The sequence below is a fragment of the Trematomus bernacchii genome, unplaced genomic scaffold, assembly GCF_902827165.1.
Source record: "Trematomus bernacchii unplaced genomic scaffold, fTreBer1.1, whole genome shotgun sequence".
In the NCBI taxonomy this organism is placed as follows: domain Eukaryota; kingdom Metazoa; phylum Chordata; class Actinopteri; order Perciformes; family Nototheniidae; genus Trematomus; species Trematomus bernacchii.
Window position 1 is genome coordinate 839,468 of NW_022988082.1, and position 144,179 is coordinate 983,646.

Consider the following 144,179-nt stretch of genomic DNA (forward strand, 5'->3'; position numbering starts at 1 on the left):
CTTCGTCGTGGTCGTCAGTGTTGGCCACTGAATCCGCCGTTTGTAGTCCTGCCTGAGTTTCTTTATTTTTAGCCGGTATGCCGTGGGGCTGTGCACGATTCCCAGGTCGAGTGAAAGCTACTGAACTGGCTACAGTAGCATTCCCTGGGTCGCGTCCTCGGCGTAGATCTCCAGAAGCGCCGACACCTCCTCATCACTCCACCGCTCCGATGATTTCTTGATGCTTGCCATAACTGCTTTCAAAAACAAACCACTCTCCGTCGGTGCGCTGGGTTTTTGTAGCGAGGAAAAACAATGGCGGCTCTACACAACATTTTCACAGTTGTACGGGGCGTGGTTTGCAATTCGCCCAGCCAATCAGCACTGGGGCACTTTTTTCCCACAGGAAAGTACGATCTCTCAGCGGGCACTAAAAATGGGGGTAAAAGTTCCCGAGATGAAGTGCTCTTTTTGGTGTAAGGGGTACTAACGGAACTAAACGCGAAAAGTACGGTGAAAAATACTCCGGTGTGAACGCGGCTAATGGCCATCTGAGTGTGTGTGTGGTACTGTTTGTGGTTTGTTTTTAACTGTGTAATAAAGCTAATTATTCAAAATGTTAGAGTTCCTTATTTTTAAACTGACACTTGCACTACTGTTCAAAATAAATAAAAAACAAACCTGGAATTATGCATTTGGGACTTTTTTTTGCTTTTTCTTGTTGTACCGAACCCGTACCAAACCGAGGTACATACCGAACCGTGAATTATGTGAACCGTTACACCCCTACTGTTGACTCTTGTTTGGTAGTGTCAGGTGGATTGGATGATTGAAGTCTGATGAATCAAGACATATTGGCAACAATTTATTTATTAACAATATATTCATTTAATAATGAGGAAGAACCAAACCCAGCCACAACAGCCTTTCCTTCTCATGCTGGTCACCAGCCTGCTCACACTCTGCTGTGGGATGGCATCCCACAGTGGAACTCGTGTGAAATAAAAAATAAACAGCTGATAGATCTACAGTAGAGGTATCTGATATAGCGGATCTTTGTTAAGATCCATATGTCATGGATAGGATCATATTCTGTGCTAAATAAGAGACATGTAATCATTTACAAAACATCACCATGTTTTTATTTAACAAAATAATGTTGTTTAATCCACGTTGGCGTAAATACAAAACCATCGCTATGTTTTTTTGTCAGGAAATGCAGACCGGCTCATACAAACGATTTGTAATCATCATCCTCACAATCATTTAATGTATCGTATGTTCGCCGAATTGAAATGAATGCACTAATGCATGTAGTTTAATCCACGTGAGTTTACAACTACAAAAATAATCGGTTTGTTTTTATATCACATCCGACCGGAGGAAAATGCAGCACGGCTCTCACTACCGATAATCCTAATCCCACAGGCAAACAATAATATGTACAGTGTTAATAGTTTACTGTATTATTAGTGTCTAATATTACTGCTATAACAATCACACATTGAGTTGTTAAAACCAGACCGTTTTTTTTTTTAAACAGTCTGAATGAAACATGTGTGTTGAAATCCTTCCAACACACATTGTAAGAACAGTTCTGTTTCATATGAGTGTTGAGAGCTGTATCCATAAATCTCTTAATTTTGCCCTCAAAGTGCACCAGATTGATGCATTTAACTTCAATTTAAAGAAAAACATCTTCTGTTGTAACAACAATAACATTATAAATAGTAACATAGCTGAACATGGTATTGCACATTTAGCTTTGAGTGTTACTGACCTGAGATGTTTTTATTACATGAATTAAGGTGACTGAGGCTTTTTAACATAGACTTTTCAGTGTCCTACATTTTGCACAGAACTGTCCCACATTAGGAAATGCAGATTGTCTGAGACAACTTGGCACTAAGAGTACTGATATGTCTACCATTTCTTTTATGAGTGTAATATCTGCATTTTCTCTTTTCGTTTGATTAGGACACATCCTGGGGATTGTGTTTACAAACATTGACCATACCGTTCACCAGCCCCCACCCCCCTATGTTGACTATACTGTATGTTGAGAACTCTTTGTTTAAAATTAATTGGCCATCGGAATGTGTGGAGGAAGCCTCCTAAGGGGGATGGTCACATTCCACAGCTCTCCCCCCCCCCCCCCTCCTGTGATCTCCCAACCCCCAGTCTGTACAGATGAAGCGTCTTATTTTGGACAGTTTAAAATGCGAGGGTCGTGATCGGTTCGTGCACGTTCCGTGATGGCCGGCCGGCCCCCAGTCTGACTTGATACCGCCCCCGTGATAAATACATTTAATTATTGTGAAGCCAGCTGCAATGGATCATTGATCCACCAGGGGGTGCAGTGGGGTTCCACACTGGAATCATGTGAAATCAACTTCTTTGTTGTTAAGATCCATATGTCACGGATAGGATCATAGTCTGTGCTAAATAAGACATGTAATCATTTAAATAATGTTGTTTAGTCGGAAAAAACGAACGAGCCGGCTCTCCCGATTTTTAATCCTAATTTAATCATCATCATTGATGTTTATGTTCGCCGAATTGACATGAAATCACTGACAAATATGAATATTCTGTATTCAACTTCATTGAAACGATCAGGATGGGTGTTATTTTTCCCCACAATGACCAAGTCGCTGCAAATGACCCCATGTATTACATGTACATGGCCACATTCTCAACAAAGTGACGTAACGAAACATTCTGTATTCCTTGCTTACTTTTTATTTAATGCTTTATAACAGCTGGAATAGTTCGTTTAGAACAGGCACCTCACTCGCAATCTGCTCCTCCGCAACGCCTACCACCTACCTCCGGCTGAAATTATGAATGTACAGTAAGGCATAGTAATCATAGATAACACGGCAGGGACCGTTACAGTTTGTTTTCATCTGATTTCAAATATTTCAAATGTCTGAAGTTAATAAATACATTCTCAGTGTTCAAGTCAATAATAGTCATATAAGAAAAGTACTGATCTAATAACAGAGATTTTATAAGGACTTTTCAATGTTCGACATCGCTCATGTGAAATACAGTAAACTGGATGTTGTGGTGCCGAGAGGCGGGGTATCAAAAGTACAAGCTAAACTTTTATTTAGCATCTGAACACACTTGTAAACAACGTGATGCCCGGGAAGCGAAGACCCGGCGGAAACAGCTGGTCTGGTTCACTAAAATGTCCGTGTACAGTATATCTGGTACTAATGTATAGCGGATCTTTGTTAAGATCCATATGTCACGGATAGGATCATAGTCTGGATCATAGTCTGTGCTAAATAAGACATGTAATCATTTACAAAACATCACCATGTTGTTATGCGCATGTGCGAGATGTTATGCATGTGCGCATGTGCGAGATGGTCCGCCATGTTGCACAACTCAATTAAAAAAAGTGTGTTGGTGTATGATCACATTTGTATATGAAAATGTCAGAAGTTAATAAATACATTCTCAATGTTTAAGTCAATCACTGAAGATGCTTACGATATCATAAAATCTAAGTGTTAATGATTGTCAGTAGAGATGGGATGGCAGAAGGTGCTATATATATATATATAATTCCAAAGCTGGTAAAGACCTTTCAAATTTAGCAATAATAGTCATATAAGAAAAGTACTGATTTGTTCTTGAATCAACTTTTTTATGGAAAATGTTTTATGTAATTTTATTTCATTTTAAATAAAATGAAAGACATTCACAGTTAATGTAATTAGATATACATTATTAATGCCATACATTTTTAAATGTAATTAGATATACATTATTAATGCCATACATTTTTGCATAAATATTTATTCAGTATGATAGCTGTCTAATCAAATCAAATCAAATCAGGTTTTATTTATAAAGCACATTTTAAAAGCGATTTTTGGTCGAGCCAAAGTGCTGTACATGTAATAAAAAACACATTACTACAATACACAATAAACAACAATAAATTACAACAGATATAACTATAACAGATATAAAACACACGGAAAAGTCAGGAGTCATGCTCCGCTCTAATTAGAAGGCCAGAGAGAAGAAGTGTGTTTTTAATGTGGATTTAAAAACCCCTAGGGTCTGGGCCGACCTCACATGGAGGGGCAAAGTGTTCCAGAGCCTGGGGCCAGCTGCTGCGAAGGCTCGGTGCCCTCGGGTTTTTAGCCTGGTCTTGGGCACTACCAGCAGCAGCTGGTCAGCAGACCTTAAAGCTCTGGCTGGGGTGTAGCGCTGGAGCAGTTCAGTTATATAGGCCGGAGCCAGCCCATTTAGGGCTTTAAAAACAAATAAAAGGACTTTAAAATCAATTCTGAACCGAACTGGAAGCCAGTGTAGTGAGGCCAGAATTGGGGTGATGTGGTCGCGCTTTTTGTGACCAGTCAGTAAACGTGCAGCCGCGTTTTGGACTAGCTGTAAGCGTTTAATTGAGGCCTGGTCCATATCCACATACAGAGCGTTACAATAGTCCAGTCTCGAGGTTACAAAGGCGTTGATAACCCTTTCCAAGTCTTTAAAAGATAAATACGACTTGGTTTTGGCCAATAGTCTTATTTTAAAAAAGCAGGATTTTACTACGGTGCTAACCTGCTTGTCAAATTTAAAAGTGCTGGTGAATGTCACTCCAAGATTCATGACCGAGAGGAGGATGTTTTTTTTGAGAGAGCCCAGAATATCAACCGGAGAGGCTGGAGGTTGCGGTCCAAAAAAGATGACCTCAGTCTTGCTCTCGTTGAGGTTGAGGAAGTTTTTGCTCAGCCAGGATTTAATCTCTGCTAAGCAGTCCATCAGCTGCTGTAGTGAGTGTTTGACATTTGCTTTGAGAGGCAGATATATCTGTACATCGTCGGCGTAGCAGTGGAAGGGAATGTTATGTTTTGTGAGTATTGAACCTAGGGGCAATATGTACAGTAGGAAAAGGATGGGGCCCAGAATCGAGCCTTGGGGAACCCCACAGGTAAGAGGGGCTTTGGCAGAGGAGAAGGCACCTAGCTGTACCGAGAAGCTACGGTCTGTCAGGTAGGACCTGAACCATGCAAGGGCGGAGCCTGTGATGCCAGCGGACTGTTCAAGCCGTGACAACAGGATGCTATGGTCCACAGTGTCAAAGGCAGCTGTCAGGTCTAACAGCACCAAGACAGCTGGGCTACCTGAGTCGGCGGCTAGGAGCAGATCATTAAAAACTCTTAAAAGAGCTGTTTCAGTGCTGTGCATGGGTTTGAAGCCAGACTGGAACTTTTCATGGATTCCATGCGTGGTTAAAAAAGACTGCAGCTGGGCGTAGACTACTCGCTCCAGGGCTTTTGATAAAAAAGGCAGCTGGGAGATGGGCCTAAAATTTGCGAGAATGGAGGGGTCGAGATTTTTCTTTTTAAGGAGTGGCTTAACCACGGCGTGTTTGAAGGCAGCTGGGACACATCCTGAGGTAAGAGAGGTGTTTAAAAGTAATAAAATACTTGCTCCAACTGATTCTAAAACATCTCTGAGAAGGCGAGAGGGAATGCTGTCTGAGGTGCAGTTTGTCGGCCGCAGGTGCTTGACTACATCCGAGAGAGAAGAGAGGGATACAGGGTCAAAGTGGTCGAGGACAGCAGGGCACAGAAAAGGAGCAGGATCTGGGGTAGCACTAGTGTGGGCTAGCCTGAGAGCAGATACCTTTTCAATAAAAAATTTAAGAAACTTATCACAGAGAGTAGTCGATGGGACAATAGAAGAAACATCACAGGGATTAATGATAGAGTTGAGGACATTAAAAAGAACCTGAGGTTTATGGCTGTTTTTGGAGATTAACAGAGAAATGTGCTCTGTTTTGGCTGCTTTGACTGCCGTCTGGTAGTCGGAAAGGCAAGCACAAAGGCTTTCTAGGGAGACATGGAGTTTATCCTTTTTCCATTTTCTCTCTGCACGCCTGCAAGCGCGTCTAAGATCACGAGTACAGTCATTGAGCCACGGCTCTGATAGAACTTTGGCGCGTCTAAGCGTAAAAGGAGCAACAGAATCCAGTATTAGTGTACATGTCGAATCAAACATGGAGATAAGCTCATCAGCATTAAAAGCACAGTTCACATCTAATTTACAGATCGGAGAAGCATTAAAAGCATCAGAGAACTGTGAGGCAGTCAAGGGGTTAATCGAACGCAGACGACGCGCCGGGGCACGTGATTCGACTCCTGCGGAAGGGATGGTGGTTGTAAACAGAACCGGTAAATGGTCTGAGATACGCGTTGCTGCACATATTTCATCCACAGATACAGACAGTCCAAACGATAATACTAAGTCCAAAGTGTGACCTTTTTCGTGTGTTGGGCCAGCCACGGACTGAACGAGACCAAAGGAATCAAGGAGATTTAAAAAGTCCCTAACCAGAGGTTTGGACTCGCAACACACATGGACATTGAAGTCTCCGGAAATCAAAACACGATCATATTTCACCATGATCCCGGACAGAAAGTCAGAAAAGTCATTTATGAAATCCTTATTACACTTTGGCGGACGATACACGACTGCGCAGAGTATAGGCGAGGCCGGGTTCAGTTCAAAGAGCTGCAACTCAAAGCTGGCATAGCTAGATACAGGGTGAAGCATTCGGCATTGGAGGTTAGCTCTAAACACTGATGCTATGCCCCCACCATGGCCAGTGGCACGGGGGGAGCTGAAGAATGTACAGTCAGGAGGAAGAAGTTCAGAGAACGGTGTATACTCGCCAGCGTGGACCCAGGTCTCCGTCAGGAACATAAAATCCAGTTTACGAGAGGTGAAGAAGTCGTTTAGCAGGAACGTTTTGTTTGCTATCGACCTAGCATTTAGCAAAGCCATGCAAAGTTTTCACTCCGGGCTAGCCGAAGGTGTAGTGCGTCTCAGCTGACAAAGATGTGCATGTTGAACGCCGCGCGGGCCGGGAGCAGTCAGTCGGGCAGGAGGAGCTGCCAGCGGGCCCCTCAGAGTCCGGAGCTCTGGAAAAACGGGGCGAATCCACCGATCCCTCACTTGGCGTGCAGCAGGAGGGCCGTGACATCCGAGGCGTGGATAATTCACGGAAGAAGCCGTCAGGTATGCCTTAAGATGGACCAGTGCACCACCACGCTTTCCCCGTCGTCGAAAGCGCTTTCGGCGAGGCAGGATGCAGGGCAACCTGCGCAGGTAGGTGGGGATATCCGACAGTAGAGGGGGGGGAGACGATTTATGGTTGCCAGATGTCGGTGTGGGCAGCAATATCAACTCCAGTGAGGGTCTGAGGTGGAGGAGAGCTTGGCGATCATAAACTAGCAGAGCAGAGACATTCTGACAAACATAAAACAAAAACAGGACAGCTAAAGTTAGAGAGCTTAGCGAGCGGCGCGCCGACACAGGCGCCATCTTGAATCACGTCACGTGATGGAGAGCAGAAGTTAAATCCATTTCTCACTTATTCTGACAATGTACTTAACCCCAAATAAAAGAACCCAATAAAAATAGTTGTTAAATAATAGTGAAGTCACGTTGTAATAACAATAACTCATCTCTCTCGGTTTTTTTTGTTTTCTTTGTGTGCTTTGCCAAAAGCCACTGTGTCAAGTGTCCTAGTTGGGTTGCCGTAACGAACAGCAGCCGGCTCTCGATTTTTAATCCTAATTTAATCGTTTATGTTTGCCGAATTGACATGAAATCACTGACAAATATGAATATACTGTATTCAACTTCATTAAAATGTTATTAACGTGCCTAAATTCAGTAATTCACTAAAAATTACTGATCCCTCCGCGTCGCGTCGCGGAGGGATCTTGATCCCTGGGTGTTATTTTTCCCCATAATGACCAAGTCGCTGCAAATTATCCCGCTTATTACATGGCCACAAAGTAACGACATGACTCCCAATATTAATTAAAATGCTTTTATGGATTTAGAAAATATTTGTATTGATTTAAAAAATAGTTGTATGTATTGATTTAAATTTACATGCATCCGCTAAGAAAAATAGTCCGTTGTTACCGTTTTTTAAACAGTCAGAATGAAACGGCAGCTCTCAGCTGTGTGTTCACACTCCTAATGGCCCATCACAGCTCTCTCCCCCCCTGATCTTTCTTTTCCAACAGTTAAGTTAACTGTAGGTTACTCTGAGTGACAAGCTTACAGTTAGTGAAGTAACACTTTTTTTTTGTGAGTCACGACCTCGCTGTTTCATTCTAACATAACGCTCCAAATATGACTGTTTCCACTCGGACTTCAATACAGCAACACCATTGTTTGGTTTCCATGGTAGCGTGTCTCTTTAGTAGCGTGCACTCCTTTCCTGTAAATTACAGGTCCAGCCAGGCAAAACAGTAATATGAAATATGAACGTTAGTTTTTAACTGAAATGATCAAATAAAGTCAAAATGTCACAGTGTTTACAAACATTGACCATACCGTTCACCAGCCCCCACCCCACTATGTTGAGTATAGCCTACTCTTTGTTTAAAACGAATTGGCCATCGGAATGTGTGTGTCCCAACCCCCCCCCTGTGATATCTCTTCCCCAGCAGTCTGTAGTTTGTGTTCGCAGATCATCACCCTTAGCTATTTCAATTACCTCTCAAACAACCTAAACTAGTTATAAATGTTTATTTTAAATAAAGTATGTTTCTTCACATGTTAGGTCTATATTGAAGGTTCATTGAAAGTAAAGCTTACTTTGGTTCTTGTGCTCTAGTTCTTCAAGGAATCTTACTGAGAACGTTATGTTTCCTCTGACTGCTTATGCCAAAAGCAACGACAAATTATCTGTTTTAAATACCTTTTTAGACCGTAAACTTTAGAATGAAATGTAATACCGGTTAGTTTTTTGTGTTCATACTGACAGAAGAAGAAATAAATTAAGTATGAATGAGAATAAGACTTATGTAATGTATTGGGCTTAAGAGGTTAATTGATAAGCCTTGAAACATGCACTTGTCAAGATTCATAGGCACATTTTGCAAATATGGCAGTAGCCATCGATCATCTTAAGATAAGATATACTTTATCCTGTTAAGCCCCAAGCCTGTTTTTCAGGTCTCAGGCTCGAAAATGACATGCCCAGAACAAATGACTATATCTTCACTTCTAAAAGGGGTAAATTAATCATCTTTTTTCTCAAAGCAATGATAAACCTGTGAGTTGGATGGAGAAAAGTCAGAATCAATATAGATTTATTTTAATTTTAAAGTAAATTCAGATTGAACATAGTAAAAAAATGTAAATTATAGTGTCCGTCCAAAGAAAAAACATTACTTATAGTGAAAACCACCCTTGAATGATGGGATAGTAGACTAAAAGCTTTAGGAATCCAAACTATAACATATAATAAGTACCCTGTATCAAGATTGATGCAAAACAATTGACATTTGACCTTTTTAGAGAGGTTTAGCAAAAAAAACAACTTCTGGGGTGATTTAGGTGGATTTGCCATATCTCTGGCCCCCCTCGGTCGATTTTGATGATTGACACCTCTTTTGAACCGTTAGAGCCAATAGGATCGAGGGGAAGTTCCTAAAATCCATCTAAACATTTCCTATTGGTGAATGAGTGATGCGCAGCCAGAATGCCCAAAACCGGAAGCTGGGTTGTAGCTCTCACACACACAAGATGAAATCTCAGTTTTTGACAAAAATGGAATGATGGATTATCAGTAATCATTTCAAAGTGACACAGACACATTGGATTAACCTTCAGCAGCATTGTTATCGTTTTAATGCCATTGAACACAACTTTTGATCAGAAAACAGCAAAGGTAAGACGTTTTTGCCGCTTTGGCTCCGTAAAGCTACGTTGTGTGTTGTCTGGGTTTGCCTTCACTGCCCTGAGTTTTGCAGTGATGATAATTATACCTCTGGAATCTGTGGAATCTCAGCTTTAAATTCGATATATTGTTTGTGCAGACCGATAAGTAATAAATATCTCTACCGTGAGTTCTGTGCTAAGTGCGTTAGCATTTTTTCGCTCAGTGCTAATTCAGAGGCTTGGTATTACCCTTGTGTTTTGTTTAGCTAAAAATGGTTCATATTGTCAGTTAGCTGAGTTTCTTCCCGTTAAGTGGGTATGACACATTAATAGGTTGTTAAATGTCAAGAAGCCCTGAGACACAGTTTCGTGAAAATGTCGTGAAAAGCCCCCGCCGGCGGTGGCTATGGGGCTTAACAGGTTATTGATCCCAAGTTGGGAAATGTTTTCATTACAGCAGCATGTACAATATGCAATTTATTGTTACTTTGTAATTCTACTACACTACAATTCAGAGGTTAACCTGGTATTTGTACTCCACTACATTTATTTTATTTACTTTGCAGATTCTGATTAATGATGTGAAATATAAACAACCCTTGAATCAGACTTTAGTTTCACCTGAGATATTTGATAGTTTTCTTTTTGAAACAATATATTTATTGATTTTTTCAATTTTAACAACACAATAATGACGTAGCACATACATGAAAAGTACATAATTACAAAGCAAAAAGACAAAACATGACAAAAAAAACAAAAAACAGCTCAGACCCAAACATACACATATGTAGGTGGTTACAGGAGTATCACATTTATGATTGATGATGCATTTATGATGACAGGAGATTCATGAGGTTCCTTTAACAACTAGAGAATGCAATTCCTGAAGAAATTGCTAGTGGGAATGCTTTATGCTGAAAAGCTGACGCTGAATTGCTATGCTGAAATGTAATGTGTAAGAAGAAAGTGAAGAATTTAGATTGAAATGATACATGAACACTGGGGTCTTGAATGTGTGATGAGAGAAGAAAATAAAGTAAAAAGGCTTGGAAAAGCAGCAGAATATTTGAACTGCATACTTTTGAACTAACTTGATGGCGAATGATCTGTCGCCATGCCAACGGCATTTGATGACACCCCATAATACGCTTAGATGTGTTGATGGCTGCATCGTTACCAAACCTGTGAAGTTTTAGGCCGTTTGGAGCATTTTCACTGAAGTTATGAGAAAACCGTGTTTCATGGTGAGCATTGTGTTGCCAGGGCAACGGCATTTTAAGAAATCTCAAAACTGTCCCGTAGATGTCTTCACGGTTGGACTGTTAGCACACATGTGAAGTTTGAGCACTTTTTGAAAATGTTCATAGGAGTTATAGCGACATCGTCTTTTATGGCGAGGGATGCGTTTCCATGGAAACGGCATATGGTGAGATCTCAGATTTGGCGTAGAGCTGTTGAGGCATGGACCGGTGATATACAAGTGAAGATTGGGGGACGATTGGACCGTGTCCATTGGACTTACAGCGACATCCTGTTTCATGGCGAGTGGTCTGTCGCCATGGCAACGACATTTGATGACACCCCATAATACGCTTAGATGCGTTGATGCACTTTTTGAACATTTTCATAGGAGTTAATGTATAGCGACATCATCCTTTATGGCGAGGGATGCGTTTCCATGGAAACGGCATATGATGACACCCCATAATTGACGTAGAGCTGTTGAGGGCAGGACCATTAACCATTATCTGAAGTCTGCTGCTCTGAGCATGTCAGTTGGACTTATGACATCATCGTGTTCGATGACACAGGTGTTTATATTTGAGCTAACAAGGTGTCCAGAGATCAAAGGTTTCCATTGTTCTGAATGAGAGATACACCTCTTACATGTGAACGTTTTGTTGAAGAACCGTAACAGATATCGGTGATATTTCAAAGTGTGAAGCATCTCAAGGACCTTGAGTATCTGAAGTGTGCTTTTAGTGTACTTTCGGGTCAATAATGTGGCCTTTTTGGCAGATTAACTAAAGGTGTGCGGCTGCTGCTGTGAGGAAATATCAGCCTGAAATTACAATGGGCTTTAATGGAGACATGTTGAAAGTTTTTGTCACTTCATGCCCTCAAGAGGCATTTTGTTTAATTATTTTGCTTAATTATTTGTCCTTTTTCAAGCTACAAGATGTTTTCCTACGTTTGTCATGAAAAATTATGTCTCAGGAATGAAGGGTTTGGGAATTATGGCAGTTTAAAAAAAAAATATGAAGGCACATTTCAAGATTTCCTACACTCTAGCTGTGACATCACGCACTCTAGTTAATGTTAAAATCTGAAGAAGGCCGAACAATGTTTAATATCTCTAAAAGTAAGAATCAGATTTAAAAGTTGTGTTACACGAATAATGTCAGAAAGATGTGTAACATTTTAAAGTTGGAATGAGGTTTCTGAGTGAAAGTATGAAGGAACAGTTATAGATGTAGCACTCCAGATAGGACTCCAATGGGTGTGTCCCAACCAAAAACCCAGCGGATCCCAGTGGCTGGGGGCGTTGCCAAATTGCTAGAGGGCGTTGCCAAATTTCCCCATTTGTTCAATTACAGAGATGGCGCTTCATTCACAAATACACACAGACAACTTGGTGTTGTAGAACTTAGTCTGTTTGCAATGTTGCAGCTCTGCAGTTGTGTTGCTGAATACTGTAGCATTTAATCACTTATTTCTTATGGTTTTCACAGGCTGCTATAACGAAAAAACATCAATATTTTAGATCAAATAAAGTATATCTAATCTTATTATCTTAATTGTAATTCAAATATATATTAAATAATCATAATCATGTAAATGTTTACACTTCTTTATTTTTTATGCTCATACTTTTACCTTTACAATAGTTTGCTTTATGCAGTATATTTTTTTGTAATATTGTTGGGGTGTTTTTACAAAGTACAGTAGATCGAAGTAAATCAACTTATACATTAAGATAAGATAAGATAAGATGGACCTTTATTAATCCCTGTGGGGAAATTCAGTAGTTCAAACAGCAACAGGGTGAGAGTGAAAAACAGGACAGCACAGATTCACACAAAAATAAGATCAGAAATAAAAAAATAAAAAATAATAATAAGAAACTATGAAATAAGAAATGAATCAAATGAAAATGTAATTATCATATCATATATTATATAATGTATTGTATTATTAAGTAATATCATGCATTAATCCCATTATAGCAGATGCCACATTGAATGGATGAACACATTTATGCATCAATAATTACAACAGAGTATTTCTAAATACAAGTTGTAAAAATACTTATATGTATTTAATACTAATAACATAATGATTAATTTCAGATGATAATACTTTTCAGGGTAAGGGAATGCTCTGGTTTTCGGACAAAATTAACATGGGATCACTCCCATATCTCACTGGAATATTAACGGTCATAGTGAATATAAAATCGACCCCATGTATCCGGCCAATGACGGGAGAGTTTTGAAAGAGACAAAACACTGTTCCATACATTTAAAAACACTTAAACAATTAAACAATGTGTACCCAGGATTCAGGCACCTTCCCTGGCTTGTAAAGTGCAGTTATGCGCCCTGGAGGTATCATACTATTTACAAAATGTATACCCAGGATTCAGGCACAATCCCTGGCTTGTAAAGTTTTGGTGATGCACCCTGAGGTATCAGACTATTTTAAACAACTTTTCCCCGCCTTTCAAACACTTATTCCTGGGTTTTAGCCAGTCATTTTGCACGATATCATTTAACATTGACGCTCTCCTGAAAATGCACATATTCTGTGCATTTTAAAGAAGTTTAAAGATTAAGAGACAAATTAGTCTCTGTAAGGGTTCAAATTGGTTACTTTAATTTAAGCAGCGTGGTAGTGAAACAAACAAAGGGTAGTTGGGGAGACAAAAGCAGATGTTGTCCCGCAGCTGGTACCGTGGAAAGAGAGCGAGCACACGTTGATTCTCCCGCTTGCATCTCTCCTTCGCTCCTCCTCTCTGGGGGCTGTGACGTAGGGGGCCACCCACCTCGATCTTCAATGTCCGAGATCGCGCATAACAGAGGATTTCGACATTTTGTATTCATTGCTCACTTCCACACGCCTTTTCTCCTCCTACTCTCTTTCATGACTTTTTATTTAATGCATTATAACGGCTGTAATCGTTACTCTCGTAGTACCGGAAGTGGTCATTATTTAACGGCTGAGATCGTTGATACTGTAGCACAGGAAGTCGTCATTGTTGTCAACGTCTTTAGATACAGCTTTTCAAAATAAACTTTACTCAGAACTGTTTTCAGAATAAAAACAGTTTTTAAAGCTTACTATGTGTTTACGCTAAATTACATCATTGAATATTGATTTTAATTTCTTACAGTGTGTGCTACAAGTGAAACCACACTTAAAACCTCCTGAATTAAAACATTTCCCACGACTTTAAACACTAATGTACCCATGATTCAGACACTTATTCCTGGGTTGAAAAGACATGTGCTGTAGCCTGGTTCTCTCCCAGTACTGGGTACTAGTTAATGCCACTATCACCACCACATTTAAACCAGATGAACTGGTAGTTATCCGGGGTGCTGGGTGATTTAGTCAGTTTATGGAGCTTAGCCCACAAATCCTGGATGATCCAGGCCGAATTTGGGTGCTCATAGGCGGCCTGCCATGCGCCCCCACCCGTGGAAAGCAAAACAAAGTGAAGAAAACGGTTAATTATATCTTAAAATAATCAAAAATGAAGTTTTGAAAAATTCTCAAAAAAATGACAGAGTGCCAACGGGTTAGGGGCTCAACAGTTTGGCACTTTTTCCCCTTCTCCGTAGCAATTTGCAACGGAGAAGGGGAAATTAAGGCCCAAGCCCCGAAGGGTTAAGCTTTTCAGAGCTCATTTTTTATTATCTTACGATATAATTAACCGTTTTCTTCACTTTTTTCTCCTTTCCACGGGTGGGTGCGCATGGCAGGCCGCCTATGAGATGCCAAAATGTTTTAATTCACTCATTATTGTCGTTTTTAGACAGTGTACATTGGACGACATAAACATACGGAGTTATGGACATATACATGTCAGTATAGACAGGAAAATGTACATATCAATCACATTTATGTCGTTAAATGTACAAGAAGCTAAAAACAGCAGAATCACTGCTTTTAGCAGGGTATCACACTCACAGGCAGAAATACACACACCCAGGGTGATAATCATAACATATTTACCCAGGAATAAGTGTCTGAATCATGGGTACATTAGTGGTTAAAGTCGTGGGAAATGTTTTAATTCAGGAGGTGTTAAGTGTGGTTTCACTTGTCTCACACACCCAGGGTGAAAAGATAACATATTTACCCAGGAATAAGTGTCTGAATCATGGGTACATTAGTGGTCAGAGTCGTGGGAAATGTTTTAATTCAGGAGGTGTTAAGTGTGGTTTCACTTGTCTCACACACCCAGGGTGAAAAGATAACATATTTACCCAGGAATAAGTGTCTGAATCATGGGTACATTAGTGGTCAGAGTCGTGGGAAATGTTTTAATTCAACAGGAGAGGGTAATTCACTTCTTACCCAGTGAACAGGGCTGCAAACATGGCTACATGAGTGTTAAAATACTGTCAAACTGTTTTAATTCAGTCATAATAGTCGTTTTTAGACAGTGTACATTTAACGACATAAACATACAGAGTTATGTACATAAACATGTCAGTATAGACAGGAAAATGTACATATCAATCAAATTTATGTCGTTAAATGTCCAAGAAGCTAAAAACAGCAGAATCACTGCTTTTAGCAGGGTATCAGAGACCCAGGGTACAGCACCTCGCTGTGTTACCCAGAAAACATGGCTTTGATCAGGGCTAAAGTAATGTTATAAATGGGTGAATCTGTTTAAATGCAGGCAGCAGAGTCACTGCTGTTAGCAGGGTCTCAGAGACCCATAGACCCAGGGTGAACAAATAACATGTTTATCCCGCAACAGTGTTCAAAACATGGGTATATTCATGCTCAAACTCGATTATAATGTTTTAATTCCGGAGGTTTTAACCTCTTAAGCCCTGAGCCTGTTTTTCAGGTCTCAGGCTCGAAAATGACATTCCCAGAACAAATGACCATATCTTCCCTTCTAAAAGGGTTAAATTAATAATCTTTATTCTCAAAGTAATGATAAACCTGTGAGTTGGATGTAGAAAAGTCAGAATCAATATAGATGTTTTTTATTTTAAAGAAAATTCAGATTTTACATAGTAAAAAACTGTAAATTATAGTGTCCGTCCAAAAATTCTTTTTACTTATAGTGAAAACTACCCTTGGATGATGGGTTAGTAGACTAAAAGCTTTAGGAATCCAAAGTACAACATATAATAAGTACCCTGTATCAAGATTGATGCAAAACAAGTGAAATTTGACCTTTTTAGAGAGATTTAGCCAAAAACCCCCACTTCTGGGGTCATTTGGGTGGATTTGACCTATCTCTGGCCCCCCTTGCTCGATTTTGATGAATGAAATCTCTTTATAACCGCTAGAGCCAATGGAATCGAGGGAAAGTTATATACACACCAAAACGTTAACAAATAAGGAGTGAGAGTGACGCGTTACCAAAACCGGAAGCTGCATACACTCTGGTGGCTACCATTAGCAGCTAACTTTTCCGCTCCGATCTTTACATAAAAAATGGAATTATGGATTATAAATAATTTCTTCAAAGGCACAGGTACATTATCAACCTATGGATCAACAGTTGTAGCATTTTTGTTTTTCGTTTTAATGCCATTGAACACGTCTTTTTACCTAATTGACAGCTACGGTGAGACGATCTGCCGTAAATGCTCCGTAAAGATACGTGTTGTGATGTCTGTGTTTGCTTCCCCTGTCGCAAGTTCGGATCGCTCAGTGATGATACTATACCTAAATAATCTGTGGAGTCTCAGCTTTAATCGGCTATATTGTATGTGCAGCTACGATAAGTAATAAGGGTATCTTTATCTTGAATTGTGTGCCGCAGTGCGTTAGAATATTTTAGCTCAGGGGTCATTTAGACACTTCTTATGAGACTTGTGTTTTGTTTTGATAAAAATGGTTCATATCTTCAGTTAGCTGAGATTCTTCCCGTTAATCTGGTGCTACACATTAATAATTTCATAAATGTTAAGAAGCCCTGAGACATTATCTCGAAAAAAAAACGGTGGGAGGGGTCCAATGGGGGGACCGCCGTGCTTAAGAGGTTAAGTGTGGTTTCACTTGTCTCACACACCCAGGGTGAAAAGATAACATGTTTACCCCGCTAAAGTGTTAAAAACATGGGTATATTAGTGCTCAAACTCGATTAAACTGTTTTAATTCAAATATTTACAGACATCACAGGTCCATCAAACTTGGTATATTAACACTTTGTACCCGTTGGAACACACCCACGAAGTTTGCGGGTCGTGCGCCCTTGTTTACCATATTAACCTATTTATCATCCAAAATAGCGTGTTTTTCAGACTTAACAACATTTTTACAAATTTTATAAATTAGTCTAGAGCTCCATCTATTGGAATTTGAGTGTTTTACACGTCTGTCCATGGAACGCGAGTTTTGCACCATTTGAGTGGAGTAAACTGATAGGCAGCTGGAGTAACATGTACATTGAGACGCATTTTGACATATCATCAACACTTTCAATGTTAACCTTGTACATAGGATGCACAATTCGCTTACCCCTCCATCAGGAAGTTACTAACCCCTCCATCAGGAAGTTATTAACCCCTCCATCAGGAAGTTATCAACCCCTCCATCAGGAAGTTATTAAATAATATTAACCAATAGCATAATAATATATTCTAGTTGTTTGCATCTTTCTAACATGCAACATTATAATATTAAAGATAGTTTAATATTAAATGTATTCATTTAAACCAGATTTATTTATTATAATTTGTGTATTTATGTTTTAGGACCCCTCGACAATGAGATGCTCCATCTCAAGGGGCTACCCTTCAATACATTCTCAGATCTAAAGTGAGGGAACATTTACACTGCAGGGTCAGACACACTATTGGAGATTAACATTATTTCTGCTCATTTTAATGACTCTGCAATTAGTCTAATCATGTTCTTCTTTAGTGATTACATGGAGATTTAGAGATTTTCTGAAATCTAACTTGAAGAGGTAACATATAAAGTAACATGGAAATACTCAAGTAAAGTGAAAGTACCTCTAAACTGAACTTCAGTATTTGGGTAAATGTTTTGAGACTTTGAAACGAGGAGATAAAGAAGGCCAGAAACATTTGAGACAAAATTACATTTATTTATTGTTAATTAATGATTTCTCCATCTGTCAGTACATGTTAATCAATACACATCAGTATCAGGTATAATGTTTTTAAAACTCAAAGAATATTAAACTAATAGTAAATAAACTGTTAAAATAAGCAGGAAGCTGATAACCCGGTTAAAACAACAACAGGGTAAACCGATTACAATGGAAATACATTCAAACTTTATGTGAAAAATACAATATTTAACAGTTATACTTTTTCCTTTCAGCTGTTGATAGATCTTCTTTAATCTCCTTAAACTCATATATGTTGTTCTGATTAAAATACACTTTCCATTAGTCTGAGTTATTGTTTAACGTTTAGAAACGTCTCCATCATCCAGCAGGAGCCACCATATCATTTTAGGACACTCACAATACAATCAATCATTAACAAAACTCATGTCAAGTTTTCAAATCTCAAAGAAAATAAAACAAAGAGCAGAAAAGAACATTTAGTAATAATCTGATATTTGTAAATGATCATAATAGAAAATAAACATAACTTTTAATAAACTTGCAGGTTTAATCTTTTACATTGGTGGTAATGGTGTCAGGACGTTAATGATTTCTGCACAAAACAATCACACTTTAACATTTCATACACATGGTACATTTTACTTTCTATCAAACAGAACATGCAGATTACTCCTGCAGGAAGATGTTTGTGCAGGAGAAAAATAAAGCATTATAATTCATTGATTAACACTAGAGCTCTAAGTGCGGGTCTATTTGGACTTCACGTTTTGTATCAATGACGGAAGAAGTATTCAGATACTTTACTTCGGTTATAGTTATAATACCACACTGTATAGAATAGATACTGTTACAAGTAAAAGCCCTGCATTCAAAATGTCACATAGGTAAAAGTATGTAAAAGTATAATCAAAATGAAGCTATAGTAATAAATGTAAAGGTACCCGATGCAGAACAGTAAAGAGTGGAGTCGTGAAGTAAAGATTCCAATATTTCACTTTGAACTGCATTCCACCTCAGCGCTGGGTGGACCGGGTTTTCTCATATTCCTACATAACCGCTGATCCAAAGAGCCTCACACGGGGCAGCACCTCCCCCTGGTCCATAGCAACACACATGCCAAACAGGAAGTCGATGGGTCCCAGGGTTGGTGAGATCATCTCAGATATAAAAACACAGACGTCTTCCAGTTTGTTGATAGATCTCCTCTTAGTCTTGCTGGCATCTGTTTGGTCTTGGTTTGGTTTTGATCAAAAGGATTTGTGATCACTATGGACTCTGGAGGAGCTTCTCTCGGCTGTCTCCTTCAGCATTTCTTCAAGACGAACCAACTTGCTTTAAAAAATGTAATCCTTCATGATTAAAAAAACAGTTAAACGATAACTTTGTAAGAACAGAAAATAAAAATACATGTTCCATGATCATCATGGTCACTTGGTTGTGTTGGTCATCAAGGACTCTTGATCAGTATCACTCAATATCCTGTCTTGTTTAATTTTGTATATACACGTCTCTTCTTTGATATCATGTTTAGCTCTTGTTTTGGTCTTAGTTGGAGCTGGTCTTGATTTTGCCCTAGGTTTGAGATTGTTCTTGAGCCATGAGCTCTGCTTCTGCTTTTCCTCTCCTCTCCATCAGGTACTGGACTCGTTTCTCCCAGCCTTCCTTGGCCTCAGCTTTCTCTCCCTCAATGCGCAAGCCAATGTAGTCTGGAGGATATGGAACCAGTGCTATCTTTTCAAGTCTGCTCTGACACTCAAGAGACCCCTTAATTATTTCAACAAAAGAGAGATTTATAGCATCAAAAACCTTGCTGTGAGGAAATCCTGTAAAATACCACACTTGATCCAAGGTTTCAACATTTTTTTTTAAATTTAGATCTGAGATCTGGAGCTGCTGTCGTTCTCTGAGGACTTCCTTTGTCATTGTCAAGCTTTTGGTTGTTATCTTATTGAGAGCAACAAAGAACCTCTTCATGCTTTGTGCCCCCATTTTCCAGAACATCTGATCAAAGCCTCCATCTTCCTCATCCACACTCGAGTCAGCAGCAGCAGATGATTGGTTCTGTGCAAACAAGGCAGAATTATTGAATTTGAAGTTAACTGGCAGCCCGTCTTCTGTTTTAGGACATGGGACACCTAAAGCTTTGATCGAGTCTAGAATTGGTGGGGGTTGGCCGTCTGAGAATGTCACCAGAACCTGGATGTTTTCTGCCACATCTTTGCCAAGGATGGAGAGCACAGAATCAAACACATACTTCTGTGTTGGTGTGAGCTGAGCTAGAGAAGCCTGAGCTACAAAACACACAGCATCAATTTCACTGACGCCATGCTCGGCAGAGAAGAGATTAAGAAGCTGTTCTGTGATCTCCTTGTATCTTGTTATGCTTGTATCTCCAAAGCCTGGAGTATCAACAACGGTCAGAGAGAAAGGGATTTTAAAGCCCTCTTGGTGGTTGATTTTGTACACAGTGACTTCAGAGGTCTGACTCTCAGCTTGAGATCTCGACTGATCCTCGTCAACTAACTTGAATCTGAAATCGTCCTTCCACTCAACACCAACTATGTAGTTGATGAGTCCATTGATCAGAGTGGACTTTCCAGATCCAGTTGCTCCGAGAAGCATTATTGTGCGATTTTGCCTAAGACTTTCTGTGCCAAAGTTGTACCTCCGGCATCCATCGATGTCCAGATCGTCTTCTTTCAGAGGCAGTTTGTAAACTGAGGGAGATTCAGAATTGATCTTTTTGCTTTTACTTATGAGGAATTCTGTGAGATGTGCAGGTTTTTGTCCCGTCTTTTGTTTCCAGCTGTCCTCTACACTGACACAGTACTCATCAGAGTAGGAGGAGATGTCCTCTGCTCCAAATCTGGGTGGAGAAACAATATCACTTCCTGTTACTGTTACAGGCTTTGAAGGCAGCTCAAAGTTCTCATTGACAGGAAAGCCGTCTTTATAAAGGTGGATGCTGGCACCTTTCTGTGTCTCGTTTGCTAAACCCACTGTCAGAAATGTAATGTTCTTGTTATCCTTGTTGGCCTCTGCAAAATCACTGAAGAGCTTTGCTTTATGCCGCATTGCTTCCATTTCTTTTCTTGAGTTGTACCATTGATCTGGTGGATGTGGATCTTGAGCCACATCTGGTTTGGGTGTTTGTTTAAGGTAGTTTGATAAAGTTGAGAGGTACGGTTCATCACTTCCCAGCGAGGTGAAGACAAAACACACAGCCTCCTCTGCTTTGAAGCTTTCTTTGCAGAGGTCGGTTTGAGATGAGATGATCTTGGTGTTTGTCATCATGTCGGTCAGAGACATCACGGTGTATATTTCTCTCTCCTTACAGTCCATCCACTCGTTCAGGTCCTTGCTGTTGAAAGGAGAAGAACATGTCTTCCTCAGTTCCTCTGCGAGCACAGCTTCTTCTTCTCCTCCTCCTCGGATTGATGGCAGTTTCTTTGCCAGGGTTCGTTGGAATTCCAGTTTGAACTCAGAGCACATCTGTTTAAAGGTTTTGAGTTTTTCTCCAATCTGTGGGAACTGCTGTGCAGTTTGGGTTCTCAGTGCATCATTGAACCTCATGTCCAGGTCACTGAAGTCCTCCAGGACAGTCTGACATTCTTCAACTAATCCTGTACTTATCTGACGGACAAGTTTAGCGGCAGAATCATTTAAATATGTCAGAGGCATCAGCCAGACCTTCACTGGTACTGCGTTTTCCCCGTTGGCTCCCAGCAGCTTTGGTAGACTTTGGTACACCTCTACTGCCTCCTGAAAGGATGTTGGAGGTTTCTGAATCAAAAAGTCTCCAAAGAATCTGCAGGAGAATTTCTCAACATTTGTTTTGTCCTTGTCTTCCATTTTCAGCGAGCCTTCGCCCTCTATTGAAAGATGGGGAATTTTCTTGATCATCACCTTCAAGTTGCCCTGAATGTCTTGATGGTTCTCGTTGACAGACACCTCACGGTCAAAGACAAAGAAGGCTCGTGCGCCATAAAGGATACCTGTGACTACATGTGTTGCTATTCCTTTCTCAAAGACATCTGTATGATCCAAATTGTCTTTTCCAAGATGATTCATGGACAGTTGTTGGAACTTTGTGGTTGCTTGGTACTTCAGTGTTACTCTGGCCTGATTTTTGGAAGTCTTAGTATCTTTCAGGTATTTGGCTGATCCTTCAACATTTATCAGTCCACCCAAGAAACTTGCCTTCAGCGATGCTTCAACATTTAGTGCTGAAGATTTGTCCTCAATTGATTCAGATGCAACCATATCACAATCATTATAGCTCTGTGGTCTTTCTCCAATATCATTTTTAAGGTCCTCATGGTTCCACAAAGTAATTCCTGCAAAAGAAGAAGCAAAAATGAAGCTCCCAGAATCAGATTAAATGTGAATACACACTACATTTAAGGATAAAGTCTGATAAAAAAAAAAATGCCTTCCTGTGCAGCAGTTAAAACCTGGATCCTCTTCCACCTGCAAAGAAACCTGAGTAGAACGCTCTTTAGCAATTAGTTAAAGCTAATATGTCCACTTCCCAACTACTAGTCTACTAGAAGGCTGGTCTCCATGCTCAAATAAATACATCTGAGGCCTTCAGAATCAACAGCGCGGACGCTTGTACCTTTAAACAAATGGCAATGAAACTGTTGCATTGACCAATCCGATTTCGAGTTGGCTACACCGGGGCTAACTAGCAGGCCTACAATGACGTTGGCATTTTCACATCCTTTTATTGGATTGTCAGCGCTAGCAGACACTAGCGTGTGTAGCGGTAGCTATAGGTAGCGACATGCTGGCACACAGCATCTGTAGCGTCCTCAGCTACAAGGTACAATATTTGTGTTTTAATTTGAAAGCTATTTTTTCAACCCACGTTGGCTGACAGCAGAGGAGAAATTGATTTGGTTGGAGCTAGCAAGCCTGTCGCTGCCGGGAAATGGTTTGTCCGCCACTTTTAATTCACTAACTACAGCAGTACCTGAAAAAAACACATTACTTATAGTGAAAACCACCCTTGAATAATGGGATGGTAGACTAAAAGCTTTAGGAATCCACACTATAACATATAATAAGTACCCTGTATCAAGATTGATGCAAAACAAGGGACATTTGACCTTTTTTTAACCTGTTGAGGTCCACCCCCCTGGTATCGGGGGGGAAAAACGCATCATCTGCAGGAAACAGCGTCTGAGGGCTTCTTAACCTATTTAGCCCTGAGCCTGTTTTTCAGGTCTCAGGCTCGAAAATGACATTCACAGAACAAATGACCATATCTTCCCTTCTAAAAGGGTTAAATTAATAATCTTTTTTCTCAAAGTAATGATAAACCTGTGAGTTGGATGTAGAAAAGTCAGAAGAATATAGATGTTTTTTATTTTAAAGAAAATTCAGATTTTACATAGTAAAAAACTGTAAATTATAGTGTCCGTCCAAAAATTCTTTTTTACTTACAGTGAAAACTACCCTTGGATGATGGTAAGGTAGACTAAAAGCTTTAGGAATCCAAAGTACAACATATAATAAGTACCCTGTATCAAGATTGATGCAAAACAAGTGACATTTGACCTTTTTAGAGAGGTTTAGCCAAAAAAACTCCGCCTCTGAGGTGATTTGGGTGGAAATGGGGTTTTTTCCATATCTCTGGCCCCCCTTGGTCGATTTTGATGGTTGACACCTCTTTCTGACCGTTAGAGCCAATAGAATCTAAGGGGGATTCCCCCACACACACACGTTGTAAAACAAAAAGGTGGGGGCTTTGCGCATGTAGTTTTGCATGAGAGTGAAGCTATCTCTCGCTCTGACATCTAGAAACGGAAAAGCAGTCTTATTGCTCATGGATTATCAGAAATCATTTCAAAGGGACACAGACACATTGGATTAACCTATGGATTAACTTCAGCAGCGTTTTGATCAGTTTAATGCCATTGAAGACCACGTTTGACCAGACAAAGACACAGATGAGCCATGTTAGCGTTTTTAGCTACCTAGCGCCACATGTTTTGATGTCTATTTTTGTTTATAAAGTCGCGATTTCGTATAATTGAGTGATAATGAGGGTACCCTTCGATTCTGTGTCACCTCACGATGTGAATCGATGTCATGGATGTGCAGAAAAGATAAATAATAAGGTTTTGTGAGTGAATTTCGGTGCAGTAATCTGTTAGCATGTTTCGCTCGTTGCTAATTCAGAGGCTCAGCGTTAGCATTGTGGATTTTATTTTGAAAAAAAAATAAAAACGATCAGTTAGATGAGTTTCTTCCCGTTACATGGATATAAAACATTCGTAGTTTATTAAATGAACATGCCATCAGACACTGTTTCCTGCAAGATGTTGCGGGAGGTGCGTCGGTACCGGGGTCTCTCGGGCTTAACAGGTTAATATTTAATAAACTATGAATGTTTTATATCCATGTAACGGGAAGAAACTCAGCTAACTGATCATTAAAACAATTTTTTGCAAAAAAAAACACAAAGCTAGCGCTGAGCCTCTGAATTAGCCACGAGTGAAAAAATGCTAACAGCGCTTGTACAGAAACTCACTCATAACACCATTATTACTTATCGTAACTGCACATCCAACCCCTCGTTTAATATCGTGAGAAGACACAGAATCGATCTATATCATCACTCCATGAGAAGAACTCGCGAAAATATTAACAAAAACAGACATCAAAACATGTGGCGCTAGGTAGCAAAAACGCCAATATCTCTTACCTTCGTTGTTGTCTGATCAAAACTTGTCTTCAATGGCATTAAAACGATAAACACGCTGCTGAAGGTTAATCCATAGGTTAATCCAATGTGTCTGTGTCACTTTCTGAAATGATTTCTGATAATCCATGAGCATAAAACCTACTTTTCCGTTTTCAGATTTCAGAGCGTGAGACAGGTCTGCTCTGGGAAAAACTGAATGCGCGAAGCCCCCACTTTTTTTTGGTAAGGTGTGTATGTATGTGGAAATTCTCCTTCGATTCTATTGGCTCTAACGGTTAAAAAGAGATTTCAATCATAAAAATCGACCAATGGTTTCCAGAGAAACGGCAAAAACGCCCATTTCCACCCAAATCACCCCAGAGGTGGAGTTATTTTTGCTAAACCTCTCTAAAAAGGTCAAATGTCACTTGTTTTGCATCAATCTTGATACCGGGTAATTATTATATGTTGTACTTATATGTATGTAGCTTTTAGTCTACTAACCCATCATCCAAGGGTAGTTTTCAGTATAAGTAAAAAATAATTTTTGGACGGACACAATCATTTACAGTTTTTTACTATGTTCAATCTGAATTTTCTTTAAAATAAAAATATCAATATTGATTCTGACTTTTCAACATCCAACTCACAGGTTTATCATTGCTTTGAGAAAAAAGATTATTACTTTACCCCTTTTAAAAGGTAAGATATAATCATTTGTTCTGGGAATATCATTTTCGAGCCTGAGACCTGAAAAACAGGCTGAGGGCTTAACAGGTTAAAGACCACCAGGACTAAGTTCCGGACCTGGGGTGCAGGCAGGTGTACAGATAGACCTCAAAGGGGACTTGAGCACCTGCCTTTTTAACCACCTGCTTGAGAAGTGGCCATTTTTTATCAATAACATTATCTACATGGATAAAAAAAGAAACCTGTATCTAATACAGCTTATCTAAGGTGAATGTGTTGCTTTTGAGAATTGTGTGCCTTAGTTTTATATGATATGTGCATTATATTAATGTGAGATAGCAGTGTCTGAACCAACCCCACAGGTTTGATTAATTACAATTTCTTATATCCCTTAAACTGTCACAACTCTTGCCCCCAACGTGATAAATATTTTCTCAAAATTATGTTTTTCGACTAATGTATGTATGTTTGTTTTATGCTTGTATGTCATGTTTTTTAAAGCGTATTTCAGTAAAGCGCTAGATGAATTAAATGTGTTCTTTTTTTTAACCTGTACTGTTGTATTTCAAATGTTTTTAAAGTTTTTAAACAATGACAAAGATCTTGGATGAAAAACCTTAATAACTTGAAATTGTGATGGTGATGCATTATTTTTTTTTAAATGAGTCCTCACCAGCGATGAGTTCGTCTTTGCGGCAGTCGTACAACATCCCGAGGCTGAAAGGCCGTCCGAGCGCCGCCACCTCTATCGTCCCGATGCCTTCAGAGTCCATCGCTTTGAATGGACGGAAAAGGTTGGAGCTTGTTAGTTAATGGTAAACTCTTGTTCATCTACCCACACAACATGTATTTTTCTTTACACATTTTTACTTAAAAGGATGCAAAAAGTCAACAAATGTAGACAAATAAAACGACATATTGACATCAAACGATAATAATTAGTCTCAAAACGTCTACAGATTGACAGGGACACACAACATCTACAAAGAGACAAAGAACGATTACATTTTAAAACAAAATGATAAAAGGATCCACAAAATCTCACAACAATCAAACAAAAGAGACACAAAATAATGTGAGAGATGTAACATCTTTAAATCTTCAAGACATCTTGCATTACTTATTGTGTATAATGTCATCATCAACATCTACATTTTCCTCAACACACACAAAAACAACTTCTTTCTGTTTATGAGTATCAATCTGTTATATCTCTCACAGGCTCCGCCCTCTACTGGACTCTATGGGTACTACCCTTTGATCAAATCATGCAAGCATTCATCCGGTGAGACCAAGCCCCCAGGAAGTGCGCCGGACTCAGATGAAAATATTCGTGCTGGCCAAACAGCGGTACTACACTTCCTTTTGGTTGCCAGGCCCGGAAACACTTTTTCCCATTGACTTACATGGGGAAAGAGTGGTCTGTAAATCGTTGGATAATTTTTTTTAAACTAAATAAACTACCCAGTATGAACACTTGTATAGCCCTTATTAAAAACATTCGTTCCTCAAGTTGTAAAAATGTGCTAATAACGTTATTCTGAGAGTTATATCCCTCTGCATTATGAACGCGCATTTAACCCACGGGACCGCGCCGCCCGGCACGTTCATGTTACGTGTTCAGCACTACATGCGTTTATCTTTACCCATGGATACACAATAAGAACGGACCCATATCGCCTTACTGCCAGCCCACGGAGCTGTAATAATGGATATATTGCACATGTTTGCTGTAATTCATCATTTGTAAAATATTATACTACATGGGCTGTATTATTAAATCTTGTACCGTAAATGTTGTATTAAATAAAGTTAATATTACCGACGTAGATTAACGTCCCTGTAGCTTCTTATTGCACTAAGAAGCTTATTGCACTGTATATATATATACATATATATATATACAGTGCAATAATTCTTTCATGCTAAATGAAGCTCTGTTGCTTGGATATCACTAGATCCTGTTACAGCGTATGAGCGTAATATAAAAGTACATAACGATTGATGTGTAAATTAGCATAATTACTAGCTAACCGCTAGCTGCTAACTGCCGCCTCGTTAATATCAAATCTATCATAATAACAAACCATTACCATGCTGTCATGAACGTGCGGTGCTGTTACGTGTACGCAAATTGACGTGCTTGATGTGAACGAGCATTTTGGGGGGCATGGTTAGAGTTGCGCATGCGCTATGAGCGCACATACGGGTACTTCTCAGGCATGCCGGGTAATCTGTGACGTTTCGCTCTCTCAAAAGTTGGGCCATTTTATCATCATGCGCGAATGAGCAACTCTCATAGGAATGAATGAGGCCCCGCCTCCCACGCTGTATCCAGTTCTTATTATACATCCATGACTGAGACTCATAACCATAGCCGGCCCCCGGGGCGGGCCTACCTGAATGCGCGCGCATATCCTCCCGTATAAAAGGAGGCCTCGCCTCCTGACTGTCATTCCTTTCTCTTCAGCAAGCAGAGAAACAACTGAGTGAGAAAGTAAAGACGTTTGTACCTCCATGGAGTCGCCACTTCTAGAGACTCGGGCCTGTCCTTTGTGCCCTGGCTTAAACAGCGGGCGCCGATCCCCACCACCTCTGCTTTGAGTGTTTGGGGGACCAGGATATGGCCGAGGCGGTGCCATCTCACGTTCGCCATTCCAGCGGGTGGATGGCTCCATGTGCCGTTGTCGGGCACTTCCGGGTTTCGGCGTCCATGGAAGTCCACCGCCCAGGGCTGTACTCTCCCCGGGTGATGACCAGGGCGGCGGAGCGCAGCTGCTCCCAGCGGGCAGCAGGCTAGGCAGAGAGCTGAAAAGAACTCTGCCCCGTTGCCGCATGACGGGGCGGCTGCAAATAAACACGGGTGTGTGGGCTACTCGCTCATTGCTAGAGATGCCCCCGCCTCACCAGATCAGAGCGAGTATTTGGCAAGGCCGAATTAGTAGCTTGGTCTACAGTGTGGCCGCCGCAGCTGCCTGCCGTGTGATGACCCTGGGGGATCACGCCGCTATTGCCGGTGTGCTGTGGAAGCACACCTTGCCTGGTATAAAAAGCCCGATTAATGCATTTCACGTGGTGAAATACAGCGTTAATACGAGGGCGCGCGCCCCCCGTGAGAGTGGCCGCGGTGCGTTCAGGGACCTCCGCAGAAGAACGGTGGATTACGTGTTGTAAACCCTAGTTCTAGTGTGATGTGTGTGTGAAAAATGCATTCAGTAAAAACGATTGCATTTATCCCAGAGTAAGAGTCATCCCTCTCCACAATTCCACCTTTCCCCATAATGTCCGTTTCAAAGAGACGGCATTATGACGCGCCCCCCCGAGAGCGGGCCGCGGTGTGTTCAAGGACCTCAGTAGAGAATCGGCCCTTTCTGTGTCGGCCCCCGATGAGCCAATCTTCCTGTTATGGAAGGTTTGGCGGTGGAATAGGCCACCAGAGAGTACTACAGCTTCTTAGCTGCGGCTCCACTCCAGTTTTACCGCGTCCCTCCTCCATTCAGGGGCATAAGGTGATGTGTGTGTGAAAAATGCATTCGGTAAAAACAAATGCATTTATCCCAGAGTAAGAGTCATCTCTCTCCACAATTCCACATTTTCCCCATAATATCTCGCTGAAATCGGCCAGATCCGTTTCATACGATGGTAATTGGGCACCCAAGACACACAACACGGACAAGGTTCAACACTGGCTGAACAACATGTGCTTACAGTTAAATGCAAAAAAAACAGTGTGCATGATGTTCAGTAAACGACCAGTCAAAATCGAAGTATCCAATGTGTTTTTAAACGGAGCAGAATTAGAACTAGTCTCCCACTTCAAGTATCTTGGAGTCATAATGGACTCGAACTTGACTTTTAAGAAAGATATTAAGAAAGTATCCAACACTATTAAATTCAACTTGCAACATTTTAAACAAATCAGACCTTTCTTAACTGTCAATGCTGCAAAGTCATACCTCCACTGTATGATTCTATCCCATATTGAATACTGTTTTACAAACTGGTCGTTTGCTTGTGCTACCAACCTGAAACCAATAGAACAGCTGTACAAGAGAGCTATCAAGGTGTTTGACAGAAAGCCTTATAAGAATAGCCTTATTCATTGAAACAATTTCCCAATTTGGGATCAATAAAGTACGATCTATCTATCTATCACCACTGTACCATCCTAGAGAAACACAATTTCTTGAGTTTTGACAATTCTAAGTCTTTTAAAAGTATGTGTTTTATTTATAAATGTTTACATGGACTGGCCCCCCCTCCCTTAGGGGAATTCATCCACAGAAAATACACGCTGCACTAGGTCCGAAACCAGAGGAGACTGTGAAGTCCACCTTTGGACAAAATGTCCTCTCCGTTAAAGGCAGCTCATTGTGGAATAGCCTCCCAACTGAGATACGGGATTGTCCCACTCTCAATAGCTTCAAAGGTCAACTAAAAGAATGGTTAAGAAACAAACAGACGTGCAATCACCGCTAAATGCACTTTAACACAGGGGTAACTCCTCTTGCACTTTATGTGGCACTTTTATCTTTCTTGCACTTTATATGTCGTTGCTGCTATATTGTATTACCATGTCATAAATACTTGTGTATGCTGCTCTTGCTCTCTTGCACTTTTTGCATATCATGTATTTTGTTTTTACTATGTTTGTAAAATGTAATTTTCTTAAATGTTTCATGGAAATGAGCTCAAAGCTAAATCTGGCACTGTTACACTTCACACATTTTAATGTTTTAAGTGTTCATTATTGTGCATTGTCCCTGCCAAATAAACGATTAAATGAAAAAAAAACACCTAGTGTAAAAACTTCGCCGAATGCATTTCACCGTCTGGGTGAATGTGTCATGGCGGAGCGCGCGCTCCCACATTACATTACATTACATGTCACTTGTTAGACGCTTTTATCCAAAGCGACTTACATACATTCAGTACTGTGGACAATCCCCCACAGGAGCAATTTGGGGTGAAGTGTCTTGCCCAGGGACACAACGACATGCTGACTGCAGTGGGATTCGAACTTGCTACCCCGTGATTCAAAGTTCAGCGCACTAAGTTCAGCACACAATCCCACTGAGCCACAGCCTCCCTCCCACGAGAGCGCGCCGCAGTGCGTTCAAGGGCCGTAGTGCGTTCAAGGGCCGTAGTGGAAACTCTGCCCTTTCGGTGTCGACCCCCCATGGGCGGATCTTCCCTTCGCGGGGAGTTTTGCGGCGGAGTGGGTCGCCGGGGAGTACCACAGCTTTATAGCTGGGGCCCCGCATCTGATTGCACATCCCCTAACGCAATGTTATGGGGAATGGAAACGCAACTGTGTATTAACGGAGTGGATGGACAGGACGCTGAGACTGGGGTATTCACTGCAGTTTTGCAGCACCCCTCCTCCGTTCACAGGCATAAGAGTTCACGGAGAACAGGATGGGGAGGGAAGCTATAGGTGGGCGCTGGTCTCTAACAGAGACACGGCACAGCAACCTCCTAGAGCTCCGGGCAGTAGTGTTGGTCCCCCAGCATTTCAAACCCTTAATTCGGGGGAGACATGTAATGGTCAGGAACAGAACTACAGTGGCATATATCAACAGGCAGGGCGGAGTCTGCTCCGCCACTCTGTTGACCACAGCGGAGAAATTGTGGTTGTGGGCTTCAGAGGTGGTGTTATCCTTGAGAGCCCTCCACATCCCGGGACTGGAAAACAGGGGGGCTTGTCGAGGTTCACCTGGAAGTGGTGAAGCAGCTCTGGGCCCGGTTCGGGAGAGCAGAGGTGGACCTGTTCGCCAGCCGGCGCAACAGCCACTGCGCCCTGTGGTTCTCCATGGCTCTGAGCGACGATCCGCCTTTGGGGGTGGACGCGTTTGCACACGAGCCGTGGCCAAGGAAGCTGCTATACGCCTTTCCACCGCTGCGTCTCATTCTCCCTCTCCTAGGGAGAGTGAGGCGAGAACGTCTGTCAATCATCCTAGTAGTGCCAGATCGCGTGGGGGCTCCGTGGTACTCAGAGATGACACAGATGAAGGTGGGCCAGCCCTGGGCGCTTCCCCAATTCGGGGGGGCGATGTCCCAAGAGGCAGGTGCAATCGGGGCGTTACCCACTCTGGGCCGTCCTCTTCAGGCTTGGCTCCTGGGAGGGACAGGCTGAGACAGGGTGGATTGTCTGACGGAGTTATCCAGACTATCCAGGCAGCTAGAGCAGAATCCACCACAGCCTGTTACAGGCCAAAGTGGCTGGGATTCCAGCATTGGTGTGAGGAGCGGAAAATAGAGCCCCTATCTTGTGAGTTGGGATCTATTTTTTCGTACTTACAGTTATTGGTGGACAGAGGGCTTGCTCATTCCACAGTGAAAGTGTATGCAGCAGCCATCTCGTCCTGCCATGAGGGATTTGACAGCAGGTCAGCCTTTTCTCAGCCACTGATGTTGCAGTTTTTACAGGGGTTCAGGAGGCTGCGTCCAGTAGTGCACGTCTCCGCCCCACAGTGGGACCTGCCGCTGGCGCTCGAGGCTCTGGTCACAGAACCATTTGAGCCTCTGGAGCTCTCCTCCCTGAAAGCACTGTCGTGGAAGACAGCGTTGCTACTCGCCTTAACGTCAGCCAAGAGAGTGTCCGAGTTAACCGCTCTATCGGTGCACCCGAGTTGCTTGGTGATTCGGGGTGACCAGAGTGGGGCGACACCCCTCCTTTCTGCCCAAGAGCCTAAGGAGTGTGTTCAGGTCGAGGGCTATTCAGTTGGGGGGCTTTAATCTTCCACCCCAAGTGAGGCCAGGGAGGCTAAATTGCGCCTCCTCTGCCCGGTGCGTGCGCTGGCATGTTATGTAGAGCGCACGGCTGCCTTCAGACGCACTGAATAGCTGTTTGTGTGCTTTGGGGGCGGCGTGGCCGGTAAAGCCCTGTCCAAGAAACACCTGGCAGGATGGCTCTGCGAGTGCATCTCGCATGCCTACGGACAGGCGGGGAGAGCCTGCCCTACGGGGGTCCGTGCTCACTCAGCACGGGCTGTGGCTGTATCAACAGCCTTATTTAACGGCGTGAGTGTGGAGACCCCTTCATAAAGTTTTATCTCTTGGACATGTCTGGCTCCTTTTCATCGTCTGTGCTCGCTGGGGCAACGCAGGACTGGTGAGGAGGGAGGGGGGCTGTGGGTCAGTGGGCATCTGACCCCCTCCCCGGACGTAGTGCGTGCACGTTTTTCCCAGACCCCGGTCCCGGGGGACGGAGCACGCACTGGGCCCATACGGGGCTGGAGGACTCTTTCCCCCTGCTTGAGTCCTCCACACATGTTTTAGCCCATACACACTCTTCACGGGGTAAGCGTGTCTGAGTGTGGGACATGGGGCACTTCCGCTCTCCCCGTGCTGCCTAGGGACTCGGGGGAGGTGATGCACAGTGAGCCCATACAGGGCTGAGGGCTCTCTCTGTTCGCCTATGGGCGGAGGGTGGGAGCCCTCAGCGCTGTTTTCCGAGCACACCTCCGCGGGGTAAGCGCGTCAGGGTGTGCTCTGTCAGCCGCAGCCCCAACTTTCTCCACGTTACGACCGAGGGAGAGGTGAGTGAGGCGCATCGGCTGCTAACCAGAAAGCCGGTCAGAGACAGTGAGATGGAACAGTGTTGTTTTGGGACGACAGCGCGTGTATACATCGGGGCCTGTAATGCGGCTTTCACACAAGCGCTTTTCCCTTTCTAGCTCCGAGCTAGAGCTTTTCTGGTTTAGCTCCGGTTTCCCTTTTCTGCTCCCGCTCTGTTCACACCGCCCAGAGCCCGACTGGTGCTGCCGCTGCTGCGTCATGACGTCACCGTTTACATCGCTGATTTGCTCCCCAACGGCGCTCACAACAACAACGGGGGACTGCGTCAGGTCGATGATCGTGTTGCTTTTAATCATACGAAGCCAGATTAAATTAAATAACGACTTCTCCAACCTTATACTTTTCTCCAGAGTGCCGTGGTTCATTGTTTATTAATGTGTTTCAGCGGCATTTACCGACCGCTGCAGTGCTGGCTGCTCTTCCACGGGAGTTTATTCTCCCGTTAGCTCCGGGTTAGCTCACATGGCAGCGGGCGCTCTAAAGTATTCACTGTCTGACTGTCACACAAGCAGCTGATACATATCCCCAGTTCCCCTTAAGTGTGTCAGTCTGAATTGACGCTGTTTGGCATCACAACGCTGCTATGAAAGTTTCTCTGTTATAAAATGGGTGATGTTAGCATAGCAACCGAAGCTAAACTAACTACTTGCTATTGCTATCCTATTGTGGCATAAGCCGTTTTCTCCAGGCACATTTTATCGGCGTATTTTTCATTACGATTCTACTTGTGATAGTCGGACATGACAACCTGTGCAGCCCATGTATTGTTTCCATCCGATAGCTGCTATAATAACAAACAAAACGTCTGCCTGCTCTCCACAATGATCAATAACAGCGAACGGATGGTCAAAGTAAGGTACAAATAAACAGAATCACAAGAAGCCTGGTTACTGGTTAGTGTTGCCTGACTTTAGAAAGTGTGTTTTTTTTTATAAGTGTGTGGTTGCCTTCTAGTCACTTTGTTTGTTTGTTTGTTTGTAGCCTTTATTTATCCAGGTTAAAAAATCCCATTGAGATCAACGATCTCTTTTACAAGGGAGACCTGCGGTACATTGAGTTACACATATAAAAACAAACAGAAACAAAAAGGACATCACAACATAATTACAGGGGTATACATTAGCACCTATTTACATTTACAGGTATCCAATAATACTTTGCTCAGCGCTACTTCTTGTAGGCTGGCATGACGAGACTCTTCAGTCGACCCATGTTCAGGGGAGGTGGGTTTAGTTTCCTGCACGCCTCAACGTAAGAGAGACGTAAGCGACGCCGCCTCTTAGCTCCGGAGTCTTGCTTCTAGACCGACAATTTTTTGGAGCTGGAAACGAACTGGATTCCGGAGCTATGAGGCGGCGCCGCTGCCGTGTGAAGAGGAAAAACCGGTACTTTTCAGGCTCCAGCTCCGAGCCGGCGCTGAAAACACGTTGGTGTGAAAGGGGCATAAGAGATATAACGAGGGGTTACGTATGGTAACCCTTGTTATATAAGCACAGGCGGAGCCCTCTACTCATGGGCCCTGTCGGTCCTATGCTGCTTGCTGAAGAGAAGTGTAGGATGACAGTCAGGAGGCGAGGCCTCCTTTTATACGGGAGGATGCGCGCGCATTCAGGTAGGCCCGCCCGGGGGCCGGCTACGGTTATGAGTTTCAGTGGATGAATGCTTGCATGATATGATCAAAGGGTAGTACCCATAGAGACCAGTAGAGGGCTCCACCTGTGCTTATATAACAAGGGTTACCATACGTAACCCCTTGTTTCATACTACAGGGTGAGCTGCATGCTGTTATCTTTGCTGCCCTCTGGTGGCTGCTAACACAAACTGCTCAGGGCAAACTCCATTTGTACAGTCTGACAATTCTTACTTTATTTTCTGAGTCTTACTCAACACCACATTTGGTATATGGTTTGTGCAGGAACTAGTTCTAAAATGAGGAAATTACTCAGCATGTCATCCGTTCCTGTCCCGTGGTCTGGAGGTCAGTGGTTCTGCCAAAAGGAAAATGATAATGGCCAAAAATGAAATGTAATTAATTCAGAGTTTTCTCAGGGAATTTGATTTCACTCTAAGATTTCCGATATTTTCTTCTTAGAATTCGTTTTTTCTGAATTCTGAATTTGTTCTCAAATGTTTTTAAAAAAAAGAAAGAATTCAGATTTTCTTTCAACAAAAATTCCAATACGTATTCTCTGGATTGATAACAAATTATTTACAACATTCAGTTTTTTACCCAGAATTCTCAAGTTTTTTTTATGAATTCGGATTAAGGTGTGACGCTTGATGTCTAACTCAACACCATATATGGTAATCTATCTGTGCAGGCACGAGTTCTTAAACTAGGAACTGACCCATCTTTCATCGCTTTTGTGAACAACGGTTTTCTGAATGTGTTTGTGATTGTTATCCGGAAATAAGGTCTAACCCTGAGGTTAACACGAGAGAGAGATTTTAACATTTTGTTTTACGACATAAAGTGCGTCATCAAATACTGTATACTGGGAGAGAGCTATATAAAGTATTTTTTACATAGTATCAAAGTACTAAAGCAAGTTACAATAAACAAATATTAATATTAGGGCTGTCAAGTTAACGCGTTAATAACGCAAAAAAAAATTAACGCCACTAATTATTTTAACGCGATTAACGCATGTGTATTTTTTGTCCTCGGCCGCCCCGTAGTTTCAGAACGCATCGAGTTTAAAATACCATCAACAAGCTGATGCTGACAGCCCCGCTCCTGCCGCCCGCTTGTGGCAGACCACACTTCCACGCTCACCGGCAGGCCCGGACTGGCCATCGGGAGGACCGGGAGGGAGTGTGTATGTGTGGCGCGACTCGCGCGAGCGAGGCACACCTTACGTGTTGTTGTTGTTAGCATCTGGTGCTAGCTAGCTGCGCTAACGGATATAAGGAGCTGTTTCAATGACATTTCGCCGACAACTGCGCCGAGCACTTGACTTTATGCAGGTAGCCAGACAGTGGGACATTGTACGAAAAGTCAGCGCACTCAGCACGGATAGTACGCGCTACATGATTGCAGCGTCCAGGCAGCACACGTTCGAGCATATATGCCTTGAGCGGCACATAGCTCCAACGATCCATCACAGTGTCTCCACATTCATTCACACACACACACACACACACACACACACACACACACACACACACACACACACACACACACACACACACACACACACACACACACACACACTATTATTGTATGAGAGAGGTTCCAGGTTGAATTGAGGCGAATATTTGTAATGTTCAGAGGTTGTTGTGTTTAATATTCATGAGAATATTTGTCATTGTTCAAATGATAATAAACAAACATATAAAGCATATTTGTCCACTCATATGTTGATAAGAGTATTACAAACTTGAAAAATATCCCTCTAAGGTACATTTAGAACAGATAAAAAATGTGCGATTAATTTGCGATTAATCGCGATTAACTATGGACATCATGCGATTAATCGCGATTAACTATGGACAATCATGCGATTAATCGCGATTAAATATTTTAATCGACTGACAGCCCTAATTAATATACAATACACAAGTTAAAAAAGACAAATTCAGTGCACTCCATGACGTTAGAAGAGATCCTAGTTCTGGTTTTTCTTAAAGAGTAATCCTACACTGTTAGCCCGGAGTTCATATCTAATTAAATAATGAATTACAAATTACTGACATTATTTAAGTTTGATTGCATTACTATCAAATGTAAGCATATAATACTGACATGTGTTAGTTAAGCAATGTGTCAATAATTTTAAGTTAACTAGCTTTACATTATCAAGTTTTAGTCATGTTCACAATGCATGATGGGAAAGAGAAGGATCTTTTAACGTTTCCAGCTCGCAATTTCTCAGTCGGACGCAACCCCACTTTGAACGCCGGACTTGCACCTGACTTGCACCCTTCCACCGCGCTGTCTACGCTTCCAAAGGAGGGAGAGGAGGGTGACGCTGGGACGGCTGCCTTATCTACTGAATCTGGTGAGTGCCATTTAGCTAACACGGCTTGGTTGAATTATCGTACTTTTGGGTGTCACAGCCACAGGAAGTATCAACTGGCGGGAACACGGTGTGGGCTTCTCTCGCATTGTTTAAGTACTTGTTAGAGGAAAATAAAATGTTAACAGACTTTGACAGTTACAGGTAAACTCGATCAATGCTGCCGTTTATTTTCTGAATTACAGTTCCATTCGTTGGTGCGCCGTGGAACAGACTTTTTATTTTGACGGAAGCATTATGATCGTTTTTAAGTCAATGAAATCATTTTAAAATTGATATTATGAATAATTTGTTTTGTTTTTTTAGTATGTAGCCGTGTAATAAGCGGTATAATGTGCTGCTAGGTGGTCATTAGGGGGGAAAAAATCCCCGCAGTGTGATCATGGAGCCGGCAGAGGGATCTAGATTTGAATAGCGACCGCATTAAGTTTTCAGTTGATTTACGTCACTTAACTGCAGCACTTCTACGCTACTGCAGTCAGGCAATGTGTGTTTCCCTCGCTTTTGTTAACTTTTACTGAGCAATAGTAGGCTACGAGGTGCAGATAGTTTTAAACAGATAGTGCTGTACTTTTTTCACTTGTTCGTGTGCACTGAAAGACGTCACCTTTCTTTTAGTGTGAGCCCCACCCCACATTGAACGCTGGACGCTAGAACCCTGCCACGGGCTGTCTCAGGCTTCCATCATAGGGAGAGGAGGCTGGCGCTTGGACGGCTGCTTTGTGCTACTACATCTGGTGAGACGCCATTTAGCTAACATTAGCGACGACATTACGTTTTCAGATGTTGTTGATTAACGTCCCTTAAAGGTGGGGTATGTCATTTATTTCAGAAACACTTATTGTTATATTCCATGGAATGCTCTTAACATCCCGATAGCAATGCATATGAAATGCTTTGACAATAAATACATACAAAATGTTCATCTGTGGAAGCCGTAGCGCTGTAAAAAGCACGACCAATCATTTTAGCCGGCCCGGCTAAAATAGCTGGATGGCCTACCTGCCTGTCAGCCTGAGAGGGGTCTGCCTGCAGGCCTCCACTCTCAGGACACCTCCACTCTCACGGAGGTGATGAGTCCGCTCACCATGCACTTTGGGTCGGCCTTGGTCAAGCCCTTTTGAACCCCCCATCCTGGTTCTCGTAAAAGTTGACTTAGCCATTTTTCGCTCAAATGACACCATGGAGGAATGTAACGGGAGTTGACAGGGGACTCTGCCCGCCTCACGAGTGCCTATTTTCGGACCCTTTTTTTTCACTTTTCCCCCTATTTCCCCGGTTTTATACATTTTTCTTTTTTTGGCTATTTCACCCGGTTCCTTCTAACGGGGACATAGCCCGGTCTCGGGTGTCCCCCCACGGCCTGTGTCCAGCCGTTTCCCCCCCCCCCACTCATCCATATATTAACGGATTTTGACAATTCTTATTGCATTTTTCTCCTCTCCTCTCACTGATCGAATGGCAAACGCGACCCACCATCGGAGGTCCTCCACCGGCCCGGCCTAGTGCCGGTGCTCTGGCGGTCGGTACCTCCGAACTGCGGGTTCGACTCTGATGGCCGGGAGGGTGTGCTGCGTTGGGGTGGGGGACTTCCCCCACTCTGCGTGTCTCTTCCTTCCCGGGCCGGCCGATATGAAGCGTGACCAAGACGCACCGTCTGACTCAGGGGTCCCACCACGGGTCCCGCAGCGGGGTGAAGGTTCCCGGCTGGAACCTCCCCACCCCCGCCGCGGTGCACCCGGCAAACACGGTTGTTTCTCGAACTCCACTGTTGTCTAGCGGGTGTAACTAAAATACAAGATGTCGTTATTTATATATATATATAAATAACGACGGGGGGGGGAGGCGCTCGTGAATTGTTACGGAGAGAGAGGGGTTTTACGTTGCCATAACGCTGTTGACGGTCTTATTATACTTCCATTGGTTGGTTTTGTGGCACATTTTGTAACGCTGTGCAAACTTGAGCGCACACAGGGTGGAGTGAGGTTGAGCGATGGAGAGAAAGGGAGAGAGAGAGAGAGAGAGAGAGATTGAGCAAGGCAGAGAGCGTGTGCAGCGGTCTGCTTGCGCACAGAGCAGGAGTTAGTGAGAGAGCCGGCTTGAGAGTCAATTTATCTTCAAAATATAATTGATTGCCAGCCTCCCTTGTCCCTGGCTGGCTTGCTTGCTCGTTGGTAACGTAACTGATTTCTTCTAATGTGCTGAGTTGCCATATTCATTTGGTGAGCTCTTTTTGTTCGTGAACCACTTCCTGATATCCATTGTTGCAGATAAATATAAATGATAATAGCCAAACTAACCCAAATCCTGGATGGGCGGGCCCGGCCCCATGGGGCCCGCCCATGACGCCGGGTCTGAGTGTCAGTACGATTTTATTTTGTATTTGCGTGCATTTCCTGTTCGGAATGTGGCGCTGTACTGATAGTGGCGATTTTATTTTGTAATTCTTAACAGTCACTGTTCATAAAATACAATAAATCCGAAAAATACATATCTTTTGGCCATTTTGCTGGTAGATAATTGTAGTTCTGCACTATACACTGTAATGTGAGGTTATGTGTCTGTTTAGTCCTTCCTCCGGCGTGCAGGTGCGAGGGAGACAGTTCGAGAAAATGTAAAATGTTTATAATGTTCTGGAATAGTTTTGTGCACACACTACAAAGGGTAAAGATCAAGGGAAAACAGGTTCAAACTGTGTGTGTGTGTGTGTGTGTGTGTGTGTGTGTGTGTGTGTGTGTGTGTGTGTGTGTGTGTGTGTGTGTGTGTGTGTGTGTGTGTGTGTGAGAGAATTAAAACAATTCCACATGTCCTTCACAATAAATAAGCCCCATGGAGTTTCAGGTTGAACAAAAATATCCTTATATTTTTTTTTTACTCATTGAAAATGGAAATCGGGTCACCCGAACACCAAATATGTTGTAGGTGAATAATGAAGATTGTCTGCATCAAATGTTCACAAATTCATGGCAGCCAAGCTACATACAAAACCATATTTGGTGCACAATTTGCAACTAGTACTTGTAATGTACAGATCCAGTTATGGCGTCTGACGTAAGGCCAATTTAAGGCCCAGATTGTCCTTTTATTTATTACTTTTGGTTTTTATGTTGTATGATGCTTTTCATTATAAACAGTGGAAGCTACTTTTTGGTGGACGATGTAGAATTATATGTCAATCTCTTTATTTCTCTGTTAGGATGCGGCTGATAAGGAGGTGTACAGTCAAACTCCACTGGGAATCCTCTGTGTCGGAGAAAATCCTCAGCTCAACCCATCCAGTGTGGCAATCGTCTTGGAGGGGAATGTGGTGATGGATGGACCGGCTAACCTGCCTCAGGCCTTCTGTGTCCTGTTCGGACTCATTTATGCCCTGCAACTGGAGTACCCAAAGTGCATGAAAAACACTTTCCACTTTGTTCAGCAGGTAAACCTTGGTAAAGTTGAGCTGTCACCCAAAACTCAGACTTTGAAAAATCAGCTTACATTGTGAAACGGGGTTCTGAAAAGTTGGCTACTGTTACATATGGCAAATATTTAGGCTTCAATATTGCATTTTGTTGTTGTTGTTGCATGTTTGCACTGTTTGACCTATTAAGCTTGTTAGCATTTCCATTTGTGTTTTATTCTATAAACTACTGACAACATCTCTCCCAAACTCCAAACAAAACAAAGAAGTCATTTAGAGCATGTATTTGCAGAAAATTACAACTGGTCAGAATAACAGAGAAAATGCTGTGTTTTCAAACCTCAAATAATGCAAAGAAAACAAGTTCCTATTCATTATTAAAGGTGGGGTAGGTCATTTTGGAGAAACCAGCTCGAGTGCGTAGAATTTGAAAATACACAACCGGAGAAAATCTGCCACTTCCTTACAGAGCCCCTCCTCGAACACACACGAACGCGCACATGACCAATGAGGGCACGAGATAAGTTTGTGCACAGATGGAAGGCTGACAGGCAGGTAGGCCATCCAGTTATTTTAGCCGGGCCGGCTAAAATGATTGGTCATGCTTTTTACAGTACTACGGCTTCCACAGATGATATTTTTTTATGGATTTTTTGTCAAAGCACTTAAGATATGCATTGCTATCGGGATGTTAAGAGCATTCCATGGAATATAACAAAAAGTGTATCTCGAGCCGGTTTCTCAAACTTACCTACCCCACCTTTAAACAACACAATACTAATGTTTGAACTTAGGGAGAGTTCAGAAATCAATATTTGGTGGAATAACCCAGATTTTTCAATAACAGCTTTCAATGCGTCTTGGTTGTTCGCCACCAGTCTGTCACATTGTTGCTGGGTGACTTTATGTCTCTCCTGGCACACAAACTCAAGCAGCTCGGCTTTCTTTGATGGCTTGTGACCATCCATCTTCCTCTGGATCACATCCAGAGGTTTTCAGTGGGGTTCCAACTGTTCCATGACAGGGTCTTGATCTGGTCTTCCTCCATTCACACCTGAATTAAGCTGAGGGTGGGTTTATCCAGCAGGACAATGCTCCATGCCCCACAGCCAGGTCAATCCAGATGTGATCCAGAGGAATATGAATGGTCACAAGCCATCACACAAAGCCGAGCTGCTTGAGTTTTGTGCCAGGAGTGGCTTAATAAGTGACCCAACATCAATGTGAAAGGTGGTGCAGAGCAGCCAAGACGCATGAACGCTGTGATTGAAAATCTGGGTTATTCCACCAATTATTGATTCCTGAGCTCTTCCTATGTTAAAACATTAGTATTGTGTTGTTGAAAAATGAATTTTAAATTGTTTTCTTTGCACTATTCGAGGTCTGAAAACACTCCATCTTTTTTGGTTACTTTTTGGTATTTTTTGTAAATAAACGCTCTAAATGAGAATATTTGGAGTTTGGGATAAGTCAGTCATTAATTTATAGAATAAAACACAAATGTTAATCCAGTTTTTACCAATAGTAAAACGAGAGAAACTGATCATTTTACAGAGGTCTCTTAATTTTTTCAGAGCTCTACATAAATATATAGATCTATATATTTTTATATATAGAAAGACTACTATACTTTCATGTTTCATGTGAAAAATGTTCTCAGGAAAATGTATGGTACAATATTTTTGCCACAGTTTGTATAGGAAGCTCAATTTCATTGTATCCAAATGAAACACTCAAGTTTTAATAAAAGGTAAAACTTTATTTTTGTGTGTTTTTCTTTTTTGTAGTTGACGGAATAAAAAATATAAATACGAAATGTAACCACTTTCAACAAAAAATTCTAAGTTAAATAATTGGGCAAAGCAATTGATATTACACAATATTTTAAGTAAAATCAACTTCACATGAAGTGCATTTTACTTCAAATAACAATTCAAGTCCTTGATAAATGTAAGTTTAATTGACTCAAGTTTTCATAATGCTTTACTTACATTTTTAAAGGCAACCACTTTCCTCTATTTTTTTAAGTAGATTCAACTTATCCGGGCTTACAGTGTACCTTGAGATTTCTTTAAATCAGATTGTGGTTCTAACAGAAGTATTCAGTGTGTTTGAGATTTGTAGGAAACTCACCAGAGATTCTGCTGTTTGTTGAGAAAAACCTGAGATCGTTGATTCTCCTTCAGAGAGAAACAGAGAGACACAGAGAGAAACAGAGAGAAACAGAGAGAAACAGAGAGACTTGTCTCCACTGCAGCCTGCGGTCTGAGAGAGTAATCTACATCATCTTTGATTTGAAGATGTGGTATTAAAGCACACAAGATCAGATAAGAGAAATAAAAAAATACAGAGTACAAACTTCAAGATCCACCTCACAGTTTAAGTTAATGATCCTTTTTTTATGTATCAGAACAAGGTGGGTTAGTTTTCCTTAATTCCTTACAGGGCAAGAGAGAGCTGAAGGAAGGGAGTCAGCATTCAACACTTCCTGTTGCCTCGTCATGAAGTCAATGGGTTTTTGTTCTGTTTTTGGTATGAATAAAATATCGTAAATAATTATAAAAAACAGAAGAAAGTCAGTGCACTAAATGTGACGTTAGAAGAGATCCCAGTTCTGGTTTTCCTTAAAGATTAGTCCTACTTTGAGATTTCTTTAAATCAGATTGTGGTTCTAACAGAAGTATTCAGTGTGTTTGAGATTTGTAGGACACTCACCAGAGATTCTGCTGTTTGTTGAGAAAAACCTGAGATCGTTGATTCTCCTTCAGAGAGAAACAGAGAAAGAGAGAAATGCTGTCTCTGATCAACTGTTCACCTTTATCTGAAGACGTGACATTAAATTACTGAACACAAAAAGAAGACGGACCGGATCACACCTGTGACGTGCATATTTGTGACTTGGTATGAAGAATATGCAACCACTGTCAATACAATCAAGAGCCAAAATCAGCAGAGCCAACACACTCTCACTCCATAAACGTCCAGGAGCGACGCTTGGTCAGGGTCCCGAGGCGTGCAGTTGGGACGCTCCTAGGCTCCTTCAGACGCAATAAACGGACGCAAATAGCTTTCAACTGATTGCAATGTATTCCCATCTGCGGCGGGATTTGACGCTCATGGAAGCACGGCATTCGTTTGTGTCGGCGGCTGTTAAAGGCAATGTGAGCGTCCATTCCCATTGGATAACGGAGAATTGTACACCCGGAAGTAAGTATTCTCCTTACTGTCGATTGATTTGACAGTGATATCTGCACTACTCATCAACTCAAAAACACCAGATTATCCTTGTTAATTAAACGACATTGATAGGTTTTAGTGTGTGTACAATGCTTTTGTCACGTTTTCCCCTTCAATTCTGAGAAACAAGTCGTTTTCTATGAGTTTTGGATGGCCGAAGACATTACATTACCCACAATCCTCTGTAGCAACCATAGACTGTATATTGCAACAGGAAACAGCTTCGGTTCATGTTAATTTGCAAACTCTTCAACTACAACCGTAGTTATATTTAAAAACATGTTAGAAGGCCTTACGAAATACTTTAATGTAAATTTAAATTTAAATGAGAAGGAATGTGTGTATAACAAAATACATCGTTCATAAACTAAACCGGAAACAGACGTAGGCAAGATCCTCAGCTCGATGATTGGATGGGTTAGCCGCAATGCACGCTGGGATTTGGTGTTTATGCGATGTGAAATCCGAAAACATTTAAAAAAAATGAAATACATTATTCCGAGTGTGCTTGCTTTTCTCTTTGAAAGTCATCACATAACGGCATTGTAATACACGTTTCGGCTGTATTAAATATTACATATCTGCCGTAGTTGTCTATTTATAGAGCCCTGATGAGAAGACAAACAGGAGAAACTGCCGCCAAAACTGAAAACTTGACTTGGATCTTAAATATATAAGCAATCTCAGGACCCTAGTTGTTTTGCAACATCGCCACCTAGTGAGCAGGAGACATGAATATGAACGACAACGCAGAGAGTGTGAGTAGTGTGAAGTGCTTTTAAAGTTTTATTTGTTTAACATTAATAACAATTCCGGTGTCTTGAAATGAAGTGTGATTAGCTAACATTAACTATGATAGTCTTAAGGCAATACAAACAAACATCTGTGACACGATGGGCTCTTAAGAACTCAGATGCTCGATTCCATTGCTTTGTAATATGCTTTATTATTAAGATCACAAAGCTTTTCAAAGTCTTCTAGGATCTACTAGGACATTCCATAGAATCCTTAGGTTCGACTAGGTATTGACAACAGGTCTCTGGTAACAGGCATGGATCTCATGATGAGACAAGACGAACCAACACAAGACAAAGGGAGAGAAGGACTATATATATATATATATATACACACACACACACACATTAGGTAATGAGGCACAGGTGGACACAATCAGGGGCGGGAACAACAATCAGTCTGACCGGTGACACACAAAGACAGGAAGTGCAGACACCTGGAAAGATAGAGTAGAGTCATATCAAAATAAGACAGATAGACAAACACTAAAACCAGAACAACTAACAGGATACTAGTGCTAAAATCTTACAGTACCCCCCCTTTTACGGACGACTCCAGACGTCCCTGAAACCTGAGACCGTAGTCTGTCAAAATCCGTGATCAGAGTTTTGTCGACAATGAAGCTGCCCGGGATCCAGCATCTTTCCTCTAGTCCATACCCTACCCAGTCGACCAGGAACTGTCTCCCTCTACCCCGCTTTCTTTCTGACAGTATCTTTTCCACTGTATAGACGATACCTCCGTCGATGACCCGAGGAGGTGGAGGTGGTGTGGAGGAGGGAACCAGTCTACTCTCTAAAACTGGTTTCAGCTTGCTGACATGGAACGTGGGGTGGACCTTGAGGGACTTTGGGAGACATAGGCGAACAGCAACAGGATTAATAACCTTTGAAATGGGAAATGGACCAACGAACCGGGGAGCCAGTTTCCTGGAGGCGACATGAAGAGGAAGGTCCTTGGTGGACAACCACACTCGTTGTCCGACCTTGTATCTAGGAGATGGACGTCGTTTTTGGTCGGCCAAACTCTTCATGCGGGTCGCACTTCTCTGCAGCATCTGGCGAACTCCCTTCCATACCCGGCGACAGCGGCGAACCAGAGCATGTGCTGATGGTACGGTAACTTCTTGCTCGAGTTCCGGGAACAATGGAGGCTGGTATCCATGGACACATTGGAAAGGAGAGATTCCGGTGGCTGATGTGGGTAAGGTATTGTGTGCATACTCAACCCAGATCAGATGTTTGCTCCAGGTGGTAGGCTTCTGGGACACCAGGCATCTCAGGCATGTCTCCATTTCCTGATTCATCCTCTCCGCTTGGCCGTATGACTGGGGATGGTATCCGGATGTCAGGCTCACAGTGGCTTGGATCAGGCGACAAAACTCCCTCCAGAAACGTGAAACGAATTGTGGGCCTCGGTCTGAAACGACATCACTTGGGAAACCATGTATACGAAAAACATGGGACAACATGGCCTGTGCAGTTTCTTTGGCAGTAGGTAATTTGGACATGGGGATGAGATGTACCATCTTGGAAAAACGATCAATGACTGTGAGTACTGTGGTATTACCTGCCGAAGGTGGAAATCCTGTCACAAAGTCCAACGCAATGTGCGACCATGGTCTGTGGGGAATGGGCAGAGGTTGGAGAAGACCTGCCGCAGCTTGACGAGATGTCTTGTTTCTAGCACACACAGGACAAGCTGCCACATACTCTGCAACATCCTTCCACATAGCAGGCCACCAGAATCTGTGTTTCACCATAAAAAGGGTCCTCTTGGTTCCAGGATGACAGGAAAGAACAGATGTATGGGCCCAATGAATCACCTGAGAACGAAGTGTCCTAGGAACAAACAGGCGATTCTGAGGACAACCTCTATGGACAGGATTCTCTCCATTAGCCTGTTTTACTTTTGCTTCAATGGGCCAGGTCGATAAGACAGAGTGAAGCTAAATCTGTTAAAGAATAAAGCCCACCTGGCTTGTCTGGAGTTCAAACGCTTTACCCTCCTGATGTACTGCAAGTTTTTATGATCTGTCCATACCAGGAAATCCTGCTCCGCTCCCTCCAACCAGTGCCGCCACTCCTCCAAAGCAATCTTCACAGCCAACAGTTCCCGATTTCCCACGTCGTAATTCCTCTCAGCAGAAGATAGCTTACGGGAGAGATAGGCACACGGATGAAGTTTATTGTCCCCCGCTGACATCTGAGACAGTATAGCTCCAACGCCATCGTTAGAGGCGTCTACTTCCACCACAAACTGTCGGTTGCGATCAGGTACAGTCAGGATAGGAGCTGTGGTGAACCTCCTCTTCAGATCCATGAAGGATTTCTCTGCCTGTGGATTCCACACAAACTGAACATGGGGAGAGGTAAGGGAATGGAGAGGAGAGGCAATGGCACTGAAATTGCGTATGAAACGTCTGTAAAAGTTAGCAAACCCCAAGAATTGCTGAACTTTCTTTCCGGAGTTTGGCGTAGGCCAATTTGCCACGTCGCTGACCTTTGCTGGGTCCATTTCCATTTTGTTAGGGGAAATCACAAAGCCCAAAAATGACACTGAGTTGACATGAAACTCACATTTTTCGGCTTTCACAAACAAATGATTAGCCAGGAGTCTTTGAAGAACAAGATGAACATGGTTAACATGAGTATTCTCATCTGGAGAAAAGATGAGAATATCATCGAGATATACAAAACAGAAAACATTCAGGAAATCTCTTAACACATCGTTAATGAGAGCTTGGAAAACAGCAGGTGCATTACAAAGTCCAAAAGGCATCACCAAATATTCGTAATGTCCCGTAGGTGTATTGAAACCTGTTTTCCACTCATCCCCCTCCCGGATGCGCACAAGGTGATAAGCATTCCTTAAGTCAAGCTTGGTGAATATCTTAGCTCCTTGTAACAGTTCAAATGCCGTAGAGATGAGTGGAAGGGGATATCTGTTCTTAACCGTGATCTGATTTAGCGGACTATAATCAATACAGGGCCTCAATGTCCCGTCCTTTTTTCCCACGAAAAAGAAACCTGCCGCTGCTGGGGATGAAGATGTCCGAATCAAACCAGTTTTGAGTGAAGAATCGATATATTCCTTCATGGCCTCCCTTTCTGGCCCAGAAAGAGAGTACAGCTGTCCCTTGGGAATAGTAGAGCCCGACAGAAGTTCTATGGGACAATCGTACGGTCTATGGGGAGGCAATGAAGTAGCTCGTGTTTTGTTAAACACCTCCTTAATGTCTGAATAGCACCCAGGAACTTTAGACAAGTCAGGAAAGTCAGAAGGTTTAGAAAAAGTGTCACTGTTATTACCTGACCCCTGCTTAAAGTTACTAGATCTGTTACTCAACCCTGTTTCACTGGTTAAACATGAACGAGAGCACTCAACACCCCACCCTTTCACCTTTCCTGTCTGCCAGTCAACGTGAGGGTTGTGTTTAACAAGCCAAGGGTACCCTAAAATGAGAGGATGTTGAGCAGAGTTAAATAAATGAAAACTAATTTGCTCTCGATGTTCCTGATCTATGACTAATACCATGGGCTCAGTGCGATGAGTAACTGTACATAAAAGGCGGCCGTCCAAAGCACCAGCCTCTAAGGGCTGATCTAAAAGTACAACCTTTAAATTCAAACTTTTTGCCAGCTCCCAGTCTAACAAACTCTCATCAGCCCCAGAATCGACTAATGCATCCTGAGTCATAGTCTTATCCCCAAGTTTGATTTGTACCTGCATTAATTTTCTGACTGGAGAGTCGAAGGAAGTCACTCGGCTCACCAGCGTCTTCCTTCCTGCTGATGAGCCTGATCTTTTGCCGAACAGGCTGCCGAAACATGACCCTGCTGGCCGCAGTAGAAGCACCGCCGCTCCCGTAGACGGCGCTGACGCTCCTCCGGCGTGAGTCTGGCTCTTCCGAGCTGCATCTGTTCCTCCGCGGCGATAGGGAGCGCTGGTCGCTCTGGAGATGAAGTCTGGGAATTCCTCTGCCAAGTGTAGTATTCCCTCGGTAACTCCCGTCTGAAAGGTGGAGTGGATACTGTATTCCTTCCCTTTTCCCGCTGTCTATCAATTAGACGTTGATCAACCCGGATAGCCATGGCGATGAGCGAGTCCAAATCTTCAGGCAGCTGTAATGGAGCTAACTGATCCTTTATGGGATCCGCTAACCCATGCAGGAAAGCATCAAAGAGAGCCGCCGAGTTCCACCCACTCTCCGCTGCCAGAGTACGGAAATCAATTGCGTAATCCGCCACTCTCCTCTGCCGCTGCTTAATGTTCACCAGGGCTCTCGCTGACTCTCTCCCGGGTGATGTCTGATCAAAAATCTTGCTCATGGTATCCAAGAACAGTCTTACTGACTGACAAACAGGCGAGTACTGTTGGAGTAGAATACCTCTGCTACGCGCCGTTCGTTGGATGAGGCTGGATCTCTATTAAATTAAGAAAGGAATTGAAAACACCGGAATCAAAGTTATAACAAATTATCTGAGTTTACTTCTAGTAGGAAACCAAACACATATACAAGTTATACAGAGTACTCGAGCACTCCGGGCTTCAGGCCTGATGATGCGGTTTTACAGGTAGACAGACCAGCTTTCAGAAAACGAGAAGTATGGACTCCAGGTTTGTGATGCGGTTTACCGTCTTCTAGCACCAGCTTTCAACAGACCAGAAGCATTTTACACTCAAAATCATCAGTATTTCTATCTGTCTTTGGGGCGGAGATTTGTCGATTCTTCCTTCCCACTTTTCTCCCAAGCGAATCAGAGAACCCCTGGGGAGGAGCTGTTTAAACTGCTAACCTCCCCCAAGTGTCCTGATTGGCTGGATTTGCTTCTGGCCGGGTTCAATCAGAGGTCTGCCCAGCATGTGAGATCCTAAGTTACCCCAGGTCAAAAGTCAACGTTTATCTTCACCCTATCTCCACCACATTCTCTTCCCATGCTCTTCTTCACCTATTTAACGATGTGTCTTTAACGACTTAAAAACAGCATCTGGCTCTTAGGAATGATAAGAAGGATGTAATGTTTGTCTTTAACGACCTTAATGACGACATCTGCTTTTAGGGGTGAAACCCAGGCAAGGTTGGTGTATGAAACACAGAATCTCTGGATCAGTGAGTTTGGAAGTAAGAATAACATTCCTATTCTAAGTGACTTATCAAAACCCGTTTGTGATTACCTAAAACAGTTCAAACAATACATGTTTACTTCAATACAGTGTAGAATCATATCTTTTTACTTCAGTACCGGGACCACTCCGCTGTTGCCCAGGCTTCCGCTCTACCCGTCAGATGAGACACAATAAAAGCTACCTTAGCTTGATCGGTGGGAAATGCTGCGGGCTGGTGTTTGAAGTGGAGATCGCACTGTACCAGGAAGGGACGACAGTTTCCAGAGTCTCCGGAGAATTTCTCCGGCGAAGCGAGACGGATCGTAGGCGAATGCATGGGTACTTGAACGGGGATATCAGCAGACCCGACCCCCGCTGAACCGGAAAACTCTGCCGCAGGAACACCAGGGTTTGCCACAAGGTGAGTCAGTATGTCCCGCATCTTTTCAGCCAGTAGATTTATTTCTGTCGACACCGTAGCTTGAAAGTTGTATTGACGAGCATGTAAATCCTGGACCCCTTGGTTGATTGCTGACAGCTGTCCCTCATGTTGATGAAGGAGTGTACCCTGCGCCTGCAGGGCCGTTCTTACTGTTGTAGAATCGGCTGAGTCCATCTTGTTTGGTTGGTTCGTTCTGACACGATGGGCTCTTAAGAACTCAGATGCTCGATTCCATTGCTTTGTAATATGCTTTATTATTAAGATCACAAAGCTTTTCAAAGTCTTCTAGGATCTACTAGGACATTCCATAGAATCCTTAGGTTCGACTAGGTATTGACAACAGGTCTCTGGTAACAGGCATGGATCTCATGATGAGACAAGACGAACCAACACAAGACAAAGGGAGAGAAGGGACTATATATATATATATATATATATATATATATATACACACACACACACACATTAGGTAATGAGGCACAGGTGGACACAATCAGGGGCGGGAACAACAATCAGTCTGACCGGTGACACACAAAGACAGGAAGTGCAGACACCTGGAAAGATAGAGTAGAGTCATATCAAAATAAGACAGATAGACAAACACTAAAACCAGAACAACTAACAGGATACTAGTGCTAAAACCTTACAATCTGTTAGCTTATGATAGCTTCTAACAGTATTAAAGGCACTAAAAACAATTATTCGTTAGCTATAGCTTTCGGCAAAAGCATTATTAGCAAAAGCATTAGCTTCGTTAGCATATTTGATTATTTGTTTAATGAAACTGTAGCGTGATTTTGGCAAGCCCAACTAGGTGTCCTACATTAATTGTTGATTTAATCACTAATTACAGTAAGAGTGTGAGTAATGTGAATCATGTTGTTTGTTTAAAGTTAACAACTATTCTGGTGTATTCAATTGGACAGCAATACAAGCAACACGTGCTAAATGTCATCTGTTAGCCTATGATGACTCGCTGCAAAACCAACTGTTAGCCTTTTTGTTTATTTGTTTAATGAAACCGTATGTTATGGTTATGTTATTTAGCAGAGGCTTTTATCCAAAGTGACTCACAAAAAACATAAAGTAACCATAATTAACATTAGAATATCAATACAAATAGTTACATAGTCAGTTACATTACTTATTACATTTTTAACAGGGTAATTAGTCATCTGTAACCTACTACATTTAAAAAAAAGTAAACTTCCCAACCCTGATCATTAATTATAGTCAGCTAATTAATTAAACTTCAGAGGATGACAAAGGCATGTCAATATGATCTGTCTGTCCACTACATTAAGTCAGCAGTAGCCTAAGTTCTGTCTTCAGTGTAAATGCTTCTTTAATAGTCATTGTATTACTATTTGAATTCATTTTTAAATAATCTTAACTGTGCTGACTGCCTGTTTACTGTTTATCAGACAGTCTCATCATTTTGACATGTTTTGTAATATTGCATGAGGTGTTTTAGTCAGTTATTATGTCGGCCTATTCTGTAGGTTAGAATATTATGAAGTTGATTGACTAAGAGTAAGGTCAGCTAAATTAAGGAAGGTTTTGTTCTTTTTCTGTCTGAATTGTAATTTTCTTATGACATTCTACTTCAGGTGTCGTCAACTGGAATATCTTCACAGAGGGACACAAACAGGAATTTAGGAAGGCCAGCAAATTTCCAGGTGCTTTCAGTGTGACAACCTGTATAAGGACGTTGGCACAGGCTACCGGGGAAGTGGACGGCGAGGAATATTACAGGGTTTTTACTCAGAAGAGGGCTTCCCGGGGTACTGCAGCTGGATCTGTTTTCTGGTGGTTGAGGGAACAGCAGACCCCGCCTCACCCCAGTGAACAATCCACAGTGTGGAAATTGTGCCCAATAAATACAAATGTATTCTGTACTGAAATGCCTCTCGTCAAATTGCATGTTTATCTTTTGCAGCCTGGTGCATAAACACACTGACAGTTGTTTTTGAGTAATCTAGCACCTCTTCAAAGACACATTTGATTTGATTTATTTCGAACGTGTAATACAATAAAAAATATATATATAATAATAATTAAATGAAACAAGAGAATTATGATACTGTAGAAACATAAGCAGTATCAAATTGATTCAAAGGAGTTTACACTTATTTAACCCCACCCCTTCTCCCAAAAACTAAATTAACAGTTTTGTTTTGTTTTACCAAAATATACATCTAAATGTATGTCTACATACAATATACATTTACAATTATAAATAGATTATATCATTATTACTACAACATATATATATATATATTTATGTTGTATGTCAAATTTGATAAGACAAATATAAAAGACTATCTTTTTACATCTGACATACAAAATACATTTGTTATTAAAAAACAAAAACATATTAACAACTTGTTGTTAATAATAATAATTTAATTTCAGTAAGAAAAACATATTTTCATGCATTTTTAGATGGTTAATAACAAGCATTACAATATCTAAAGAGACTCGCTGTGTATGAGACTCAATACTCGCTGGTTGTACTTTTGCGGTCATCCAATCCGCTAGGTGGCGATGTTGCAAAACAACTAGGGTCCTGGGAGTGCGGTCCTGGGAGTGCAGCCTCCGACGCTGCAGCTTCATACTATTGCAACTGCACGCCTCGGGACCCTGACCAAGCGTCGCTCCTGGACGTTTATGGAGTGAGAGTGTGTTGGCAGAGCAGGAAGGTCAGTAAACAAGTCTGAATGGATCTTTTAATAAATGCGAGGGACTCTTTGAGCAACCTGGTCTCACCAGAATGCGTGACTCCACCACGACTCCTTAACACCGCAGTGCGTGGTGGAGTCACGAACTTTGCTACATTTACGTGTCTGCACCACGGAAACAACCCCAATGTAAAGTGAATGAGGCTCCTTTGTCGTGGTGCACACACGCATTTCTACAACGTCCAGCAGTGAGCTTTTATTCTATAAAACGTTTTTAAAATCTACTTTATAGCTTGTCACGGGAGGCTTCTTTTATTTTATTTGTATTCATAATCATTTTTATTTTTCGTCAGAATGTATTATGGTGCATTAGTTACGAATGTTTGTTCTCAAAAAACAGTGCATTGTGTGTAATACAACTGTGATTTTTATTAAATTACTTCGTTTTTAAGGAAGGCCAGAGCTTCAGCTGTGTCAAATAGATTGTTCCCTTTAGTTAACGTTATTTAAAAGATAATTATATTCCTATTTGATCAAGTCCCCTTTATTGTATTACGGAGAGCAATGTGAGCGTCCATTCCCATTGGATAACGGAGGATTTTACACCCGGAAGTAAGTATTCTCCTTACTGTTGATTGATTTTACAGTGATATCTGCACTACTCATCAACTCAAAAACACCAGATTATCCTTGTTGATTACACAACATTGATTGGTTTAAATTGTGTACAATGCTTTTGTATTTTCCCCCTTCGATTCGGAGAAACAAATATTTGTTCAGAGTTTAGGATGGCAGAAGACACTACACTACCCAGAATCCTCAGCTATCGTTTGGGACTACACCATGTGCTTTGCTTGACAAACCCCGTGATTAGTGTTCAAGCTCTGTGATTGGATGTTGGAGTGGCAGTGCGCAAAGTTTACGCCGAAATGGAATGAAACCCATCGACGGCACACTATTCAAAACAGGAATCGAACGTGTCCAACCCCCCCCCTTAGGTCACAGGCTCCTCCAACAGTGCAACACAATAAAACAGATAAACAGAAAAAATAGTGCAAGTCAATACAAAAAAAAAAATAGTAAAAAGTGAAATAGTGCAATAAGAGTCTATATACAAGTGATTGGAATATGATATATTAGATAAATAATTTCTAAGTAGCAGCCAGATGAATGTTATGGATGTTGTTTCAAAGTTCAGGTGTTTAATAGTCTTATGGCCTGTGGGATGAAACTGTCCCTGAGTCTGGTGGTTTTAGTCCGGATGCTGCGGTACGATAAGATGGTACTTTATTGATCCCAATTTGGGAAATTGTTTTTGTTGCAGCAGCATAAAAGACAAGGCATTTTACAATAAAACAAGAATAGAAAGAAAAGAAAAGAAAATAGAAAATATACATGTAGATATTATATATGCAAATATATATATTCAAAAATATATGGAATATGGAATATTAAATATTGAACAGATTATATATGTGTAAAATGTACAGCGAGGTTTTATTACATGAGAAGCTATGGAGCAGAGAGTTCTCTTCCAGCCAGAGGTGATTTGTTGTACAGTATTATTGCAGTGGGCAGGAATGTTTTCCAGTATCAGTCCTTGTGACAGGGGAGCTGCAGCAGTCTGTTGGAGAAGGAGCTCCGTTGACTGTCCAGCTGCAGGTGGAGAGGATGGGTGGGGTTATCCATGATGGACAACAGCCTGTTCAGTGTCCTCCTCTCCACCACAGCTTCAAAGGGGTCCAGCTTGATGCCGATGACTGACCCAGCTTTCCTGATCAGTTTATTGATCCTGCTGGTGTCACCGTCTCTGATGCTGCCCCCCCAGCAGACCGCAGCAAAGAAGAGTGCACTAGCCACCACAGACTGATAGAAGATCTCCAGCATCTTGCTGCATATGTTGAAGGATCTCAGCTTCCTCAGAAAATAGAGTCGGCTCATCCCCTTCTTGTACACAGCGTCAGTGTTGATCCTCCAGTTCAGCCCATTGTCTAAGTGCACTCCCAGGTACTTGTAGTCCTCCACAACAGCCACATCCTCTCCTAGAATGCGGCTGTTGTGCCAGACGGCAGCAGACAGAACAGTTTGTGGCTGGGGTGATGGGGGTCTTTTATAATCCTGAGGGCTTTCTTTAAGATTAACCTGGTATTTTTACTCCACTACATTTATTTTAGTTACTTTACAGATTTGGATTAATGATGTGAAATATAAACAACCCTTAAATCAGACTTTAGTTACACCTGAGTAAAATTCAGGGAAGGTGATTGTCAAGTGCCAACAATCAGGAGAGATATTTGATTGTTGGTGCTTGAGAAGACTAAACATTTATCTGCAGATCTCTATAAAGTATATTCATTACTCGTTATTCTCTACTAACAGTTAATTAAAGACTGTATATAATTGCTATTTTGCACATCCCTTTCAAGATTTCAAGATTTTCTAAGGTTTATTGACATATCATATACACAACTACGGTGTAGTTATGCAATGAATGAAAAACTTGGGTCACAGGTTCCTCAACAGTGCATTACAAGACATCTATCGATATGTGTGTATACCTCCACCATTAAACATATTCTGCACATTTCTTATTCTATCTACATACATCTTATAAGAGTATAATTAATATGTATAATATCAGTTAAAATAAGTGCTTCAACATATTTAACATTGCAGGAAAGTTGATTGTCAAGTTCCAAAACAAACCATGCAATATATTAGACGTTAAGTACTTTGTCAGGCAAAGAAGACCTTAACCTAAAGTATTCTTTAATGTTTAAATAAAGCCTGATTAGTGTGTCAGTTTTGCACATCCTCCTATCAGGCACTAAACTGTTTTATTGTAGAGATCACTTACAGTATCTTCTTGATATTTTCTATTCTATATTTATATCATTGACCTTCTACTTTCCCACTATTTTGTATGTACTCTTAATATTAAAATGTTTTCATCAAATATAACACATTCAAAAGTGCTTTACAAAAATGAAAGACATTAAGAAAAAGGCATTTTAAACAGTCATTAAAAAGCAACACAATCTCCCTGCATTGCAATTACTCTAAACGTGTAATAACGTGCTTTCACCAGTAGGAGGTGCGGGTTAAAAAGCTCTCAAGTTTACAGTGTTAACAAAATAAAATATACTGCTGTTTCTGGTTTAGTTGACGACGGATATATTCTGTTATTGTTTTGATATTTGTAACACAAAAGAGATGTAAAAAACCCACAGCAACACAGAAAAGATGGTCTTAACATGACCCAGCGGTCTAGTTAATAAAAAACAATAATATCAAAACAAATTATTACTACTAACTTTATTGTGAAATTAAAACAGAACGGTAAAAGAATAGTTTCCGGTCTATTCTGAGGCCCGATCTCTGTAGATAAATAAAGAACTACGACAGATGTGTAATATTTAATGCAGCCGAACCATTTATTACAATGCATTCATGTGATGACTTTCAAAGAGCAAAGCAAGCACTGCTGAATAAAGTATGATTTTATCTTTTACGAAACGTTTTTTTTCATAATGGAATGCAGTTGGAGGTCAACCAATCACAGAGCTTGAGGCAAAGCGGAACAATAGCTGAGGATTCTGGGTAGTGTAGTGTCTTCTGCCATCCTAAACTCTGAACAAATATTTGTTTTTCTGAATCGAAGGGGAAAATTACAAAAGCATTGCACACAATTTAAACCAATCAATGTTGTGTAATTAACAAGGATAATCTGGTGTTTTTGAGTCGATGAGTAGTGCAGATATCACTGTAAAATCAATCGACAGTAAGGAGAATACTTACTTCCGGGTGTAAAATCCTCCGTTATCCAATGGGAATGGACGCTCACATTGCTCTCCGTAATACAATAAAAGGGACATGATCAAATAGGAATATAATTATCTTTTAAAAAACGTTAACTAAAGGGAACAATCTATTTGACACAGCTGAAGCTCTGGCCTTCCTTAAAAACTAACTAATTTAATAAAAATCACAGTTGTATTACACACAATGCACTGTTTTTTGAGAACAAAAATTCGTAACTAATGCACCATAATACATTCTGACGAAAAATAAAAATGATTATGAATACAAATAACATAAAAGAAGCCTCCCGTGAGTTACTACAAGCTATAAAGTAGATTTTAAAAAGGTTTTATAGAATAAAAGCTCACTGCGGGACGAGAAATGCGTGTGTGCACCACGACAAAGGAGCCTCATTCACTTTACATTGGGGTTGTTTGCGTGGTGCCGACACGTAAATGTAGCAGAGTGCGTGAATCCACCACGTGTAACCGGTGTGGTTAAGCGGTCTCTGCGTTGTGTTGATAATGGACGAGACCCGAGCCAGCGTAAAGTTGAGACGATCTCTGTTTAATGACTGACTGATAAAAACGATCAGTTTCCCTCAGTGACTCCTCTCATGTGCAATGTTTACAAAAAGGGCAGAGGAAACGGGAGGGACACAATATATAGGGGGGAAAGTCCTCACAACAATAAACTCCTGAGCACAGCGACCACACTTCAGAGGTTCCGCCCACTGATCTCCGTCCTTGCCAGGTATTTAACATTCAATAAAATGAAGAACACAGAATAAAATAATATAAAACACAGAATTTGTGTGATTATACAAAATTAAATTAAATAAACCCCACTGCATATTTACATCTGTTACACTCTCCCCCCTAGAATTATATATAGGTATATATGCAAGGCAGGTTTTGAGGCCACCACGGTGTAAATGATGGGCATCCACTTGTCAGAAAGCTTACGTTTCCCCCTGGCTCCTTTGTTCGCCAGCAGCACCCTGTCACCAAGAGACAGGGGATGACCTCTGACCCGTTTATTGTACTGGTCACATTGATGTCGTTGCTCAGTAGTGCTGTTCTTTTGAGCCAGCACCATGGCGCAGTGAAGGTCATCCAAAAGGGATTTGTCGTAGTCACACACTGTGTCATCATGCAATACATACTTGAAAAGAAGGTCAACCGGCAGTCTGGGGACCCTCCCGAACATCAAATAGAAAGGTGCAAACCCAGTGGTCTCATGAATGGTACAGTTGTACACAAAAGTCATGGTCTGGACCATTTGTGGCCATTTCTGTTTGGAACGGAGGGGTAGAGATCTCAGCATGTTGCCCAGGGTGCGATTAAACCTTTCAGTACCGCCATACCCATGGGGTGGTAAGGTGAAGTACGAGACTTGTTGACGCCTGACAACTCGAGTAGCTCTGCGATCAGCTCACTTTCAAAGTTGGCCCCCTGGTCAGAATGGAGGCGCTGAGGGAAGCCATAAATACAGAAAAAGCTGTCCCACAGCTTCTTCGCCACCCTTTTAGCGGTCTGATCCTGACAGGAAAAGGCATGAGCCAACTTGGTGAAGTGATCGGTGATCACAAGAACATCCACAGACTTGTTGTTATTATCCTCAGCCGACCAAAAGTCAATACACACAAGTTCCAGAGGGGCAGAGGTCTTAATACTCTCCAATGGGGCTCTTGCGGAGGGCTCAGGGGCCTTGCTGAGTATGCATCTGTGACAGCTCCTTACATGATTGCGAAGATCCTTTTCCATATCAAACCAGAAGAACCGCTGGCGGGCCAGAGAAAGTGTGCGGGGCTGACCTTGATGACCAGCATGGTCATGAACACCAGCCAATGCATCTGCTTTCAGAGTCTCAGGTACAACAAACTGGAACTTTTTGTGTTTTGTCAGAGGGTTCTTTGTGACCCTATAAAGGATGCCGTTCGTGAGTGTCAGTCTTTCCCACTGCTTAAGAATTCTCAGAGTTTCCAGGCTCTCATTGCAGCGTTCACGTCTAGAAGGCCTGCGTTTCCTGTCAACATAGAGAACAACCCGTGAGATGACTGGGTCCTGTTGTTGGTGAGACCGGAGGTCAGCAAGAGACAAAGATGGCAACACATCCTGGCTAGGAGGCTCCAATGAGGTAAGATGACCGGCTAGAGAGGACGCACGTTGCCCGGGGGCAGAATCCCACTCATCGAACGAGGAGAGGATAGAGGAGACATCCTCACTGGACATTGAGACATCAAGGGCCGACGAGATCAATGGGTGTGTCAGTGATTGTGGCTGGCAGGTGAGACGGAAGGAGTCCTGTATGAATTTGTCACTGACATCACAGGCCCGGTCCAGCAACTCAGAGTAAGGCTCGAGCAACAACTGTTCTCTCAAAGGCTTCACAAACGGTTCCCTACTGAGAGCATCTGCAACCACATTTAGCCTACCAGGAATGTGTTTGATCTCAAAGGAGTACGGCGCCAATTTGAAGACCCAACGCTGCTCACACGCATCAAGTTTGGATTTGGTCAAGATGTATGTGAGAGGATTGTTGTCTGACCAGACAGTGAACCTGTGACCCATCAGCCAATGACTGAATTTATCACATACTGCCCATTTGAGCGCCAATAACTCAAGCCTGTGAGCAGGATAGTTGAGTTGGCTGCGACTGAGAGACTTACTGGCGAAGGCAATGGGCCTTGCCATCTCCTCACCAGCATGCACCTGGGACAAAACAGTACCCAAACCATCAAGGGAGGCATCGGTGGAGAGGATGAAAGGCCTATCAAAGTCTGGGTGAACCAGCACTACACTATTGAGGAGCACACTCTTCAGATCTTCAAACGCTTTCTCACAGACAGGAGTCCAATCCTGAGGAGTCAATTTCCGGAAGGTACCGACTCTCCGCCGACCAGGGGAATTTTTCACACTCCTCTTCGTCCCTGCGGTCAAAGCGTACAGCGGTTTGGCGATGGAAGAGCAGCCAGGAATGAAATGCTGGTAGTACAGTGCCATCCCAAGGAAAGATTTGACCTTCTGCTGAGATGGAGTACAGCCGTCACCGTCCATAAGGTCCTCTTTCCTGAAAGCAGATATGACCTCCACCTTCCCCTGATCGACTGAGACACCATCACTGCTCACCACATGGCCAAGTAACCGCACAGACCTGCGAAGGAAGTGGCACTTCTTCTGAGACAGCTTCAGATTGTTAGCTCTGAGACGTGAGAAGACCGTCTCGAGTCGACTCAGGGCTTCCATTTCAGATGGAGCGAAAACCAGCAGGTCATCCATATAACAGAGGAGGCTGGAGAAGTTCAAGTCACCAAAAACACTCATCATCATCCGCATAAAGGATGCAGGACTGTTGCATAGCCCCTGGGGAAGTCTGTTGTACTCATATAAGCCCAATGGTGTTGTGAAGGCTGTGTACCGTCTGTCAGACTCATGGAGGGGGACATTGTAGAAGCCTGATGTGAGATCCATGGCTGACTGACTTGCTGATAATGCCCTTCAACTCCATCTCAGACAAGACTTCTCTCAGTTTGTGGTAGTATGCTGGAGGGACGCGACGGTAAGGGAGCCGGAAGGGATGATCATCAGTGAGGTGTATTCGATGGACAAACCCTTTTGCTTCCCTGCAGTCTAGCTTGTCCTTGGAAAATACATCCTGGTAAGTAAGAACAAGGTCAGCCAGACGCTGCTTCCATTCGCCCGACACCTCGCAGCCATCAATGTCTATGTCCGCCAAACCACATTCCTTGAGTTGTTGAAGGGGGCTACAGGTGGTTTCTGGGTTGAAGACCGGTTCAGCAGGCTGATCTGCCTGTGACCTGTTCACACCCTGGGAGATGTGGAGGTCCTCTACAGCAACACAAGGAAAGACATCAGCCACTTTGGCATTGCGACGTAACGTCACAGGTTTCTTCGTCGAGTTCATGATCTTCATTGGGACCCAGCGATCTCCCCACATTGGTGCTAAGACCCGCCCAACAATGATGTTCTTTGGGGCTGAACGGGAGGATGTTGGTTCCACAATGACAGTGCTCCCTGGTGACACAGGTGCGCTACTGGGTAATTTCCCCCAGACCAAATACTCTTGCTGAGGGGCAAGTGTGACAGCCTGCTGCAGTCTGACAGTACCAATCTTGTCAGGCAACTCAGGACCAGACCAGCGTGTGATGCCACTGAGCATCTGAAGAAACTGTTCACACTCTGGGTCTGAGGTGCTTAAAGATATGAGCTCCCAGTACTTTTCATCAGACTTCATCTTCTGTATCATGGGTCTGATAACGTTGCTCCCAATGATTAACTCGTCCCTCTGGCCAGGAACAAGGAAGGTTGGCACAATGAACTTAGATCCAAAAATCTCAATGTCAAGGTCATAAATACATGTGGGTCGTGTCGTGAGGCCACCACAGCCAACTAGGATCACATTTCCAGGAACAGGCTGAGGATTCAGAATGACGCCAGTGGCCTTAAGGACTCCGCCGCCTCACTGAGCGTGCATGACATGCTCCCAGAATCAAGCATCCCTCTCAATGTAGACTGGCTACTGATGACCACTGGAGCATAAAACAAGTCGCTAGCCCCCTCCACCTTATGTGATCCCACAAAAATCACTGTCTTATCGTCAGGAAGACTACTAGAACAATTCGCATAGACAGACTGCAAATCTTCCTCCCTGCTGAGGGTGTCACCAGCACTGCCCATGTTATCCCTCTCATTACATGGGCTGGCTAGTTTAAATCGGCATTGGAGGGTGAAGGGGCAGGCGTGGTTGGGGAGCGGGAGGCTTGCGGGCACTCAAGCCTCATGTGACCAGGGCCAAAGCAGTTGAGGCACAATCTGTAAAGTCTGCAATGCGCATGGGTTGAATGGGTGTCTGAACTACAAACTCTGCATGTAGTGGGAACTGAACCCTGCTGGTGATAGGGTCGGCCAGCTTGCCGATTGCGTGGTTGACTGTTTTCAGGCTGACGGGAAACTGCCTGATGGTAACCTGGCCGTTGGCTGTTCTCGAAGGAAGCATAGCACAATGACAGCACTTTATCAAACATAGCCACTAGTTGCTGAACACCAGGCTCCTTGGTTGATGAGTCAATGGTGGCAGGGGCTGAGTTAGAAACAGCAGCAAGGGGTGAAGGCAGTGCATTAGATGCATGTTGACTCACTAGCACATTGTCCTGACGAAGCTGATCGCAGAACCCCACAGGGGCAGGCAGAGAGGTCTGATGGGGATTCAACTGGCATATCCCGAAGGCAGCTTGTGCACCGCCAGGACATGAAGAACAGAAAGAATCAGCCACAGGGCTCTGACTGCAAGCTGACAAACACTCTGTGTGTCGGGACTCAGATGCTGTCCTCCTCACATTTCTCGTGTAACTATCCAAACGCCCCTGGACCTCGGATGCAGTCCACTGCTCAGGTGCCTTCAGCTGGAATGACATGGTAAGACTGGGATCGGGGCAGTGATTAATGAACATCATGACCACTTCAGCACTGGGGTCCTCAACAGACCTACCTCGTCTCCTCAGGCACTCGTCAGCAGCATCAATGGATTTGTTGAGGCGAATACAGTAATCCATGGCACTTTCATTTGCACGGGGGAATGGTACTATAGAAATCTTTCATTGGCAAATTGGAGTACGAGAGCTCGCTAAAGTTACCTTTTAATATGTCAAACACTGCTGCAGGCAGGGCAGTGACATCCAGTTTGGGGCGGCTGCGGAGCGACACTTTCACCACATCCCTAGCTCTGCCTGTTAGCCTTGACATTATCAGGTCGAACATTTCCTCATGAGTGTCACATTTAATCCTATTCATGTAACATTTCATCATGTCCTCCCATTCATGAACTGAGAATGTGTCACTATGGTCACCCCTGAAGTAAGGTGGAGCCTTTGATTCAGACTGCACAACAACCTTCAAATGTGACAAACCATCATGACCGGATGACTGACTGGTAGCAGAATTAGGCTGGATGACACTGGGTTGGTGAATAGCGCTAAGGCTGGCTGAGATGTTTTCCCCAATCTGTCTAGCCAAGTCTGTAATCAACTCCCCAAATGTATCAACAGAGATGACTTGTGCAGGCTTAGGGCCGGGTGGGATGAATGGTGTGGAACTGGCAGCGGGGGCCAAACGTGGATCAACAGCCGACTGATCAACTGTGTAGTTGAGAATATTGGGCAACATAGACCTACCCCTACCAAAACTAGGAGAAGCAACCTGCTGACCCCTCCCCACCCCAAAAGTAAAGTCATGCCCATGACCAGCCATAGCTCAAAGATCAAATGTACCACCCTCTGATATCACAATATGCCCAGAAAACTTGTAAAATAAATACCAATGAAGAGAAAAAAAACAAAAACACAGATTTTGTGTGATTATACAAAATTAAATTAAATAAACCCCACTGCATATTTACATCTGTTACACACATACTGCAGTGTTAAGGAGTCGTGGTGGAGTCACGCATTCTGGTGAGACCAGGTTGGCCTATGCAGCCTGTACTTTTTAATAAAACAGATTTTATGTATTTGTGATCATACTGTGTAACCTGCTTGTATGTACTTACACAATAGGTGTACTGTTCTCTCTATGTGTTGTACTGTCTCAGTGTGAACATAGATTAAACAGCCAGCCAAACTCTTTTGAGAGCCAGGGAATGAGCAGCCATGCTCCTTTATTGACTTATTTGCAGTCCACTGACATTCAAACAGAGTGAAACTATAACAAAAGAAGTTACAAGGCACTTAAGTATCTCATACATGGAAGTGTAACATACACAGATTAACACATAGGACCGCTAAGTGTAAACAAGGTAAATATAGCTAATGCTAGCTGTGCAATAAGCATGTGTACAGGCTAGTATGGCTAACGCTAGCATGTATACTAACGCTAACGCAAATGCTAGCATATTAAGACCAAAACTTATGTACAACAACTTCCTTATATGCACTACTTAGAGGGTTATTGAGGAAAAAGTCTCAACTAATGGCTTATTACTTGTAGAATATGGTCATGTAGAATAAGACATTCTAAGTGTTTTATAATGACTAATAAAGAGCCAATAGGCTATACTGCTAATATGCATGTTAATGAACAACTAGTAGATGGTGAGTTTGTGTACCTTAATATAAAGTGTTAGCTAGATTCTATATTTTATAGCAGGTGGTTGACTATCATGATTGAATGTAGCCTTTCTGCCATCCAAAACTAGCGAAATCAAACAATAAATAACTTATTTGTTTTTGCACTAAAGCCCTACAAAGCTATTAAACATTTTGATGCGAGACTCGGTTGCAACAATCAACTTTATTCACAAATTATGTGTAGGCCTACACATAGAAATATTGCTTTTTCATTGCTCTCAGTATAATAATACAGAAATAGATATAACTTAAATATAATTTGTTTATATAACAGAATTTGTAGATATAATTTGTATTTATTCAAAGTGTTACAATACAATACAACTTTGAGTGTTTATATTAGTTCTTAACATTACAACTTGTAACAAGGATTTACAGATTGAATGGATATACATGGAGTACATGATTATGTACAGTATGAATACAATACATTTCTATATACATTATATACAGTATGCAGGATTTATATTGACAGGCATTATGATTTGTGTATTTAAAAAACAAACATGTGCATTTAACCTTAAAAATGTAATCTATAATCAAATTAAGTGGTATTTTGGTTTTAAGAGGCTATTCACAATGTTTGAAGATGTGTCAGGAGTGTTCTTCTGAGCCTTTTTGATGACTGATTATGATGGTTACGGTTGGATGCCCATTTTGTATCCTGGGAAATAGTTGATCTCAGAAAGCTGTTTGGTTCCATAGCAGTAACTTGGCTGTTTAGATCCTGAGTGCAGGAAGGGGTGGTTACACAGGGAGGGCCGGGAGGGTTGAAGGAGCATATTCATAATCGTCCAGTTGAAGGGGTCAGTTTCTAATCCATGTCAGAATCAGAGTCACTGTCATAGTCATCAGCTGAAGCCCTGTGCAAGAAATTCACGTTTTCTGCTCCAGACAAAACTTGAAGGTAACAGGCTGTCGCTTGCAACTTCCTCTCTGTGATGTTCTGCCGCTTTCTGAGGATGGTGCTCTGCAGACCTCTCAACCCCTTTTCACTTAGGACCCAAGGCAAATCTTAAAAGTAAAACACAATAAGATAAAGCCAGTGTTGGAATAACATCTTTGTAATAATGTTTTTCTGTTTATGACATTTATAATTTAAATACATACTTTGCATTGTCTCACTGGAAAGCAGGCAGGACAGCTCTTTCAGGCCATCACCACGGGTTTGAAGAGCTCTCCAATGGTGGTCCATCTCAATGAGAACAATCTTCTTCTCCTCTTGAAGCCTCCTTATTGCATTGACAATGTCAAATGCCCTTCTCTTGGTCTTTAGATCGACAGAGTCTGGATTGTATTCATGGAAGAGACACAATTATGTAAAAAGTATGTCAGACTTATACAGACTTATATACAGACTTGTGTACATACCACTGTGTGGTAGCTGCCATGGCCAAGCGTTCTCCTCCTCCGACAGAATGTTCTCCAAGCAAAGAGTTTCTGTACTTGGAACCATTCTGTTGTAACTCTCTACAACCGAGGTTAGGATCTCCTTCTCCTTCCTGATCTTGCACCGGATCCTGGCACGAGCTTTGTTGCCGTTTGTATCTTTATAAAGCCGCTGAGAGCGTCTCTTTATACTTGCAACCAGGACCTCAATTCTGCTGGCCAAGGCATCAGCATCATTGGTAGTGGTTTTTGTTGTTGTTGCTGCTTAGAAAGAAGTATGTGGTTTAATACATCATATTAAAACACTTATTAAATAGCTTCACTTCAACATAACCAGTCTAGACACATAGCTTAATTACAATTTGAACTACAGTAAGATATAGCCTAATTGGGATAAAGTAATATTGTACTATTCTTATTTAATTTGTAGTTACATTTGAACAGCATTTCAAACGATAAATTAAAATAAGTGAATAGCGAAGCTGTACGTTTAATTTCTTTATAAATATCAGTTAGATGGCAATCTGCATTAAAATAAATAGAAAAAACAGTAATACTATAATAATCATCCACTTGTATTGATCATTTTGAGCTGGAAAGACGTGATCACTTTAAGAAATTTCCGCTGAACCAGTAATAATTTCCTCACCCACTCCTTCTCTCAGTCACTGCCAATTGGGCTTTCATGGTCTCCAGAGCCTGCATTTGGCTTTGCAGAGCTTTGGTGGCCTACAATGTCAAACAACCAGAGATAACAAGAAACAAAGGTTCAGGCCACAGCTTTGAGCAATGCTAACACAGAACACTAAGTATCTTAAAAGATATTTTTTATGTCATCACCTTCTGATATCGATGGAACAGTGAGGTGGCCAAATTGTTGATTTGCTGCTGGTTCCAGCGCATGGCCAGTAGAGTCAGCATGTCTGTGCGTCCTGAAAAGACAGAAAATATGATGTTACTACCCCTAACTTATTTACCTATGATCGAACTAGTTGAGTATTTGGTCATCTCACCTGCTTTGGACATGTGTTTTGTTGTTACTGCAATCCTTGAGAGGAAGGCATTGCACTGTTCAACTTCCTCCCCAAGTGTTAAGCCAGCCCCATCCTGATACGCCCCACTCCATTTCACCTGGTAAATAACTAAAGTAAAACATAAACAAAAAAAGCTGAAAAAAAGAGATAATTTCACATGATATTATTACTTGTAAAGCGACCTTGGGTCCCTTGAAAGGCGCTATATAAATGCAAGCTATTATTATTATTATTATGATGCTTCCTCACCTCGCATTTGAAATCATGGGCTTTGGCATGAAATACCGAGAGGAAGGGCCTCATCTGGAGAAGGTGGTGGAGCTCTGGGCAGCTCTTTGTAACTTTTTGAAGGTAGGGCCAATATTTACATGTGACATCCATACAAAAAAAAGTGATATTCATGCTGGCCAGCTTTTCTTGCAAGTACAAGGGATAGGCAAAGATTTCTCCCCTGTACATATGCAGTGCACAGAGCAGCACTCCATGGCGACACACCGCAAGCTCCAGGCCCTCCTCGTCTAACTTGCTGGTGGATCTTTTGGAGGTCTCTGGTTGCTGACCACTCCCCTCCACAAACACCTCTTCCAGAAACCTAACATATGGATGATGGTTGATGGAATTGATCCAAAGACTAACCTATACCAACTCTTCAGTAGAAGTTTATAGTGATATAGTTAGTTATTTTTGTTAATATAATAATTGTAGTCTTTAATTTTACATGTTTGGTCGTGCTGTGAATGTAGTCCACAAATCTTGCTCCATCTTCATCCTTGGATATGAAGACCCCTTCAAAGATGGCCTGTTGCTCAGATCTAAATACAAAAAGGTTAGAGTATCTTAGAGTGTAGTGTACTTGTTAATAAAAACAATGAAAATATATAAATGTTTTGTACCTAGCTGAATTCTTGAACCGGTAATGCTTGCGGTTTCCATCCACTGAAACTGCAGGCAGGACAGATGAAGCGCTCCTCCTTAACGATGTTGTCCACTTCAAACCGCACAGCTTCCCACTCAAAAAAACTTTTATGAAAGCTGTCAGCTGAGATCTTTCCAGCCTATTTCAAAACAAATAAGTCAGCAGCAAATAATCATTACCAGTAGCACACAGCTTTTAAATCCACAAAACAATGAACAATACTGTGAACAATACTGTGGGATAAATCATTTTAATACTCACACGGCCAAAGCGCAAAGTTCTCTGATCAAGCATTCTTAAAAATGCTTGGCAGGACAGTCCTGGCGCTTCCATCTTCATTTCTTCAAATGAATGAAAGATATCCGTGTCATAAATTGTGGCAAATTGCAGTGTAGCAGGCCAGTATCCACTCCGGATGAGATTGTCCACTCCAGCAGCCCAAGTGGCATGACATGCGTCACAACTTAACTCAGGCATGCTAAGATCATGTCTTCCTAGAAAAAACAAAACACATCCCCTCTAATTTAAAATGTAGACAAAAGTCATGTGTAAATGTAAATATTTCACATACACATCTATTGAAACGAGACATAGTTTATAAAGTACAATTCTTTGCATTCTTACCATTAAATGTCACCACAGCAACAGCCTTTCCTGGGTTGACCCTCAATGAAACTGGCGAACAACTACAGATTTCTGCAGGCATTTCCACAGGCACAAGTCGAACTAAAAAAGATTGTTCAAGTGAAATGAGATCATTTGTATCGACTTAGAAAATGTGACACAGATGTATCGAACCACTTAAAGAGCATGAGCCTAAATTCGAGTAAATTCAATAAAGGCTCAATAGCCATGAAGTACATTGCTGCAAAAGTACTAATAATAATAATAAATTGTAATTTTATAGCGCTTTTCAAAACTCAAAGACGCTTTTAGTACTGAAGAGATGCTCAGGAAGCTTACTGACATTGAGCTCAATGTAAAACATAAATGCATAATAAAGAAATAAGAAACAAAAATGCATTGATTAAATTGTCAAATAAATGAGCTGAGTCCAAAAATATGATATATGTTGTACATTCACTAACTAGGACTTACCACAACGGGAAAGGGCTTTATCCACAACAACAGTTGATGGAGGCAGTGGCTGGAAGAATCCCGCTATCATGGCATCTCTGTTGTGTAGGACATGTCTGGTGTGCATGCCTACATCACATTCAGCGCAGAAGAAGGGGCTTGGTCGATAGTCACGGCAACGAACAGCAGCTGGGTTGCTCCCACACTGTTGGCCGATGTGGTTTGCCACATTTTCTTGTTCCACTGTGTTGTTCACCAGACGGGGCCTCTCTGTCTTCCACCTTTCTGAAAAGAGACTTTTTCTAGTTCCCCAATCCAAGGAAGCCATGAGAGGAGCAGTTCGGGCTGATGCTTCCTGGTCATCCTCTGAGGTATCGCTCAATGAGTGCTGGAGATCTCGTAGAAAACACTTTGTTAAAAAAGATAGAATGATAAATCAATATTAGTTTATAAAATATCAAAGTGTACTGAGTGGCTATGGCTTTGAGAGGTGTAACAGCTTTGCTCATTATTATTATTACAAAATGAATATATTATGATTACAAACATTACATTTACATTTCCGATTCAGTATCAGATACAAATATATAAATATTCTGTTTAGGGCTTACGTAGACACAAAATACATACCAACAGTCTCTGGAGCAAAGGCCAACTCATGGCTAGTGTGAGGCGCATCCAAGGGAGGATCATTTCTCCGACTAGTACCAGCTGTACCAAAAACAAATCAACAAGATTAAAATTAAATTGTCCCTGTTACCCATAACTGCACAATGCACAAGCAGTCATATATTTTCAGTTCAGGCCCCATAATCATAATGAATTGACTTTGATTGTCAGAAATTGTTATAGTTGGTTTTAGTTTGATGCTGTATTCCCTAAACATCAAGGTATACATATATTCCTTTATCTGATAAACTCACCGGTGACTAAATAATGTAGATTTCCTAAATATCTTCAATAATAAACAATACTGACCCTCATTTCACTGGTTCCTGCTTGATCTTGGCCTCGAATATATTATGTTTCCATCGATGTCTCTCTTTGTCCACCTTATGGTTGGTTCAGGTGTCTGGACTGGTGCTGCTACTTCCTCATCCCGAAGCTCACCAATCAAGTCATCAAGACTTTCCATCTCATTTTTGAGTTCTTCATTATCAAGAAAATTATCAAGGCTCTTAAATGGATCTTGGTGCTCTGAATCACTCATGGTGGAAAAAACTAAAACACAGAAAGGGACACCTTACATTTACCTAAAGTGGAGTTATATTTGTCAAAGAATGAACAATATAAACATAGCATGATTACAAAAAGACAGTTTTGAGCTATGGTAACATAGGTAACTGGAAATACATTATTCATTATTAATTATTGTTGTGTCATTCATTTAATAAACTCTAACCCCATTAAAAACACATAACTGACACATAATAACTACATTCATAAACAATCATTTAATATATTTAAACATATTTTTCTAGCAGGCACCTCCACTATCCAACTGTGCCGGCGACAGCTAATGTCATTTAGCTGTATAAACTATAAATGCTATCCAGCTAAAAACTTTGACCGGAAGGCCGGAGGCTAGCTGGATGTGGCCGCTAGCTTGCGCGTAGCCTATTGTAAAAGCTAAACACACTACAAAACTCAACCTAATATCCAGGAATGAAACGCTATAGAGACTGTGCTACAGTGGAATAAATAAAAGCAATATTATTTCATGTTTTAAAGAAATAAACTCCCCTTGATTTTAGATACTTACTGTTGTCCGTTGTCCGATGAAATTAATGAAAGTGAGGTGATTGTGGGTAACATAATGTGGCTACGTCACGTTGCCGTCAAGCACGACGTAACGTTGCCGTGGTAACGACGGAATCTTCTTCTGGTTTATTGTTGTTATAATAAAAATGATTATTATTACTATTAAACAAAAAGCATTTCAAATACAGTCAGTAGCCATCGTCATTCAGATGTGGGGGGAGTGGTTTTCACCATCATTAGATAGAGATAGATAGATAGTACTTTATTGATCCCAAATTGGGAAATTGTTGTTGTTACAGCAGCATAAAAGGCATTTTACAATAAAACAAAATATACAAGAATAGAAAGAAAAATAAAATAAAATATAATATATACATGTTGAAATAGAAAATATACATGCAGATATTATATATACAAATATATATATATTCAAAAGATATGACATTATGTAATATGGAGTATAAATATTGAACAGATTATATGAGTAAAATGTACAACATGGTTTAATTTCTAGAGAAGCTATGGAGCAGAGAGTTCTCTTCCAGCCAGAGGTGATTTGTTGTACAGTATTATTGCAGTGGGCAGGAATGTTTTCCAGTATCTGTCCTTGTGACAGGGGAGCTGCAGCAGTCTGTTGGAGAAGGAGCTCCGTTGACTGTCCAGCTGCAGGTGGAGAGGATGGGTGGGGTTATCCATGATGGACAACAGCCTGTTCAGTGTCCTCCTCTCCACCACAGCTTCAAAGGGGTCCAGCTTGATGCCGATGACTGACCCAGCTTTCCTGATCAGTTTATTGATCCTGCTGGTGTCACCGTCTCTTATGCTGCCCCCCCAGCAGACCGCAGCAAAGAAGAGTGCACTAGCCACCACAGACTGATAGAAGATCTCCAGCATCTTGCTGCACACGTTGAAGGATCTCAGCTTCCTCAGAAAATAGAGTCGGCTCATCCCCTTCTTGTACACAGCGTCAGTGTTGATCCTCCAGTCTAAGTGCACTCCCAGGTACTTGTAGACCTCCACAACAGCCACATCCTCTCCTAGAATGCACAGGAGATGCACATCATTATATATTTTTTAAATGACTAATATTGGCCTACAATACCCCTTTATTGATCAAATAGGAATATAATTGTCTTTTAAATAACGTAAACTAAAGGGAACAATCTATTTGACACAGCTGAAGCATGGCCTTCCTTAAAAACTAACTCATTTAATAAAAATCACAGTTGTATTACACACAATGCACTGTTTTTTGAGAACAAAAATTGGTAAATAATGCACCATAATACATTCTGATGAGACCAGGTTGCTTTGAGAGATCATCTCAGATATAAAAACACAGCTGTCTTCAGGTATGTTGATAGATCTCCTCTTGGTCTTGCTAGCCTCTGTTTGGTCTTGGTCTGGTTTTGATCAAAATTATTTTTGCTCACTTTGGTCTCTGGACTTGGCTGTCTATTTTAGCATTCTTACGTACAAAGGCAAAATTACCCAGGCCCCCTCCGCGCAGAGGGCCCTTTCGCCTCCGAGCTGCAAAAATTCAGGCTTTTCTCTGGGGCACTCGCGTGTTTCGCCCCAAAATCCACCACAGGGCGTCCACTTCATATACCCGAAAATCCCTCAGCTCAGTACGCGAAGCGGACGCCTCGCATCCCCGAGACTAGTCCGCTAGGTATGCAAAGTGTACTGGCATACCTGGGACTACGCGCTTAGCTATTTGAAGTGGACTGTCCACTTCAAAGTCCCCAGATTTTGCACTAATGCATTTGAAGTGGCCATCTACTTCAAATACCTTACTGAACCAATTCAGGTATTTTAAATGTACAGGGCCGTATCTCCACGATACATCGGGCCAGGATGCTGATATTCGGACCGTGTTGCGCATCCGACCCGAGGATTAAGTGGATCCGTTTGGAGACGATTGGACAATGTTTGGTTTTTGTACTTAGAAGTCTTGCACTGCTACATGGTAAAGAGACACTTGGGGCCCTGGGGATCACACCCACATAGTTTGGGGGTCATGAAGGAGGATACATGGGCTGTGTCAATGCATATTGCCCTGTCCATTAGACAGACCTTATTTTATACATATTTGTATACATATCTGTATACTGTATCATTTTACTTTCGGGATTGTTGGAAACGTCATTTTGATCTCTGTAAACACAAACTGAGTAAGATTGACATTAACGTTGACTTTGACTGATTTGAAGAGGTGGTATTAAAGCACAAGAGATAAGATAAGAGCAATATAAAAATACAAAGTACAAACTTCAAGATCCACCTCACAGTTTAAGTTAATGATCCTTTTTTTATGTATCAGAACAAGGTGTGTTAGTCTTCCTTAATTCCTTACATGGCAAGAGAGAGCTGCAGGAAGGGAGTCAACATTCAACACTTCCTGTTGCCTCGTCGTGAAGTCAATGGGTTTTTGGTGTGTTTTTGGTGTGAATGAAAGATCGTAAATAGTAAAAAATGCACCACATGACGTTAGAAGAGATCCCAGTTCTGGTTTGCCTTAACCTGTTACGCACGGCCCCCCCCGGTACCGGGCGGATAAACGCGTCATTTGCAGGAAACAACGTCTAAGAAATCTTAATATTTAATAAAACTATAAATGTTTTATATCCATGTAACGGGAAGAAAATCAGCTAACTGATCTTTTTAATTATTTTTTCCAAAAAAAAAACACAATGCTAACACTCAGCCTCTGAATTAGCCACGAGCGAAAACATTTAACCTAAAACGGCACTTAAACTCACTCTAACTCCCTTATTACTTATCCTAGATGCACAGCCAACCACTCGTTTTTGTTCTCCTGGAGACACTGAATCTAGTGGTGCCCTCCTCAACACTCAGTGATAAACATTTGCGACGCTATAAACGAAAGCGTACATCATAACATGTGGAGCTAAGTAGCTAGAAACGCTAACATGGCTTACCTTGGTCAAAACTGGTCTTCAATGGCATTAAAACGATAAAAAAACGATGCTGCAGTTAATCCATAGGTTCATCCAATGTATCTGTGCCCTCTTTGAAATTATTTCTGATAATCCATAAGCAATAAAACTGCTTTTTAGTTTCCAAATGCCAGAGGGAGAGGTTAGCTCCACTCTGCTTTACATTTACATGCGCGCAGCCCCCACCTTTTCTCTTCACAATAAGTGTGTGTGGGGGACTCCCCCTTCGATTCTATTGGCTCTAACGGTCAGAAAGAGGTGTCAACCATCAAAATCGAGCAAGGGGGGCCAGAGATATGGAAAAAAACCCATTTTCACCCAAATCACCTCAGAGGTGGGGTGGTTTTGGCTAAACCTCTCTAAAAAGGTCAAATGTCACTTGTTTTGCATCAATCTTGATACAGGGTACTTATTATATGTTGTACTTTGGATTCCTAAAGCTTTTAGTCTACTAACCCATCATCCAAGGGTAGTTTTCACTATCTGTACAAAATAGTTTTTGGACGGACACTATAATTTACAGTTTTTTACTATGTAAAATCTGAATTTTCTTTAAAATAAAAAACATTTATATTGATTCTGACACTTCTACATCCAACTCACAGATGTAACCTTGCTTTGATAAGAGAAATTATTCATATAACCCTTTTAGAAGTTAAGTTGTAGTCATTTGTTTTGGGCATGTCATTTTCGAGCCTGAAACATGAAAAACAGGCTTGGTGCTTAACAGGTTAAAGAGTAGTCCTACTTTGAGATTTCTTTAAATCAGATTGTGGTTCTAAGAGAAGTATTCAGTATGTTTGAGATATCTTTGATATTTGATTTGACACTCAAATCCAGCACAAGACACTTTTTTTACGCTGCTATGGACAATCTGCAATAAATGCACATTTTATGGACAATCTTGCACCAAAGTGTTGATATTGAAGTGACTGTTATTTTGTATATATTGATTGTTGTGTTTTTTTTGTTATCTTAATGTGTGCATATGAGTAAAAGTGTCTGTGTATAGGATATACATATCTTATAAATATTTGTATACATATCTGTATACTGTATCATTTTACTTTCGGGATTGTTGGAAACGTCATTTTGATCTCTCTGTCTGTAAACACAAACTGAGTAAGATTGACATTAACGTTGACTTTGACTGATTTGAAGAGGTGGTATTAAAGCACAAGAGATAAGATAAGAGCAATATAAAAATACAAAGTACAAACTTCAAGATCACAGTTTAAGTAAATGATCCTTTATTCATGTATCAGAACAAGGTGTGTTAGTCTTCCTTAATACCTTACATGGCAAAAGAGAGCTGCAGGAAGGGAGTCAGCATTCAACACTTCCTGTTGCCTCGTCGTGAAGTCAATGGGTTTTTGTCTATTTTTGTTATGAATGAAATATCGTAAATAATTGTAAAAAAGAGAAGAAAGTCAGTGCACTAAATGTGACATTAGAAGAGATCCCAGTTCTGGTTTTCCTTAACCTGTTAACCCGAGAGACCCCGGTACCGGGGCACTGCCGCAACATCTTGCAGGAAACAGTGTCTGAGGGCATGTTCATTTAATAAAACTATGAATGTTTTATATCCATGTAACGGGAAGAAACTCATCAAACTGATCTTTTTTTTTTTTTTTTTCAAAAGAAAACCCACAATGCTAACACTGAGCCTCTGAATTAGCAACGAGCGAAAAATGCTAACACCTTACTGCACCGAAGATCACTCACAAAACCTTATTATTTATCTTTTCACCACATCCAACACATCGTTTCACATCGTGAGGTGACACAGAATCGATTGACACCGACTTTAACACTGAATTATACGTATTTGCGACGTTATAAGCAAAAACGGACATCAAAACAGGTGACGCTTGGTAGCTAAAAATGCTAAAATGTTTACCTTGGCTCTGTAGTTTCTCCAAAGTGGTCTTCAATGGCATTAAAACGATAAAAACGCTGCTGAAGTTAATCCATAGGTTAATCCAATGTGTCTGTGTCCCTTTGAAATGATTTCTGATAATCCATAAGCAATAAAACTGCTTTTCCGTTTCCAGATGTCAGAGCTAAAGATAGGTTCACTCTGATGGAAAATTACATGCGCAAAGCCCCCACCTTTTCTCTTCACAATGAGTGTGTGTGGGGGACTCCCCCTTCGATTCTATTGGCTCTAACGGTCAGAAAGAGGTGTCAACCATCAAAATCGACAAAGGGGGGCCAGAGATATGGAAAAAAAAACATTTCACCCAAATGACCCCAGAAGTGGTTTCTTTTTGCTAAATCTCTCTAAAAAGGTCAAATGTCACTTGTTTTGCATCAATCTTGATACAGGGTACTTATTATATGTTGTACTTTGGATTCCTAAAGCTTTTAGTCTACTAACCCATCATCCAAGGGTGGTTTTCACTATAAGTAAAAAAGAATTTTTGGACGGACACTATCATTTACAGTTTTTTACTATGTAAAATCTGAATTTTCTTTAAAATAAAAAACATCTATATTGATTCTGACTTTTCTACATCCAACTCACAGGTTTATTATTACTTTGAGAAAAAATATTATGCCTGAAAAACAGGCTCAGGGCTTAAGAGGTTAAAGAGTAGTCCTACCTTGAGATTTCTTTAAATCAGATTGTGGTTCTAACAGAAGTATTCAGTGTGTTTGAGATTTGTAGGAAACTCACCAGAGATTCTGCTGTTTGTTGAGAAAAACCTGAGATCGTTGATTCTCCTTCAGAGAGAAACAGAGAGAAAGAGTGAGAATTGGGAGAAATAGAGAAATGCTGTCTCTGATAAACTGTTCACCTTTATCTGAAGTCGAGGCATTAAAGTACTGAACACAAAAAGAAGACGGACCGGATCACACCTGTGACGTGCATGGTTGTGTCTTGGTATGAAGAATATGCAACCACTGTCAATACAATCTACAGCTAAAGTTAGCAGAGCAGGAAAGTCAGTAAACAAGTCTGAATTTATCTTTTAATAAATGTGAGGGGTTCTTAGTATCTGCTGACCACAGGTTCTTTGGGGTAGAAGTTAACATTTACGGCTACAACCATCATAACCTGACTCATCTGTTCAACCCACTTATGTCAGTTACGTGCTAATATCAAACCCTGGCCGACCATACCCCGAACTATAAAGCTGAATTCAAGTGACACAAGATTTGCTCTTTGCTCACCGTGAGGTAGGACGCTTTGAGTTGAAAACAGCTAGTTAAGTCTATGGTTACCTTCCCTGCTAGCTTCCTCCGCTTAACAGAGCTGTCTTCTGATTGGTTGCCTGTCGAAAGGTCAGGGGTAAACAAGGTTAAAATGGTAACAAGTTGAACTTTGGGCGGTGCACAACGCTGCATAACGGCTGCCATTCAGATGTCTCTGTGACAAAGCCCTCCATCACCACCACAACCTCAAATATTAACACAAAGATAAGAGCATCACGTTAAACAGCCTGGGCTCTGTGTGCAGTACAATGTTCTAAAGCTAACGTTAGCTAACGTATGTTGAGTGAAGCTAACATTAACGGCTGTATATTAGGGACAGTAACAAGAACAATGTGTCACACATTCAATACTTTTAACTACCATACATTATATTTCTGTATTTGCAGTTTTATTTGGTAGCAATAAAAGCAGGTACAAACCTGTATTGATTAAAAGAAAGCTACTCCTTCTGCTACACGTCGAGGACTTCTTTTATTGGAATAAAATAACCCAACATTACACTTTAGGGTAATGAAGGGTCAATGGGATGTAGGGAGGAAGGGAATGGGGGGATACATTAAGTGTGGGATAAAGGTTAGAGCGGATCTAAGGATGAAGGGGTGAAGGGATGAAGGGATGAAGGGATGTAAAGATGAAGGGATGGAGGGATGAAGGGATGGAGGGATGAAGGGATCTAAGTATGAAGGGATCTAAGGATGAAGGGATGGAGGGATGAAGGAATGGAGGGATGGAGGGATGAAGGAATGGAGGGATGAAGGGATGTGGGGATGAAGGGATGTAAGGATGAAGGGATGAGGGGATGAGGGAATTGACGAGGTAGGAAGGGGAATGGATGTCTCTGTTTTGAATGTGTTTTATGTAAATGTGGTTGCCCTGATGTCATTGGCTACCCTTCCCCTGGTCCGCCCCCGAAGATTGTGATTGGAGCACGCCGGGCCCGACGCGCTCCAATCCCCGCGCACATCCGGCGCACACCTTCCGGAGACGACTACAAAGCCTGTGGACAGCGATCAGCCGGGAGGCTCTGTTATGTGAACAGACGCCTCTCGCTACGTGCTCTTCGGTTGTGATAAATTCTGTTAACCTGTTAAGCCCTGAGCCTGTTTTTCAGGTCTCAGGCTCGAAAATGACATTCCCAGAACAAATGACCATATCTTCCCTTCTAAAAGGGTTAAATTAATAATCTTTTTTCTCAAAGTAATGATAAACCTGTGAGTTGGATGTAGAAAAGTCAGAATCAATATAGATGTTTTTTATTTTAAAGAAAATTCAGATTTTACATAGTAAAAAACTGTAAATGATAGTGTCCGTCCAAAAATTCTTTTTTACTTATAGTGAAAACTACCCTTGGATGATGGTAAGGTAGACTAAAAGCTTTAGGAATCCAAAGTACAACATATAATAAGTACCTTGTATCAAGATTGATGCAAAACAAGTGAAATTTGACCTTTTTAGAGAGGTTTAGCCAAAAACACTCCACCTCTGAGGTGATTTGGGTGTAAATGTTTTTCTTTCCATATCTCTGGCCCCCCTTGGTCGATTTTGATGGTTGACACCTCTTTCTGACCGTTAGAGCCAATAGAATCGAAGGGGGAGTCCCCCACACACACTCATTGTGAAACAAAAAGGTTGGGGCTTTGCACATGTAATTTTGCATTAGAGTGAAGCTACACTCTAGCTCTGACATCTAGAAACGGAAAAACATGGATTATCAGTCTCATTGCTCATGGATTATCAGAAATCATTTCAAAGGGACACAGACACATTGGATTAACCTATGGATTAACTTCAGCAGCGTTTTTATCGTTTTACTGCCATTGAAGACCACTTTGGAGAGACTACAGAGCCAAGGTAAGCATGTTAGCATTTTTAGCTACCTAGCGCCACCTGTTTTGATGTCTGTTTTTGTTTATAACGTTGCGATTTCATATAATTCAGTGATAATGAGGGTACCCTTCGATTCTGTGTCACCTCACGATGTGAAACGATGTCATGGATGTGAAGAAAAGATAAATAATAAGGTTTTGTGAGTGATTTTCGGTGCAGTAATCTGTTAGCATTTTTCGCTCGTTGCTAATTCAGAGGCTCAGTGTTAGCATTGTGGGTTTTATTTTGAAAAAAAAAAAAAAAAGATCAGTTAGATGACTTTCTTCCCGTTACATGGATATAACACATTCATAGTTTATTAAAAGAACATGCCCTCAGACACTGTTTCCTGCAAGATGTTGCGGCAGTGCCCCGGTACCGGGGTCTCTCGGGCTTAACAGGTTAACAGTGGTTAACTCGTGTGGTCCGTAATTAGTGTAGTATTGATGTGATTAGATGTGTTAGATTAGGATAGTATTATGTTGACTGTTGTCTCATAGTATAGCTGTGTTTGCATACAGTCTCTATTATGCCCTTGCGTATGCATCGCACTGCATAGTTTAGCAGATAGCGAACAAAGACTCAGAAGACAGTTGTTGATTTGACCATTTACTGAGGCTTGAAATTGTAAAACTGCAAGAATAAACAGAAAAATACAACACAAGTTACACAATTGAAATAATACTGCAACACAATGCAAACAGAGTGCAGTATAATCAACAGCCTATGCTAAGTATGAGCTATGTCCGTTAGCTTAGCAGCTAGTTAGCTTAGCTTATCTTAAACATTGAAACCACACAATCAACTAAACCACATTTTTGAAACACATAACTTGGCACACAGGTAAGTTTGTATACTTACAGACAGATCTACTCCAAGGATTACAACAAAATGATCTGTGGCATAGAACTGAGCTACGATGTGCTCTGCATGGCTTTGCTATGTAAACTAAAACACAAGAAGGAGAGTCGCGCTATTTGGTGCCTTAAAGCTACAGTACCGACTTTTGCCACTAGGGGGTGCCAATACACTATGGTGTCAGAACAGTCTCCTTTTTGTTAGTTGTATGATTAGTGCATATTTATTTGTATTTAAGTAGGCTCCCTTATTAGAGTCCTCCCTTTGTTGGTTACCCATTTAAACTTAAGCCCTTTTGGCCACTTTTGTTTGTTCCAGGCTCCTTTTGTTAAACTGCTATTTAAATAAACTCTTTATAATTATTACCAATTCCAACTGGTGTATGTTGCTTTCCTCTTCCCCTAGTGGGGACGTAACAGATGAATGAATAGGAAAGTGAGGGTGGGTTGGGGGCAGAGGTTGCGCTAGACTTTTTCGCTGTCCGTCATTTTGACGGAGAGGATCGTAACATTTCCGTCAAAATCCAATATTACCCGTCGGCCTTTACACAACTCTGATGAGGGGGGAAGAGCACGCTCGTGAACTGTTAGCGCCGTGTTATGCATGCCCACTGCACCTCGCGGGAGTGCGCACAGCGTAAAGCCAAAACTCAAAGACATTTCAATGATTTGTACGGCAAAGTTAGGTTTGGAAACGGTATCATTTCCTTGTTGGAGGGCATGCATAACACGGCATAACACCGGAGCCTCGCTGCGGGGAAACTTTGGCTCTGTTCCGAGTTTGTTCTACTCTGTCAAAATGACGGACTGCTTTCAGATTTTTCCGTCATTGTTAAAAAAAATCCGTCATTGACGGAATATATTCGGTTGACGCGACCTCTGGTTGGGGGACTAGAGGTCAGCTGGAGGTGAAGCGCTGCTCCTGAACATAAGTGTACTAATAACATAAATGTATACATGAAGTAAATGTTTATTACTCAGGTCATGGTTTAAGTTTGTTGTGAACTAGACTATATTGAGACAAGTTTATCATTTCTTAAGAGGTGTGAGAGAGTTGTTCCACAATGTTGGCCTGTGTGAACGGACCCCACTGACGGACTGCAGTAAAATATGAAATAGTTTCTTCTAAAATGTTATAAAGTATGACTTTAAAGTAAAATACCTCTAAACTGAACTTCAGTTCTTAAGTAAATGGAGTAAAAGTTACTTTGCAGCGAGAAGTTAAAGGTCGGACAACATTTGACGCGTAACAAAATGTATTTATTGTTAATTAATGATTCAAGGTTCAAGGTTCAAGGTTCTTTATTGTCAATCTGACATAGCTACAGAGTAATTATGCAGTTGAAAATCTTATGTCACAGGCTTCTCCAACAATGCAACATAATAACATAACATAATAACAATAAGAGCAAGAGCAATACAAAAATAGTAATAGTTATAAAAATGAAATAAAGTTATGATGTGGAATAGTGCAGTATGAGTCTATATACAAGTTATTGGAATGATATATATATATTAGGTATTAGATACATACTACTGAGTAGCAGTTGAATGTTTGATGTTGTTTCAACAGTTCAATTGTTTAACAGTCTCACTGCCCGCGGGAAGAAACTGTCTCCGAATCTTCTTGTCCTTGCCCGGATGCTGCGGTAACGTCTGCCAGACGGCAACAGAAAGAACAGTTTGTGGCTGGGGGTGATGGGGGTCTTTGATAATCCGTAGTGATTTCTTCCTGAGCCGCTGGGAGTAAAGGTCCTCCATGGATGGCAGCTCCGTCCTGGTGATGTGCTGTGCAGTTTTCACCACCCTCTGTAAAGCCTTACGATCGAGGTCGGTGCAGCTGCCGTACCAGGCCGTCATGCTGCCAGTGAGGATACTCTCTATCGTGCACCTGTAGAAGTTGCAGAGTATCCTGGAATCCATTTTGAACCTCCTCAGCCTGCGGAGGAAGAAGAGCCGCTGTCGAGCTTTCTTGGTGATGGTGGTGGTGTGAAGAGACCATGTCAGGTCCTCAGTGATGTGGACCCCAAGGAACCTGAAGCTTTTGACTCTCTCCACCGTAGTCCCATTGATGGCGATGGGGGCGTGTCCCTCTCCCTGCTGCTTCCTGTAATCCACAATCAGCTCCTTTGTTTTGCTGATGTTGAGATGGAGGTTGTTCTCCTGGCACCAAGATGTCAGGTTTTCGACCTCCTCTCTGTATGCCGTCTCGTCATCGTCTGTGATCTGGCCGATGACGGTCGTGTCATCAGCAAACTTCACGATGGTGTTGGAGCTGTGTGTGGCCACGCAGTCGTGGGTGAACAGGGAGTAGAGGAGAGGGCTGAGCACGCAGCCTTGAGGGGCACCGGTGTTAAGAATCAGGGTGGAGGATGTGATGTTTCCCACCCGCACTGCCTGGGGTCTGCCCGTCAGGAAGTTCAGGATCCAGTCGCAGAGGGCGCTGTTGAGCCCGAGGTCTCTGAGCTTGATGGCCAGCTTGGAGGGCACAATGGTGTTGAATGCTGAACTGTAGTCAATGAACAGCATTCTCACATATGTGTTCCTGTTCTTCGGGTCCAGGTGTGAGAGGGCAGTGTGGAGGGTGAGGGCTATGGCGTCGTCTGTGGACCTGTTTGCTCTGTAGGCAAACTGCAGGGGGTCCAGAGATTCAGGGAGGGAGGAGGTGATGAATAATTTGACTAACCGCTCAAAGCACTTCATTATGATGGAGGTGAGTGCTACTGGGCGGTAGTCGTTGGGGCAGGTGATGATTGTCTTTTTGGGGACAGGAATGATGGTGGAGTGTTTAAGACATGTGGGGACTACAGACTGCAGCAGGGACCTGTTGAAGATGTCTGTGAACACCTCTGCCAGCTGAACTGCACACACCCTGAGAACACGGCCAGGGATGCCATCAGGTCCAGGAGCCTTGTGTGGGTTAACCCTTTTAAAGGATTTACACACATCTGCCCTATTTAAAACAAAAGGGCAGTGTAGCTCCTGGTCCCTCTGTACCTCCACAGCCTGGCTGCTCTCAAAGCGTGCAAAAAAACTGTTTAGCTCATCTGGGAGAGATGCGCACGCAGACACTCCCGCAGCACCCCCCGCTGCTCCTTTGTAGTCAGTCATTGTCCTTAGTCCCGCCCACATATTCCTAGTGTTACAGCCTTTGAAGTCAGATTCCACCTTCTCTTTGTACTGTCTCTTTGCATTTTTTATTGCTCTCCGGAGATCATACCTAGACTTCCTGTACTCCTCCAAATCTCCCGCTGTGTGCGCGAGAGTGCGCGCTTTCAGTTTGCCGCGCACCTCACCGTTTACCCAGGGCTTTTGATTTGGGAATGTCCGTACAGAAACCTTCGGTACCACGTCATTTCTCCATCTGTCAGTAAATGTTAATCAATACACATCAGTATCAGGTATAATGTTTTTAAAACTCAAAGATTATAAAACTAATAGTTAAAAAAAATGTTAAAATAAGCAGGAAGCTGATAACCCGGTTAAAACAACAGGGTAAACCGATTACAATGGAAATAAATTCAAACTTTATCTGAAAAATACAAGATTTTACAGTTATACTTTTTCCTTTCAGCTGTTGATAGATCTTCTTTAATCTCCTTATTCTCATATCTGTTGTTCTGATTCAAATAAACTTTCCATTATTCTGATTTACCAGTCACTTTTACGCTGCTATGGAAATTTTTGCACATCATCTTTTTTTATATATATCCTGCTTACTTGAAGTAAACGGTTATTTTGTGTTTTTTTGTAATTATTGAGTGTTTTTGTATTTTAATGTGTTATTTTATACCTCTGGACTGTGGGAAACAGTATTTCGATCCTTCTGTGTCTACAAACATATTCTGAGATTGACAATAAAGTTGACTTTGAAAAATGTATTGTTTTATTGTATCATCCAGCAGGAGCCACCGTATCATTTCAGGACACTCAACAATACAATAAATCATGAACAAAATTCACATCAAGTTACAAATCTCAAAGAAAATAACATAAAGAGCAGAATTAACTTGGTCTGAATAAGATTACTTTGGCCTTACAACACAGCAACAAAAATCAGCAGCAAATCACAAATGCGGTTCGAATACAAAAAATATCCTGACTTAACTCCTCTGTTCCTCTGGCTTCCTCCTCCCCTCGGCCTGATCAGTATCACTCAAAATCCTTCCTTATACCTTTTTTCATTCACATACTTTGTCTCTTCTGGGCCTTTTTCAGCTCTTCTCTTTTTCATAGTCTGCACTGATGTTGATTTTGTTCCTCTTTCTCCCTTTGTTAGAGATTCAGGACTTTGAAGCAGGTCTTCTCCTCTGCCTACTTTACCCATGAGCTCTGCTTGTCCTCTCATGTCCATCAGGTACTCAACTCGTTCCTTCCAGCCTAACTTGGCCTCAGATTCCTCTCCCTCAATAAGCAGGTCAATGTACTCTGGAGTGGAGAGAGGATTTGGCTTCAGTGCGATCTCTCCTAGTCTGTTCAGACACTCAGCAGCCCTCTTCATTATATTCCCCACTCCAGTCTGAAGACGCTGATATTGAACCTTCATTCAGGCGATCACTTCCTGAACAGTTCCCTTAGCCTCTGAGGCCTTCAGGTACTTTTCTTTCAGCTCCTGCACTGTTCGCTTTACTTTAACCTCCTTATACTCCCATCTGTACTTTTGGTTAAAATGTTGACTCCAATGACATTTGCCTTTACACTGAGTACAGTTTCCATCTGATCCCATTGCTACACACTTCATTTTATCTCCATCATTGGCATATGCACATGGCCAGTGACAGGTGACATTACACACCTGACAGTTGGTGATGAAGTCTCCAGTGCCAGATATATCTTCTTGAAAAGGCTTTATGAGGACTACTTCAATTTCAAATTTCTCATTTCTGCTGCTCTCTGCTTCATGCAGTTTAAGTTGTTCAGTTGTCTCTTTAATCGTCTCAAGCTTGGCTAACCCTACTTTAACCTGCCTTTGCACATTTTCAATTGAGATCTGGAGCTGATTTCTTTCTCTGAGGACTTCCTTTGTCATTGTCAAGCTTTTAGTTGTTAGCTTATCAGAAGCGACAAAGAACCTCTTCATGCTTTCTGCCCCCATTTGCCAGAACATCTGATCAAAGCTTCCTTTTTCCTCCTCTCCACTCGAGTCAGCAGCAGCAGACGACTGGTTCTGTGCAAACAATGCAGAATTATTGAATTTGAAGTGAACTGGGAGCCCGTCTTCTGTTTTAGGACATGGGACGCCTGAAGCTTTGATCGCCTCTAGAACTGGTGGGCGTTGGCCGTCTGCGAAATGTCACCAGAACCTGGATGTTTTCTGCCACATCTTTGCCAAAGATTGAGAGCACAGAATCAAACACATACTTCTGTGTTGGTGTGAGCCGAGCCAAAGAAGCTGGAACTACAAAACACACAGCGTCAATTTCAATGACGCCACTCTGGCAAGAGAAGAGATTACGAATTTGTTCTGTGATCTCCTTGTCTCTTTTTATTCCTCTTGTATCTCCAAAACCTGGAGTATCAACAACGGTCAGAGAGAAAGGGATTTTAAAGCCCTCTTGGTGGTTGATTTTGTACACAGTGACTTCAGAGGTCTGACTCTCAGCTTGAGATCTCGACTGATCCTCGTCAACTAACTTGAATCTGAAATCGTCCTTCCACTCTACACCAACTATGTAGTTGATGAGTCCATTGATCAGAGTGGACTTTCCAGATCCAGTTGCTCCGAGAAGCATAATGTGCGATTTCGTGTCATGCTTTCTTCACCAAAGTTGTACCTCCGGCATCCATCAACGTCCATGTCTACTTCTGTCAGAGGCAGTTTGTAAACTGAGGGAGATTCAGAATTTATCCTTTTGCTTTGACTTTTGAGGAATTCTTTAAGATGTGCAGGTTTTTTTGTGCCGACATTAACAGCGATGCTTTCTTTGCTTCTTCCAGCTGCACCACAATCACACCTGACCCTGACAGCGTATTCTGTCTCTGGCTGAAGTCCTGAAATGATCGCCTTCTCAGCTCCCGCCATCATTTGCTCCCAGTGGAGATCTTCCTCTTTCACCTGTTGGTCTGGTTTGGCGTACTCTACGATGTAGCTCAAAACGTGGACATCTTGTCCGAGCTCAGCAGGTTTCTCCAAGCTGACTGATATCTCACGTGAGGTAGATTCAACGTTGGGTTTTCCAGGAGGGCTGCAGGGTAAGGTTTTAATGGATCCACTGACTTCATTGGCTGGCCCGGCACCTACTGGTGTCTCTGCCCTGCATCTGAACATGTACTCTGTGTTAGGACTCAGGTCGCTCACTGTGACTTCTTCAGCTTTGGATGCTGTCTTTTGTTTCCAGCCGTCCTCTCCACTGACACAGTACTCAACAGAGTAGGAGGTGATGTCCTCAGCTCCAAATCTGGGTGGAGAAATGTTCAGCGTCACACTGTTGTGGTTTATATCACTTCCTGTTACTGTTGCAGGCTTTGAAGGCGGCTCAAAGTTCTCATTGACAGGAAAGCCGTCTTTATAAAGGTGGATGCTGGCACCTTTCTGTGTCTCGTTTGCTAAACCCACTGTCAGAAATGTAATGTTCTTGTTATCCTTGTTGGCCTCTGCAAAATCACTGAAGAGCTTTGCTTTATGCCGCATTGCTTCCATTTCTTTTCTTGAGTTGTACCATTGATCTGGTGGATGTGGATCTTGAGCCACATCTGGTTTGGGTGTTTGTTGAAGGTAGTTTGATAAAGTTGAGAGGTACGGTTCATCACTTCCCAGCGAGGTGAAGACAAAACACACAGCCTCCTCTGCTTTGAAGCTTTCTTTGTACAGGTCTGTTTGAGATGAGATGATCTTGGTGTTTGTCATCATGTTGGTCAGAGACATCACGGTGTATATTTCTCTCTCCTTACAGTCCATCCACTCGTTCAGGTCCTTGCTGTTGAAAGGAGAAAAACATGTCTCCCTCAGGATCTCTGCGAGCACAGCTTCTTCTTCTCCTCCTCCTCGGATTGATGGCAGTTTCTTTGCCAGGGTTCTTTGGAATTCCAGTTTGAACTCAGAGCACTTCTGTTTAAAGGTTTTGAGTTTTTTTACAATCTGTGGGAACTGCTGTGCAGTTTGGGTTCTCAGTGCATCATTGAACCTCATGTCCAGGTCACTGAAGTCCTCCAGGACAGTCTGACATTCTTCAACTAATCCTATACTTATCTGACGGAAGGGTTTAGTGGTAGTAGAATCTAAACATGTCAGAGGCAACAGCCAGACCTTCACTGGTACTGCGTTTTCCCCGTTGGCTCCCAGCAGCTTTGGCAGACTTTGGTACACCTCTACTGCCTCCTGAAAGGATGTAGGAGGTTTCTGAACAACAAAGTCTCCAAAGAATCTGCAGGACAGTTCCTCAACATTTTCTTTGTCCTCGTCTTCCATTTTCAGCGATCCTTCACCTTCTGTTGAAAGGCAGGGAATTTTCTTGATCATCGCCTTCAAGTTGCCTTGAATGTCTCTATGGTTCTCGTTGACAGACACCTCACGGTCAAAGACAAAGAAGGCTTGAGCCCCATAAAGGATACCTGTGACTACATGTGTTGCTATTCTTTGATCAAAGACATACTGATGTATCACATTGTCTCTTCCATGATGATTAATTGACAGTTCGTGGAACTTTGTGGTAGTTTTGTACTTCAGTGTTACTCTGGCATGATATTTGGAAGTCTTACTATCGTTGAGGTATATGGCTGATCCTTCAACCTTTACCAGTCCACCCAATAAACTTGCCTTCAGCGATGCTTCAACATTTAGTGCTGAAGATTTGTCCTCAATTGATTCAGATGCAACCATATCACAATCATTATAGCTCTGTGGTCTTTCTTCAGTATGTTTTTTAAGGTTCTCACGGTCCCACAAAGTGATTCCTGAAAAAGAAGAACAAAGAACCAAGCTTAATACACACTATCTTTAGGGGAAAGTCATATAACAAAATATAAGTAAAATGCCTTCCTGTGCAGCAGGAAACAGTTGGATCTGGGCTTCTACAGGTGGTCAAAAATTAAGATGGTCCCTTTTCATCAACGTCTGGAGTATACTAGATAGCTGGTCTCCATGCTGAATTAAAATGAGACCTGGATGCCCCCCATCAGGACACCAAAGCTGATACTTGGCTCATGCACTGATGGATGTTTATTAAAATATTTGAAGAGAATTGGGGCCAAGTTGTTGCTTGTCTTGCTCTATGTTTTTAAAGAATCCTTTGTTAAATGCCAACTTCTTACTTTCTGTCAGGCCTCTGTCTGTTATCTATACTGAAACAAAGATGAGGATTCCCTCAGTGGTGCTTCCTGTGTAGTTCCCTGAATCTCACCACTGTTACGCTAACGACACGCAGATTTACTCCTTCAGTTAGACTAAATGTGATTGGTAATATTAGTACTCTCCAGAGATGGAGTACTCGAGTCCCGGACTCGGACTCGAGTCGGACTGGAGTGGCGCACTGATTGACGCGACTCGGACTCGTGAATTCTCGCGCACGATGACTTGGACTCGTGAATTCCCCCCCCCCTCGATGACCCGGACTCGACTTGTACATTGACGCTCCGACTTGGACTCGAGCAAGTTTTCTCTGGAGTCTGATGTCCTCTATCCTGGCGTGTGCACCTGCGAGGCGAGTTCACGTACTGGGCCCCGCTATTCCAGTCTAAAGATGTCTAGAGACACACCCCACATCGTGCTGTATGCTTTCACACATTCTGCTTCCACATTGGGAAAGAGCAGCGCAAAATGCTCGTTATGTGGAAAAATGATTGAAGAGAAGGCTCCGTAACACATTACTCTAAGGATCGAGTTTTAAATATAGTTAGACATATTAAAGGTCATTTACAATAATAATAATAATAATATTAATATTGGTAATAAGCTTTATATATTTGTATAGCACCTATTACAAGAATTGTAGCCAAACTCGCTTCACAGCAGTTCAATAGACACATTAGTATAACATGACAAGATAAAAGCAATGTAGAGGAGCAGCTACATTTCAACACATATATCCGCGAAGATTAATACATGAAGACTTGTGACTCTGACTTGAACTCTTCTTGGGTGACTTGGACTCGGCCTCGAACAGGTAATGATGACTCGGACTCGACCACTCCTTGGGTGACTCGGACTTGGACTCGGACTCGAACAGGTAATGATGACTCGGACTCGACCACTCCTTGGGTGACTCGGACTTGGACTCGGCCTCGAACAGGTAATGATGACTCGGACTCGACCACTCCTTGGGTGACTCGGACTTGGACTCGGCCTCGAACAGGTAATGATGACTCGGACTCGACCACTCCTTGGGTGACTCGGACTTGGACTCGACTACGACTCTGCCTAGGTGACTCGGACTTGGACTCGAAGAGTGGTGACTCAAGAGTGACTTGGACTTGTGAATTGGTGACTTGACTACAACACTGGTACTCTCCATTACTGCCTGTATGGATGTCACTTAACTTTCTTCATCTAAATTCATATAAACAGAGGACTTTCTTAGTGTTCCTGGTAACTTTGTGTCTGACATAAATCCTGCATCAGAACCCTGGCCCCCCAACGTCAAACCCTACTCAGGAAACCTGGGTGTGATCTTTGACCAGAATCTGAACTTGGGCCTCACATAAACAAGCTAGTCCAAACCTGCTTCAACCAACTCTGCAACATCACAAAAGTAAAATCCATGCTATCAACCAGACATCTGGAATAACTGATTCATAACTTTGTATCTGTGTGTTTCCTTGTGGGGGCAAAAAGAATGAAAGAAATGTTGTTGTTCTGTATTTAAAAAAGGTGATATTTTTTCCTCACCAGGGACGAGAGAGTCGTTGCGGCAGTCGTACAACATCCCAAGACCGAAAGGCCGTCCGAGCGCCGCCACCTCCATCGTCCCCCTGCCTTTAGAGGTCATCGCTCCGAATGAACTGAAAATAATCGAAAACAGCTCGTTAGTTAACTTCAATGATTTGGTAATCATGTCCAACCATGCTCTCATTTTGATTAGACCTTTTTACTCAACAAATAGACACAAAAACTCCACGAATTGACACTAACTCTAATCAAGCACAAATTCAAAGATAACTTTTATAAAAGCTACTTGAGCTGCTGTACACATTACTATACTCTCGTCGTCCATCATAATCCATTATTACATGTTACTTTTTATGATAAGACATATTTAATTTACATAAAATGCCATTCATGAATCACTCATCTTATAAAATAATGAATAAACAGAACAAGCTTTTCATTTATTGAGAGGGGAAGTGCTGTGATTGGCATAATTGATGTTAACCATTTATGTAAACAATTGTGTCACTTTCACAGCTTTATTCCACTTCTTTCCAAAGTCGCACTGTTGGAGGAGCCTGGGTCTTAGATTGTTATTGCTAAAACCAGTGGTCGGTGTGGGCCACTATTCACCGCTACGCAGTACCGGCACTTCCACATTTTATTTGTTGGCGTATCGTGACTTTTATTTGCGTACAGGATGCCGGGACTCTACTCAGCCCTCTAATGGGGTATTTCCACCATGGCGCGGAGCGCTGTTTAAGCGTGCCGTGTCGTGCCGGGCCCGTTTTTGGTTGCGCTTCCACTAGGCCTAGTTCCGGCCCGGGGGTACTTTTTCACCTCTTTTCTGGCCCGACAAAAAAAAATCGGGGCCAACAAACAGGGCTGAGTCGGGCTGAGTTTGCTAAACTAGAGAGAGAATCGCTGGCAAGGAGGCTACAACTACAACAAGATGAACATATTTGACCGTGATTTAATTGTAATACACGTTTCAAAATGATGCCGAAGTAACAACATACTGATACCGGTTAGTAAAAACCATGAATTAATGCTTTGGCAAGTCTGCAGACAGACGGCAGACGAAAAACCTTTTTTTGCGTGTTTTCTAGATGGAGATTAGCTAAACTAACTCAATATATGCTCCGACCGTCCACACTCACAACAACGGCCTATACAGACATAAATAAAGCAGCGACTGTACTCGCCATGACACAGACAGTCTGTGGTGTGTACTTGTTTAACTTTTGTCTAGTTTCTGAACATATATAAGGAGCTGTGAGCTCTGAGTGATTTTTTCTCGCCGGTCAAATGTCTGGACAGAATTTATTTTACCGGACACATTTGAAACTTACCGGTCATGTTTCAATAATAATAATAAGAATTGTGTAGCAGAGTTTCCGTTAGCAGGTAATTACCGGACTATGACCGGATATGCTGATGTTTAAAACTCAGTTAATGGGAGTCATTTTTATATTGCTTCAGTTTATAATCGTAACAGATCGAAAAATTCAGATTCCACAAACAACATAATAGTTACATTCAAACAAACTACTTGTAGTAGATGAAGTACATTATTCAAAAGTTTACATTAACTTTGGATAATAACACGGGAAAAACGGATCCTCTCTTTTCCTCTCTCCCTCTCTCTCTCTCTCCTGACAGCCCGTCAGTTTCTCATGCAGCTCGCTAAACAGTGGGCGGGGCTTCAGGTGATTATGCAGAGCTGCGTATCTCCGTCAGACTCAGCAGCTGATCAGATCTCCGATCGCTCTCTTGCGTCCGGTTATACTTCACTCGCGTTTATGTCCATATCGATCAGATCCAGCTCTCCTGATCGGCCTTTATATATATACACCGATCAAACTATTAAGAGTGAATATCGGCCGATAATGACCGGCGGCCAATCGATCGGAGCATCCCTAATTATTACCGGACATTTTGAATTTACCGGTTTTTAATACATTTTACCAGCTAAAAACCAGTAATTACCGGCTAACGGAAACCCTGCTATAGATATATTTTTGGTATTTCAAATGAAGGGCAGTGTAATTAAACCTGGAGCAGACTGAGAAGGACTGTAATAATTGTTTACTGATACACATGCTAATACGTGAATAAGGGCGTACTGGCACTTTTATCCCCACTTCAAATTCTGGCTAAAACTAAACTACAACTGTTGTGCATATGATGATAAAACCATTTGATCTTTGAACCTTTTATCTTTAACCTGTTAAGCCCGAGAGACCCCGGTACCGGGGCACTGCCGCAACATCTTGCAGGAAACAGTGTCTGAGGGCATGTTCATTTAATAAACTATGAATGTTTTATATCCATGTAACGGGAAGAAACTCATCTAACTGATCCTTTTTATTTTTTTTCAAAAGAAAACCCACAATGCTAACACTGAGCCTCTGAATTAGCAACGAGCGAAAAATGCTAACAGATTGCTGCACCGAAAATCACTCACAAAACCTTATTATTTATCTTTTCTCCACATCCATGACATCGATACACATCGTGAGGTGACACAGAATCGATGGGTACCCTCATTATCACTGAAATACGAAATTGCGATGTTATAAACAAAAACAGACAGGTGACGCTAGGTAGCTAACATTCAGACCTTGGTCTCGCCAAAGTGGTCTTCAATGGCATTAAAACGATAAAAACGCTGCTGAAGTTAATCCATAGGTTAATCCAATGTGTCTGTGTCCCTTTGAAATGATTTCTGATAATCCATGAGCAATAAAACGGATAATCCATGCTTTTCCGTTTCTAGATGTCAGAGCTAGAGATAGGTCCACTCTAATGCAAAATTACATAAGCAAAGCCCCCACCTTTTTGTTTCACAACGTGTGTGTGGGGGGGACTCCCCCTTCGATTCTATTGGCTCCAACGGTCAGAAAGAGGTGTCAACCATCAAAATCGACCAATGGGTTCCAGAGATATGAAGAAAAAAAAACATTTACACCCAAATCACCTCAGAGGTGGAGTGGTTTTGGCTAAATCTCTCTAAAAAGGTCAAATGTCACTTGTTTTGCATCAATCTTGATACAGGGTACTTATGTGTTGTACTTTGGATTCCTAAAGCTTTTAGTCTACCTTACCATCATCCAAGGGTAGTTTTCACTATAAGTAAAAAAGAATTTTTGGACGAACACTATAATTTACAGTTTTTTACTATGTAAAATCTGAATTTTCTTTAAAATAAAAAACATCTATATTGATTCTGACTTTTCTACATCCAACTCACAGATGTATCATTACTTTGAATAAAAATATCAGGGCTTAACAGGTTAAGTAATATCAGTACATTTCCCAGCCCTGATCTGAACGTTGGCAATGTGGGCAATTCACATGGCCCATCACAACATATTTAGATCAGCTACTGCCATCGCTTAATGTCATCTTTTATTGCTGATCTGCGGATGGCAGATATGATGTCAAACATAAGCTGATGGCTGACACACACACACACACACACACACACACACACACACACACACACACACACACACACACACACACACACACACACACACACACACACACACACACACACACACACACACACACACTTTAGCATTTCAAAGTATTGCTTGTTCATACATTTGAATGTTGGAGCTTCACTGTGCACTGATGAATGATGTATGCAGGGGCGCGGGAAGGGGGGTGCTGATGGAGCGGAGCACCCCTGACTGCAAATGTATTTTATTTTTTATTTTATATATATTTATTTCATTTCATTGTGCCTGAGATTATATTTTATATTATATATTATTATTCAAATGCTGATTTAAAACTATATAATACATTATTTTGGCTCAGGGAAGAAAAATAATAAAGATGTGGAAAAAAAGTTTGTTGTTAGTTTTTAGTCGGCTACTTTTAACGTGACACACAACACCAGTAACTGACATGGCGCAAAAACGAATATCGGAATTTTATCTCTCTAAAAACGCTAAATCTGCAAAAAATATTGAATTAGAAGATGTAGGGGCAGGACATTTGTCTACCACCACAACAACCACCAATGAGCACCAGCCTCCTAGCAGCAGCACCGAGGAAACTGGAGCTAGCAGTTCAGCTGTGGCTAACGCTAGCCATGGCCACACACCAGGTGGTGCAGTTGACAAGCTAGACCCGACACCTAACGTTTTGGGGTTTGATGAGCCGTGTCGACCAGACATAAGTTTTACTGCCAGGAAAATTGGGACAGAGAACTTCGAGCGGTCATTTCAGAAAAGCTGGTTTACCCGGTGGAAATGGGTGCATTATGTCACGGAGAAAGACACCATTCTTTGCTTCACCTGCTGCAAAGCCATGGAGAAGGGCTTAAGACATAATGACAGAAAGACAAGTTCATTTACAGTAGGAGGCTTTTGTAACTGGCGTAAAGCAACCACAAAGTTTAGCCAGCACGAGTTGTCTGATATTCACTCAGAATCGGAGAGAATGCTTTCTTCGCTGCTCAACACTCCCATTAATGCTCTACTGTCGGAGATTGTTGAGAAAGAGCAAACAACGGCCAGAACAGTCCTAGAGCTAATATTCAGATCAGTAAGATTCATCGGCAGCTTAGGACTATCATTAAGAGGCCATAACAATCGAGATGGGGTCCTATGGAAACTCATGATGGAGCGGACATTTACATTGCCAAAATGCCGGTAGTGACTGCAGCGAAGAGACAACTGGATGTCCGACACGGTACAAAATGAAATACTGGAGATATTCGCCCATGCTGTTCAAAGAGAAATCGTGTCCGAAGCGAGAGAGCATTCTTTCTATGGTCTTACTGCAGATGCGACCACTGATATAAGTACATCAGAGCAATTTTCCATTACTTTGCAATACGTGGATTCAAAACTTGAGGCAGTGAATGCTTTCCTTGGATTTTACAGTGCACCTGATTCAACTGGAGAAACACTTTTTTCTTGCATAAAGGATGTTTTTCTGCACTTGAATTTGCCACTGGAGCGTCTCAGGGGATTTTGCTTCGATGGTGCTGCGAATATGTCAGGCCGCATCTCGGGTGTGCAAGCCAAACTGAAAGAGCAGTGTCCATCTGCACTATACGTGCACTGTAGTAATCATGCACTTGATCTGGTATTACAAGAAGTGGCGAGGGAAGTTCGTGTTGTTGCAGACACATTAAACTTTGTACGGAGTGTCTCAGTGGTGGTCGGGGAGTCATCAAAGCGCAAGATGCTGTTCCAGTCCATGTTTGGTGATGATGAGGCGGTTTGCAACTTGCTGTCATTATGCCCGACTCGGTGGGCCGTACGCACAAGGGCGATTTCACGCGTTCTCTCCTCATATACAGCCCTTTTGCAGACACTGAAGATGCTTGAGCAAGACAAGACAGTCAGGGCAGATACTCGGGCAAAAGTATCTGGTCTATACAAACAAGCCACAGAAGTCAAAACATACTTTGGCCTTTTGTGCTGTGAGGCTCTTTTTGGACCATGCGAGACCGTAGCCAGAGCTCTCCAAAGTGAGAAGGCAAGTGCGAAGGGGGCACTGGAGTGTGTGAGTGTGCTACTACAGTGATGCATGGACTGAGAGAAGATGGATTTATCCAGGAGATGACTGCCAAAGTGACTGCTTGTGCAGAAAGAAACAACCTGAAAATGCCCCTTCCTCCACAAACCAACAGAACCCCTGCCCGATTAAGAGATACGGAGGAGACAGAGGCCATCGTGAGTCGTGACTGATGTAGGAGAGCAGCAGTGGCGGCGTGAGTTCTATGAGGCCTTGGATCTTGTGACAACCGAGCTGGATCGCCGATTCGACCAAGAAGGCCTACAAGTCGCTGCCCTGAGAGAGCAAACTGTCATCAATGCCGCAAACGGAGAATACTCAGGCATGAGAGAGATCACTGCTGCACAGGTGCCCGATCAGTTCGATAAATCTCGTCTACATATACAGCTCACATTGCTGGGTGACCTCTCCAAGACAAAAGGACTCAAGACAGCTCAAGACGTTGCAGGATTCATCGGAGCACTGCATCCTCAAACCAGGGAACTCCTGACAGAAGTGGAAAAGTTGAACAAACTTTGTCTATGTCTACCTGTCTCTGCTGCTTCCTCTGAGCGTTCCTTCTCCACCCTTCGCCGCCTCAAAACCTGGCTTCGGAATGCACGTACACAGTGACATTCTTGATCGGATGGACATCCAGCCACTGATGAAAAGATTCATCGACAACACCCCTGAACAGAAGTCCACATTTGGGGTCTTCAAATAGGTAAAACATGCATTATTAATCATTTTTGGTTATTTGCTGCCGCCGTGCATAATCTGTACACTGGTTAATATCATGTTTGTGATATTTGAGTTATTGTGTTATGGTTATTGCTGCTGCCGCCGTGCATAATCTGTATTGGTCAATATCATGTTTGTGGTATTTGAATGATTATTTTATGGTTATTGCTGCTATAAATTCCACATTGTTGGTAAAATAATATTTTACATCTTTGTAGTGTGTGTGTGTGTGTGTGTGCGCTCGCGCTCTTGTGCGTGCTCTATAGTGCCCGTAATAGTGTTCACTGGAGTCCATTGTAATGCCACTGTGTGTGTGTGTGTGTAGTTTTGCCAACCCCCGCCACCGCCGTGCTGTCCAGTGCGTAATTAGCACATCGGACAGCACCTCAGCACCCCCACTCAAAATAACTTCCCGTGCCTCTGGATGTATGTGCAGAGTTTGACCCTGGAAGGCTGTTTCTTCTGCTCTGAAATGGAATATATTTGTTACATATTAATAGAATTTTAGATTTTTTGATTTGATTTTGGATTTGTGAATGGGAGAAGTAGTAGATGGAAAAAATACCAAACACTAATTATTCAAAGTAGAGTATTTCATTTTATATACGGTAATACTAAGGAGGCATAAGCCTCTATGATGATATAATGTTTGACATTATTGATATTAAAAAAGTGATTTGTTTTCCATGTCATTCGTGTGTTTTTCTTATCAGAAAGTGAAGTTATTTATTTGTAAGCTCCAAATCCAAATGTTTCCCTCAATGGCCTTTGTGCCCTGGCATGTGGCCTTTGCGCCCTGAAAAAATGTTTGACACCAAAGGCCAAATGGCCTTGCCCCTAAAATGACGAAAATCCAAGCCTGGACCCAAGACTACTACACTACTTCAAAGGGACCTCAAAATGAATCAAGACATCACTTCACTCTACTAAACAGAGTGCATCCTTTGTGTATATTTCCATCAACACATCAACCTGTACTGTATGTTGTATTTCTTTCTGTTTATGTGTATCAATCTGTTTCATACTACAGAGCGAGCTGCATGCTGTTATCTTTGCTGGGTTTAACATCCCATCAGCCTCCTGTCAGGTGCTGGTTCAAACCTGCACCATGCTGCCCTCTGGTGGCTGCTCACACAAACTGCTCAGGGCTAACTGCATACAGCCTGACATCACAAACAATACCCACAATACACTTTTAGGATCCACATCCAAGAACCTCTCTAACAACGACACAACTCATTGGGGAATGGGAAGCAACACAAAATCAAGTGGTTTAATGACACAATGACAAAACACTAAGTAAATGGATGCAAACAAATGAACCTTCTAATTAATCAATCAATCAATGTTTATTTATATAGCCCAATATCACAAATGTTACATTTGTCTCAGTGGACTTCACAGTTTGTACAGAATATCAGTATGACAATACGACACCCTCTGTCCTTAGACCCTCACATCGTACAAGGAAAAACTTCCAGAGAAAAACCCACAGTTTAAAGGGGACCTATCATGCTATATTTGAATAATATATTGTAGGGCTATACCTATATAATACATGTCTGTGAAGTTTCTTTTTCAAAATACCAAACAGATCATGCATTTTAGCCATGCTTCATTTCGCTCTATTTGCTCTTTTTTAGCCCTGTTTTTGCAGGGGCTGATTCTGTGAGAAGTCTTCTTCGCTGCTTTTGTGGCAGACAAACAGCACCACTTACAGGCCTGGCCTATGTACTACAGCGTCTCCAGCGCTTTCGAACGGCAATGGCTGTGGCTCTCTCCTCCTGATAGGTGGAGAGTTGCCCATATAGGCGGAGCTCCTCGTTTCTGACGTCAGAACAATTTCAAATCTGGATCAGTCTGTATCAGATCCGTTGCAGCCCTGTTTTTAGAGATTTGGGTATGGAGGAAAAGAGAGAAATTGTGTTTTCTGACACTTGGTGAGTTCCCTGACACACCGGGGACACATATTCATGTATAAAAGACGTACAAAAGTGCATTTTGCATGATAGGTCCCCTTTAAAGGGGAAAAATGGGAGAAACCTCAGGGAGAGCAACAGAGGAGGGATCCCTCTCCCAGGACGGACAGACGTGTGACGTGCCGTGTGTAAATCGAAGAGATAATACAATTAACAACTAAACACAGAGCCAAGATGGGTGCAAAAGAGGACTACTTAGGGTAATATTTGATTAATATTAAGCACACAAAACCTCACTGAATCTAGTGGTTAAACAATTAAGGACCAAACAGCCAAAACAGCACTTACTGCGGTGACATTAGCATAAAGCTCTCTGAGCAGGGTCAAAGTAAAACTGTTGGCCCAGTCTTATAATAAACACATTACTTCACGCACAATGTCCAGAACAAAGAGTTAACCAGGTTATTAACAGAAAACAGTTTGCGAGCACAAGGGATGCGTGGCGTCTAACACCGATTCAGCGCCCTGACTGCCGGCTGTCCACAGCTTATATGGGCAACAACAGCAAGTCGTACATCTTTGGTAGAGTAAAGTAATCTGACAGACAGCAAGTCTCCTCCTGCTCTGCTTCACTTAATGCAGTGAAGGAGGAAGCAGCCTTTGCATGTACCAGCATGTTGTTGTTCATACCTGAAGATATAAAAGGGAGGGAACCATCACATACCTTGATAGGGTGTAGCTGGCTGAGAGCAGGTAGGAAGGGAACATGCTTTACTGCACAAAGAGGAGCAGTGTGTGTCATCTGTGGATTACAATATGCAGTAAGTAACTGAAGTAAAATGCTAATTGTTACAACAATATTGACAATTCAATAATGTCATGTATTATAATATAACACATATGAAATCCATTTTCCTGCTAAATTAGTCCCCTTACTTTTGATACTTTAATAGTGAGATTAAAGGTGGGGTAGGTAAGAATGGAGAAACCACCTCGAATACGCTAGAATTTGAAAATACACAACCGAAAAGAAAAAAATCTGCCCCTTCCTTCAGGGGTGCTGTCGGCTGTGCGTGGTGATGAAAAGCTGGTTCGAGGGCCCCCAGTGAATGTTTGCCTAGGGCCCCCACACACTCTAGAATCGGCACTGCATCCGGATCAGATAAAACACACACAAACACCCACACACACATACTCTAGATGTGTTCCCCACCCTTATGTGCCCATCCCCCCATGTGAATCACACCTGGCACACACAAACACACACACACAGAACAATTTGACACATTTCCCGCTCTTATGTGCCCATCCCCCCACATTAATCACACCTGGCACACGCAATACATGTTCAGTGTCTATTCTTTGTATATTTACCGCAGTGTTTCATGTATACCAGTAGTCTGATGCAATATTTACAGTTTGAAAGGGTGTTAAATGAAATTTGGTGATGATTAATGGTTTTTGTGTTAATGTAATAGCAGTTAAAACAGGACCGGTCAAATTTGATTATTGTCTTTTATTGTGATTGTAGTAATGTGTCTTTATGTGATTGTAGTATTTATTACATGTACAGCACTTTGGCCCGACCAAAAATCGCTTTTAAATGTGCATTATAAATATGCTTTATAAATAAACTTTGATTTGATTTGATTTGATTTAACTGTAGGTTACTCTGAGTGACAAGCTTACAGTTAGTGAAGTAACACTTTTTTTTTGTGAGTCACGACCTGGCTGTTTCATTCTAACATAACGCTCCAAATATTACTGTTTCCACTCGGACTTCAATACAGCTACACCATTGTTTGGTTTCCATGGTAACGCGTCTCTTTAGTGCAACTCTACCCTCTGTTCACTCCTTTCCTATAAATTAAACTATACAGGTCCAGCCCACACATATGACAGCGCAGTTGCTCCATCATTCCATCTCTTATTTTTTCCTGCTCAATACGCTCCTTGGCCCGGGACACACATATTTATTTAGATATGTTTTAAACAAGTTTAAATAAAATATGCATAGTCATTTAATAAATCCTTCCAACACACATTATAACAGTTCTGTTTCATATGAGTGTTGAGAGCTGTATCCATAAATCTCTTAATTTTGACCTCAAAGTGCACCAGATTGATGCATTTAACTTCAATTTAAAGAAAAACATCTTCTGTTGTAACAACAATAACATTATAAATAGTAACATAGCTGAACATGGTAATGCACATTTAGCTTTGAGTGTTACTGAACTGAGATGTTTTCATTACATGAATTAAGGTGACTGAGGCTTTTTAACATAGACTTTTCAGTGTCCCACATTTTGCACAGAACTGTCCCACATTAAATGCAGATTGTCTGAGACAACTTGGCACTAAGAGTACTGATATGTCTACCATTTCTTTTATGAGTGTAATATCTGCATTTTCTCTTTTGGTTTGATTAGGACACATCCTGGGGATTTCAGAATGGTACTGGATTTTGATTTATTGTATCGGCTTCATATTGCAATATATTCCCGAAGTCTGAAATGCAAAAAATTTCCCACATTAGGGCAATTCACCCTACATTTAATCATTCAAACAAAATCATATTTAGTTTATTTTTAACGAAATAAATGTGGTTTAATCCACATCATTTACTGTGTTAATTGTTTACTGTATTATTGTTTAACTTGAAGGTGCCTGATGTGAACATTTCCAGAAGAACGTCTAGCTTGAATGGCCTTTGTATGTATACAGTACAGTATAGCCCAACCATTTACACCTTTTTTCCCATCAAGAGTTTGAATTGGTTTTCGGACAAAATTAACATGGGATCACTCCCGTCACCGGACGTACTTCGTCTCACTGGAATATTAACGGTCATAGTGAATATAAAATCGTCCCCATGTATCCGGCCAATGACGGGAGAGTTTTGAAAGAGACAAAACACTGTTCCATACATTTAAAAACACTTAAACAATTAAACAATGTTTACCCCAGGATTCAGGCACCTTCCCTGGCTTGTAAAGTGCAGTTATGCGCCCTGGAGGTATTCTACAATTTACAAAATGTATACCCAGGATTCAGGCACCTTCCCTGGCTTGTAAAGTGCAGTTATGCACCCTGGAGGCATTCTGCTATTTACAAAATGTGGCACTCTGAAGGAAAATGGGATGCGCAATGCCCGCCATGCTGCTACCCAGTAGTTAGCCCCGAGATCCCTCTCCGCATAACATATACAGCCACCGGCTGTACTGTGGTAAGTTAAACACATTTACTCTGGTTTCTAAAATAGGGGGACGCATCGGGGGTCTCGGGGGGGGGTCCCCTGGGTCCGGTAAACAAGAGGCCCAGAGACCTCCAAGAGGTGTCGCTGAAGTGGGGACTCTGTTTATTTCACACTTCCAGGACAGAGTCTGGCAAAATCCCGTCTCTTTGCCGGCCTACAGGCCCCGAAAGGACGGCCCAGAGACCTCCAAGAGGTCTCCCTGAAGTGGGGACTCTGTTTATTTCAGAACTCCAGGACAGAGACCGGGAAAATCACCTCTCTTTGCCCGCTCACAGACCCCCAAAGGACGGACTAATGACCCCCAGCATGTCCCCATAACAGTGGCACCTCCATAACCTTGCACACCGTGAGTACCCGGGCCCCCGCAGTTAAGCACTCCCCCACGGACTAAACCCAGGTATTCACACCCACCAGATGCGCCCTGGAGGTATTGCACTATTTACAAAATGTATACCCAGGATTCAGGCACCTTCCCTGGCTTGTAAAGTGCAGTTATGCGCCCTGGAAGTATTGTACTATTTACAAAATGTATACCCAGGATTCAGGCACCTTCCCTGGCTTGTAAAGTGCAGTTATGCGCCCTGGAGGTATTGTACTATTTACAAAATGTATACCCAGGATTATAATAATAATTATAACAATTTATTTGAACAAAAACTATATACACGGTATACATATTCACAATGTTTAGCGGGGTTCCGGGGACCATATTAGGCGTCTAATTCGTACGGTGCACCAGGACAAACAGGTTGAGTCCACGGCCCCTGCCCCATCATCAGGAGTGTCAACCGGCCCCGGTCCCGACTTCATTGGCCTCTTTCCCTCCCGCTTCCGCTTCCGCTGCTGCTGCCGCTCCAATGACCCATCAGGTTGCTCGTGCTCTGAAGAAGAGGTATCGTTGGGGTCTTGTCTGCTGCTCTCAGCCCCGGAGCCCTCTTCGGAGGTCTCCCCATCTGACAGCGGTAGACATCCTTCTGATGCTGATGCAGCTGCTGCCGCAACCGATGACGCCCTGAACATGGAGCGGATTTTCAATGCCTCCTTTATTCCAGGCGCATTCGCGTACAACCGGTCCGCCGTGGTTACGTCGTGACACATAAACCTGGCGAGAATCGACCGGCTTTCTGGATCTTGGTGATGCTTGATATTGTCAGCCAGGGCAGTGTGCAGGATTGTGAAGGTGACGGCTGTTTCTAGCCCAGCATCAGCCCATGCCCTCTTCAAGTGAGCGTTCAGGTTCTTGGAGGCCCAAATCCCCCTTGTGAAAAGGAATAATTCATTCTGAGGACCCAGCAATGCCTCTTTAATCCCCATCCACCGCATGACCCAGCTAAACTCCTCTACTGTAAGCGCCAGCTGTGCTTCGCCATATGTCTTGGCCGTCTTGTGATCCTGCACATGGATGATGTAGCCCTCAGCAGTTCCCCTTTTGGGCGCCTCTAAGACCTCAGTGTTTTTCATGTTTGCGTACACGCCCGGACGGTGGCCTTACAGGAGGCTCCAATGGAGGGTGAGATAGCCATAGAGAAGGTACTGGGTGGTTGAGGTCGGCTTGCCGGCCATCAGGTCGAGGAGCTCCGGGATGCGCTTCTCAGCGGCCGCCATGGCGGCGAGAAGCTCCGCTTGGCTCGGCAGACGATCCAGTTTGTTCCTCTTCACCTTAAACATGTTGGCTTTCACCTCTCTCATTATGTGGGTCATATCAGACTGGGTGAGCCTGCACCCCCGGGGCTTTGACTCAGACATGTACCCCATGAAGTGGTTCACATTCTTCAGGAAGAACTCTGATGTTGTGACTGCCCGGCCCGACTTTGCAATATACTTGCTCCAGCCACGGATCATCTTCATGTTTCTTAGGAACAGCCAGTCTGACAGGCGGTTAACACCATGGGCCATGTATACTATGAAGTTCTTTATCCGGCTGACCTTCGACAGAACATTGTCTTTCTGTTTTACTGTCGGAGCGACACCCAAACTATGATCCCAGTAAGTCTGAAGGTACGCCTCCATGCTTCTAGGCAACGTGATTTCACACATGGTATTCCCCCGTGCATACCCAGTGGACCAGTAATTTGAGGGAGAGGGCAAGTCCTTAGCCAGCTTAGACGCACGGGTCTTCCGGCATACAGGGTTCTCGCTACCGGAGGCTACTGGGGACTGCATGACAGTCTTCACCGGGCTCTTCACAGGGGTCTCGCTACCGGAGGCTACTGCAAACATGACATTCTTCACCGGGCTCTTCACAGGGGTCTCGCTACCGGAGATTACTGGGGACTGCATGACAGTCTTCACCGGGGTCTTGAGAGGGGTATTGCTGCCTGAGGCTATTGGGGACTGCATGACAGTCTTGACCGGGCTCTTCCCACCGGAGGCTACTGCAAGCATGACAGTCTTCACCGGGCTCTTCACAGGGGTCTCGCTACCGGAGGCAACTGGGAACATGACAGTCTTCACCGGGCTCTTCACAGGGTTCTTGACCGTCTCTTCCCACCGGAGGCTACTGCAAGCATGACAGTCTTCACCGGGCTCTTCACAGGGTTCTTGACCGGTCTCTTCCCACCGGAGGCTACTGCAAGCATGACAGTCTTCACCGGGCTCTTCACAGGGGTCTCGCTACCGGAGGTTACTGGAGACTGCATGACAGCCTTCACCGGGCTCTTCACAAGGGTCTCGCTACCGGAGGCTACTGCAAGCATGACAGTCTTCACCGGGCTCTTCACAGGGGTATTGCTGCCTGAGGCTACTGTGTTTATGCCGGAGGTACTGTCATGCAGTCCCCAGTAACCTCCGGTAGCGGGACCCCTGTGAAGAGCCCGGTGAAGACTGTCATGCAGTCCCCAGTAACCTCCGGTAGCGGGACCCCTGTGAAGAGCCCGGTGAAGACTGTCATGCTTGCAGTAGCCTCCGGTGGGAAGAGACCGGTCAAGAACCCTGTGAAGAGCCCAGTGAAGACTGTCATGCTTGCAGTAGCCTCCGGTGGGAAGAGACCGGTCAAGAACCCTGTGAAGAGCCCGGTGAAGACTGTCATGCTTGCAGTAGCCTCCGGTGGGAAGAGACCGGTCAAGAACCCTGTGAAGAGCCCGGTGAAGACTGTCATGCTTGCAGTAGCCTCCGGTGGGAAGAGACCGGTCAAGAACCCTGTGAAGAGCCCGGTGAAGACTGTCATATTCCCAGTTGCCTCCGGTAGCGAGACCCCTGTGAAGAGCCCGGTGAAGACTGCCATGTTCGCAGTAGCCTCCGGTAGCGAGACCCCTGTGAAGAGCCCGGTGAATACTGTCATGTTTGCAGTAGCCTCCGGTAGCGAGACCCCTGTGAAGAGCCCGGTGAAGACTGTCATGCAGTCCCTGTTAAGGAATAATTCTTCTAGATATCTAACCTTTTGCTCTGTGACGTTTTATGATCTACTCTGACGTCTGTTATCTCCTTTAAGGAAAGGCATTGGTGCCATATGTGTTGTTGTCACCAGTTTGTGACCGGTCAACTTGTCTGGCACGAATGGTAATTGTTGTGAGAACGCTGAGGCACTTCCTTATCGGTGTTTGTGGACTCTAAGATGTGAAATCTTTGAGGCCATGAGTGTCGGACGCAGGTGGCTCAGTGTTCCCAGCTGTTTAGTCTACTCCTTCAGAGATGTTGATTCTCTGTGAACCAGTTAAAAGGTCTAACATAGAGAGAGGCTCTTCAGAATTGACGTGGCAACTCTACCGTGAAGTCGGAACCTCTGACTCTTTGATTTGTGATGTGAATCCTCCGGCCGAATACTCTGAATAAACCCATCAGTGTTTGACATCAAAGCTCCAACTCTCACCGTGTCTCCTTCCTGAGTCGGTGACTCCATGCATTGCTACACTGAAGTTTCCTCCACAAATTGGCGTTGTCGGCAGGATACCAACAGATCTTCAGAACTGGTAAGTGTGATTTCAAATCTACATTTGGACATTGCCTTACCAGAATCTGTGATTGACGGTATCCTAAAATTATCTGTGAAGCTAAGCGGCTGCGTTTCGTTTTGGTTAATGAACATTTGGGGCTAGTAACCCCAGGGGATCATCCAGGGACTCTGTCCTGGCTGGTTCCCTCTGTGTGTGCTGCTCGGGACGTATGTGCCGTGCAGGCATACACAGAGATGTTTAAAAAGACCTTAATGAGGGCAGCAGTAAAGTGGAACTTCTGTGTGAAATCAAAATAGAGATTTGTAATGAACAAATCGCCGAGATTCCGGGGGTTTCAGCGGCCAACACTAGCAGTTAACACAAGCAGCCAGAGATATTACCCCCAGCGCCTCTAAAAAAAACACGGCTCCAGCTGCGGCTCCGGGGGATGTGTGTAAAATACCTCCCCGTATCTGCATGAGCTGGTGAAGTGAACTCAGAGGGAGAAAGTCACAGCTTTTGTCTATAGCTTTAACTCACACCACCGCCGTCTCTATTAAAAACGAGACGGTTTAAAAGCACTCTCGTGGCTTGTGGCCGTTTACGACGTGCTGGCAAGTGCGAGGTGCGTGCATTACCTGATGCGCCACAGTTCCCTACATTGCTGGAGGAACTGGTGCCGGTCCGGGGTGCATACATAAAATGATAGGCTAATTGATCATGGGTGGGCAGTGGCATGCAAGTGTAGAACAAAACTGTGTTTCATCGTTGTGATGAACATGATGGATGGATGATGAAAAAATAGGCTGGTCGAGTAGGACTACAGTTAACTGTGTAGTTTTGGATAGAAAGGGTAGCGGAGAAAAAGGTCTATGCGCTCCAGATCGGGGGGGCATAGCACCACTAGAACAGAGTAGTGGGGTCGCAAGAGGATAAGCTAGTTATTGCTCTTGGACGGTCTTCAGGCACCGATCGAGGACTTGTATACAAGGGTGGGAGCGCGAGTCAAGGTGCCCCACTGGGTTCCCCATAGAGGGAGAGATAATTCCCTACCCCCTCTGAAACCTCTTTAATCCGGACTAAATTGAGCTGGATGAACTTTGCTGTCACGCTGGTGTTTATTATGAGTTCATGTTTGTTCGTCTAATTGCAGTGTGGTTTTTCTTGTACTAACCGCCGTCTTGTGCATGTTTTGTAACAACTAATAATGAATCAGTCCATAGCCAGGGTAAAGTAAACTAAGCTTTAGTTAACTCACCAAAAGTAAATGACTTGAGAAAAATAAATAATATATAGTGTTTTGCAAAATTCTGGTAGTATAGATGTGCTGCAAAATGAAAATAAATAGCAAAAGAGTGTTTTATGTCCTGCATCTGAGTGTGCAGAGGAACATGTAAACAAGGAGCACACTGTTCAGGGTGTGCGCTGTAGGTGTAAGAAGAAAATAAGATTATATTATTTTAAGAATACATTTTAAATTGTATTGCTGTTATGTTAAGATATGTTTGTGACCTTTTATAAACCATATACCCCGTCCTGCACCCTGAGACCCTGAGAGGCATCACTGCTGGTCGTAAACAACCTGCTTGAGGAGGTCAGGGTGGCAAAATCTGTCTGCTGTTTTAGGTCAATGTTGTATTATTGGTTTCATTTATTCTTAAATCTATGTATTGTATGGTAATAATGAAAAAAAACGTAATGTATCGAACACATTCCGAAACAAAGCTGATAAGACAGAACTTGACTCAGACATAATACAAATAATTGTTGAAACCTTTTGCGCTGTTGCTGCAAAATGGAAACTTTATTGATTATCTGTTCCAACTGGCCACTGGATTCAGATAATTAATATAAGTTGAAGTTTAATTACAGTTTTAAATATAGTTTAACATTCTTTATTAAACTGCTTCAAATGATTTCTCGTATCAACCAATTTGTCTCCATAGACATTACTACAATTATAATAGTTGTTAAACTACTGACAAGTTTTCTGAAACCGAGCTTATGAACAAAAGAGTAAAGGTCGCTGGTTAAGCCAGGATCAATATATTTGTTGACGTTTTCATTACAGTGTGCATAATAAATGTGTTAAATGAATTGAGCAATTCTTTAAAAAGTATAATGTTGCAATCTCTTTACAATAAGTAATTACAGTTAAAAAAAAGTAGATGTTGTTTTCCAAGGGCCTCTCCTTCACAGCCCTACACTTTAAATCATGAGACTTTCAAATCATAACAGACAGAGATCGGTATCACTTTGTGTTGCAAGCCAAATCCATGTAAAGGTTCTACTTGAGCCCAATTTAAATACCATAAAGAAAGTATTGAACCCAGCTCAAGCTAAATGTCAAATGTATTTAATTAAGGTGCAAGTGTTTTGATTTATTTAAAATGTTCTAATCTCAGCTTCTTTCGAGTTCAGTCTAAGCAACAAATTGTTTCTCATAACATTCTCACTGCTGTCCCAAATGTTTTAACCTTGGGCAGACAAGCTGTTCACACACCCACACACTTTGGATAAGTAGTCACCTTATCCACATTGTAAATTGTTGCCTTCTTTAAAGTTATTAGTAATTTAAGATTAATTATTAAATTAAATGTGGTACATAAGATAAAATAAATAAAAATAACTTTGACTTGATCATTTTGTTCACAACATTATACCTGTCCTCTCTCTACTAGAATAAGATAAGTGTGCATGTTTGGATGTTTTATCACTCCTGTAATGTACCTAATCTTGATATCCTTTTCATTACAGAGCTGGGAAAATGGTGTATTGATTAGATTCTGATCCGTGCAAGTCCAATTTTGACTGACTTTAGTTCTAATGTTAATGTTAATTTGACTTCAACCCATAAGTAATTATTTAAATTTCACATGATGATGGATTAGGGTTCCACATTTATTCCACTAATTTGTTTTACAATTAGGCTAAAGGTAAAGAGAGACATTGATGACCTTGTGTCCCTTTTGTTAGTACGTGGTTCCATTTTGTCTATGGCCTTGGACGGCTTCACTAAAAGTCACCCAGTTCTGCCCTGCTGCAGTCCGGCTGAGTGCAGTCACAGAGATGCTATGGCTGCTCTACATGACATTAATGGTCTGGTCTGAATGGACACCATTTCCTGCTCCCAGAGAGAATGACACTCCTCAAACTGAACATTACAGCCGTTGATACTGTCTCACATGGGTCTGCTCCCCCCCACTGAGCCATGAACTGAAAGCATGACATCTGCTATGAACACTTGGAAGCCTCCCTGTCACACCAGCACCAACCCGTGGGTCAGTCAGATGAGACTAACGGCTTCACTTAGGGCATTTGGTTCAGATACATGACTCTCGTTACCGCAGAGTGGGTTGTTTTTAAGGCTATTCATACTGCTATGATGCCTGTAAGTTGGCGAGCTGGTAAAAGCCCCTACTATTGTTTCAATAGTAGGCCTAATGTCAGGGGTCTCTTAATGTCTAGTTCTACATGTATTCACATTATATAGACAATGTTTCCACCTGGTAAAACTAAAGGCTGCACAAGACTCAGGCTACAATACAACCATTCTGTTCTGCTCTAACAATTACATTTATAGATTCTACATCAAAACAATTAGCTTTTATTGTTTCCAATGATAACGTCACCTTAAATGGAGGAATGCAAACCTGTTTTCAAATGTAAGGTTTTGATTTTGTTTGACATTTCTCAGTAATGACACCCTCAGACACCCAATATCATTCATGCTGCCATCAGTAATAACTCAGATGTTAAAGGGATGAAACTTTTCCTCCCAAATCAGATATGCTTTGTTTTTCAACAAATGTATCAATTTCCTGCATAATATATGTTTATCACAATAGTTTTTGTAAGCTGCACACAGGTGATACTGAGTCTTCTCGATTAATAGATTATAAACTATACCATGCTTAAATAGACTCCTAAGTTATTATTTCATATGTACCATATGTAAGAAAAGGGAGGGAAGAGTCAATTATATTGAGTAATTTATTTTATATTGGGTAATTTATTTCTCAAACCTATGTTTTATGGAAGAGACAAAATATTTCTGATAAACTAATATGTTATCAAAAGGTAAATGGTGAATTAATATACATTTAGAATTATTGAGAAGGGGTTATATCCACAGGGACAAGCTCACCTTTAACTTACAATAACATGTCTCTGCTATGGACTGATGAGTATATGATTCTTGCATGTTCAATGACTAACACAAACCTTCAAAATGATAATGTGCATGTGTCAGGAAGGCTCCCAAATAATTCTGAGGGGCCTATCCTATTTTTGTAATTAAATGACAATGTGCTAATCCATTACTTTGAGTTGTCTTCACTCAGAAAACATCCCTATCAAGTGGTAACCCAATAACTAGGACAGCTCTCAAGGCCAAGGGTCAGAGAGAGAGGGTCACACTCTCCGGGTGCAGAGAGCACCCCCAGCCACGTGCAAGGAAGCACGAGGTCGTTCGAGATGGGATGCTTCTCTTCACCTTTCTGATAAGATGGGGTTCTTCTCTTCATCTTTCTGCTCGGTGGGCTCTAGCAGACAACCCTGCAGGACGAGCGAGGGCTTCAGAGGTTTCTATAATACAAGGTTCCATGTTTCTTGGAGGAGTTGGATGTCTTCCTAACCTCTCCCACCTGGATGCATCAGGAATACGCAGTTGCACTGCTCTCAAGCAGATAGCAGAAGGAATACCGGCAGATGAGCCTCCGTCTCACTGGGGGATCAACTACAGTGCTCACTGAATGAGCCACACAAAAGCAGAGCAATTGGGGGGTTGAAATATGGCGCTCTGATGAAGAAGAGTTTGAGCCAATCAGCACCTCAGTGCTAATCTACAGTATCAGGATGCCTTTACACACCAGACACTCGGTGTCATAAAGGGAGGAGGAGAACGAAGACTGACGGACATGTTCTTCCAGCTCTCGTACAAAGATGAACTTTGAATTGAATGACCAGATGTTTAAAGATGTACAATTAATGATTGTTTTTTTTATATTTCCAATGACCAGACATGTGTTAAATAGTGGTGATAAATATATTTAGTCAGATCAGATTACACTTTCACACTAAACAAAATGAATAAATAAATATTTTCAGATTATAAGGTATTGAATAATAAGGTATTTCTAATATTATAACAGATAATGTTAATATCCTTAATTGTCTAGCAATCAGGCTTAACAACACTACTCTTTAATGTATTACCCATGCACAGACAGACCTAAAATGATGTTTCAAGTACTGGATTAATTTCAGTTTTGGCTCAAAACAAATATTTATAATAATTCATATAACAATTATGTAGCATATTTGATCCTCAAATTAGAGAAGTATAATTTAAAGAAATTGATATTCTATATTCAACATTAGATAACTAATGAATAACCCTTTCCAAGTACCATAAGTAGATGTTCAGGTAAGTATGGCTAATAAGAATAATTGATAGATTTAATTTGGTACAGATCAGTTGTAGCATTTACAAATGTATGAATTAAAGTTTTAAGAATGTTTAATCTTTCCTTTCCAGGTTTTTACAAAAGTCTTTGAATATTTGCCTAACTTTTCCTTTTCAGATTTTGAACAATGTACTTGACTAAAATGAATGTATTGATTTTACTAAGACTAAGTGCCTTACTCTTGGCTAAAGCGTAATGAAGTAAACGTAAAGTAATCCTAAAATTGAGGACACTGCAACTTTGCAGATTACAGATTGATCAAATCACCACTGTGAATGTTATGCCTTAGCTGGATCTCTTATGATCCTAAGTTTTAAATGCTTTTGACTAGTGATTGCCTTAAAGCAAATCTTTAAGCTGCAAGCTGGTTTTGATTTTATAGTTTGATAAATGACATTAACAGAAGTTTCCTCCACAGTCCCCAGTAGCCTCCGGTAGCGAGAACCCTGTATGCCGGAAGACCCGTGCATCTAAGCTGGCTAAGGACTTGCCCTCTCCCTCAAATTACTGGTCCACTGGGTATGGACGGGGGAGTACCATGCGTGAAATCACGTTGCCTAAAAGCATGGAGGCGTACCTTCAGACATACTGGGATCATTGTTTGGGTGTCGCTCCGACAGTAAAACAGAAAGACAATGTTCTGTCGAAGGTCAGCCGGATAAAGAACTTCATAGTATACATGGCCCATGGTGTTAACCGCCTGTCAGACTGGCTGTTCCTAAGAAACATGAAGATGATCCGTGGCTGGAGCAAGTATATTGCAAAGTCGGGCCGGGCAGTCACAACATCAGAGTTCTTCCTGAAGAATGTGAACCAGTTCATGGGGTACATGTCTGAGTCAAAGCCCCGGGGGTGCAGGCTCACCCAGTCTGATATGACCCACATAATGAGAGAGGTGAAAGCCAACATGAAACACTTGAATAAGGCAGTCACTCTCCACCAGTTTAAGGTGAAGAGGAACAAACTGGATCGTCTGCTGAGCCAGGCGGATCTTCTCGCCGCCATGGCGGCCGCTGAGAAGCGCATCCCGGAGCTCCTCGACCTGATGGCCGGCAAGCCAACCTCAACCACCCAGTACCTTCTCTATGGCTATCTCACCCTCCATTGGAGCCTCCTGTATGGCCACCGTCCGGGCGTGTACGCAAACATGAAAAACACTGAGGTCTTAGAGGCGGCCAAAAGGGGAACTGCTGAGGGCTACATCATCCATGTGCAGGAACACAAGACGGCCAAGACATATGGCGAAGCACAGCTGGCGCTTACAGTAGAGGAGTTTAGCTGGGTCATGCGGTGGATGGGGATTAAAGAGGCATTGCTGGGTCCTCAGAATGAATTCTTCCTTTTCACAACGGGGATTTGGGCCTCCAAGAACCTGAACGCTCACTTGAAGAAGGCATGGGCTGATGCTGGGCTAGAAACAGCCGTCACCTTCACAATCCTGCGCACTGCCCTGGCTGACAATATCAAGCATCACCAAGATCCAGAAAGCCGGTCGATTCTCGCCAGGTTTATGTGTCACGACGTAACCACGGCGGACCGGTTGTACGCGAATGCGCCTGGAATAAAGGAGGCATTGAAAATCCGCTCCATGTTCAGGGCGTCATCGGTTGCGGCAGCAGCTGCATCAGCATCAGAAGGATGTCTACCGCTGTCAGATGGGGAGACCTCCGAAGAGGGCTCCGGGGCTGAGAGCAGCAGACAAGACCCCAACGATACCTCTTCTTCAGAGCACGAGCAACCTGATGAGTCATTGGAGCGGCAGCAGCAGCGGAAGCGGAAGCGGGAGGGAAAGAGGCCAATGAAGTCGGGACCGGGGCTGGTTGACACTCCTGATGATGGGGCAGGGGCCGTGGACTCAACCTGTTTGCCCTGGTGCACCGTACGAATTAGACCCCTAATATGGTCCCCGGAACCCCGCTAAACATTGTGAATATGTATACCGTGTATATAGTTTTTGTTCAAATAAATTGTTATAATTATTATTATAATCCTGGGTATACATTTTGTAAATAGTACAATACCTCCAGGGCGCATAACTGCACTTTACAAGCCAGGGAAGGTGCCTGAATCCTGGGTATACATTTTGTAAATAGTGCAATACCTCCAGGGCGCATAACTGCACTTTACAAGCCAGGGAAGGTGCCTGAATCCTGGGTATACATTTTGTAAATAGTAGAATACCTCCAGGGCACATAACTGCACTTTACAAGCCAGAGAAGGTGCCTGAATCCTGGGTATACATTTTGTAAATAGTGCAATACCTTCAGGGCGCATAACTGCACTTTACAAGCCAGGGAAGGTGCCTGAATCCTGGTGTAAACATTGTAGTAGTAATGGTAATAGTGTACCGTGTAAATAGTTAATGTTATGTGGCTGTGTGTACTGTTTTTGTTCGAATAAAAAAAAAATAACCTTGATGGTTCCCAGGGGCAGATAAAGTGCCACTTTGCATCAGTACCGGGGAGGCACTCTCCTTGGTGCTGAACCATGTGATGAGCGCTCAAGTGTTGGCGGAGGAGATGTAAGCCAGAGGAGGGTGAAAAAAAGTTAAAGTGTTTGAACCTCCAGCCCAGAAGGGGGGTGGTGGTGCCAATAAGAAGGCCGAATTTGGATGCTGATGGGCGGACATAAAAGCACCACAAAATCCACCCCCCTTTAGGGTCACCAGGGGCACGAGGTTCTGGTGGGTGTGAATACCTGGGTTTAGTCCGTGGGGGAGTGCTTAACTGCGGGGGCCCGGGGACTCACGGTGTGCAAGGTTATGGAGGTGCCACTGTTATGGGGACATGCTGGGGGTCATTAGTCCATCCTTTGGGGGTCTGTGAGCGGGCAAAGAGAGGTGATTTTCCCAGACTCTCTCCTGGAAGTGTGAAATAAACAGAGTCCCCACTTCAGGGAGACCTCTTGGAGGTCTCTGGGCCGTCCTTTGGGGGCCTGTAGGCCGGAAAAGAGGGCCGTCCTTTGGGGGCCTGTAGGCCGGCAAAGAGACGGGATTTTGCCGGACTCTCTCCTGGAAGTGTGAAATAAACAGAGTCCCCACTTCAGGGAGACCTCTTGATCCGGACCGAACCACAACTGTCTCTGGACTCTGAGCAAATTATAGTTGCATACAGATGGAGCAGCTTATTTCAGACTCCAGCTTACAGCTTCCTGCCTGCTACCTGCCAGCTACCTGCCTAAGACCTGCCAAAGACCAGTATCTGGGAATGTTAAGCCCTCCCACTATTTTCCAAGAGGGCGTTGCCAGATTTTCAATTTCAGGATTTAACCAGGAGATGGCGCTTCATTCACAAAAACAGGAAGACAACTTTTCATGGACTTTCAGTTTTGTTTAGAAGAGCATTTGAACACATCCATATTTTAGATCAAATAAAGTATATCTAATCTTGTAATTCAATAATATATAGTCTTTATATATTAAATAACTATGGCCAAACTAAGACTTAGTTTTTCAAAAGAGAAAATGCAGATATTATATAAAAAACTAAAGTTAAAATCTTGTTTTTAATGCCCCAAGAGCAATAAAAACACTTGGTAAAAAAATACAAGCTGTAAAAATACTTATATGTATTTAATACTAATAACATAATGATTAATTTCAGATGATAATACTTTTCAGTGTCTGTCTCATGCAGCAGCTGACCCGGCCGACAGTAAAAATAAACATTTATAACTAGTTTAGGTTGTTTGAGAGGTAATTAAAATAGCTAAGGGTGGTGATCTGACTTGAAGTGTGTGTTTTGCTCCTAATTAAATGTTTTGATAAGTGCATGCAGATCACAGTACAAGATGTGAAGTCAACAGGTATTCACTCAGAGGGGGGTAGCTACTATTTCTTTTCAAATGCATATAGGCTCAGTCAAGAATTTGAATGGGATGGGGAGACGTGTGTGATTAAAAATGAGTGTCCAAACTATGGCCAAACTAAGACTTAGTTTTTAGTCAAAAAAACAAACAGGGCTAGACAGCCATTTGTAACATATGGGAGAATGGTGAAAAGAACCAACTGGACTGGGACCAATGGGAAAATGCCTCTTCCCCTCAATGTGAAGCAAAAGATTGAGTCCTATGTTTCCAATCGGTTCCCAAATGTGAACATTATTTTGTATTTTTATTAAATTTGACAATGTCAATTTCACTTTCCACTATGTACAGGTATCTTGGGTCAGTCTTGTCTTCCAAAAATCAGGAAGTAAAGTCAAGATGTGAACTCAACACATAGTCACTCAGAGGGGGGTACTAATTATTTTCAAATGCATATAGGCAATGCTATCCATTTACATGTACTGTAGGCTCTTTCAGTCAAGAATTTGAATTTGAATGGGATGGGGAGACGCTCTGCCAACACTGACCCAATATTCTGCTCCTTACAGCCCACTGCCTGTGTTTTAACATGTTTTAACATGTTCTTTTGTTTTGTTTTATTTGTTTTATTTTAATGTTCTGTATTTTAAATTGTTTTATTTAAGTATCCCAGTAATGTATGTTGCATGTTTTAAATGTATTGTATTTACTTGTTTAAAATGAAATGTGTTTTAGATTGACTTTTAAAATCTAACTAACTACAGATGAAAAATAGCCTCTTGGCTAACTCTGGCACATTTACAGAAATGTTCATTAATGTGCACTGTCCCTGTTAAATAAATGAATAAATAAATAAAAACACCATTGCCACCGGTCATTCCAGTCCCAGTGGTCACTCCAGGGTCGGCGGCCACACCTGATGAACCCACCAGGGCGGTTTCCTCAGAGCGAGAGGAACATTTTTATCAGGACAGCTTTTTTAAGGGACAGCATCGCCCTGAGATCTATGCTGCTAATATTTTCATAATGCCATTTGTAACATATGGGAGAATGGTGAAAAGAACCAACTGGACTGGGACCAATGGGAAAATGCCTCTTCCCCTCAATGTGAAGCGATATAACTAAGTTCTATTCATATTCTTGACGGGAAGAGCAGTGTAAATAGTGGCCTATATGCATTTGAAAAGCAATATAAATCACACAGTTAGTATACAATAGGCTTTAAAAGCACCATCGATAACCATTGCCCTTCTCCAATTCAAACGATGTACTATGTACAGGTATCTTGGGTCAGTCTTGTCTTCCAAAAAGTTTGTGACAAGATGTGAAGTCAACAGGTATTCACTCAGAGGGGGGTAGGTACTAAATGCCATCCATTTACATGTAGGCAAACAAAGTCAAAAATCAACATACAGTAGGGGGGTGGGGGATGGTGAACGGTATGGTCAATGTTTGTAAACACAATCCCCAGGATGTGTCCTAATCAAACCAAAATAGAAAATGCAGATATTACACTCATAAAAGAAATGGTAGACATATCAGTAGCCTACTCTTAGTGCCAAGTTGTCTCAGACAATCTGCATTTCCTAATGTGGGACAGTTCTGTGCAAAATGTGGGACACTGAAAAGTCTATGTTAAAAAGCCTCAGTCACCTTAATTCATGTAATAAAAACATCTCAGGTCAGTAACACTGAAAGCTAAATGTGCAATACCATGTTCAGCTATGTTACTATTTATAATGTTATTGTTGTTACAACAGAAGATGTTTTTCTTTATATTGAAGTTAAATGCATCAATCTGGTGCACTTTGAGGGCAAAATTAAGAGATTTATGGATACCGCTGGAAAAAGCTGCAGTACATATGCCGAGCCTGTACGTAGCGCTGTAACTTCCTCCACAAAAGCAGCCTTCTGTTTATTCAACGTGGTGGGGGCTGTCACTACCCGATCTGTCCCCCTGCCCGATCTGTACTGCGCATGTGCGAGATGGTCCGCCATATTGGACAACTACATACGGCAACTCTACTAGGACATTTGACACAGTGGCTTTTGGCAAAGCAGAAAAAGAACCGAGAGAGATTATTGTTATTACAACAACGTGACTTCACTATTATTTAACAACTCTTTTTATTGGGTTGTTTTATTTGGGGTTAAATACATTGTCAGAATAAGTGAGACATGGATTTAACTTCTGTTAGACAGCTATCATACTGAATAAATATTTACTGTGAATGTATGCAAAAATGTATGGCATATAGCTGTCTAACAGAAGTTAAATCCATGTCTCACTTATTCTGACAATGTATTTAACTCCAAATAAAAGAACCCAATGAAAAGAGTTGTTAAATAATAGTGAAGTCACGTTGTAATAACAAAAACTCATCTCTCTCGGTTCTTTTTCTGCTTTGCCAAAAGCCACTGTGTCAAGTGTCCTAGTAGAGTTGCCGTATATAGTTGTCCAATATGGCGGACCATCTCGCACATGCGCAGTACAGATCGGGCAGGGGGACAGATCGGGTAGTGACAGCCCCCACCACGTTGAATAAACAGAAGGCTGCTTTTGTGGAGGAAGTTACAGCGCTACGTACAGGCTCGGCATATGTACTGCAGCTTACATTCACAGTAAATATTTATTCAGTATGATAGCTGATAGATGCCAGACCAACTCGATGGGATTCAAATCCGGAGATTCTGGTGGAGTTTTAACCCAGTTTATTCCCTCAGCCGCAATTGCAGCTGCAGCCGCGCTGTGTTTCGGGTCATTGTCTTGGAAGAAGCGGTGATCCGACCCACTACACGTCGGGATCCTGATTATTTTAATGAAGTTGAATACAGAATATTCATATTTGTCAGTGATTTCATGTAAATTCGGCGAACATAAACATAAATGATCGTGGTGAAGATGATGATTAAATTAGGATTAAAAATCGGGAGAGCCGGCTGCATTTCGTCTCGTTCGTTTTTTTCGACTAAACAACATTATTTTGTTAAATAACAACATGGTGATGTTTTGTAAATGATTACATGTCTTATTTAGCACAGACTATGATCCTATCCGTGACATATGGATCTTAACAAAGATCCGCTATACATTAGTACCAGACATACTGTACATCCAGTTTACTGTATCGAAGTTGATTTCACATGAGCTCCAGTGTGGAACCCCACTGCACCCCCTGGTGGATCAATGATCCATTGCAGCTGGCTTCACAATAATTAAATTTATTTATCACGGGGGCGGTATCAAGTCAGACTGGGGGCCGGCTCTTCATCACGAACCGATCACGGGCCGATCACGGACCAATCACGACCCAATCACGACCCTCGCGTTTCAAACTGTCTGAAATAAGATGCTCCATCTGTAAAGGACTCTGAGGGTTTAGATAGTTCACTTTAGTCTAAGTTATCTCAGTGGGTCTCAAACGTTTTGATCACAATTTATGTAAACAAATATTTCCAAGGCACACCTTTATAATTATTAGGATAAATAAAAACAGGTTTGAAATCATTCCAATGTATACTATAGGACAGTAAACCAAAAATATCGTTTAAAACTGGAGAGATTTAAAAATATGCATAAATAAATAAATGTTAACTAGGTAAAATAAGATATGAATGAACAACATAAATAAAATAAGTTAGCCTACATTTATTTGTTATTGGCTATGGTAGGTTATTGGTTATGTTCACATACTTATTTGATTAATAAAATGCAAACCGATCTTTTTCATATGGGTGTTTTAGAGTTGTACCCCCTAGATCAGGTCTCTAGTAATTGGGCGCTCAAAGTGCACCAGATTGAAGCATTTTACTTTAAAATGTTCAAACAAATCTTCCCGGGGGTCATACCCCCGGACCCCCCTAGAGGATGTGAAGTCCACCCCCCAATTAAAACATGTTCATACATTACTAAATACATTTGAAGCCTTTTTATATAAGCTGTCCACCATGTCGATGCGTTTCTCTTTTTGTAGTGTATTGGTCTTTTGTAGAGGTTTTTCATTGCCAGCTAAAATCTTGCCTATAGGGCAGCAAATTGGTCAGAACCGGCCCTGGTGTCATCCCCACAGCACCCCCCATTTGAAACATGTTCCCACAGCTATGGGCTCATCGGACATTTATGAGAGAAAGTCTCTAATGTCCGAGTGCAAGTGAATGCAGCACAAGACGCACGTCTTGTAACCCCTCCCCCGGCCCTGGCGCGAGCGTGGAAATATGATTGCCGGCGATTTCATTTAAACGGTACGGCGCAAAATGAGAAGCATTCGGACCCAAGTACTGAAGGAATGAGGTATTTGCGGTCTACAATGACAGAGAAGAGACTGTCAAGTTTGGCTGTACTCGGCATTGAATCAAAACGCACTAAAGCTGTTGAACTTAATCAGTTTGTGAGGCGTTTTGCTGAACAAAATGGTAATCGCCGCATTCAGCTGTAATAGACATGTCAACTTGATGCTCTGCTCACGGATGAGCATACAAAACTGTTAAGATGATGACCTTACGTGTGTAAATTTTTTTTTTTCTTTGTGGGGTCTGCCCCCAAAAAACAGTTTTAAGTCCTGAGAAAGTCAAATAAGACGGTGTGTAAAACTACACTGCCCAGCCAAAAAACAGTAACCACTTTGATTTAAGTAGGCCAGTAGGTAAGGACATTCCACTGGATAATAACTGAAGTATAAAAGAATGAATGACTGAAGTGATGGAGACCATGTTTGAAGGCAAACAAAAAGAGGAAATAACAGGTCAAATCAAGCAAATCCCCCTCTCAGATTCCACAGCAACCAGAAGAACATAAATACTGGCTGGTGATTTGATTAATCAGCTTTGTGAGGGAATAAAAAATGCACAGTGCATTTCCTTAGCTGTGGATGAGTCCACTGACACCACTGACAATGCTCAGTTGCTGGTGTTTGTGAGTTTTTATGATGAGGCAAAGGGGGAGTTTGTTGAAGATGTGTTGGGCCTGAGGAACCTCAGTGGACACACAAGGGGGCAAGACATTTATAAAGCAAGAATGGGAATGCTGAATGAAAGAGGGTGCAGCTGCCTTTATTCATAACTGTGCAGCTCTTACACTGCGACTCTGAGGGATCAAGCACAGACACAATAACAATGAAAACTGCTGCATACAGATTATTTTTGTTTTTGCAACCTCGTGTTAAGAATCTTGTTGCAGTTGTTTAAAAGTTTGAATGACCGTAATAAACGGACCTTTGTCTTATTGACATTTTTTTTTTGGACCTTTAAGATTTGTATTTGAGTACCCCTGACCTCGACTATCCATTTGAGACACAACAGTATATGACTTTAAGCACAAATCATTTTGTCTAATTAATAAATTAAAACAAAAAGGTGGCTTAGTCAACTTTATTTTTTAGTACATATAAAATAGGTAATAATGAGATCATCTATTAATTATGTTTGTCTAACTGCTACACATGTATTTATACATAAATGTAGATATTTATGAACATCTAAATATAGTTGTTACAGGTTTTAAGATATAAATAATCACATCATGGGGTCATTAAGGTTTCAAACAGGTTCATGTAAGGTAGGCCTACTATAACATGATAACATGAGCCCGTAGTTTGGTATGCTATTGATATGGGCTGGACACCCCTTCACAATGATCATCATTGACTTACTTTAGACCAAATTAGGAGGGTCAGTCAGGCCACTAATGAGCTCAATCATGTATTATTATTACTTTATAAATTAAGAGTACTAGGGGTCCATTACAAAACTTTTGCAGGAATCGCATCAATTCAAATAAATGTATGTCAAGTATGATAAAATGAACATAATGTCAAGATATAGCAATATACAATCAACATGCTTGAATATAAAGGCAAGAAGAACAATAAACAGATGAACATTTAGGTTTTATGTGTAAATTGTGATAGAGCAAACCATCTTAATACATCTGGCAGTCTAAGACAGCAAACTAAGCTTCTTTAACTGCTGCTAGAACACAGTTTTACCGTGGGGTATTTCTAACAAGACCAAAAAGATATACAAGGCTTCCAAAACAGAAGAAACCAACTCAATACAGTATTTTAATTTCCTTCAAAACGTCAAAAGCACAGATAAAAACCAAATAACAATAACATAAAGGAAAAGTACTCGAGGTGGTTACCTGTTATAAATACCTTGGTATCTGGCTTGATGATTGCCTCTCTTTTAAACTTCAGGTCAATAATCTGCTTAAAAAACTGAGGGTTAGACTAGGTTTCTTTTTCAGAAACAAGTCCTGTTTCTCACTTGAGGCCAGGAAAAGGCTAGTCACTGTGACCTTTTTACCTGTGCTGGACTATGGTGATTTGATCTATATGAATGCACCTGCCCATTACCTGATCAAGTTAGATGCTGCCTATCACAGCGCACTGAGATTTGTTACTAACTGTAAAGCACTTACTCATCACTGTACCCTGTATGCCAAGGCAGGTCTGCCTTCACTTACTGTACGGAGGCTCAGTCATTGGTACATGTTCATATATAAAGCCATGCTGAGTAAACTACCAACTTATATATGCTCTCTGATCTCACAGAGAGTGGCAAGTAGCTATTGCCTGAGATCACATGATGTGTTGTTATTACATGTGCCAAGTGCAAGGACTGACTTAGGGACGAAAGCTTTTATGTGCGCAGCTCCTCTTGCTTGGAACAATAATTGAAAATGAGCTATTTGGTTCCACTGCATGATTTTAAAGCTCAGATAGATGCTATGCAATTTGATACTGTTGGTACCTGTCATTGTCGATAGGTATGTAGCCCTGTAATGATGTTGTATGATGTCCTTTTATTTTCTGTTTTCATGTGTAACCAACGTGCTGCAGGTCTCCCTTGAAAAAGAGATCGATGATCTCAATGGGATTCACCTGGTTAAATAAAGGCTTGAAATTACATCTGATGTTAGAAGTATGAATATAAGACTAACAATTATAGTATGTTTGCTAAATGAGAATATTTGTATCTTTTAAGATAATTCCTACAACATCTTCTGTATAACAAGTTCTATTTGCAATGACCTAACAATGGTTTTCAATGCACAAGTTAACCCTTCTCTTGCGTTCGGTCATACCCCCCTTCCCATACTATCTTCGCTCAAAATTGGTGATATTTCTGGAACCCCTTATCCCATTTTGATGGTTGACATCTCATTAAAACAGTCAAAGCCAGAATGACACCAGGGGTGAATTTCATGTTGTAATTTTGCAATAAGTCAAAGATATGTTTACTGTACATTACTGTATATTATGAAAATGCTTGCCATGTAGCCGTGTTTACTGGAGGTGGAAATGCTTTAGTTGGTGTTGTAGCTGAGATTCTTCCTGTTCCAATGATTGATTTGATACAATCAAGCCAGTGTTTCATTGTGTACTTTCAACTACAGTATATGGTCCGGCAAGATCAGCATTCACTGTGATGAATATAAAATAAGACACTGAACCGTTTTCCTCAATGACCATTTATTGAAAAATAATAATAAAAAATAAAGACCATAACAGAACACTGTGTGAAAATCAGAGGGGCACCATCCAAGCTGATCTGCTTTAAAAAAAAAACTAAAAATAACCTTTTAAATAAAAAAATGTATCCCAACAGCAAAGTCAACATGATTTAAAATAAAAATGTAAACATAACATCCAGGATTGACCTGCAGGAGGTTAAAGCCTATTTAAAAAGTCCCCAGAACCCAAATCTCTTCGAAATGTTTCACTGAAGTCCTTCAGCCTTTGTTGTGCTTCCTCACTCATGTTCTTGGCGAGGTCATGGGCACAAAGTTCCATCTCACTGATAAGACAAGATGGTATAAAAAAGTGATACATGTAATATTATAAATTCACATGCATCAGGGGTTGTACACTTTAATGGAAATTGTATTAGCATTCTCCTCATGTTTCCAGCTTACCTCCAGTCATACTCGGGTCCACATTTATATTTTTCCTTGGCTCTTTCAAGGGAAACCGAGAGTACAGCTGCGAGGGCGTGGATTGTCGCCTGTGTCATGAAGGGATTAAAGCCACACGTTTAACAGTTAGAGTAAAATGTAGACATCCAATAAAGGTTTTGCCATTCTGCAGGTGACAATTATGCCAGACCAATTAGCATCAACATTCTACTGGACATTGACCATGACTTTAAGTGCAACATATGTCATTTTATACAATGTGTAGTCGACAAATGAAAAAAAAAAAGTCAGTGAAATCTAACCTCTGGCAGAAGCACATCCATGACGAATGCCACCTCATCTGCGAACCTTCTCTCTGTCTGTGTTTTCTCAACCACTTGTGAGAGGAATGACAACACTCGGTCCACCTGGTCATCATCTTCTTTGAAGATGATGACCCTTTCCTCCTTCTTTGCCCAAGGAGACTTGACTTGTCCAGTGATGATTGCCTGCAAATGCTATATTTTACTGGGAGAATGCTAAACATACATGTATATTTCACTTTCATTATTTATATTGTGCTTAAAATGAGTCCCTTTACTTAGACATTTCAATTGCAAACTCACTTCAAGATGTTGCAGTAAGCCTTTGTCCTGAGTGATCCAATCCATTAACAAGCCACTGGTCAGTCTTCGATGGTGCCGAGCTTGTTGAGCCCTTTCCTAAAATGTAATTGACAATGCTTAAACATGTTATATTCAACTCTGAATAAGTCATTTCCATGAACATTTGCACTTCCTTACTGACCTCAAGCATCTTGAAAGATGCGTTTTCGCCATCCAGGCTTCCGTCTTCTTTGTCCATGGTAACATGACTTTCCTTAATGGGTACACAGGCCAAATTCCACATGGAATTGGGCCACACAAGCATTATTGAGTGGAATGCTCTGAATATTAGATACTCCTGATACTAGGATGGGTTGAATGCAGAGTCTATTTCACTGTGTCTGCTGTGCTGTGTACATGTGACGCTAAAAAGAGGATTCGAAATCCTCAATTTCCATTTGAATGGCGGATAGTATGTTTGTATGAAATAAACTCCATTCACACTAACCGACTCTTTAGGAAGGAAGCTGTAAGGCCTCTTGTTATAGGAGTGGTCCTCATCAGTGTCCAGGGGCATCTGTAGACAGTCAACCATTATTTTGACAGTGCTTTACATGCAAGGTATAACTCCTCCAAAAATGATCCAGGCTCGATTCAGAATGACACAGTACCACACAAAACAAATGTTGCATGTACCATAAGTTCTATGTAGTATGTGTTTTAGGAGTAGTAACTCATTCTGAAACAGGCACAGGGTCATAGATACGTTGAGCGATACACTGACCATGGTGCTGCTTGCATGCGTCCTATTACGACTGATCCTAAATGTAGGTGGGACATTGTCGCGAAGGGTCGTCCTGCCTTCCTCACTATAGTGAGCAAACTTCTTTCCATACCTGCAATTAAGACACATTTTCTTCACCAGAAGGTTGAATTTTAGAGCCAGGTGTTCCTCCAAAATCCTATTCATAATACAACTACAAATTCAAATGTTTTTGTAGCACTGCAGCATACCCTTCCAGTCCAAAGTTTTCCACCAGGAGAACACACAACCACCTTTTCAGGAGAGACATGTCATGCTAAAGAAAGAGCACCAATTTTCATTAAGTTTGTTATAGCATTTTAATGTGACTTCTTTCCTTAATACTTACAATGCTGAAGTCAAAGCTGGCCTCCATGGCAAAATACCAGGCATACTGTAATGAGAATGTCATTTTATTAAGACTTGCAAGACATCATTTACATGTGACGGCTTATAACTCAGTGAGAAAGTAGTCACACACCTCCAATAAAATGTGCAGGGCTGATAACGCCACAAGAAAGATGCACGAGAGGCAAATCCTTTTATTATTGCACACCTTTTTATTTGCAAGTGCATATAGTGAGAGAACATTGGGATTCAAACAGAATGTTTGTCAGGTGTAAGTGGTGGTGAATCACTATTGCAAGCATTTACAAATGAAAGGTGTTAAGGAGCCATAATAATTGTGCCATATCACTATATTATGGCCTTATCCTTACTCACCATTATCATGAAGCCACCACAGTCATTCCCATGGGTCTGCTTCGGAAGCCCCTGCATGAAGAAAAGTTAGTAAGAGCATAATAGTCAATTGTGACAATACGATAGTGACATTGCAAACACCTCAAAATCCAGAGCAGTCTTCTCTGTCCAGGATCCTGCAATGATTTGCTGTGCAACACCCCTGGGAAAGCAAGAGCAAAACTAGGTCAAACGTCAGAAATTAGGAGTGAAAAAAAAAAAAAGAAGGGGAACAAAACGTTGTTGCTTCAGATTCAGAACATGAACCGCCAACTGTAGTCCACAGAACGGGGAACACAGTTGTAGAAAATAACAGCCAATAACACGTTCAGACCATGCAAATAAAGTAAATCATGTTATTGGAAAAAGTTCAACGAGGAAGATTTCTCTCTGTCTCCCTTCTGATTGTGTTTGACACTTGGCTATTTCATTCAACTTCAGCTTTAAGGAAGCCAATCTTTTCTGACTATAACAATCCTTCTGTACTTAATGACTACAGTGCCTCCTGTTTGAACTTTTTTTTCTTAACATTATAGACAGGTCAGGGTAACGTGACCGCCAGAACACACTCATATAGGGTAACCTTAATAGCAGTGGCGAGCCGTGAGCTTTATACCTAGGCCCTCTGACCCCCACCCCTTCCCTCGAAAAAAAAAAGAGTTATTACATCACAGCGTATACTTCAGCGGAATATCAAAACAACGGCCCAGGGTGCAAAACGCATCAATGACAGCGACCCTCTACCACACAAAACAACACCTGTGAACCCAATTTGTGTTCTTTGACATTGAAAATGATATTGCATTGTGTTTGTTACTTTCGTTGCCGTTGTATGTCTTAAAGCTCCCATGTCATGCTTTTCCGGTTATTACCCGTCCCCTTGTGTGTTATGAAGGTTTTTATGCATGTAAACGGTGTGCAGAGTCAAAACCCTCAAAGTACACCCTGTAGCGAGTAAAACTCTAACACAGAAAATACCTCCCCAAAACGCCTCGTTGGAGATACGTCACTGCCCATTTGATTCTTCCGGGTACCGCATGATGTCATGCGGTACCCGGAACGAAATGGACCAATCCCGAAGAGCTATGGCCACACCAGCAGCGGCGTGTTCCTCCTCCAGAGGTTCGAAGAACCGGCATTTCACAGACGAAAGCTTCCAAAACATTGCCCAGTTTGAGGCCGGATATGCACAGCTTGTTTGGACCGTTTGGAGCAGGGGAAGATCTGGGTATACAACCTGTAAGTTTGCATTGTTATTTGTGTATTTATCAAACAAGACTGTTTAAATGTGTAAACTGTGTTGGACTGCTAAGCCATTGACACAGTGCTAACTAAGTTGCTAGAGTTTCCATATATCAACTCTAATATCAGCAGATGGCCTTGCATACATGTATCTCATAGCAGGAGAATGTCTGCATTCACACACAAAATACCTATTGACAGTATACTCCGGGTGATTTGCCGGTCAGTCGCGAAACGTAATTACATTATAGCTGGCGTAGCGATCTAACACACGGAGCTAGAGCTAGTTTCGGTCAGAAAAACATTTTTGTGATGCTACGTTGCTAGCGTTTAAATATATCAACTACAATGTCAGCAGATGGCCTTACATGTTTGTCATGGCAGGAGAATGTCTGCAGTCACACACACGGAATACTCATACAGTATACTGTACTGTGATTTACCGTACATTGTGACCGTACATATACTGCATGTAGCTAACGAGGCTAGCTGTATGCTAGCGCAAAACAATGTATTCATGCAAGTTACATTGTATGGTAGCAGAATACCCGTATACGATTGCAATTATAAACACGTTATTGCTAGCCTAATATGAACCACTAGCTTTTGTTCATAGTAGTTTTATTACACTGCATTATAGTTGCCTTTCCTCCAAGCTAACGTTCATATCGTGTTAGCTACCAAGGTAAACAAAGCTAGGTTAGCATATTAGCAGGCAAGCTGTTCATTACACAACTACTACTAACTAATCTAAAACAACTAAGTTTCTCTAATATTTTGTGATTTGCATTTGATTTCGTCCAGCCAGATCCTGGCGGACAATCCATGACGGGGAAGGGATTCTACTACTACTGAGGGTGCTAAAAGGCACCGCACCGACTGTGCGCAGGCAAGATGCGAGGAGGAGGAATGAATGATATACCGTGTGTATATATGTATATTTATGTTCATTTTGTACATTTCTAAAAATAAAGTTTAATGGAAATACTTAGTAGGCCTATCCTTTCTTCCCTGAATTCATATATAGCAAACCATGATTTGATTTCTCATCAAACAGTAGTAGTTTATAACGGGTAAAAATAACTTACTCTTTGTTATGAGAGTAGCTCGTAGGCCACAACGGAAAGACAAGGAGACATACACGAGTTTACAAAACCACGGCACATTTATTGTGGTAAATGCAAAGATAGGTGGTTGAGAGGATCGCAGAGTTAGTCTTCCTGCAGCCGCTTTGGAGAGAGACTGTGTCCGGAGGTGTCCGTGATCGTGCTGATTAGCCTCTTCAGCTCCACCCCATCGTAAGACAAAGGCCCTGGGGCCGTCACACTCTTCTATAACAACAGTTAAAAATATATATGTATATAAAATATACCGCTGTACCGACGCCATGATAAGACTGATGTTACGCTGAGAGCAGCCGGGAAAAGCACTGACATGGGCGCAGCCTCTCTGGTGGTTGACTAATCAGAACGAGTGGCCGAGCTGACCAATCGGAGCACACTAGGCTCACAGGGAGGGGGGGGGGCAAGAGCTCCAACGAGTCGTTTAGTGGAGAAAGTGAATACTGCTGAATACACATGCTTGACAGAGATGCTGTATGCGAAACCAATGTGAGTTTGGAAAATTGCACAGTATAAATCTATTTTAGTATACCTCAACAATGTAATTATGATCAGTGGAAATGGCCATGACATGGGCCCTTTAAGTGTAATTTGGCATGCTTTTATTTTGAAGGCGAGTTCACGCTGTTGACAGGAAGTTGTTGTTGCTATGGAAACAAGAAAAGTTTCACAGCGGGCGGAACTTGTCATAAAGTCCGCGATAATAAAACCCACCCATTTAGAGGGAAGATATGATTGGTCAATTGTACTGTCATTTGACATTACTCTCTCGTTCAGTTACTATAGCGGGCCCTCTGTGAATCGCAGAGAGGGCCAGACGAGCTTCTTTCATGTAACCCTTCACATTCAACAGAGACTGAACAGGCAGATTCGAAGGATTTATTTCTTTGGAAATGTTATTTTAAATACAATTAAATCAAAAAAAAATTCGGTAAAACTAATGAAAAATATAACAAAAATAATATTAAAAGAATATTTTTAAAAAAAATATATTTTTTTTTAATGTTTTTAAATATTATTTTTTGGAATATCTTAGGCCCTCACAGAGGGCCTAGAGGGCCCTGACGGCTCGCCACTGCTTAATAGATTCCTGTAGGGCTCACAGGGGAAACCCCCTGTTCTTCTGAAATATTGCGAATCCAGAAAGAACATTTCTTTCTGGATTGGCCTCATCACCTACAGGGAATATGCAGTCTGGACAATAAGCAAATAGTACACTTTGGGGGTAATACAATTGCCTCAACAAATTCACAAGCAAATGGCATGAGTAATGAAGGTTAAAGCTAAGAAATTCACAACCACATCCTTTCAATGTACAACTGTGGATGTCATATGCTGCATACAAAGTCTGTATATTGTCAGTGGGTATAATGAACTTACACACAGGAGAAAATGCCCTGGAACCCACAGTGGAATGATCATAAATGATGCGGTAAGCAGGAGGACAGAATTACGTCTAAACTGACGCCGTTTTGCATTTCTATAAGTTGTAGATACGAGCATGGTTTTATATACTATCACGTTTAATCGTGTTTTATGCCGTTTGCCAAGACTTGATAAGTCGCTCGTAAAACACAGGAGGTATGGAAACTAAGAACACCATATGTGGTAAATTGTACAGCTAATATAACACAACACATTAGTTGTATTTCCTTTAACTGGTGGATTATGGATATATAGTTGCTGATCGACAGCTGGAACACAAACCACCAAATACAACAACATAATTCAGATCCAGTCGTCATGACTCCACTCCGGAGGGATTCCCCAATCATTTCTTACAGTTTCTCATCAAGGGGGTGTCTCCTGTCCCCGGGACAAACACACTGCCTGAGGAAGGTTATGTGTATTTTGTTTGTCATTAACTTTTTTCGGACCACTTATTTATTTATTTTGGTGACGATCCGACCTCCATGCTGCTACTCTGGTTCAAACTGCATTTACCAAACAATATGATTTATCTCCACCTCCCCAAAATAACCTAAATCTGACACGGTGTGAGACGTCTTTTTTAGCTGTTCTGTCCTCATTTCCTGCGATCTTCTTCATGCAGTCAGTCAAAATGAATGAATGAATGGGCATTTCTTTGACTATTTATAGGCAAATATGGGCGTTATGAGTCGATTGTGATTTATAAAGGGAAACAGGCGTAGGAAGTGCCGGTACGCACTTCCCTCGCCGGTACGCAATGTTTTGTGAATCGGAAAATGTCGGAACATTTCTGTACCTATTTTTTTGCTTTGTACTACGTAAGCAACCTTCCCACGTCAATCCTACGCAAGGCGTTATAAATGAGGCCCCAGGGCTTCCCTCTGATCAGCATCCTTCTGTTGAAAATGATGTACTGCATTTTTATAAAGTAATTTAGTAATGTGCTGTTGCAAAATCGGAAGACCTTTTAGTCAAGTGTGGAAACCATTTAATTTTAGTTTAGTATTTAGAACCAACACAGCCAATGTGCCCATATCCAATGAGGGGCAAGCCAATTGTAAAGTTAAGGATAACATCTTGTCTAGATCTCGGTTCATCATGTTTAATATTAGACTGAACATATCTGCTCAATCATTTCACTTACTGGGAAATGGAGCAAAGGATCACAGTTGGAGGGGGGAGCCACGTTGGGGGTAGATGAAGGTCGCTAATGAAAACATCCTTTCCCTGTATAGAATTCAACCATACCTAAAATTATGAAATGCTAAAAAAAGGTATGTAATATCTGTCTGAATACCAGCTATGTATTGAACACAACTATGCATGTAAGCCATGATCTTTTCACATAAACTTTTCAGTATAAAAATATCTTTCATAAATAAATACAAACACACCTGCGTATTAGCCATGTCTTGGACCAGTCTTAGGCACCCATTGCCTACCTGTTGATATAGTTTACAGACAGTGTCAGACAATGAATTCCTGACAGATTTGTATCAAAACATACCTTCACCACTAAATTGGACAGTTGTAACACACCATTGAGTCAAGTCAAAAGTCAAAGTCAAAGTCAGCTTTATTGTCAACAATTCTACATGTTGTACATCCAGAAATATCGAGATATCGTTTCCCGCAGTCCTACAGTGTGACATATATACATCAAACAAAAAAAACAAAAAGGGCCTATATAAACATGGTATACATTAAACAAAACAAAGGGCCTCGATAACCAGGGTATACAGTTTAAAATGTTAATAATATAATTTAAGTGTTCAAAGTACAGTTTCAGTGCAGTAGCATGGGAGATGGGCAGAAAAGTGAGTTAGGGGGTTAGAGTCCAGGACCATTTGGGGCAGGGGAGAAAGGTCGGTGGCAGGGTGGAGAGTTCAGGGGAGAGATGTCAGAGGGCGGAAGAGATGGAGGGAGGGGAGAGAGTTCAGCATCCTGACCGCCTGGTGGAGGAAGCTGTTGCCCAGCCTGGAGGTGCGCGAGCTGAGGCTGAGGAACCTTCTTCCTGAAGGCAGTAGGCTGAAGAGGCTGTTGGAGGGGTGGGTGGAGTCACCCACAATGCTGAGTGCTTTGCGGGTGAGGCGGGTGTTGTATATGTCCTGTAGTGATGGGAGTGAGGCACCGATGATCCTCTGGGCAGAGTTCACTATGCGCTGCAGGCTCTTGCGGTCGGCGGCGGTGCAGCTTCCGAACCACAGCGTGATACAGCTGCTGAGGATGCTCTCGGTGGCGCCTCGGTAGAAGGACAGCATGATGGGGGGTGATGCTCCGGCTCGCTTGAGCTTCCGGATGAAGTACAGGCGCTGCTGGGCTTTCCTCGCTAGAGCGGTGGTGTTGTTTTTCCAGGTGAGGTCCTCAGTGATGGTCACACCAAGGAATTTGGTGCTGGTCACCTGCGTCACAGCAGCGCCGTTGATGGTCAGGGGGAGTGGGGGTCGACGGTGGGTTCTCCTGAAGTCAACAACTATCTCCTTTGTTTTCTCCAGGTTGAGGAAGAGGTTGTTGTTTTGGCACCACAGGGCCAGCTGGTTCACTTCCTTCCTGTAGTTAGTCTCATCGTTGTTGCTGATGAGAGCCACCACAGTAGTGTCGTCTGCAAACTTCACGATGTGGTTGGTGCTGAAGGTGGGTTTGCAGTCGTGGGTCAGCAGAGTGAAGAGAAGGGGGCTGAGCACACATCCTTGGGGGGCCCCCGTGCTCAGTATGAGGGTGTCTGAGGTGTTATTGTTGACCCGTACAGCTTGTGGTCTCTCTGTGAGGAAGTCCAGCAACCAGTTGCAGAGAGAGGGGCTGGGGCCCAGGTCTGTACGTTTTTGTACAAGCTGCTGGGGGATGATGGTGTTGAATGCTGAGCTGAAGTCTATGAATAGCATTCTGACATAAGGGTCCTTAGTCTTAGCCTTAGTGTTAGTGTCCAAGTGTGTGAGGGCTGGGTGGAGAGCGGAGGAGATTGCATCCTCTGTGGACCGTTTAGCTCGGTAGGCAAACTGAAACGGGTCCAGTGATGGGGGGAGGGTGGATTTGATGTGCTTCATGACCAGCCTTTCAAAGCACTTCATGATGGTGGAAGTTAGTGCGACGGGACGGTAGTCGTTGAGGCCGGATGGAGATGACTTCTTTGGCACTGGAATGATGGTGGTTTCCTTGAAGCACGAGGGAACAACAGCCTGGCTCAGGGAGATGTTAAAAATGTCTGTGAGGACATCTGTGAGCTCTTCCGCGCAGTCCCTCAGCACACGACCAGGAATGTTGTCAGGTCCTGCAGCCTTGCGGGGGTTAATCCTCAGCAGTGTGCTCCTCACACTGGCTGGTGAAAGACGCAAAGCCTGGTCGTCGGTGGGGGGGGGTGGTTTTCTGCGCAGGTGTGTTGTTCTGTGCTTCAAAACGTGCAAAGAAGCCGTTGAGGTTGTTGAGCAGGGAGGTATTACTGTCACAGGTCTGTGGCGGTAGTTTGTAGTCCGTTAGGGCCCTGCCACAGGCTCCGTGAGTCCCTGCTATCCACGCTTGCAGGCGTGCAGAGAGAAAATGGAAAAAGGATAAACTCCATGTCTCCCTAGAAATCCTTCGTGCTTGCCTTTCTGACTACCAGACGGCAGTCAAAGCAGCCAAAACAGAGCACATTTCTCTGTTCATCTCCAAAAACAGCCATAAACCTCAGGTTCTTTTTAATGTCCTCAACTCTATCATTAATCCCTGTGATGTTTCTTCTATTGTCCCATCGACTACCCTCTGTGATAAGTTTCTTACATTTTTTATTGAAAAAGTATCTGCTCTTAGGCTAGCCCACACTAGTGCTACCCCAGATCCTGCTACTTTTCTGTGCCCTGCTGTCCTCGACCACTGCCTGTATCCCTCTCTTCTCTCTCGGATGTAGTCAAGCACCTGCGGCCGACAAACTGCACCTCAGACAGCATTCCCTCTCGCCTTCTCAGAGATGTTTTTGATTCAGTTGGAGCAAGTATTTTATTACTTTTAAACACCTCTCTTAGCTCAGGATGTGTCCCAGCTGCCTTCAAACATGCCGTGGTTAAGCCACTACTTAAAAAGAAAAATCTCGACCCCTCCATTCTCGCAAATTTTAGGCCCATCTCCCAGCTACCTTTTTTATCAAAAGCCCTGGAGCGAGTAGTCTACGCCCAGCTGCAGTCTTTTTTAACCATCCATGGAATCCATGAAAAGTTTCAGTCTGGCTTCAAACCCATGCACAGCACTGAAACAGCCCTTTTAAGAGTTTTTAATGATCTGCTCCTAGCCGCCGACTCAGGTAGCCCAGCTGTCTTGGTGCTGTTAGACCTGACAGCTGCCTTTGACACTGTGGACCATAGCATCCTGCTGTCACGGCTTGAACAGTCCGCTGCCATCACAGGCTCTGCCCTTGCATGGTTCAGGTCCTACCTGACAGACCGTAGCTTCTCAGTGCAGCTAGGTGCCTTCTCCTCTGCCAAAGCCCCTCTTACCTGTGGGGTTCCCCAATGCTCGATTCTGGGCCCCATCCTTTTTCTACTGTACATACTGCCCCTCGGTTCAATTCTCACAAAACATAATATTCCCTTCCACTGCTACGCCGACGATGTACAGATATATCTGCCTCTAAAAGCAAATGTCAAACACTCACTACAGCAGCTGATGGACTGCTTAGCAGAGATAAAATCCTGGCTGAGCAAAAACGTTCTCAACCTCAACGAGAGCAAGACTGAGGTCATCTTTTTTGGACCGCAACCTCCAGCCTCTCCGGTTGATATTCTGGGGTCTCTCAAAAAAAACATCCTCCCCTCGGTCATGAACCTTGGAGTGACCTTCACCAGCACTTTTAAATTCGACAAGCAGGTCAGCACTGTAGTCAAATCCTGCTTTTTTTAAATAAGACTATTGGCCAAAACCAAGTCGTATTTATCTTTTAATGACTTAGAAAGGGTTATTAACGCCTTTGTAACCTCGAGACTGGACTATTGCAACGCTCTGTATGTGGGTATGGACCAGGCCTCAATTAAACGCCTGCAGCTAGTCCAAAATGCAGCTGCACGTTTGCTGACTGGCCACAAAAAGCGTGACCACATCACCCCTATTCTGGCCTCACTGCACTGGCTTCCAGTTCGGTTCAGAATTGATTTTAAAATCCTTTTATTTGTTTTTAAAGCACTAAATGGGCTGGCTCCGGCCTATATAGCTGAACTCCTCCAGCGCTACACCCCAGCCAGAGCTTTAAGGTCTGCTGACCAGCTGCTGCTGGTAGTGCCCAAGACCAGGCTTAAAACCCGAGGGCACCGAGCCTTCGCAGCAGCTGGCCCTAGGCTCTGGAACACTCTGCCCCTCCATGTGAGGTCGGCCCAGACCCTAGGGGTTTTTAAATCTACACTAAAAACACACTTCTTCTCTCTGGCCTTCTAGTTAGAGCGGAGCACGACTCCTGACTTTTCCTTGTGTTTTTATTTTAATTTTGTTTTTTATATATATCTGTTGTAACTTATTGTCGTTTATTGTGATTGTAGTAATGTGTTTTTATTACATGTACAGCACTTTGGCTCGACCAAAAATAAATATATATAAATAAAACCTGATTTGATTTGATTTGATTTGAAATGTCCTGTAATTTCTCGGGTGTATTCTTGTTTTGCTTTCCTGATGCCACGGGACAGGTCAGCCCTGGCTGCTTTCAGCCGAGCTGGATCTCCAGCTCTGAAGGCGATGTTGCGGGCCTTCAGCAGCGTGTGGACCTCCCCTGTCAGCCATGGCTTCTGGTTAGCCCGGATGGTGATGGCTCTGTTTTGTGTCACATCGTCAATGCACTTGGTGATGTCGCCCGTGACTGTCTCTGTGTATTCTTGTATGTCGGTGTGATGGTTGTATGTGGCTGCCTGCTTGAACATGTCCCAGTCTGTAGTGTCAAAGCAGTCTCTGAGTGCAGCTGTGCTGTCCTCTGACCACACCCGAACCTGTTTTGAAACCGGTTTGGTGGCTTTTACCCTGGGTCTGTAGGCCGGTTCCAGCAGAACAGTGAGGTGGTCAGAGAGGCCGATGTGGGGGAGGGGGGATGCCTTGTATGCTCCCTTGATGTTGGTGCATACAGGTCTAATGTGTTTTTCCCCCTGGTTGGAAAAACAACATATACACACACACACACACACACACACACACACACACACACACACACACACACACACACACACACACACACACACACACACACCAGCAGCCCTCTACTTGCTACAAACTTAAATATGAAAAGGTTCAACTATGCATACAGACATCTCGGCTTGCGCAGCACGCTCACAGGCATAGTTTGCGCAATAATGTATTGCGCACCTTGGAGGTGCAGCGCAGGCATATTTTCATTCAAGAGAGAACACGATGCGTAGTTCTTTTAGAAAACATGTTTTTCTTTTAGCCTATTTACCTGGTTAACGTAAATAATACTCATTACATTGACACATGCATTATTTGTAGGGATGTAACGGTATCAAATACTCACGGTACGATAATATCGCGATAACAAGTCCACGGTACGGTATTTATCGCGATATTGAAAAATAAAGGGAAAAAAATTGTGAATTTCTTTTTTCTTTTTTACTTGAAATGTTTTTCTTTTTTAAATAATAAATCTGATTTGTACAGCATTTTAGTATAGGAGTACATTTAACGGGTCAAAAACAAAGTGACAGTAACAGACTGGAACAAGAACAAACCAGTGTTTTTTTACATACTAGTACTAACAAAGTAGGCATTTTCTTTGTGCAACAAGGAAATTCAATAATCAGACCCTGCAATAAAATTAAAATAAATTTCAAGTAACTCAACTCAAACTCACTAACTCACTCATCAGACAGGTTTTTTTTCAGGAAGATGAGCATGTCCACATTTCCAGGTAGAAGCTGGGATCTTTGGGCGTTTACAATATCCCCTGCTGTGGAAAAAACTCTCTCACTTGGTACTGATGTGGCTGGGACAGAGAGATATGCTTTGGCCATGGGTGACAGCAGTGGGTAAAGCGTTGCACTGTCTCTCCACCACTTGAGAGGACAGTCAGAGAGTAAGATAGAGGTCGCTTTGCGGTACAAGTCAATTTCAGCCTCGAAACCAGCGTTGTGCTGTGCGCATGGCACTTCTTTACTGAAAGACTCCCCAAGAAGATCTTCGAGTGCTGTCTTTTTGGAAGGAGGAGATTGTTCCTTATCAGCGTCATGTGCTGTGTGTGGCACAGCTGCTCTTTCCCCTTCTGTTTCACTAGGGTTCTGTGCAAGCAAGCAGAGGTAGAAAAAAAACGTCCTAAATGTCTTATCTTTCTTTTCACAAAAACAACAGAGGCATACACACAACGTATACTTTATCTGAACAAGTTACACAGACACACAAAGAATATTTAAATATGTACCTGGTTCTGCATCTGTGTGGCTTTCAACTTCAGCCTGTCGAAAACTTCCTCCCTTTGACTGTCATTTAGCTGGTGCAAGCTCCGGAACAGGGGGTCCAACGCAGTGCTTTCTTACAGAAACTTCTTTTGCTCCCCTTGGTATCTGTCTGTGAAGTCCTTCAGTATGGCTCTCTTCATTTGGGCGATGGTGGAGGAGTCCTCATCGCACTGTGCCATGCTTTGTTCTATCATGTGCTTGAGGGGCACAATGAGAGAGACTGTAGGTTGAGACTCATCGCACAGCACGGTGGTTGCTTTTTTCAGCGGTGAAAGAAGCCGAACCATCTCCTCGGCGTCCGTGATGTCAGCTGGTTCCAGAGTGTCTATCTCGCGTGCGTTGCGCCTGACTTCAGCACTGAGTAGCGTTGCAGCAATTGCTTGTTGTTGCTCCAGGTAGCGCTCGAGCATGTCAAGCGAGCTGTTCCATCTTGTGACCACATCCATGATCTATTTATGCGCTGTCAGGTTTAACATTCCCTGTTTGGTGGCCAGCACAGCTGTGGCAGTTGAACTGCGGTGCAAAAACGCAGCTACACGCCTCACTCTACCAAGCAGACGGCTTGCCCGATTTACGTTCAAACACCGCTTTTGACGCGAGGTTTAGTGTGCAAAACACTTTATGTGTGGGGTGGGAAGTCCAGCCTCTCTCACCGCTACTTCCATATTCCGTGCATTGTCTGTTACGACAGCAATGCCTGGATTGTTGTTGCTCGTCATGTTGAGCCCCCACTCCAAAACAGCAGATTTTAAGACCTCAGCTATGTTGAGTCAAGTGTGTGATGTGAAAAGAGGCCGCGTCTATAAGACAAAACTTTTCATTTCCCATTCGCTGGTCATAACATGAGCTGTGACTGTAATATAGCTCTGCGTAGCTCGTGAAGTCCACCCATCTGTGGTTATTGAGATGCACACTGCTTCTTTGAGGCTCTGTGTCACTTTAGCTTTTGTCTCTTTGTACAGAGCTGGTAGCACTGTTCGACTAAAGTATGGCCGTGATGGAATGGCATACTTGGGCTCCAGCGTGTTAACTAACCTCCTAAATCCACCGTTGTCGACCACAGAAAACGATCTTAAGTCTTTGGCCATGCTGCCGTGCTGGTGGCTGCCTGTTGCTTGCAGCTCCCGGTGTTTTATTGATTTTTGTCTTTTTGTTTACTTTTTTCCTCTTAGTTGTACTTTTTTCTTTGGATATTTATTTTGTCTTGCAGCGAACTATGGCCACGTTTTACTTCGAACGTTTTCTGGTCATTCTTCTACTACTTTTTTCACTTTTTCTGTCGGAGAGCCATGCTCTGAGGAGTGATGGCATTGTTTACTTGCGTGAGCAGCTGATTGCGCTGTGCCGACCCGTGCTGCTGCCCGGAGCCAGGCATGACATCCCGGAGGAGCTTCGGAGGCTTAAGCGGGGCTGCAGAGCTGGAGCCAAGCTGAGGATGAAGAAGAAGAGGAGATACAAACCCTGTGTACCGGCCATTATAATGGGGAACGTGAGGTCTTTGGGGAATAAGATGGACGAGCTCCGCGTGCTGACGAAGACGCAGTGGGAATACCGTGAGTGTAGCATCATGTGTTTTACCGAGACTTGGTTGCACACGCTCATCCCGGATAATAACACGGCTCTCCCCGGCTTCACAAGTGTTCGGGCGGACAGGGACGTTATTCTGAGCGGCAAAAAGAAAGGAGGAGGGATTGCACTGTATGTGAACGAACGATGGTGTCATGGCTAAGAAACTTATTGTGAAAGTTTATTCTTTATGTTAGTTTTTGTCATGTCTTTCTGTCCTGTGCTTTAGGTTATGTTGAATAGTAATTCTCCCTCTCATTTCAGACCTCCATGCTCCCCGCCCCCATCTGTCTCCTGCGTCTGTGATTGTTTTCCCCGCCCTGATTGTTTCCACCTGTTCCCATTTACCCTGTGTATATATTCTGCTAGTTCCCTCCTGTCCAATTGTCGGTTCGTTTCCTCATTCAGGACTTTGAGCAAGCGTACTCCACAGACGTGTTACGTATCTCTAAGCTTCAAAGTTATTGTCATTGTTTTTCCTCGAAAGAGAGTTATTGTTTTCCCTGTTTTGTTACTGTGTAAATTCCAGTAAAGTCTTTATTTTGAACCTCTCCTGAGTCTGAGTTTGAGTCGTGCATTTGAGTTCATGCCTCAGAGTTCACTCCTTGACAGTACGAACCGACCATTAAAATGAACTCAGCCGACTCAGACCAACTAAAGAACGCCATCCGTTCTCAGGGCCAACGTCTTGGGCAACAAGAGGACCAGATGGCTGGCATACAGCACGGAGTGCAGCACCTAACCAACAGTCAGGCGGAATTACAATCATCGGTGACTACTCAGGTGAATCTGCTGGCAGCTGAGGTTCAGCGTGTGCTCACTCACCTGCAGGCTGCTTCTCCTCCGGTTCCAGCGGCGACCAGATCCGACCCCAACCCGGCTACGGAGTCGCATATTCCTTCCATGCGTCTGGCTCCACCCGAGAGGTATTCCGGGAGTTCGGAAGGCTGCCGGCCGTTCATCGTACAGTGTGAGTTACACTATCGACACCAACCGGCTGCTTTTCCCACGGATGACTCCAAAGTGGCTTTCATGATCTCCCATCTCTCCGGTCGAGCAGCAGCGTGGGCTACGGCAGAGTGGTCCCGAGGCTCTCCCATCTGCGGGTCTCTGGACGACTTCATAGACACGATGAGAAAAACTTTTGATCAAACCACTCCGGGCAGAGAAGCAGCTCGGGCTCTGATTAAGCTGCGGCAAAATCAGCGTAGTGTGGCTGACTACGCTATCGAGTTCCGGACTATTGCAGCCGACAGCGGCTGGAACTCCGCTGCATTGTTTGACGCATTCGTCAGCGGTCTCTCGGATCCTCTACAAGACCAGCTGGCGCCTCTGGATCTGCCCGCTGACTTGGACTCCGTCATATCCATGGCAATAAGGATAGACAATCGTTTGGCAGAGAGGAGAAGGAATAAATTCAAGGATGCGGTTGGTCCGTCTCTCCAGAGGAGACGCTCGCCGCCGGATTCCACTTCTTCTTGGAGGCCCCGTCACCCCTCACCACCTGCGTTCCAGACATCAGCGCCCCCTGGCTCCGTGGAGGAGCCAATGCAGTTGGGCCGTGCTAAGCTGTCTATGGCAGAACGTCAGCGTCGGTTAAAGGAGGGTCTGTGCTTCTACTGCGGTCAGCGCGGACATCCACAAGCTGCTTGTCTGGTAAAAGAGAAGGCTCATCAATAAAGAGGAGGACGTTGGTGAGCCGAATCTCTTCCTCTGATTTTCCTCCTCGCACCCTGACTCGCATCCAGGTAAAAATCAGAGACAATGTTTTTACTCATGGTGCTCTTATTGACTCGGGGGCAGACGAAAGTCTAATGGATTGGGGTTTAGTAAATAAAATGAACATAAAAACTAAACCTCTACCCCAGCCTCTTGAAGCAAGTGCTCTTGATGGACGGCTGTTGTTCAAAGTGACTCACCAAACAGAGCCTTTAGAAATAAGATGTAATGATAACCATCACGAGACAATGTCATTTCACTTATTCAACTCAGCCCAACATCCTCTCATATTGGGGTTCCCCTGGTTGAAACTTCATAACCCTCACATAGATTGGCACTCTGGGAGGGTGGAGGGGTGGGGACAGACTTGCGTTGATCACTGTTTAAGACCGGTTGCAGAGATTGACAGGAGATGTAACACTGGGAGTGTTAGACAGGATACTATCTCTAAAATATATCTTCCTGATGTACTTTCAGTCCCTTCCTGTTATCACGATCTGAGTGAAGTTTTTAGTAAGTCCAAGGCTCTGGCTCTTCCTCCTCACCGCCCCTATGACTGTGCTATTGACTTGATTGCTGGGTCTCCCATTCCTAAGGGTCGACTTTATGCAATTTCAGGACCGGAGAAAGAGGCCATGAAGGATTACATTGATGCCTCTCTCAAAACAGGGCTTATTCGTCCTTCCTCATCCCCAGCAGGTGCAGGTTTTTTTTTTTTGGCAAAAAGGATGGGTCTCTTAGGCCTTGTATTGACTACTCACCTCTCAATGACATTACGGTTAAAAACCGGTACCCCCTTCCTCTCATCTCGTCCGCTTTCGAGCAGCTTCAGGATGCCAAGGTTTTCACCAAGTTAGACCTGCGTAACGCTTACCATTTGGTCAGGATCAGGGAGGGCGATGAATGGAAGACGGGGTTTAACACTCCTTCAGGCCACTATGAATACCTCGTCATGCCGTTTGGACTGTCAAACGCTCCTGCAGTTTTCCAGGCTATGATCAACGATGTGTTGAGGGAGTTTCTGAACCGGTTCGTTTTTGTCTATCTGGATGACATTCTGATCTACTCCCCTGACCTTGACACCCACAAACAACATGTCCGCCAGGTTCTACAGAAACTGCTCCTAAATATGTTGTTTGTTAAAGCCGAAAAGTGCGAATTTCATGTCAAGACAGTCACTTTTTTGGGCTTTATCATTTCCCCAGGTCAGGTTAGGATGGACCCAGCGAAGGTTAGCGCAGTAGCCTGCTGGCCTACCCCTGACTCTCGTAAGAAAGTGCAACAGTTTTTAGGCTTTGCTAATTTTTACAGGCGTTTTGTGCGGAGCTTCAGTTCTATTGCAGCCCCTCTTCATGTCCTCACGTCCCCCCAGGTGCCTTTTGTGTGGTCTCCTCAGGCTGAGGAGGCTTTTTCTCGACTCAAGAAGATGTTCACCTCTGCTCCCATACTTACTCTGCCGGATCCCACTCGCCAGTTTGTGGTGGAAGTGGATGCCTCCAACGAGGGGGTGGGAGCGGTACTCTCCCAGCGCCAACAGAAGGACAATAAGCTTCACCCCTGCGCTTTCCTGTCCAGGAAGCTCTCCCCGGCAGAGAGGAATTACGATGTGGGAAACCGTGAGTTGCTGGCTGTGAAGCTAGCGTTGGAAGAGTGGAGGCATTGGTTGGAGGGAGCCGAGCATCCTTTTGTGGTCTGGACTGATCACAAAAATCTGGAATATATAAAGAAGGCCAAAAGACTGAACTCCCGCCAGGCCAGGTGGACTTTGTTTTTTAACCGGTTTGACTTTGTTCTCTCTTACAGGCCGGGGTCTCAGAATGTCAAGCCTGACGCTCTGTCCCGTCTGTTTGACCCTGTGCCTTCAGTCAAGGAGCCGGAACCCATCATTCCGTTAAACCGTGTGGTAGGAGCACTGACTTGGCAAGTGGAGAAGGAGGTGATACGAGCCAACGGGGGAGCTCCTGCACCCAGGGGTTGCCCGCCTAACCGGCTATTCGTTCAGGAAGCCGAGCGACCACAGGTGATCCACTGGGCTCACACGTCGCTACTCACCTGTCACCCCGGAGTCAAGAGAACCATGTTCATTGTTAAACAACGTTTCTGGTGGACCTCCATGGAGAAGGAGGTGAAGGAGTATGTGGAGGCGTGCCCTGTCTGCGCTCGCAATAAGACCTCTTCCAGGGCACGGATGGGTTTGTTACAACCACTTCCTATTCCCAACAGACCCTGGTCAGAGATTTCTATGGACTTCGTCACAGGCCTGCCCCTCTCTAGAGGTAACACCACAGTTCTCACGGTAGTGGACCGTTTTTCCAAAATGACACATTTCATTGCTCTGCCCAAATTGCCCTCAGCTAAGGAAATGGCTGAGGTCATGATGCATAATGTTTTTCGTCTGCATGGTTTCCCTAAGGATATTATCTCCGATCGGGGGCCCCAGTTTGTGTCTCGTTTCTGGAAGGAGTTCTGCAGACTCATCGGTGCCACGGTCAGTCTCTCGTCTGGATACCACCCGGAGTCAAACGGCCAGACAGAGCGCCTGAATCAGGAACTGGAAACTTGCTTGCGCTGCCTGGTGTCCCAGAATCCATCCTCCTGGAGCGAGCACCTCACCTGGGTGGAGTATGCGCACAACATCCTTCCCACATCTGCCACGGGATTGTCCCCGTTTCATTGTGTTTATGGGTACCAGCCGCCACTGTTCTCAGCCACGGAGAAAGAGGTCACGGTTCCGTCTGCCCACGCTATGGTCAGGCGTTGTCATCGCGTGTGGGCTGCGGCAAGAAAAATCCTCTGCAGAAATTCTAAGCTGGTAAAACGAGCAGCAGACCGAAGACGCCGTCCAGCTCCTGTATACCAGCCAGGCCTGTATACCAGCCAGCCAACCTTCCCCTCCACTTACTCTCCCGCAAGTTGGCTCCCCGGTTTGTGGGTCCTTTTCCCATCACCAAGGTCATCAACCCGGTTTCAGTGAGACTACGGCTTCCCAGGTCCATGAAGGTACATCCCACCTTCCATGTGGGGAAATTGAAACCCCTGAAGGAGAGCGCCATGGTTCCCACCGCCAAACCCCCCCCGCCTCCCAGGATGATCGATGGAGGTCCAGTCTATACAGTCAAGACACTCTTGGCTGCTAGGAAACGGGGTAGAGGGCGACAGCTCCTTGTTGACTGGTCATGGATTCCTTCCCGTTTCATCATCGATAAGAGCCTCAGTGAGGATTTTGACCGCCTCAACTCGGAGGAGCCTGGGCCGTCAGGAGCCGTCCCTAGAAGGGGGGGGTACTGTCATGGCTAAGAAACTTATTGTGAAAGTTTATTCTTTATGTTAGTTTTTGTCATGTCTTTCTGTCCTGTGCTTTAGGTTATGTTGAATAGTAATTCTCCCTCTCATTTCAGACCTCCATGCTCCCCGCCCCCATCTGTCTCCTGCGTCTGTGATTGTTTTCCCCGCCCTGATTGTTTCCACCTGTTCCCATTTACCCTGTGTATATATTCTGCTAGTTCCCTCCTGTCCATTGTCGGTTCGTTTCCTCATTCAGGACTTTGAGCAAGCGTACTCCACAGACGTGTTACGTATCTCTAAGCTTCAAAGTTATTGTCATTGTTTTTCCTCGAAAGAGAGTTATTGTTTTCCCTGTTTTGTTACTGTGTAAATTCCAGTAAAGTCTTTATTTTGAACCTCTCCTGAGTCTGAGTTTGAGTCGTGCATTTGAGTTCATGCCTCAGAGTTCACTCCTTGACAGATGGTGTAATCCTGGACATGTTACTGTGAAAGAGCGTTTCTGTAGCCCGGACATTGAACTGCTAGCTGTGGGATTACGTCCATTTTATCTACCTAGAGAACTTTATTCTGTCATCGTAGTTGCTGTCTACATTCCACCGTACGCGGACGCGGAGGTGGCTGGTGACGTCATTCACTCCTCTGTGGCCAAACTCCAAACTCTTCACCCTAATGCATTCATCACAATAACTGGGGATTTTAACCGTGCAAAACTGGACAAATCTCTGCCTACATTCACTCAGTATGTGAAATGCTCCACCAGGGGAAATAATACACTGGATCTTTTATATGCTAATACCAAGGATGCATATTGTGCCACTGCCCTCCCCCCCTGGGCAGATCTGACCACAACCTCGTCTTCTTGGCTCCTAAATATGTCCCTCTGGTGCAGAGGCAGCCAGGACTGTGAGGAAATGGACTCCAGGGGCTAATGAGGCTCTACAGGACTGCTTCGAGACCACTGACTGGGACGTGCTTTGTGTGCCACATGGAGAGGACATCAATAACATGACTGACTGCATCACAGAATACATCAACTTCTGTGAACAAACAATATTACTAAAACTGTCAACTGTTTCCCCAACAATAAACCCTGGATTACTAGTGACCTGAAAACTCTTTTAAATAAGAAAAAGGAAGCTTTTAAGTCTGGGGACAAATCACTGCTGAAGAGTATCCAGCATGAGCTGAGAGACAAGTTGAGGAGGGGCAGAGATTCCTACAGGAAGAAGCTGGGGACTAATGGCGCGTTTCCACTACACGGCCTCGCTCTGCCTCGCTCGGTATGGCTAGGCCTCGTTAGGACTGGCTCACTTTATGGCGCATTTCCATTACAGTTTAGGAACTGGGGTAGTATCTATAGTAACGCAGTGTAGGCGGAGCCATGACGTCATCTTCAATGAGAACCCCAGAAAAACAACACAGCCGTTAGCTGTTAGCACTCAGAGTTCACAGCTCCTCATATATGTTCAGAAACTAGACAAAATGTAAACAAGTACAAACCACAGACTGCCTGTGTCATGGCGAATACAGTCGCTGCTTTATTTATGTCTGTATAGGCCGTTGTTGTGAGTGTGGACGGTCGGAGCATATACTGCGTTAGCTTAGCCAATCTCCATTCAGACAACACGCATTTTAAAAGGTTTTTCGCCTGCCGTCTGTCTGCAGACTTGACAAAGCATTAATTCATGGTTTTTACTAACCGGTATCAGTATGTTGTTACTTCGGCATCATTTTGAAACGTGTATTACAATTAAATCACGGTCAAATATGTCCATCTTGTTGTAGTTGTAGCCCCTTGCCAGCGATGCTCTCTCTAGTTTAGCATACTCAGCCCGACTCAGCCTCGTTGTCTCTGGCCCTAGACCCACGATTTTATGAGGCCAGAAAAACTGTGAATTAGGACCCGCCGGCCGGTACTAGGCCAAGTGGAAACGCAACCAAAGACGGGCCGCTGACGTCACAGCCCTCTTAAACCGTGCTCCGCGCTGTAGTGGAAACGCGCCATAAGCTCCAGCAGAACAATAGCAGGGATGTCTGGGCTGGGATGAAGGCTATCACTGGCTTCAAAGGGAGAGACAGACTGACTGTGGGCACCCTGGAGAGGGCCAACGAGCTGAACACCTTCTTCAATAGGTTTAGCTCTCCGCCCGCTGCTGTCTCCTCCACCTCCACTTCACACCTCACCTCCTTCTCTCAGCCTGGCGTCAGCATCCCCCCTCTGCTCACCACCTCCACTTCACACCTCTCCTCCTCCACCCAGCCTGGCTTCTGCACCCCCCCTCTGATCACATTGCCGCTGACCCCCCCCCCCCCTCTGCTCATCTTGCCTCTGACCCCCCCCCCTCTATCCCCCCTGCCATCAAGCCCCCCCCCCCGCTTCACTGTGAGCACAGGACAGGTCCAGAGACAGATGGAAAAACTCCACCAAGGCAAGGCTGCTGGCCCTGATGGTATCAGCCCCAGGGTCCTGAGGACCTGTGCCCGCCAGCTGTCTCCTGTTCTCCAACATCTGTACAACCTCAGCCTGCACCTGGAGACCATCCCGGTGCTGTGGAAGACGTCCTGCGTTGTTCCGGTCCCTAAAAAGACGACTCCTTCTGGGCTCAATGACTATCGCCCTGTAGCACTCACATCTCATGTGATGAAGGTGCTTGAGAGACTGGTCTTGGCCCATCTCAGACCGCAGGTGAGATCATTCCTTGACCCTCTGCAATTTGCCTACCAGCCTCACCTGGGGGTGGACGATGCCTTTATTTACCTGCTGCAGCGTGCTCACTCATACCTGAATGGATCGGGTTGCACTGTGAGAATCACCTTTTTTGATTTCTCCAGTGCATTCAACACGATCCAGCCTCGGCTACTGAGTGACAAGCTGCAGGCTATGAGGGTAAACACATCCACCATCTCCTGGATTACCAACTACCTCACGGACAGACCACAGTACGTCCGGCTGGGCAGTGTGCTGTCTGATGTGGTGGTTGGTAGTATTGGAGCCCCACAGGGGACTGTGCTGTCTCCTTTCCTGTTCACCTTATACACCTCTGACTTTCAATACAACTCAGAGTCATGCCACCTGCAGAAGTTTTCGGATGACTCTGCAGTGGTAGGGTGTATAGGGGATGGACGGGAGGAGGAGTACAGAGCGCTGGTGGGTGATTTTGTTGAGTGGACTGGAAGAAATCATCTGCTTCTGAATGTGGCCAAGACCAGAGAGATGGTCATTGATTTCAGGAGGAAGAGGACATCTCCTCCTCAGCCCCTGTGCATTCTAGGAGAGGATGTGGCAGTTGTGGAGGACTACAA

The 144,179-nt window shown here is 42.8% G+C and overlaps 1 protein-coding gene across 5 annotated transcripts; it reads right to left on the reverse strand.

Moving 5' to 3' along the window:
- Window positions 1-18,012: 18,012 nt before the first annotated feature.
- LOC117474907 (stonustoxin subunit alpha-like) lies at window positions 18,013-88,618 on the reverse strand. Of its 5 annotated transcripts, none has more exons than XM_034120937.1 (3): window positions 88,494-88,607; window positions 26,050-26,151; window positions 18,013-22,332 (listed from the first exon to the last, which is right to left on the reverse strand). In XM_034120937.1, exons 1-3 carry the CDS (start codon window positions 88,591-88,593, stop codon window positions 19,568-19,570), a joined length of 2,967 nt encoding a protein of 988 aa, XP_033976828.1. In that variant the 5' UTR covers window positions 88,594-88,607; the 3' UTR covers window positions 18,013-19,567. The 5 variants fall into 5 exon arrangements, 4 of the variants coding, with proteins under 4 accessions (XP_033976828.1, XP_033976830.1, XP_033976829.1 ...); XM_034120939.1 differs by lacking the exon at window positions 88,494-88,607 and adding an exon at window positions 43,098-43,108; XM_034120938.1 differs by lacking the exon at window positions 88,494-88,607 and adding an exon at window positions 42,516-42,656.
- Between the last annotated feature and the right edge of the window lie 55,561 nt (window positions 88,619-144,179).

What these genes read in the sequence shown, in the direction of transcription:
- LOC117474907 (XM_034120937.1), bottom strand. Translation starts at nt 88,593, where the DNA reads ATGACCTCTAAAGGCAGGGGGACGATGGAGGTGGCGGCGCTCGGACGG. An exon ending in CAACGACTCTCTCGTCCCTG is followed by an intron (nt 26,152 to 88,493) that starts GTGAGGAAAAAA and finishes GTCCATTCAAAG; the next exon opens with CGATGGACTCTGAAGGCATC. An exon ending in CAAAGACGAACTCATCGCTG is followed by an intron (nt 22,333 to 26,049) that starts GTGAGGACTCAT and finishes CTTCTTTTGCAG; the next exon opens with GAATTACTTTGTGGAACCAT.